This window comes from Schistocerca gregaria, chromosome 6, assembly GCF_023897955.1.
Source record: "Schistocerca gregaria isolate iqSchGreg1 chromosome 6, iqSchGreg1.2, whole genome shotgun sequence".
Lineage (NCBI taxonomy): Eukaryota > Metazoa > Arthropoda > Insecta > Orthoptera > Acrididae > Schistocerca > Schistocerca gregaria.
In genome coordinates, this window is record NC_064925.1 from 80,278,556 (window position 1) to 80,422,734 (window position 144,179).

The 144,179-nt window shown below is 41.1% G+C and overlaps 1 protein-coding gene across 1 annotated transcript; it reads right to left on the reverse strand.

The window, feature by feature from the left end:
- Positions 1-28,425: 28,425 nt before the first annotated feature.
- On the reverse strand, positions 28,426-92,127 carry LOC126278399 (uncharacterized). The gene is made up of 2 exons (XM_049978501.1): positions 91,891-92,127; positions 28,426-30,218 (listed from the first exon to the last, which is right to left on the reverse strand). The coding sequence occupies exon 2, from the start codon at positions 30,213-30,215 to the stop codon at positions 28,974-28,976; it is 1,242 nt and encodes a 413-aa protein (XP_049834458.1). The 5' UTR covers positions 30,216-30,218; positions 91,891-92,127; the 3' UTR covers positions 28,426-28,973.
- Between the last annotated feature and the right edge of the window lie 52,052 nt (positions 92,128-144,179).

The window sequence follows — 144,179 nt, forward strand, 5'->3', positions numbered from 1 at the left end:
CTTCACTAATCCGAGGATATTTCATGTTGGCAGCTGTTCTTGATTCGAGTTCCGGAATATTTACTTCGTGTTCTTTTGTGAAGGCATTCCGGAAGGCTGAGTTTAGGAACTTCTGCTTTGGCAGCATTGTCTTCGATAGTATCTCCATTGCTATCGCGCAGAGAAGGCATTGATTGTTTCTTGCCGCTAACAAATTCACATACGACCAGAATCTCTTTGGATTTTCTGCCAGGTTTCGAGACAAAGATTCGTTGTGGAAAGTGTTATAAGCATCTCCGCACTAAATTTCGAGTTTCTGTAAAAGATTTTGTGTCTGTTTAAATTTGGCATGTTTGTTTCGTTGTTTCTGCAACAGTGTTCTAACCCGTTTTGTGTACCAAGGAGGATCAGCTCCGTCGTTTGTCAATTTATTTGGCATAAATCTTTCAATTGATGCCGATACTATTTCTCTGAATTCAAGCCACATCTGGTCTACACTTATTAATTTGGAATGAGTGGAGGTGGTTCTCTCAGGAACAAGTCAAGTGAATTTTTATCTGCTTTTTTGAATAGATATTTCGTTTTTTTTTATTTTTTTTTTTTTTTTTTTTTGAGGGTTTGGGGATTACAGTCTTCAATCTCGCTACGACAAATCTGTGTACACTAATCGCTGAATCTGTTTTGATGAACTACCCAAGTTCAAGTCTCAACCGTGGCACAAATTGTAATGCATTTCTTCAGCGGCCAGCATTGTCTACGCTATTACTAAACTGTGTTTCACTTGCTCGACGTAGCGGTATCCTACTTCCCTCTGTGTCAATTAGCAAGGAGTTTTAAATTTGAAAATTTTACCAACGCTATGATGAGAAATGGACCACCTGGGGAGGTCTTTCTTACATCCAGTCCATATCTACCGAACATTGCAACTATTTGCAGCACAGCTAACAAGGTTGGGGTGTAGAATGAGTTGGACTGCTGTTTTAATGTTAAAATATCGAATTATGTGGCCATCGAGGACACTGCTTACTATGTGAATAAGTAAGTCCACATAGTATCGTCAGACATAGGTCCGATTCGTATGTGTGGTAAGTGTTGCAAGTTAGCTGTTGCTGTACCTCTGCGAAACGTGCATATGAATGATTTTTGTCTGGCGAGAGTTCAATTGGTGTTTATATTCAAAGGAAATTACCTGAATGCAGGGTATTAACGCATCTAACATGCTGGTGAAATTATTGAGACATTGGCTTTCTGTATGTGCGTAAACACCTCTGTTCGGGTGTAAGCGCAAATCTGCACACAGTGAAGAGGAGAAAGGTGGAGAGTAATGCTACGTCTTCCTCAGTATGTATATTCTATGGATATGCGTATTTTCTTGTAGCTCTACTCTTCAAAAGATTTTACGTTGCAAGCTCTAAATATTTTAACCGACCAGCGACATGAAACGAATGATATTATTTTTTTAACTCCAAACTTGCAACTTATCAGGCATGAGTTGTAGTGGATGTTTTTTTATTTGTACGTGTAAGAACTGAGATGTTATAAAGTACTCATTTCTTCCAGAGTGAGATTTTCACTTTGTAGCGGAGTGTGCGCAGATATGAAACTTTCTGCCAGATTAAAACTGTGTGCCGGACTGAGACTCGAACTCGGGACCTTGCCTGCGAAAGGCAAAGGTTCCGAGTTCAAGTCTCGGTCCGGCAGACGGTTTTAATCTGCCTTGAAGTTTCCTATCAGCGCACACTCTGCTGCAGACTGAAAATCTCATTCTGGAATATCCCCCAGGTTGAGGCTAAGCCATGTCTCCGCAAATTGATTGATGAGGACAACACAAACACCCAGTATACTCGAGACAGGTGAAAATCCCTGACCACGCCGGGAATCGAACACGGGACCCCGTGCTCGGGAACCGAGAACGCGACCGCGAGACCACGAGCTGCGGACTCTACGGAAAGAGCTAGACGGACAGTGAAACTACCTCTATGCGCTAAATGGTTGGATGTCCACGACTCTTCACAGAACTTGGGGTTCGGAGGCTTGTCTTCTCTCCAAAGTAGATAGATGGTTACCTGTGCCACCTCTACCGAAAGTGCTGGTGCACACACGAGTGTTTCGGAGCACATCGTTCATCGTACATTGCTGATCGCGGAGCTCTGCAGCACACCACCGATACGTGTTCACATGCTGACCCAGCGAATTTGTCGGTTACGATTGCAGTGGGCACGGGACCTTCGGGATCAACCGTCAAACAGTGGAAATGTTCGGCTCTTCGTGTCAGTCTCACTAGGTCGATGGTCGTGTCCACAAACGTCGTCATCGGCGGCTCGAAACGTGCGGTTTTCTACAGATGAAGGCTGGTGGGAGCAGTATTATGTTGGGGAGACATTTTCCTGCGCTTGCATGGGAACTGTAATAGTATCCAAAGACAGGCTCACAGCTGCGAATCACCTGCACCCATTTATGTTTGATGTCTTCCACGATGGCCATGTCACATTTCAGCAGCCGGCGGGGGTGGCCGAGCGGTTCTAGGTGCTACAGTCTGGAACCGCGCGACCGCTACGGTCGCAGGTTCGAATCCTGCCTCTGGCGTGGGTGTTTGTGATGTCCTTAGGTTAGTTAGGCTTAAGTAGTTCTAAGTTCTAGGGGACTGATGACTTCAGAAATTAAGTCCCATAGTGCTCAGAGCTATTTGAAATCACCTTTCAACAGTATAACTGTCCGTGTCAAGAAGTCAGAACCGTGCTACATTGGTTTGAGAAATATTATAGCGAACTCACGCTGATGTCTCTGCGATCAAATTCAATTGATGCAAATCCTATGGAACCCATCTTGGTTACTATCGGGCGCCATCGCCGAGTACGATTATCAGCCGTCCGTTATTTACGCGAATTACAAGACCTGTGCATAGACATCTAATGCCACATACCTCCACAAACCTACCAACAAACTATTTTCAGCAGGTGGTCATAATGCTATGGCTCATCAGTGTAGTCCGATAATATGTCTTATGTGCATAATATAATATGTATCCTGTAATGTGCATAATATAATGTCTTATATACACAGGGTGGTCCACTGATAGTGACCGGGCCAAATATCTCACGAAATAAGCGTCAAACGAAAAAACTACAAAGAACGAAACTCGTCTAGCTTGAAGGGGGAAACCAGATGGGGCTATGGTTCGCCCGCTAGATGGCGCTGCCATAGGTAAAACGGATATCAACTGCGCTTTTTAAAATGTAGGAACCCCCATTTTTGTTACATATTCGTGTAGTACGTAAAGAAATATGAATGTTTTAGTTGGACCACTTTTTTCGCTTTGTTATAGATGGCGCTGTAATACAAAGATATGACTCACAATTTTAGACGAACAGTTGATAACAGGTAGGTTTTTTTAATTAAAATATCTCGAGACACATCGAGAATTTTATAAGGGGGGCTTGAAGTAGTGGGGGATGGGGAGGGGAAAGAATACCTTGAATAAAGCGAGCCTATTGAAATGCATGTATAATGCAGTAGTTACACAGATATGCAGGAGTTCCACAGGGGAGACTAACGTGTAGAGCTGCTTCAAACTAGTCTTCGCACTGAAGACCACAACACCTTCCTTCCAGTTAGTGGTATCTTTTCCGACGGTATCAATGAATGGAATACGAGGCACAAATTACTGATACTTCCTACTGAATGAGATATTCGAGACGTGCCTGCCGCGAGACTCTTTGTTCCTAACGGCACCATGTTGCTGATTGCACTGTCAAGAGTTACAGATAAGGATAAATCCACGTAATTTGAGTTTTCTTTTTAGTGTAGACTATACAACAGCCAATAGTGAGATGATGGAGATGTTTGTTGTTGCTGTGGTCTTCAGTCCAGAGACTGGTTTGATGCAGCTCTCCATGCTACACTATCCTTCTTCATCTCCCACTACACAATACACCCTACATCGTTCTAAATCTGTTTAGTGTATTCATCTATTGGTCCCCCTCCACGCTGCCCTCCAATATTGAATTCTTGATCCCTTGATGCCTCAGAATAAGTCCTACCAAGCGATCCCTTCTCCTAGTCAAGTTGTGCCACAAATTTCTCTTCTCCCCAATTTTATTCAATACCTCCTCATTAGTTACGTGATGTACCCATCTAATATTCAGCATTCTACTGTAGCACCACATTTCGAAGGCTTCATTTCTCTTCTTGTCCAAACTATTTATCGTCCACGTTCCACGTCCATACACGGCTACACTCCATACAAATACTTTCAGAAACGACTTCCTGACTTTTAATTCTATACTCGATGTTAACAAATTTCTCTTCTTCAGAAACGCTTTCCTTCCCATTGCCATTCTCCGTTTTATATCCTCTCTACTTCGACCATCATCAGCTATTTTGCTCCCCAAATAGCAAAACTCATTTACTACTTTAAGCGTCTCATTTCCTAATATAATTCTCGCAGCATCACCCGATTTAATTCGACTACATTCCATTACCCTCGTTTTGCTTTTGGTGATATTCATCTTATATCCTCCTTTCAAGACACTGTCCATTCCGCTCAGCTGCTCTTCCAGGTCCTTTGCTGTCTCTGAAATAATTACAATGTCATCGGCGAACCTCAAAGTTTTTATTTCTTCTCCGTGGATTTTAATTACTACTCCGAATTTTTCTTTTGTTTCCTACACTGCTTGCTCAATATACAGATTGAATAACATCAGGGGTATACTACAACCCTGTCTCACTCCCTTCCGAACTAATGCTTCCCTTTCATGCCCCTCGACTCTTATAACTGCCATCTGGTTTCTGTACAAATTGTAAAAATTTCGCTCCCCGTATTTTACCCCTACCACCTTAAGAACTTGAAAGAGAGTATTCCAGTCAAAATTGTCAAAAGCTTTCTCTAAGTCTACAAATGCTAGAAACATAGGTTTGCCTTTCCTTAATCTATTTTCTATAAATAATTTGTAGGGTCAGTATTGCCTCACGTGGTTCAACATTTCTACAGAATCCAAACTGATCTTCCCCGAGATCGGCTTCTGCCAGTTTTTCCATTCGTCTGTAAAGAATTCGCGTTAGTATTTTGCAGCCGTCACTTATTAAACTGACAGTTCGGTAATTTTCACATCTGTCAACACCTGCTTGGAATTATTATATTATTCTTGAAGTCTGAGGGCATTTTGCATGTCTCGTACATCTTGCTCACTAGATCGTAGAGTTTTGTTAGGCCTGGCTCTCCCAAGGCTGTCAGTAGTTCTAATGCAATGTTATGTACCCCCTGGGCCTTGTTTCGACTTATGTCTTTCAATGCTCTGTCAAACTCTTCACGCACTATCATATCTCCTACTTCATCTTCTACATTTTTTCCATTTCCATAATACTGTCCGCAAGAACATCGCCCTTATATAGACCCTTTATATATTCCTTCCACCTTTCTGTTTTCCCTTCTTTTCTTAGAACTGGGTCTCCAGCTGAGCTCTTAATATTAATGCAAGGGGTTCTCTTTTCTCCAAAGGTCTCTTTAATTTTCCTATAGGCTGTATATATCATACCCCAAATGATATGCTCCTCTACATCCTTACATTTGTCCTTTAGCCACCCCTGCTTAGCCATTTTGCACTTCTTGTCGATCTTATTTTGAGACTTCTGTATTCCTTTTTGCCTGATTCATTTACTGCATTTTTTTTATTTTCTTCTTTCATCAATTAAATTCAGTATCTCATCTGTTACCCAATGATTTCTATTAGCCCTCGTCTTTTTACCTACTTTATCCTCTGCTGCATTCGCTATTTCATCTCTCAAAGCTACCCATTTTTCTTCTACTGTATTTCTTTTCCCCATTCTTTACAATCGTTCCCTAATGCTCTCCCTGAAACTCTCTACAACATCTGGCTCTTTTAGTTTATCCAGATCCCATCTCCTTAAATTCCCACCTTTTTGCAGTTTCTTCAGTTTTAATCTACAGTTCATTACAAAAGATTGTGGTCAGAGTCCACGTCTCCCACTGGATATGTCCTACAATTTTAAACCTCGTTCCTGAAGCTCTGTCTTACCATTATATAATGTATCCGAGGCTTTCCAGTATCTCCAGGCTTCTTCCATATATATAACCTTCTTTCATGATTCTTGAACCAAGTGTTAGCTATGATTAATCTGTGCAAAATTCTACCTGACGGCTTCCTCTTTCATTCCTTACTCCAATTCCATATTCCCCTACTACGTTTCCTTCTCTTCCTTTTCCTAATATCCAGTTCTAGTCACCCATGACTTTAATTTTCTTCTCCACTATCTGAATAATTTCTTTTATCTCATCATATATTTCATCCATCTCATCTTCATCTGCGGAGCTAGTTAGCATATAAACTTGTACTACTGTGGTGGGCGTGGGCTTCGCATCTATCTTGACCACAATAATGCGTTCACTATGCTGTTTCTAGTAGCTTACTCGCACTCCTATTTTTTATTCATTATTAAACCTACTCCTGCATTACCCCTATTTGATTTTGTATTTATAACCCTGTATTCACCTGACCAAAAGTCTTGTTCCTCCTGCCACCGAACTTCACTAATTCCCACTACATCTATCTTTAACCTATCCATTCCCTTTTTAAATTTTCTAACCTCCCTGTCCGATTAAGGGGTCTGACATTCCACGCTCCGATCCGTAGAACGCCAGTTTTCTTTCTCCTGATAGCGACGTCCTCTTGAGTAGTCCCCGCCCGGAGATCCGAATTGGGGACTATTTTACCTCCGGAATATTTTACCTAAGAGGACGCCATCATCATTTAACCATACAGTAAAGCTGCATGCCCTCAGGAAGATTACGGCTGTAGTTTCGCCTTCCTTTCAGCCGTTCGCAGTACCAGCACAGCAAGGCCATATTGGTAGGTGTTGTTAAGACACGTATATTTCTATTGTCTGTTGTCAAACCACAATTTATGAAAGATGTTTATATTTTATTAATAGGATTCAGTAGGAATAATTAATATTTGTCATGTTGGAAATAATTGTGGTAACAGGGAATTTCTGCACCAAAGTATTATTGACAAGAGAGACCGCAAATTGATATAATTTTAAAAAGGGCGGGAGAGACCACGTATGGATACATTTAAAAAAAGAGCGGGAAAGACCGCTCATTGATACATTCTGTAATGGTAGCAGGGACTGTCTGCATCAGAACGCAATGTTGGCAGGAGAGACCGCACATTAGCGTTCGTAGGAAGTCAGTAGTAAGCGAGAAGTGAAGCGAGTCAGTAGCAGGTCTGAAGCAAGAGGTTGAGAGGAGCGGTGTGCCTGCCAGCCACGAGCTATGATTTACAAGAGAATATAAACGGATGTACAGAGACATCAGCTAACTATTATCATAAGAAGAACTAATATTATTGAATTTTTTTATTTTTTTTTATTTTTTATTTTTTTTTGAGGAATTCAAGACTACTGAAGGTATGTTTGCGCAATGCTAGTTGTAAGATTATTATAAAAAGTATGTCCCATTTGAACGTTTGTAAAATCATTTCATTCAGAATATAATTAATTTTTGCTAGCAATAATGCATTACTGATTATAATTCATCCCAAAAAACAATCAACTTTAAACTATGCAAAATTTTATTGTTGTCAAGAAAAAGTTTAACTATGAATTACGTAACGTCTGCCAAATTAATTAAAGAATAACGTCATCTTTGCTGTTAAAGAATAACGTCAGCTTTGGTAATAAATACAGTCACTTATTATGACAGCCCACCAGCAGCTAATAGAGTATAGTAAAACAGAGTTAGTATATTCATGTCACAGTTCGGTGTAGCAGTCAGATGGCGATCCAGTAACAGTAAACAAGGTAAGGAACAGTTTTGGGTTACTGCAAAAAAAAAAATGGCTCTGAGCACTATGGGACTCAACTGCTGTGGTCATTAGTCCCCTAGAACTTAGAACTACTTAAACCTAACTAACCTAAGGACATCACACACATCCATGCCCGAGGCAGGATTCGAACCTGCGACCGTAGCAGTCGCACGGTTCCGGACTGCGCGCCTAGAACCGCGAGACCACCGCGACCGGCGGGTTACTGCAGGTAACGACTGAGGGCCACGACGACGACACATTCCATGTTTCGTTGAAATAATCAGAAAATCTCTTTTAATAAGCAGCAATTAAAATTGTATGCGAAGATGGAGAAAGATAATTAATTTCAAAGGTAAGATTTCATTTGTTATCACTAAGCAAAAGGTAGAAATCCTAAGGGAAAGTTTCATAGGTTATTGTAATAGGGAAGGTTGCGTAACAAAAGAGATATAGAGGAGACGGTTATTGCGTAACAAAAGAGAAATAGAGGAGACGGCGACATCCAATCAGTAAGACTCTTTAGTGAATCTACTATGAAAATCAATATACTGACTCTGACAATTGCATGAATAAGCTAGTGTTAAGTGGCGCAACGCTTATAGTAAACTGTACACCTATAATTGACAGCCCATCGTCAATTGTGTTTGCTCTATTGATTCTGTGTTGAAAAGTGTTTGTTCAGTGTTGTTCCGCTTTGAACAGCGATATACTTTGTTGCATGTGTTAATTATAGACAATGTCCTGCAGAATAATTACTCGTTCTCAAAGTGATATAAGTGTAGAAAGTACTGACGAGAAATTCTTTTCACGAATAGACAGAAATAATATGTGTGAAAACGCGACAGTGAAACGTTAGGTGAACAGACATTCGAGAGTAGTAATAATATGGAATCTTTTGACGAACAATCAACTTCACAAAAGGCCAACTGACACTGAGACATTAGTGCAAAATAATTTGTTTTTAAATACAACAGACGCTACACAGCCACAAATTACACGTAGCAGATATAATAATTTCAGTAACGAAACCACTATAATGCAGTCAGTGTGACTCCATTACGTGCCGAAACAGAATCAAACGGTACACAGCTACACAATCTGCGTAGCAGATACCACAGTTTTATCGACGCAAATTCCGAAACCACGGAAGAGGTGACACGATTACAATCATCTGAGGATGTTCAAATGAACACAGATGTACAACTTTTAGCAACGAATACAAATACACCCAGAAGTCAATCCGAAACGGATCCAATAATGGCATTTTTGCTACAAATGAGACAAGGCATGAATCTAAACTTTAACAGAAGGGGACAAGAATCAGCAGACCTAAAAAACGAAATCAAGGTAGAAATTCAAGCAGTCGCTGAAAAAATGTTCACAATCAAACCAAGAATTACACACCAAGATTCAAGAAATAACAGATAAACAAGAAGCATTCGCGGTTAGCATACGAGAAACAATGACAGAGAACTTTTCTAAACAAAACGCTCACATCGATGAACGTGTTAACAGTCACACAGAAAACTGTTTGATACGTCACCGTAAACGGGTGCGATCGCAGGATAAAGAACGAAAAGAATTATTACAAACAATTACTGAACAGCGACAGGACGACTAGGGATCAATTAACAGAAGTTCTGACACTAACTGACAAAATAGAACACATAGAAATCAATCAAGACTCAGAAAATTTGAAAGCTGATTTTAAGAAAGTAACCAAAAGTAATCGTAAATTACGAAACGAATTGACAGAAAAACGAATTGACAGAAAAGATCAATGAACTCAGTACAAGAATAGACAATGGCAGTAAATCAGATGACACAACACCAGTCTCAGTTCATCAGATTTCTAATAGTAAAGATACGCAAATTACAAATGTGCAACAAACAATCGCAGACCTAGAATCACGTAATAATTTTTTACATACGAAAATCAATTCTTTACAGCAAAGAATAGCTGACACACAAGAAACAACTGCCAACAATCAATTCCAACTGAACCCACACCATTACGACATGCCTCAGATGCACAATACATACAATGTCGGTAGACTTCAGAGAATAATAGATCTTAATCAGGCAGAAAGACACATAAATTCATATCCACAACATTACGAAAATAATTACACGCAAAGACATGACGGTTTCGACCACAAGCATTTCCTTTCAGTGAGAAAGTTTAAAACATTTAAAAACGACAGGACCCAAATACATTCACTGGACTGGACCCGACAATTCAATGCGGCACTCCCACCTTAATGACCAATTCAATATAAGCTAGAGTTTAGTATCAGTTTTCTTGAAGGGGAGCCAGAGAGAAGAATGCGACCAATTGCTAGACAATGTTTTTCAGTAGAAGCATTCCAGGAAGCACTTCTAGCAGCATATTGGTCAGATATCACACAGAGTAGCATTAAAGATCAGCTAATTAGTCTGCCAAATTTCGAGAATTATACTTTCCCAACATTCACACAATTTTTCGAGTATATGGTTAAACAAAACAAATATCTCGATGAGCCATACAGTCAGTCCGCATTAATACAACTGTGTATTTCAAAACTCCCCACAGTATTAAAAGTGTAATTATTAACAGGCCAGCAAAAGGACAGCGCGTACGCGTTTAGAGACATCCTACAATTGCTAGAGGTACACCAGGCAGATTATGCGTTTTTTAATAAGAACTTTTCACCACATGACGCAAACCAGACAAAAAAATGCTAATTTTGAGAAAACCCGATTTGGCGATAACAATCGTAATAAATGCTCCTGCAGCGAAAATGAAAAATTTTAATCGAGAATACACACAGGGATTTAATGAACAGCAGTATAACAACATGTACAGTCGTGCTCAAAAGTATCCGAACGACCAGAATTGCATTTCTCCTGATTCACATGCAACCCGTATAACGCAGTTGTCTAGCAGGTCCTCTAATCGATCCTTGGTGCAGTCGATTGACTATTGAAAATGGTTCCAACAAGTCACCACTATAAAACTCCGCTCTGTATCGCAATAACTCAAGATGTAAAGTAATACCGCGATACCAGAAATATCAGAGAACACCTTATCACAGATAAGACTGTCCTTAAGGCTTTGTAAGCTCACATTAATTGCAATAAATGACTTACCTGAAATGTTACCACTCTCATTATAACGTCAGATAGGTAACGCACGTAGTAAGTTCGTCGTATACATAATTTCCTATTTAAAGTAACATACCGTATTTGTTATTTAACAAAAAATGACATTAGAAATTTAAGTTATTCACTAGCAGCTAGTTGAGAATATGTATGAACTTCAAATTGCACGACGAACCGTCTCGTTCTGCTTATGGATTCAAACCCAGGTTATGCAGACTAAGCAGAGACTGCGTGACAGACGGAAACTAATAGTCATTCCTGATTTGCCATGCAGAGAGTGATATACCTCGATTTTAGACAGTATCAGTTAGCAAATATCAACTTTAAACTACATAATGTAAACATTTTTACGGACGCGAATTCCTACCCAGCATCTATTGTCCTTGTTAACGATTTACGAGAGATGTTAAATATTACTTCTTCACAAATAACTTACTTGAAAGGCCGTGAGGTAAAGGTTTCTGTTGGACAGGGATTCGAACCCAGAACCCAACCGAATTGTATCGAAACACAATCAACTGTGACACATTGGATTTTATCGGCAATAGCTAGATGTTTTAACTGAAATGACGAGACGAAACATTAATTTTTTCCTACTCAGGCCTCCAACTCGGCACCTATCGCTGTTGTATTCTAGACAAAACGAACGTTAAATATGGGTTTGGTACACCAGGAGCGACATGTGAGCATTTTTTAACTAGAAATAATATGACGAAGGGTTCAGTGCTGACTGGGAATCAAACGACACACATATCGTTGTTGACTACACACAAACAGACGTCAGCTACAGAATTTTTCTCCACCAGCAACTCGGAATAAGATCCATGAACTTACAGTGATCTCTCAAATAGTTCGGTGTCTCACTAGGAGTAAAAAACGTGGGATATCGTTAGTGTTGACAACTAATCAAAATCCATTAAAAATCAAAATTATTATCCACCAGCAGTTAGGTGTTCTCATGCTAGAGCTTGGTAATACATAACGAAAACATTAGTGCCGGGTCAGGATTCGAACCCATTCACGCGCAGTGTGTGGTGATCTTGAGGAATCTGTAGTTTTGAACAAACAATAATTAGTAGTCGAGCTGTATTGTTCCGAAGAGATCAAATTCCGCTTTAAGGGCGGTCTGACTTGCATTCCCAGTTCAGAAACAACTTTATCGACATACAGAAGCTCAAATAAAAGATGGAATAAGTGTCCTGTGACCCTACATAGCCCTTGTTTCGTCACTAGTAATGAATAACTAGTATACGAAAGGTTACTGGTGATAGTGTTCCCACATTTCGCCACCCCTGGCTTCATTGTGGTTCAACCTAACGTCTACTTGGTAGAGAAGGAATATCATGTTTAATGTGAATTTCAGACCACTATGCCATTATACCTTCTTCACATGACGTAGGCAGAAGAGAATAAAATCTGTCTCTCCCTATTAAAAATCATCGGCAGAATTTGGAATCGAACCCATACCATCATCATACGAACCAATCATCAATCCAATAGACCACCAAATCCTGTTCCCTAAAGCTCATTTTTCAATCATAACACCGTTGCGGCACATGCTATGAGAATTCTAACACACAGGCTCCTTGTAGATGTTTGCAGCATGTTCAGTACATTAATTTACTTGGTCATGAACTAGCTGCCTTGACTACCCAGTGCATACATTCGTCTGTGTTTTGTAATCACCGAAATAAACTCACATAACTGACACCTACACCGAACTGCCAGCGGTGTAGGATGCAGAAATTTAAATAGGAAGTGGTCCTTTCCATTGAGCTACTCTATTGTTTGTGCAGTGCAAAAGTAAAGCTGTAGCTGTCTGTCTCTCAGAAGTCTAGATCTGGCCATATACATTATCTCACAGCAGTGTGGAGTGCGGAAGTTCTGGAGGAACCGTTGTTGACTTCTGAAGCGGCTGTATCTAGATGACAGCTCGTACCATAACAATAAGCATCGTGCACTGTAGATAAGACGTTGCGACTCGTATTACATTTGCTGCTACATTTTTTTAAAAATGCAGTTGTGCTGCCTGCTGAAGTTATCAATTTAATGGAAGTTTGAACATAATTCCGTTCACTTCTCAACCCAGACTGTTATAGATAACATCAGAGAATTAGCATATATCGCTGATGATTAGTTTGTCTCTCATGTTTAATAATGTTGTAACAACACTAAAAGAAACCTTAGAGAAATTGGGCACTATATTATAAGAAATTAAATAAAACTACCTACGATAACCTTACAACAAAAGACTGTTTTAATAAAACTGAGTATATGTACACAATCGTGCCTCTATCGGCACGAATTAGTAACATACTACTCACTTAGATTTCGATTGGGTCTGTGTTTAATTGGTATGCTGTGTCATATTGAACAGGTATGCAAATGTGGTATTTCATAAACAAAGTTATGTTTTCCTAGAAACCCAAAAACTGCTTGTCAGCAGCGGAAAAAGGCGTTATATGTTGTCCAGCATTGCAAGTTCTTCACCACTGCACTATGAGATGAAAGTATTTTATTGCGATTTCCTTATCAATGTTTGATCTGACTGCGTGTAGCTCTTTCACAGAAGGGATAAAAAAAACGGTGCAGGCTCCGAGACTGGTACTGCGAACCATAACCGATGCTTTTTCACAGGTCAGCACATGACCACAGAGCTAGCGATGATGTATGTGTTACACCTTCCTCTTACGAGGTCAATAGTGCCTAGAACTCGAAAACCGCTATTTAAAGGACGAGATTAGTTTCGATTTCCATGTGTAACGAGTTTCCTGGGCTGAAAATCGTAACTTACAATCTGTTGTTACACCTCAAGCGATAATAACAGATTATTCAATGGAAATGACAGGAAAAATCAAGTGAACTTTGAGGCTTAATTCCATGTACACCAGGAAGTAACTCGTCGGTCGCAGAGTTGCCAAATATAGCTTGCCTTGTTGCCAAATCTCAGTTACAGTATCAGCAGGAAGAAGACGAACCGATGAGATCCTACAGTGGGCCGGGAAGTGACCATAGCTGGCATCTCAAAGACGCGGCTGCTACGGCCTGGAATACGTAACGCGTCTGATTCGCATTTCTGTAACTAGGTTTAGGGACTGGAGCATAATTACTAATAATACTCACAACTGACTGCAAATTAAGCATCATAAATCAGTAAATCTCATAGTTGTTTTTATATTTCTTTTGTAACTGTACTCAAAACTAAGAAACTTATTCATGTACGTTTTCGAGACTCGCCAATAGTAGAGCACACCAAACAAATAAAAATAAATAAAGAATGTGTGCGTGTGTGTGTGAGAGAGAAGAAATGACACATTCCACATCATTACTAGATTTCGTATTCATAATCTATGGAACAAGTAATAATCTAGTCTAATCATACCATATCATATTGCTGACTAGCTGTGAAGTGATGAATTACTGAAATTTTCGCCAATTTCAGTAACCAAATCTAAACTTGAAAATAAAAGACGACAGTTTTTGTAATAAACTGGGACTCCTATCATGACCCTTTCATCCCTGCTAACTAACCACGAAAGATGTCTGATATACCTCCATTCAGAAGCAACAAAGTGTGTATGCATTTAAAGATGAAGCGCATGATGTGAAGTTCTGTGACGGAGATATGAACTCAACACGTAATTGGATTGTTAACTAAGTAAAATCAGATGTTACATATCGGTTTTTCTTACCAGCTGCTAGGTGTTTGAATCTAAACTAAGGATACAAATTTTTGTGCCTAAGCGACAATCGAACCTCACTCCTATCGTACTTCTTTATTGTCCACGAACATAGATTAAGTATCAATTGCTTACTCACCAACAATAAGATGTGTGCGAGTTTGACCTTAAATTGTTGGCAACACATGAACAGACATTAAAAATGCAGGTAAATTTTCACTAGCAGGCCGCTATGCATGTGATAGGGCTTGAAATGAAATTATGAATATTTTTGTACTGGATCAGGAATGGGACCCACATATTAACATTTGGAGGAGACCTAGAGAAGATTGCAGTCTTGGGAAAAGGAACGAAATGATTGAACTATACTGTTCCGAGAGATTCAGATCCTCGATAGAGGAGATTCGAATTCGAATCACAGTCGAGCACCAAATTTTTCAAAGTCTCTGGTTCAATCAAGTACAAGTAAATAAGAGCCCTGTTCCTTTAAATGGCTATCGGTTCATCAGATAAAATAAAATTTTCTAAAGTAAGTAAGTTCACTGGCGACAGTATTTCTGTTTACCATGACCTTCGCCTATTTCATTTCCCAAAGTAAACCGGCTCTGTCCAGTTGGCAATGAAGAAACGTGACGTTAAATGCGGATTCTGGATTATAACATCTTTCTCTTGAGGTTACCAGAGGTAAAGTAAATCTGTTTGTGCCTCTTACAAGTAAATGCCTGAACCCACACATTGCACTTGTGATAGTTCGTTTCACCAGACTATTGTGGCCACATTTTGCAGCCCCAGGAGTGTGCTGTAATAGATGATGTGCTTAACTTACAAAATTAGTCACAGTGGAAAAATGTGAGTCTATTAAATGGTTAAGCAGGAGCAAGCTTCTGCCATGGAGACTGTGCTATTCTCATGTCAGCAAGATGTAAAAACTCTTCTAGGCATCATAGTCTCGATGTGAAGCCATTTTGAAATTTTCACTAATTCAGCAAATTTCCTAGTTCGAGAAATTCCACTGTGAAGTGTGAAGTTCCCTGAAAATTCGATTGTTAGTGTCGTTATTACTATCATTTTCTTCATATAGCTGCTGGAACACATGTGACTGAATATAATTTAAGGCCTTTTGGTCATTTGGAATTGTTGCCAAAGAACAGTTTCTTTCCCTGTCTACGGAATCCTTTTCATGTTAGTATCAAACATCATCCATTACTCGTAGACTACATTAAAACTAAAGTTATTGATGAAGACGTTGCTTTATAACAAAAACGCGCTGACTTTCTTCATTTAATTCGGCTTAGAAATGGCTGTCGAATACTGCAAAGCCAAAAGCCGTGGGATCTTACTGCCTTCCGATATACGTCGCTGTCAGGTCTTCCATATGATTTGGTCGACGTGACCTGTTTCAAGTTGTATATGACAGAAAATGTTTTAGAAAATAAATTGTTTTCTTTTGCAATAAACAGAAAGACTTGCATTCTAAGCTATCCAAGTTCAAAATTTTCGCAATATTAGTTCAAATTTAATATTCGCTTCTATAATGTAGGGAAGTATTTCATAGTTGCAAAACCCGCATCCGACTCATTGTCTTTTCACTTAGTCGCTGACCATAAATTCTAGCTCAGAGTGACACCAGTTTAAGTAACCTAATGTAGCGAAGACTGTTTTCCAGTGCTTTGCTCATCGGAAAATATGCAATTCACTCATTGGGCTCCATAAGTACGCTGTAACAGTTATATCTGTGTGTATGCAATGCGTACGGATTCTAGAATTTAGTGGTGCTCTCTCTTCCACTTCTGTATACAATATGCCTGACCTAAACGGGCCCTTTATCATTACAGGCCCTGGGCGGTGCAACATCATACTGACAACAGTAATGTGCTTGTACTGACAACCTCACTGTTCGTTTTACCTCATTTTGTAATCATTTACATGAAATAACATGACCTTCCAGTGGGAGACATTTCGTCCCCCTTTTCCTTCTGTGCAATTTGTTAGTAAGCTTTTTGCCTTCCAACCAGCGAAATGCGGCAGAGTACGGCCGGTAAACGATTCACAAACCACGATTTAGTGCCGTTAAGACGATTTCTTTAAACATTGTCGTAGCTGAAGGAATTTAGTTTCTTCTTAAATCGTCTTATGCAGCAGCGTTCACAGATATCTCAAATAGGAAAAGCTCTCTATCTAGGTACGAAGGTTGTAAAATAAACTTCTCACAGTTTATGTCAGCTTGATCTTTTCGTCTGATAGCACTGCATAAGTGTTTTGGCTAAGAGGTATCACAAGTAGTGTTTCTGTAGCTGTGGAAATCATTGGTTGAAAACGTGGGTACAGCACTGCTAAATATTCCAAATGATTATCAACCAATGAATACTTCGAACGCCATAGTTAAAATGTCTCTCATGAACTAATTTTGTTTTTAGTTCTTCTGGTTCTTAAGCATGCAATGTGTGTTGTAAATACAGTCTTAGAGAAAAAAGAAGTGAGTGCCGAGTCGGCAATATGCTCGATCTGGCAACATTGTAGACTGCTACACTTTCCGAAAGAACTCTTGACTGCAGTCTGAGCACATCACTCTTGTCTACGACCGTAATCTTCAGATGAAACGCGAGACTAGCTAAAACGACGTCTGGTAACCGAAAGCACACGTCGACAAAATTTTTATCGCCCCTTTCCTCTCGGTGCTGAAGCTATGAGTATAATTCAAACAACTACGGGAGTTACTGATTTATGATGCTTAATTTCCAGTCAGTTGTGAGTATTATTAGTAACTACACTCCAGTCCCTAAACCTAGTTATAGAAATGCGAATCAGACGCGTTACGTATTCCAGGCTGTAGCAGCCGCATCTTTGAGACGCCAGCTATGGTCACTTCCCGGCCCACTGTAGGATCACATGGGTTCGTCTTCTTCCTGCTGATACTGTAACTGAGATTTGGCAACAAGGCGAGCTATATTTGGCAACTCTGCGACCGACGAGTTTCTTCCTGGTGTACATGGAATTAAGCCTCAAAGTTCACTTGATTTTTCCTGTCATTTCCATTGAATAATCTGTTATTATCGCTTGAGGTGTAACAAAAGAATGTAAGTTACGATTTTCAGCCCAGGAAACTCGTTACACGTGAAAATCGCAACTAATCTCGTTCTTTAAATAGCGGTTTTCGAGTTCTAGGCACTATTGGCCTCGTAAGAGGAAGGTGTAACACATACATCTTTGCTAGCTCTGTGGTGATGTGCTGACCTGTGAAAAAGCATCGGTTATGGTTCGCCGTACCAGTCTCGGAGCCTGCAACGTTTTTTTATCCCTTCTGTGAAAGAGCTACAAGCAGTCAGATCAAACATCGATAAGGAAATCGCAATAAAATACTTTCAGATCATAGAGCAATGGTGAAAAACTTACAATGCTGGACAACAGGTAACGCCTATTTCCGCTGCTGACAAGCAGATTTTGGGTTTCTAGGAAAACATAACTTTGTTTATGAAATGCCACATTTGCATACATTTGCATACCTGTTGAGTATGATACAGTATTCCAATTAAACACAGACCCAATCGAAATCTAAGTGAGTAGTATGTTACTAATTCGTGCCGATAGAGGCACAATTCTGTACAGATACTCAGTTTTATTAAAACAGACATTCGCCGTAAGGTTATCGTAGGTAGTTTTATTTAATTTCTTATAATATAGTGCCCAATTTCTCTAAGGTTTCTTTTAGTGTTGTTATAACAATATTAAACATGAGAGACAAAATAATCATCAATGATTATGCTAATTCTCTGATGTTATCTATAACAGTCTGGGTTGAGAAGTGAACGGAATTATGTTCAAACTTCCATTAAATTGATAACTTCAGCAGGCAGCACAACTGCATTTAAAAAAAAAAAATGTAGCAGCGAATGTAATACGAGTCGCAACGTCTTATCTACAGTGCACGACGCTTATCGTTATGGTACGAGCTGTCATCTAGATACAGCTGCTCCAGAAGTCAACAACAGTTCTCCAGAACATCCGCATTCCACACTGCTGTGAGATAATGTATATGGCCAGATCTAGACTTCTGAGAGACAGACAGTTACAGCTTTATTTTTGCACTGCACGACGTTTTCAACAAACAATAAAGTAGCTCAAATGGAAAGGACCACTTCCTATTTAAATTTATGCATCCTACACTGTTGGCAGATCTGTGTAGGTGTCAGTTACGTGATTTTATTTCGGTGATTACAAAACACAGTCGAATGCATGCACTGGGAAGTCGAGGCAGCTAGTTCATGGCAATTCGGTCAACCAAGTAAATGAATGTACTGAAGATGCTGCAAACAACTGCCCGCATCTCGTGGTCGTGCGGTAGCGTTCTCGCTTCCCGCGCCCGGGTTCGATTCCCGGCGGGGTCAGGGATTTTCTCAGCCTCGTGATGGCTGGGTGTTGTGTGTTGTCCTTAGGTTAGTTAGGTTGAAGTAGTTCTAAGTTCTACGGGACTGATGACCATAGATGTTAAGTCCCATAGTGCTCAGAGCCATTTGAACCATTTTTTTTGCAAACAACTACAAGGGACCTGTGTGTTAGAATTCTCATCGAGTGTGCCGCAACGGTGTTGTGATTGAAAAATGAGCTGTAGAGAACAGGATTTGGTGGTCTATTTGTTTGATGATTGGTTCGTATGATGATGGTATGGGTTCGATTCCAACTCATGCCGATCTCTTCTGGCTACGCCAAGTGAAGAAGGCATAATGGCATAGTGGTCTGAAATTCACATTAAACATGATATTCTTTTCTACCAACTAGGCGTTAGCTTGAACCACAATAAAGCCAGGAGTGGCGAAATGTGGGAACACTATCACCAGTAACCTTTCGTATACTAGTAATTCCTTACTAGTGACAAAATAAAGGCTATGTAAGGTCACAGGACACTTACTCCATCTTTTATTTGAACTTCTGTATGTCGATAAAATTAGTTGTGAACTGGGAATGCAAGTAAGACCTCCCGTAATGCGGAATTCGACCTCTTCGTAACAATGCAGCCCGACTACTAATTGTTGTTTGTTCAAAACTCCAAACTCCACAACATCTCCACATATTGCGCGTGAATGGGTTCGAATATTGGCCCAGCACTAAAGTTGTCATTATGTATTATCAAGCTCTAGCATGAGAACGCCTGACTGCTGGTGGATAATAATTTTGACTTTTAATGAATTTTCATTCGTTGTCAACACTAACGATATCTCACGTTTTTGACTCCCAATGAGACACAGAACTATTTGAGAGATCACTGTAAGTTCAAGGATGTTATTCCGAGTTGCTGGTGGAGAAAAATTCTGTAGCTGACGTCTGTTTGTGTGTAGTCAACAACGATATGTGTGTGGTTCGATTCCCAGTCAGCACTGAACCCTTCTTGATATTATTTCTAGTTAAAAAATGCTCACATGTCACTGCTGGTGTAACAAATCCATATTTAACGTTCGTTTTGTCTTGAATACAACAGCGATAGGTGCCGAGTTGGAGTCCTGGGAAGGAAAAAATTAATGTTTGGTCTCGTCGTTTCAGTTAAAACATCTAGCTATTGCCGAGCAAAACCGATAAGTCACAGTTGATTGTGATTCGATAACAATCTGGTTTGGATCTGGGTTCGAATCCCTGTCCAACACAAACCTTTACCTCACGGCATTTCGAGTAAGTTACTTGTGTAGAAGCAATATGTAACATCTCTCGTAGTTCGTTAACAGGGACAATAGATGCTGGGTAGGAATTCGCGTCCGTTAAAAATGTTTACAATACGTAATTTAAAGTTGATATTTGCTAACTGATGCTTTCTAAAATCGAGGTATATCACTTTCTGCATGCCTCTTGAGGAATCACTGTTACATTCCTTGAAGCACAAAGTCTCTGCTTAGTCTGCATGACCTGGGTTTGAAGCCATATGCATAACGCGACGGTTCGTCGTGTCATTTGAAGTTCATACATATTCTCAACTAGCTGCTCGTGAATAACTTAAATTTTTAATGTCACTTTGTGTTAAATAACAAGTACGGTATGTTCCTTTGAAGAAGAAATCATGAGTACGACGAACTTACTACTTGTGTGATCCCGGGTTCGATTCCCGGCGGGGTCAATGATTTTCTCTGCCTCGTGATGACTGGGTGTTGTGTGATGTCCTTAGGTTAGTTATGTTTAAGTAGTTCTACGTTCTAGGGGACTGATGACCATAGATGTTAAGTCACATAGTGCTCAGAGCCATTTGAACCTTTTTTTTATCTTACTACGTGCATTACCTATCTGATGTAATAATGAGAGTGGTAACATTTCAGGTATGTCATCTACTGCAATAGATGTAAGCTTACAAACGTTAAGGACAGTCTTATCTGTGATAAGATGCTCCCTGATATTTCTAGTATCATGGAATTAGTTTACATCTTGAGTTATTGCGATACAGAGCAGTGTTTTCCAGTGGTGACGTGTTGAAACCATTTTCAATAGTCAAACGACTGTACCAAGGAGCGATTAGAGGACCTGCTAGACAGCTGCGTTATGTGGGTTACATGCGAATCAGGTCGTTCGGATACTTTTGAGCGTGACTGTACATTTCAATTCAAGACAGCAACAAAGCCATCCAAATAACTCGACACATATACGACAGGAAATGCCGAACTGGTCAAACTTTCACATGACTTATCGCCAAGAAAATGTGACGGGTGCAAGCAGTTACACGGTTCAGCCGTAAAATACCCAAAACGAACAAAAAGTAGTCTTCTCAGAGAAACACGCGTGCCTCGCCGTATAACCACAGTTATAACGACAGAAGGAGAGAAAACGAACACCAACCGCAAAGGACATTCTACAATGATAATTATCATTGAAATTCAAACAGTGCACAACAATCAAGTCATCGTATGAATGTATCAGACACAAGATTTCATCCACCACCTACCGCTAATAATCAAGACGGTAGAACAGTACAGCTCATAGAAAACACACAACATTCACCGACAGAAAATGAAATGTCAGAACATTTATGACTAGAGATAGCCTGTGATGAATCTCTGAATGACGACACTATGGATAAGGACAAAGAAAAGATAACGATAGAGAATGCCATTACATTCGACGACATACGAGACACATTGTTACACGAAAAACCAATCATGCAGAAAACTTTATGCCACCCAATAATCCAGATAAATTTAAAGTCTCAAAATATATTAGCAATAATTGATTCAGGCTCACCAATGTGCGTAATTAACGAAGACACATTTAACAGACGCAATAGACATAATAATTCCCCAGTATTCTCGGTAAACAAAACTAAAGTTAAGGGAGAATTTCCAGGAAAAAGCACTGAAGTCAAAAGACATACACAATTAACGTTTGTTTTTGCAGGGCAAACTTTCCACAGCAATTGTTGGATAGTTCCACATTTAACAACTGATATAATATTAGGAATGAATTTTCTCTTACAGTACGACGCAAAGATTGACTTGAAATCGTCATACCTACATTACAGAAGGAAGACAGTGATGTGGTAGTGAGATTTCAAAACACAGTATCATCAGAAGAACAAAACATGCACAGGATCGAGACTATTGCAGATTCTAAGCATAACGATTGTTATCTCACACTATACACAAATACACATAATAACGACATGGCAGAGGAACAGCAGTATAATGTATTAGAGACAATTACACGCAAGGTTGGAGACAGTATAGCAAAAGACGAGACAGAACGCACATAATTAGAAAAATATTCTTGTACAACATAAAAAAGTTTTTAACAATGTTCCAGGAACGATTACAGGATTTATGTACGAATTTCAGATGAGACCACACGAGACTTCCAAAGCAAAACACTATCCAATCCCGCATATACACACAGGAGCAGTTAAAAAAGAGTTAGGAGTAATGATTGATCAGGGTATAATTGAATTAGCAGCAAGCCAATATACAAATCCATTACACACCGTTGAAAAGAAGAATGGATCGCTCCGTTTGGTTTTAGATTCACGTCAGGTTAATAAAATAATCATTACAAAAACTAACTGACCACGGATGTTAGAAGAGTTACTGCAAAAGTTTCATGGCATCTATATATATATACCACCCTCGATCTCAAATCAGGATTTTGGCAAATCCAGTTAAATCCAAATTGCCGAAAGTACACAGCATTCATTTTCTTTGGTAAATGTTACCAATTTTATAAACTTGCGTTTGGACTAACGATTTCGTCTGCAGCCTTTATACGAGGCATGAATACAATTCTCTCAAAGGATCTTAAAAACAAAATTACAACATATGTAGATGACATTCTAATCGTAGCAGAAAACTGGGAATAGCACAACCACACTCTTCAACAGTTACTGAATACATTCGAGCAGAACGGTGTAACTATAAACCTCCGTAAATCTGAATTTGGAAAAGCGTCAATAAAATTTCTAGGTCATATCATTTCACGAACAGGTATTGCACCAGACCCGAGAGATTGCAAGCATTGAAAGACATCGACATGCCAACAAATAAGAATGAACTTCGGAACTTTTTAGTCCTTACTAATTATTTTAGAAAATTCATTCATTAAAAAGCATTAGACACACCCTTCCTATACCAGGTCACAAGTAAATCACAGTTTGGTCCTGGAATGAAGACACTGAAGCTAAATTCGAGAATTTGAAAGAAGCGTTACTAAGGGCATCTTTGTTATCACATCCTGACCCAACACAAAACTTTTCCATTGCAACAGATAGTTCAACTACAGCACTAGGAGTACATATTTCCCAGGAAGTAGAGGAGGAAGGTACGACAATCGTTAAACATATTGCGTTTGCAAGCAGGATACTTTCTCCAGCAGAGCGCAATTATTCTGTAAGAGAATTAGAGACGCTATACGTAGTATGGGCATTTAAGAGATTCCGTCATTATCCATATGGAAGACACACCACAGTAGGCTATATACTGATCACCAAGCAATCCACTTCTTATTATCAGCAAAACTTACGCATGATAGATTAATACGTTGGAAATTATATCTGCAAGAGTTCGACTTTGCTATTGAACACATTCCAGGCACGCAGAATATTGTTGCCATCCCACTATCGAGATCTATACACCAAAAACGACTAGAGAAAGAAAATACCTTCTGCCACAATAACCATAGTATTATGTAAATCTAACTAGCAGCTTTCGAAAACTTCATATCACCAGCATTACAGGACATAGAGAGAGAACAGCAGAATGATGAAACCGTAAAAGAGATTGTAACGCTTTGGCGAGACAAGAGCAACGCAAAAATCAGACATTATTATACTATACATCAAAATATTCTGTTTATTCGTTCATACCCAGACGGCAACAATTGGCTTTTATGCATTCCAGAAGGGATCAGAAGCAAGCTATTGCCATTACAAAACTAGGAAATGCTTTCTAATTCTTCGACAAAATTGTCACTTCAACAATAGGGAAAAACACATTCGCAAAGTTATAGCATCCTGCAAGATATGTCAGAAAGCTAAATCATCAACAGTATCACAAATTCCACCACTGTATCCCACGATACTGGTTAAGTTATGACACATGCCAGCAATAGATCTTTTCGGTCAAATCCCCAGAACAAGTAAAGGTAATAGTTATATTCTAGTAACTGTAGAACTGACATCCATATTTGTAACATTTTCTCCACTAAGGAAAGAATCAGCTATATCAGTATCAAGAGCATTTGTAAGAGATTTTCAATCAATAGTAGGACATGTACAGAAGGTTATTTCAGATAACGGACGGCAGTTTAGGTCAGACATATGGAAACAAATGTTAGAGAGTAATAATATAACACCAATATACATATCAAGATATCACAGTTCTTCTAACCCGTCAGAAAGAATAATGAAAGAGATCGGGAAGCTATGTAGAATTTATTGCCACAGAAAGCATGCAACATGGGACGAATACATTTCACATTTTCAGGAAGTAATAAATGCAATACCTAATGAGCCAACGATGCTCTCACCAACTGCAATACTGACGAATAAAGACCCACCGAATAAACTTACTGAAATGATTACTTTTCCAAAGAAGCGTAGACTTCGTCATTGTGAGATAATAGACATGGCACTAGCGAACATTAAACGAGCTGCAGATTGTCGGAAGAGACAGCAGAAGCAAGCAAGTAGATGACGCAAGTACGAGATTGGCGATAAGGTACTGGTCAGTACCCATTATCTGTCACATAAAGGGAAGAACCGATACAAAATATTTGAACTTCTATATGCAGGACCGTATAGAATTCGAAATATTCTGCACGCTAATGTAGTACACATAGAGGCACTCAGAACAAATAAATCGAGAGGAAACCATCATATGTCAAACATAAAGACTTTCTTCCAATAAAAAAACATTCTTACAGGGATACTAGGCGCTCAGTCCGGAACCGCGCGACTGCTACGGTCGCAGGTTCGAATCCTGCCTCAGGCATGGATGTGTGTGATGTCCTTAGGTTAGTTAGGTTAAAGTAATTCTAAGTTTTAGGGGACTGATGACCATAGATGTTAAGTCCCATAGTGCTCAGAGCCAGCCATCTTACAGGGATACAAATAGACAGAGTATAACAATGAGCTTTTTGACACCTTCCAGCAAGCCCCAACACAGTTAGCTACTAATGGGTTATTTACGTGCACAACAGGTCACCTTGACTCGATCGCAAATAAATACACTGAACATTAATAGCAGTCTTAGAAGCGTTCTCTCAGGACATTTATTTCACATTATGTGATGTAAGTGAAGCAATTAACAGGACTACTTTAAATGTAAATGTATAACACGTACAAATGATTTTCATACAGTAGTAGCAACTAGATGTATTCTTTAACCCGAGCATGCAACATTGTTGTCATAGTTCACCAAAATAAACGTAGTTTTAATTATAATATAAGTATTGAATATGGAGAAATGTGGATAAATGCTATACAGGTCATGCTGAGAGCTGACGCGATTTTCCAGATGCAGAGAGATGTTGAAGTCATGCGGTGCGCTGATGTTTATTAACAATGAATATTTTATTATAGGCTATACAGAGAGATGACACGAGGTACAAAGGAGAGAGGAGACTGAAGATGTTAGTATGTAAGGAATATAGTTCAGTAATGGTTTATTTTGATAACAGGTGACACAGCACATCGCAGTACTACAGATGGAGAAACCACATAAATTGCTTACTATATGTGCTTTGCTATTCGAAATTTTTTTTCTGCAGTGAACATGATATCTTTTACATCAGATACAAACATAGGAAAAACAGACCGCACCAAATGTCAGCATACCGACTCGCACTCTGCGTAAAATACAAATGTTTTCTCTTAAATAACAATGACGATGTGTGCTACACAACTCAAGCATAATATATAGTCGACTGACAATATGACTCGTAACTGACGACCACATTACCGAACATACTGAAGTCACAGAAAGTGACATAGTTTGTTAAAATGTACTTTCATATTTCAAAAACTGTGAATTCACAACCTGTGAAGTAATGTAACAGTGTCTTTATGTAATTATTTATATGTGCACCAGGTAATGATTTATTTAGAGTAAATGTATCTGATAAAGTCACAGAAAGTGACATAGTTTGTATAAAGGTACTTGTCTATTTTATTTAAAATGTTGGTGCCTAAATGTACTAGTAAATTTCACTTACTGAAATATTTGTTTATGTTATTGACTGTCACATAATGTCATACGTACTGTAGGCTGAATTCACTACAGATGGAAAATGTGTTTTTTATATAATTGTTTAAGACTAAACTTTTTCTACAGTCACACAAGGTAACATATTTTGTCCTTTCAAAGATAGAAAAAATAATTTTTATGATCATAGAGGAAAGAGATGATGTAGAATTTGGTAATAACGGTATTAACCATATCCGTGAACGTCTTGACAAAATGATCATACCCATACCTTAATTCCTGTGCATCCCCATGGTTACGGAGCACAAACAAAGTGAACCATGAACTACGTTACTTCAATCTACGATATTTTCTATGTGGTGTCGGCATACCAAGATGCACACCATCACTACTAATGGACAGTTGGAGTTGGATCTTGTACCTGATGTAGCTGCGACAACTCAGGCAATTCGACGGTTAACTTAGTGTTTGGTTACACTAAAACTATGGATCAAAGAGACGACGGAATCACATAGCGAAACCTGTTATAATGAAACATAAACTATGTTCTAATTTTTTGTCATCTATTACTATTAGAGATATAAATAACTTTTACTACCTGATGTACACTTCAAACTTACTGACTTATATTATTTGTATATTTTGATGTATATTCTATTTTCTTTGTTAGATTTAGGAAAATAAATTCTTATGGCGGTATATGTATATGCTTTGTTGAAAGAAATATTCTATCGTTAACTTACAGATTACTACACATATTTCTATAGTCAAATTTTCTCCTTATGCAAGTCCAAATGACTTAACGACGTAGGAAATTTTTAAGGAAACCCACTCTAGGGTTATGTAAGATGTATATTTCTATTGTCTATTGTCAAACCACAATATATGAAAGATGTTTATACTTTATTAATAGGATTAAGTAGGAACAATTAATATTTGTCATGTTGGAAATAATTGTGGTAGCAGGGAATGTCTGCACCAAAGTATTGTTGGCAAGAGAGACAGCACATTGTTATAATTTTAAAAATGGCGGGAGAGACCGCGTGTGGATACATTTTAAGAAAAGAGCGGGAAAGACCGCCCAATGTTACATTTTGTAATGGTAGCAGGGATTGTCTGCACCAGAAAGCATTGTAGGCAGGAGAGACCGCACTTCAGCGTTCGTAGGGAGTCAGTAGTAAGCGAGAAGTGAAACGAGTCGGCAGCAGGTCTGAAGCGAGAGTTTGAGAGGAGCGGTGTACCTGCCAGCCACCAGCTATGATTTACAAGAGATTGTAAACGGATTTACAGAAACATCAGCTAACTATTATCATAATGGGAACTAATATTATTGAATTATTTTTTTGAGAAACTCAAGACTACTGAAGGTATGTTTGCGCAATGCTAGTTGTAAAATTATTGTAAAAAGTAAGTCCTACTTAAACGTCTGTAAAATCATTTCATTCAGAATATAACTAATTTTTGCCAGCAGTATTTCATTACTGATTATAATCCACCCCAAAAACAATCAACGTAAAACATTGCAAAATTTTATTGTTGTCAAGAAAAAGTTTAACTATGAATTACGTAACGTCAGTCAAATTAATTAAAGAATAACATCAACTTTGCTATTAAAGAATAACGCCACCTTTGGTAATAAATACAGCCACTTATTATGACAGCCCACCAGGTATCTATGATACGAGTAACCAGCTTACACAGACATTTGCTTACCAATAGAGCGCATAGAATCTAAGTTGTACGTCAGTACGGAGATGTACATTCATCTTTTACTGCAAGACAGCTGGCAATTGTTACGTATTCTTATTACACTCCACTCGTGTATCTTGTTTTCTTACAAACTACGCGACGTGTCGCAGGTGCCATCGGCAGCATTCCGTTGCCATATTATTTAATTAGATAGTAAGTATGTTCTTAATTTTTTTTTAAATTGGATGAGTAGCTGGAAGGTCAAGTAGAGAACTGGCGAAATACAAGAACAAAGTTACAGAGCAGTCTTTTTTTTTTTAAAGAAGATGATTAATCAATTCTTTAACTGGTCACTCATGTTTTACTGGTTATTACACTAGCTTACAACTAAGAGGTTAAGGAGATAAGGTTTTTGATTTCGAGAAATATATGTGGTATAAGCATTTCAAATCTAAATTTATTGTGTCTGCACCAGACAGATTTATTTTTACGTTGATCGGTTACCGGCACATAAAACTCAGACAAAAACATGGATCCAGTCGTCGAACACAAGAAAGTACATACTTCCTCAACACTATCCACATCGAGTCTATCAAGTAAGCACACAAGTAGTCTTAAACAACTACACAGTGCATCCGAAATCGACAGGAGTTCAGAGTGTAAAAATCTGTCCCTCATGTCATGGCACCATTCTGACGCAAACAGTGAAACCCCTTCGTGGATTGGGGCCTGTCTACAGTCGTGACGTGACAGGTACGCAGGTAGTTTTCACTGTGCTGTCTGAAGCTGTTCAAGCTGTAACGCACTCATAGTACGCCTGAGGTGTAGTGTGCTACAATCAAGAACATTCAAGAGCGTCTTTCATATTAAGTTGGCTACCTTTCGTTTCTCCTCTTTCATAACGAAATGAGCGTAGCGGAGTCAGTGGACAAATTGGGAGAGCAAATCTAGATGGAGAAAATCGTCCATCCTGAGTGAGTTGCTTCTGACACGCAATAGGGCGACTACAGCAGGCATCTCTTTTCAAATTCTGGCAGCATTTGTTTTATAGCCTGCATGTACTGAGCGCTCGCGAAGGTGTTTCTGTTGGCAGCACTGTCACTTTCGTTCAGAGACGCTTCCACATCGAATCTAGTTTCCTCTTGAGTGCGCACGATTGGCAGCACTGCTATCGCCGAGTAAACGGCGTACAGTGCTTGCGCTTCGAAGTCTGCCAGTAGCTCCTCAAAGGATATCTGTTTGTCCGTACTGATACCAATATCGTTCATCACCTCGATTAAATGGCTGTGGTACTCCTTCAGAAGGTCTGTTAAATGATTGGCGTACACTTCTTCCGTAAGGCTTGTGTGAGTAAAATATTGCAAGTCAATCGAAGGTGAACCGTACGAGGACAACTGGAAATCGAGAAGGACCACGTCTTGGACGACTCCTGCAGCGTATTTGAACATGATGTTGTTGACCCACGTATCTGCGTGAGTTAGCACACGAAACTTTCCCTTCCGTTCCGTCAAGTCAGCTAGCCGTGGAAATATGCTTTCAGCGAGAGTTCGTATCCTCGGCGCATACTTTGAGTACGATCCGTCTAACGTGTCCAACTGATCCGCGAGTAACCTGCAACCCTGTTTCAAGAAGTTCTCCAGATGCTGCGCCGTAGATTTGTGCAACAACTTGAAGACCAGGTAGTTGTCCAGAGCCGATGGGTCCTGATCGAACAGCTTGACGGAGGCCGCGTGGAACTCTGCCAGTTTCCTGACCACGAGTTTGGAGTGCGCCAAATCGAGTCCGCTGCACCTCTTCGCCAGCGAGAACCCTCTGTCCTTCAAGTCCTCGAGAACCAGGTAGCTGACCGGCTGCTTCCCAGAGGCGAAACACTTGGCAGACAGCTGCGTGTATTTACCGGGTGCCGCCTTCTCCAGGATATGCGACATCGCGGGAATGGTCTCGCAGAACATGCGAGTCTCGTGCTCGAAGGCTTGTATCTCCTGCACCAACTTCCGCATCACCTCTCCCGCTGGGAGGCACTTGATGATCAGCGACCGGGAGCTGCCATGGGGACTGGCGTCGTGCTCCAACTCGACGGTCATGCGGTAGACGTCGCTGAGGTAGTTGTCGCCCGTAGCCACCGCCCTCTGCACAGCCACCGAGGCGACCTTCAAGTCTCTGGACGCGTCGCTCTCCTTGAGCGAGGTCTCCGCGAACTTCTTGTCCAGCCAGGCAGGCAGATCGGTGGTGTCTTCCGCGGTCATCACCTGCGTTGCAACAGAAATGAAAGGGACGGTCTAGTGACATTTGAGACGAATTATCTTGACTTGTAAATAAATGCTATTATTGTAGCTAATAAATTATGCAGAAACGTAATACGAGAGCACACTCATAACAGCGAGAATTCATATAAACTTTCGTCTTTTCTTAAATTTCGAGTCCCCACGAGCAGACAGGGTCACTGAGACTAAAGCCACTCTTCATATGGGACCGATTACCTTACTGTTTGGTCTCCCAAAAATGTTCAAAGGCCAAACACAAACACACCCATGCCCGAGGGAGGACTCGAACCTCCGCTGGGATCGGCCGCACAGGTTTGGTCCCCCTCCCCCCACCACAACCAGCCAAGCAACCACCCTTCATGCAAAATTTTTAAGATGTTTAATAACATTTTTAATGACTCAAAATAGATAAAAAAATTCTGTTTTTAAAACTATAAGATTTTAGTCAAGATACACCACTAAATTTCACATTGTGAGACCTTAACTTTTCCCGGCGAATTGAATGTTCAAATAACTTATGGGTTTGCTGCCCGGCAGCAGACCCGTAAGTTATTTGAAATTTCACATTGTCAGGCAGAACGTTGCGGTCTACGTGAAATATACTGACTGAGACTCTAAGACAAAAAATAATTAATGTAGAGTAGTGAAATTTGGGAGTGTCTCTGTATAGGTAACATATTTAAGTGATTAACACTGCAAGAGCAACCTGGAAGAGCAGCTGAGTGGAATGGACAGTGTCTTGAAAGGAGGATATAAGATGAACATCAACAAAAGCAAAACGAGGATAATGGAATGTAGTCGAATTAAATTGGGTGATGCTGCGAGAATTAGATTGGAAAATGAGACGCTTAAAGTAGTAAATGAGTTTTGCTATTTGGGGAGCAAAATAACTGATGATGGTCGAAATAGAGAGGATATAAAATGTAGACTGGTAAGGAAAGCGTTTCTGAAGAAGAAAAATTTGTTAACATCGGGTATAGATTTATATGTCATGAAGTCGCTTCTGAAAGTGTTTCTATGGAGTGTAGCCGTATATGGAAGTGGAACGTGGACGATAAAAAGTTTAGACAAGAAGAGAACAGAAGTTTTCGAGATGTGGGCTACAGAAGAATGCTGGAGATTAGATGGGCAGATCACATAACTAATGAGGAGGTACTGAATAGAATTGGAGAGAAGAGAAATTTGTGGCACAACTTGACTAGAAGAAGGGATCGGTTGGTAGCGCATATTCTGAGGCATCAAGGAATCACCAGTAGTATTGGAGGGCATCGTGGAGGGTAAAAATCGTAGAGGGAGACCAAGAGATGAGTACACTAAACAGATTCGGAAGAATGTAGGTTGAGTAGGTACTGGGAGATGAAGAAGCTTGCACTGGTTAGAGGAGCATGGAGAGCTGAATTAAACCAGTCTCTGGACTGAAGACCACAACAACAACAACAACACTGCAAGTTCACAGCATGAAATAAACCACTGAAAATTTGAATTAGTGATACATTAATAACCCGTGTAAGAGCCTTAATGTTGAACGGAAACATGCAGACGGTCATGCATTGTGTCGTACAGACGCTGGACGTCAGTTTTTGGACGGAGTTCCATGCCTGTTGCACTTCGTCTGCCAATACTGGGACTGTTGATGCTGATATGTGAATCACGCTGGTGGAGTTGTCGTCCGATTAAGCACTGTATGTGCTCGATTGGAGACAGATCTGATGTTCCAGCAGGCTACTGGAACATGTAGACACTATGTAGAGCATGTTGGGTTACAACAGCGGTATGTGGGCCAGCGTTATCCAGTTGAAAAACAATACCTGAAATTCTGTTCCTGAATGGCAGCACAGCAGGTCGAATCACCAAATGACGTACAAATGTGCAGTCAGGGTGTGTAGGATAATGACGAGAGTGTTCCTACTGGCATACGAAATCACAGTCCAAACCATAAATCGCGGTGTGGATCCAGTGTATGTAGCACAAAGACAAGTTGGCTGTAGTCCCTCATCTGACCTGTTTCTAACAAACACGGCCTTCACTGGCACCGAGGCAGAAGCAGCTTTTATCAGAGAAAACAACAGACGTCCGCCCTGCCCTCCAATGTGCTCTCGCTTAATACCACTGAAGTCGCAAATGGCAGTGGTTTGGGGTCACTGGAATGCACGGTGCAGAGCGTCTGGTTTGGAGCTGCCATTGAAGTAACTGATTTGTAACAAATAGTTTTTGATGTTGCACCGCGACAGTCAGACAATAATTTTAAATGAACTTATCGTCATTAAACTGTATTGTTAATTATGTAATTACGACCCAGGTTCCGGCCTATTATGCCGTTTTCAAGTGATTATGTTTATTTCATTAACATATATTGCAGGACATCAAACTCCAAACTGACCATAAATTGAGGAAAACATTGGCTCTCAACCAAATTCCAGATGTAAAATTAACATCTTTCAAAAAGATATCTAAATATGTTAATAACATAATCACCAAAATGGCATAAAAGCTGAAACCTGGGTCACAATTAAGGAAACAGCAATGCAGTCAAATGGCGGCGTGTTCATTTAAGCGCCAAACAAACTGGTATAGGCATGCATATTCAAATATCGACTTATGTAGTCGGTCGGGGTGGCCGAGCGTTTCTAGGCGCTTCAGTCTGGAACCGCGCGACCGCTACAGTCGCAGGTTAGAATCCTGCCTTGGGCATGGATGTGTGTGATGTCCTTAGGTTAGTTAGGTTTAAGTAGTTCTAAGTTCTAGGGGACTGATGATCTCAGATGTTAAGTCCCATAGTGGTCAGAGCCATTTGGACCATTTGAACCAGACATGTGCAAACAGGCAGAATATGTCGCTGCGGTCGGCAACGCCTACATAGTTGCTAGATTGGTTATTGCTGCTACAATGGCAGGTTATCCAGATTTAAGTGAGTTTGAACATGGGGTTATGGTCGCCGCATGAACGACGGGACATAGCATCTCCGAGGTAGGCATCAAGTGGGGATTTTCCTATACGACCACCTCAGGAGTGTACCGAGGATATCAGGAACCCGGTAAAACATCAAATCTCGGACATTTCTGAGGCCGAAAAAAGATTCTGCAAGAACGGGACCAACGACGACTGAAGAGAAACGTTTCACGTGACAGAAATGCAATCCTTTCGTACATTGCTGCATATTTAAACGCTGGGCGATGAACAAGCGTGAATGTGCAAGCCAGTCAAGGAAACATCATCCATATAGGCTTTCGGAGCCGAAGGCCCACTTGTATACCCTTGATGACTTCACGACACAAAGCTTTACTCCTTTCGTGGGCTCATCAACACAGACATTGGACTGTTGATGACTGGAAACTTGTTCCCTTGTCGGACCAGTCTCATTTAAAATTGAATTTAGCTGATGGATGTGTGGAGGTATGGATACAACTTCATGAATCCTTGGACTCTGCATGTCAGCAGGGGACTGTTCAAGCTGGTGAAAATTCTGTAATGGTGTGGGGTGTGTGCAGTGGGATTGATATGGGACCCCTAATACGTCTAGAAACGACTCTGACAGGTGTTACGCACGTAGGCATCCTGTCTGATCACCTGCATCCTTTCACGTCCATTGTGCATTTCGACGAACTTGGACAATTGAAGCAGGACAATGCGACATCCCATATGGCCTGAATAGCTACAGAGTTGCTCCAGGAACTTTATTCTCAGTTTAAACATTCCCGCTGGCCACAAAACTCCCCAATCAATAACATGTTTGAGCACGTCTGGAATGCCTTTCAGTGTGGTGTTCAGAAGAGATCTCCACCTCGTCGTACTCTTACGGGTTTATGTACAGCCCTGCAGGATTCACTGTGTCAATTCCCTCCAGCACTATGCCAGACGTTAGTCAAGTCCATGCCAGGTCTTGTTGTCGCACTTCTGCGACTCGCGGGCCCTTTTCGATATTAGGCAGGTGTACCAGTTTTTTTGGCTCTTCAGTGTAGAAGTACGGTTACCAACTTTCACTTATGTCGCACGACTGCTTCTTGGTGTTTTGATTTTTTTCTGTGAGTGTACATTCTTCTATTCACAATTATGTCCTAGAATGAATTTTGAGTCTGCAGAACAGAGTGCTTTTATTTGAATCTGCCTACTACACTGAAACTGTATACCAGACTGGCAGTCGAACGACGAACCTCTCTCTGCCTTCCTACTGACTGAGCCATTCAAGGGCGATTGACGACCCACGCAGATTTCGAGTCCCGGTCTGGCACACAGTTTTCATATGTTACAGTGTTTCAATCAGCGCCCCACTCCACTAGATAGTGAAACCTCGTGTTGCAAACAATCCCCTAATCTCTGGCTATATCCTTTCTTCCAATAGTGCTAGTCCCTCAAGGTATGCAGGAGACTTGTGTGGTGCTTTGAAGCTAGGAGGTGCGGCACTGCCTGAAGTAGGACTCTGAGGATAGCTCAGTCGGTAGCGCATTTGCCCACCCAAACGGAAAGCTCCCAGGTTCGAGTTTTTTGCCGGCACGCTTTTAATCTGCCAGGAAAAAGTAACAAATGTTTTGATGGCATATGGTTATTTGACAGTTAACCAGTGTAAGTAGGCTGTTTAGGTTTTTATGTTGGTAACGCCACGTAGCGCTGTATATGAAAATCACTGACTGCGCTGTGTGAAGTCTGTGGCTGGTTGGCATTGTTGGAATATTCGCTATTGTATTGTTGGGCAGCTGGATGTGAACAGCCGTTGCGCAGTTGGAGGTGAGCCGCCAGTAGTAGTAGATGTGGGGAGTGAGATGGCGGAGTTTTGAGATCGGATGATCTGGACGTGTGTCCATCAGAGAGAGTAAATTTGTAAGACTGGATGTCATGAACTGATATATATATATATTCTGACTTTTCAGCACTATTAAGGTAAATACATTGTTTGTTCTTTATCAAAATCTTTCATTTGCTAACTATGCCTATCAGTACTTAGTGCCGTCAGTAGTTAGAATCTTTTATTTAGCTGACAGTATTGGCGCTCGCTTTATTGCAGTAGTTCGATTAACGAAGATTTTTGTGAGGTAAGTGATTCATGAAAGGTATAGGTTATTGTTAGTCAGGGCCATTCTTTGGTAGGGATTATTGAAAGTCAGACTGTGTTGCGCTAAAAATATTGTGTTCCAGTTTAGTGATGATCAGATTAGGTAAAGAGAGAAATGTCTGAGTACATTCAGTTTTGCTCAGCTGTTTAAAAATCAAATAACGTAAGGTGTTTACCAGCACATAATTCATTAATTTTTCTAAGGGGACGTTTCACCAGTTTCGACTCTAATGAATCATCACCAAAAATAAAAATTCTGAAAAGATAAAAATTGCAAATTTTACTATTGAACATAATATTTTTGTGACTTCAGATTTAACATACACATCAAAAAAAGTTTTGCAACACCTCGGTTCCGAGAGTTCCAGAACCTGTACAGAAAATTGGAAGATATCAAACATAAACTTCATTTCCGCCTTTTAATTGCTCATGAAAACCATACATTGCATGTTGTATCATCATAGAGAGAGACCTTCAGAGGTGATGGTCCAGATTGCTGTAAATACCGGTACCTCTAATACCCAGTAGCACGTCCTCTTGCATTCATGCATGCCTGTATTCGTCATGGCATACTATCGACAAGTCCATCAAGACACTGTTGGTCCAGATTGTCCCATTCCTCTACTGCGATTCGGCGTAGATCCCTCAGCGTGGTTGGTGGGTCATGTCGTCCATAAACAGCCTTATCAATCTATCCCAAGCATGTTCGATAGGATTCATGTCTGGAGAACATGCTAGCCATTCTAGTCGAGGGATGTCGTTATCCTGAACGAAGTCATTCACAAGATGTGCACCGTGGGGGCGCAAATTGTCGTCCATGAAGACGAATGCCTCGCCAATATGCTGCCGATATGGTTGCACTATCGGTTGGAGGATGGCATTCACGTATCGTACAGCCGTTACGGCACCTTCCATGGCCACCAGCGGCGTAAGTCGGCCCCACGTAATGCCACCGCAAATCGGCAGGGATCCTCCACATTGCTGCACTCGCTGGACAGTGCGTCTAAGGCGTTTAGCCTGACCGTATTGCCTCCAAACATGTCTCCGACGATTGTTCGGTTGAACGCGTATGCGACACTCATCAATGAAGAGAACGTGATGCCAATCCTTAGTGGTCCATTAGGCATGTTGTTGGGCCCATCTGTATCGCTCTGCATGATGTTGTGGTTCCAAAGGTGGACCTCGCCATGGACGTCGGAAATTAAGATGACTATAATGCAGCCTACTGCATTTTCTGCCAGGTTTCGAGACAAAGTTTCGTTGTGGAAACTGTTATAAGCATCTCGCATTGAGGTCCGTGCTACATTTTGAGCTTTTTAAAAGCTATTCTCACCCGTTTTGTGTACCAAGGAGGATCAGCTCCATCGTTTGTTAATTTATTTGGTATAAATCTCTCAATTGCTGTCGATACTATTTCTTTGAATTGAAGCCACATCTGGTCTACACTCTTATTATTAATTTGCAAGGAGTGAAGATTGTCTCTCAGGAAGGCGACAGGTTAATTTTTATCTGCATTTTAGAATGGGTATATTTTTCGTATATTTTTGGAAGATTTGGGGGTTCCAATATTCAGTCTAGCTACGACAACCCTGTGTTCACTAATCCCTGTATCCGTTTTGATGCTCTTTATTAATTCAGAATTATTTGTTGCTAAGAAGTCAAGTGTGTTTTCACAACTGTTTACTTTTCACATGTGCTCATGAATTAAATGTTCAAAATAATTTTTAGAGAATGCGTTTAGCACAATTTCGGATGATATTTTATCCGAACCTCCCGAATTAAACATGTATTTTCGCCAACATATCGACGATAAATTAAGGTTACAACCAACTATAATCGTGTGAGTCGGGTATGTGTCTGAAATCAAACTCAAGTTTTCTTTGAAACTTTCAGCAACTGTATCATCTGAATTGGGAGGTCGGTAAAAGGATCCAATTATTATATTATTCCGGTTGTCAACAATGACCTCTGCCCATACTAACTCACTGGAAGAACTACTTTATTTTCGCGACAAGTTAAACTACTTCTAACAGCAACAAACACGCCACCGCCAACCGTGTTTAGCCTGTCCCTTCGGAACACAATTAGGTTATTCGCAAAAATTTCGGCTGAGCTTATATCCGGCTTTAGTGCCTATAACGATTTGATCATCAGTACTTTGTATTAGAGCTTGGAGCTCTGGTACTTTTCCAACACAGCTACGACAATTTACATCTGTTATACCGATGGTTCCTGTATCTATATTCTTCCTGTGTTCGGCCTGCATCCTTTGTGACTGAAACCTTCTTGTGTTTTCTGGAGACCCACTAACCTAAAAAACACCTAGTACACGCCACACAACACCTACTACCAGTGTAACCGCCTCCTGCGTGTAGTGGACACATGACCTATTCAGCGGAACCCGAAACCCAACCACCCTTTGGCGCAAGTCGAGGAATCTGCAGCCTACACGGTTGCAGTACCGTCTAATCCCCTGATTCAGACCCTCCACTCTGTTCTGTATCAGAGGTCCGCAGCCGGTCCTGTCGGCTATTCTGCAAATGGTCAGCTCTGCTTTCATCTTGCTAGCAAGACTGGCAGCCTTTACCACTTCTGATAGTCGCTCGAAACCAGAGAGAATCTCTTCTCATCCAAAGTGACACACATCATTGGTACCGACGTGAGCAACCACCTGTAGCTGGCTTCATCCTGTGCTCTTCATGGCATCCAGGAGGACCCATTCCACATCTGGAATGTCTCCTCCCGCTATGCACACGGAGTGCACATTGCTTTTCTTTCCCTTCTTGGCAGCCATGTCCCTAAGAGGCCCCATAACGCACCTAACGTTGGAACTCCCAACTATCACTAATACCACCCTCTGTGATTGTCCGGATCTTGCAGGCTGATAGGTTTTCTCTGAAATAGGACAGGCGGCAGCATCTGACTCAGCGACAGTGTCAGCCACAGACAGTGCCTGGAACCTGTTTGTCAGACAAACCGGGGAGGCTTTACGTGCGGCCGCCTGGGAAGTCTTTCGCCGCCTGCTTCGCCTCGGGGCGACCTCCCACTCGACTACAGGTGAAGGGTCAGCCTCAGTGCGAGCAGTAACTGGGCTGCCACCGGCGAGGACCGATCGGAGGACTCTGACGTGCTGGACGTCCGTTGGATCCCCACGACCGGCCCACAATAGTGGTGCCCATCCACTGCAGCCTCAAGCTGTGTAACTGAAGCCATCACAGCCTGAAGCTGAGAGCGAAGTGTCACCAACTCGGCTCGCATCCGCACACAACCACCGCAGTCCCTGTCCATAATTAATAATTCGCCACTGATTAGGAACTTGTAATATGTCATAAAATCGGTTTCCTTTCCGACGCAAACGAAAACGCGACAACTGTGGCTATCAGATATTAAATAAACACGCAGAAATTCAATAAACTAAACTATTTAAGCGCACAGATGATATTATAAAATTCGCTCCTGGCTAGGAACTCGTAAAAGTCAGGAAATTGGTTACTTCCCGGTCTCTGTCGGCTGCTGCTGCCTTACTTAAGTCAGTCCCAAGGTTTATATTGGATGGAAAGGAGTTCTGCATTCCATGTTCGTTTTATGTCAAGAGTCAATTCTAAACACTTTACTGTGTTTTTTGTAGATGGAGAGGCAGAAATTTGGACGATGGAATTGCCGAGAGGAGCGTACAGAGATGGTGGTTTCGACTGTCTGTGGAGTTACTTGAAACTTCCACATATTACATCACTCGTCCAGGACATTCATGTGGCTTTGAAGCGGGGCGTGAGACAGTTGGAGGATGGTGTGGTTACCTAGGTACGCGCTGTCACCATAATATTCCTAGGTACGCGCTGTCACCATAATATTATAGGAGATAAGCGGAAGGTTGGGAATTTGTGCAGCGTTAGTGTACAGTGTTCATCTACATTGAAGAGCTAAAGAAACTGGTACTGCCTAACACCGTGTAGGGTCCCTGGAGACATACAGAAGTGTCGCCGCACGACATGGCATGGACACGACTAATGTCTGGAGGGAACTGACACCGTGAATCTTGCAGTGAGGGAACTGACACCGTGAATCTTGCAGTGATGTCCATAAATCCGTAAGAGAACGAGGGGGGTTAAGATCTCTTCTAAACAGCACGTTGCTAGCCATCGCTGATATGCTCAATAATGTTCATGTCTGGGGAGGTTGGTGGGCAGCGGAAGTGTTTAAACGCGGAGGAGAGCTCCTGGAGCCACTCTGTAGCAATTCTGGACGTGTGGGATGTCGCATTGTTCTGCTGGAGTTGCCGAAATCCGTCGGAATTCACAATGGACATGCATGGTTGCAGGTGATCATACTGGATGCTTACGTACGTGTCACCTGTCAGCGTCGTATCTAGACGTATCAGGCGTCCCACATCCCTCCAACGGCACATGCCCCACAACATTTCAGAGCCTCCATCATGTTGAACAGTCCATGGAGGGTCCGTACACGTCCATCCACTCGATACAATTTGAAACGACACTCAACCGACCAGACAATCTGTTTCCAGTCATCAGCAGTCCATTGTCGGTGTTGACGGGCCCTGGCAAGGCATAAAGCTTTGTGTCGTGCAGTGATCAAGGGTACACTAGTGGACCTTGGGCTCCGAAAGCCCATATCGAAGATGTTTCGTGGAATGGTTAACACGCTGACACTTCTTGATGGCCCAGCATTGAAATCTGCAGCAATCTACGGAAGGGTTGCACTTCTGTCACGTCGAGCGATTCTCTTCAGTCATCGTTGGTCCCGTTCTTTTTCCGGCCGCAGCAATGTCGCAGATTTGACGTTTCATAGTATTCCTGATGTTCACGGTACACTCGTGAAATGGTCGTGCAGGAAAATCCCCACTTTATTGCTACCTTGGAGATGCTGGAAGCAGCAATAACCTTTATAACAGCTGCGTCAAACACTTGTCTTATAAAGGCTTTGCCGACCGCCGCGCCATATTCTCCCTGTTTACGTATCTCTGTATCTGAAAACGCATGCCTATGACAGTTTCTTTGGCGCTTCAGTGTACGTCTACATGGATACTATGCAAATCAAATTTAAGTGCCTGACAGAGGGTTCACTTAACCTTCTTTTTATTTACGTATCTTATGCTGTCCCCTGGATCTTGAGATGTGTGTCGTCATTTCATCAGATAATAACGTATGATTTGATCAGACAATTATTCTGTTCCCTAGATTCTGGTCCCCGGATCCTGAGATGTACATCTTCATTTTATCAGATAATTACGCTCCACACTGCGTCTGAACCTAGGACTGTGATCTCCTTCAACATGCTTTAGATGCAATTCATAATTTCATCAAATAATTACGCTTCAGATGTATGTACTACAGTTTTTAGGTTTGATCTGTCACTCAGTTGTGATTTTACCAACGATTACGCTTACGAGGGTATGTATTCACTGCTTTGCACATGTAATTTCACCCATATAGCACGTGTATGAGAAGCTTCTATCTCAAGTATTAAGAGTACGTATGACGTTATCAGACACTTACGCTACTCTTTAGACCTGAAACTTGGACACTAAGGTGTATGCAATATGCTTTAGACGTATCCCTCGCAATTACGTTACTGCATTAACCCTATAGTGAGGTGTAATTTAATGAGACAATTAGGATCAGTAATAAATTCGACACTAGGGACAGGCGTTTTCATTTTCTGGAGGAATTTGTTCCACATTAGTAGCGAACGTCCTCAGTGAAGAACCGGCTATAACTGTTTTTGGGGCCTCACCATGTTTCTTTTGATATTTTGCATTTGCTTGTCCTCTTTTCATAGTTTCTCATGATACCTGCACAACAAAAGAAAGATGAGAAATTGTAAAAACTTGCCTCATATACAGGTATTTTATATCAGGGTACAGACAATCAACAGACAAAATTGTAACAAGGTCCCTTCCTAATCTTTAATATTATAACAATTTACCCCTTTTTACAGCAGGATACGGTTCTGATGAATAATTACACATTGTTCCGCAAGCTGCACTTTCTTAACGGTATTTAAAGCCATGATGAACGCGGTATTATTTGACGATGGGAGTCATTCTACCGCATCAGTTTCATGATGCCTTCACTGCTCTTAGAAATATACACTCCTGGAAATGGAAAAAAGAACACATTGACACCGGTGTGTCAGACCCACCATACTTGCTCCGGACACTGCGAGACGGCTGTACAAGCAATGATCACACGCACGGCACAGCGGACACACCAGGAACCGCGGTGTTGGCCGTCGAATGGCGCTAGCTGCGCAGCATTTGTGCACCGCCGCCGTCAGTGTCAGCCAGTTTGCCGTAGCATACGGAGCTCCATCGCAGTCTGTAACACTGGTAGCATGCCGCGACAGCGTGGACGTGAACCGTATGTGCAGTTGACGGACTTTGAGCGAGGGCGTATAGTGGGCATGCGGGAGGCCGGGTGGACGTACCGCCGAATTGCTCAACACGTGGGGCGTGAGGTCTCCACAGTACATCGATGTTGTCGCCAGTGGTCGGCGGAAGGTGCACGTGCCCGTCGACCTGGGACCGGACCGCAGCGACGCACGGATGCACGCCAAGACCGTAGGATCCTACTCAGTGCCGTAGGGGACCGCACCGCCACTTCCCAGCAAATTAGGGACACTGTTGCTCCTGGGGTATCGGCGAGGACCATTCGCAACCGTCTCCATAAATCTGGGCTACGGTCCCGCATACCGTTAGGCCGTCTTCCGCTCACGCCCCAACATCGTGCAGCCCGCCTCCAGTGGTGTCGCTACAGGCGTGAATGGAGGGACGAATGGAGACGTGTCGTCTTCAGCGATGAGAGTCGCTTCTGCCTTGGTGCCAATGATGGTTGTATGCGTGTTTGGCGCCGTGCAGGTGAGCGCCACAATCAGAACTGCAAACGACCGAGGCACACAGGGCCAACACCCGGCATCATGGTGTGGGGAGCGATCTCCTACACTGGCTGTACACCTCTGGTGATCGTTGAGGGGACACTGAATAGTGCACGGTACATCCAAACCGTCATCGAACCCATCGTTCTACCATTCCTAGACCGGCAAGGGAACTTGCTGTTCCAACAGGACAATGCACGTCCGCATGTATCCCGTGCCACCCAACGTGCTCTAGAAGGTGTGAGTCAACTACCCTGGCCAGCAAGATCTCCGGATCTGTCCCCCATTGAGCATGTTTGGGACTGGATGAAGCGTCGTCTCACGCGGTCTGCACGTCCAGCACGAACGCTGGGCAACTGAGGCGCCAGGTGGAAATGGCTTGGCAAGCCGTTCCACAGGACTACATCCAGCATCTGTACGATCGTCTCCATGGGAGAATAGCAGCCTGCATTGCTGCGAAAGGTGGATATACACTGTACTAGTGCCGACATTGTGCATGCTCTGTTGCCTGTGTCTATGTGCCTGTGATTCTGTCAGTGTGATCATATGATGTATCTGACCCCAGGAATGTGTCAATAAAGTTTCCCCTTCCTGGGACAATGAATTCACGGTGTTCTTATTTCAATTTCCAGGAGTGTATGTAGCCATGAAGAAGCAAATATTGTTTTAAAACTGTAGCGCAGTTCAATCGCCAAGTGTTACAGAAAGATGTGCAGTGAGAATGTTTTCCTTAAACTGTTGTTATTTACCGCGTGATGAAGGGGTTTCATGATATATGGAAAACCTACTAACAAATAGGAACTCGGTCGTTGTTTACGACGTGTCCACGATGAACGTAATATTGTTTTAAGACTGTAGCACAGAACAATAGCTAAGTGTTAAAGAAAATGTGCAACGAGCTAGCTACCAGGTTGTTCAAACTTCCATGGTAAATGAAAAACTACTCACAAATGTGAAGTTAGGCTAAGATGTTCTAACTAGATGTTTACGAAGTGTCCTGAAACCCATCGATCGCGAAAGTGGGAATTTGGGGGGGCGTGTGAAACCGCTGCCGTCCTGTTGGCTGGATGTCCGACAATGATTTCAACTCACCCGCTGGTACAGATAACATTTGCAGATCCTTTGAAGGTGTTCTACTGTACACCATTACGTATAATTTGAACAATTATGAATCTAGTAAGTAACATATGTTAAAAATTTATTGTCAAACGTGACAGCACTTACACGCTGCGAATTTCAGCCATGTGAAAAATAATTTCTAAATATATTACAATTGTTTTGGGGCATTCATATGAGGCACCATAAATGGGCAGTACGTGCAGGACACTGGAACTGAACTGAAACTACATTTAAAGGAATACATCTAGCATATCACATGTCAAAAGACTTCGAAATAAATGGATGTGTAAAGCGTGTTTATGTTTCACTAGAAAACCTCGTACAAAATAATATAAACGTCTATTATGCTCAATGTCAAAGTGAAAGAAACATCCTCTCCGAATTTAATTCTGACTTAACGCAACCAGATGGAGTCTCCTTTTTCCTCTTTTCTTAATTTTTTTAACACCTCTATGTATTTTCTAAACCTTTGCTCCAGTGAAAGTATCAAATATTAACAGTGGGCGGAATCGGTGGTTTAACATCCAAAGAGTTTACCGACGTTGTATCTCTACCACTACCAGCTGAGATAAAACGTAACTCCGTGGTTATACGTGACCCGTGGAAAACCATCTCGGATGAGGAATTACTTTTGGTTTGACAGGCAAAACACTACGGATCCATTTTACATTTCACACGCACAATCAAAAATACCTAAACAGCTGATTTGTGATAGTATGATATTTCAAACAGGACTTCACAAATATGAAGCAGATTTGTGAAGATAACGTCACTACAGGTCGTTGAATGTTAATTCAGAACAAAAATGCGCAATGATTTTATTATTTGCAGCCAGTTGCTACTTAACACGTCCTGTAAGATTTCACCCTAATATGGAAACCCGCTCATGATGCGAAGTGAACCAAAACAAATGAAATACACCCATTAGGAAAGTGTAAGCTTAATATCGGTAAAGATTCACTCATGACGAAAGAGGAAACAGGAAACTTCTCGGAATTATTTTCCTGCTTTATATGCTTCTCGTTGGTTTTTTTGCAATAAAATAGTTACGCCTCGTTGTTTATGTTAAACCGTTAACATGAATAGATCTTCCAGCCAACCCTGTAAATGATAAATGCAGTCCCCAAATATTTTTATATAACTATGAACCAATTATGTTAGAAGTAACGTTGTTTCTGTTCTTGCGGGTAATGTAGTGATTATGGACGCACCGCAATGTATGATTTTCACAGTAGTGATTCGAGACGTCTCGTTATAAGTTTGTATTCCAAATTTAAAAGTTGGCCGGCCAGTGTGGCCGAGCGGTTCTTGGCGCTACAGTCTGGAACCGCGTGACCACTACGGTCGCAGGTTCAAATCCTGCCTCCGGCATGGATGTGTGTGATGTCATTAGGTTAGTTAGGTTTCATTAGTTCTAAGTTCTAAGGGACTGCTAACCTTCGAAGTTAAGTCCCATAGCGCTCAGAGCCATTTGAACCATATTTAAAAGTTGTTTTCCTGAGTCGATATTTACATTCTGAATGCATGTATACGTACTAGTTAGATCTTGCATTCTACCACACTGTGCTGTTTTTCCGCAACTCGCGCCTCTCAGTATATCAACACACAAACAGAGACAGTACAGCCGAACCGTTCGAACGTGTTAGGCCATGAGTAACAGACTCTGAATGTGAAAAACGTAAAAATGAAATTCATTTAACCCGTCATCAGTACACATTATTCTCTATTCTTTACCGGTTTCGATCACAGGGATCATCAACACACAATATCAAATTGGTATCTATGTGGATTTTCAAGTGTTTGTTTGCGATTCTTACGAAGGATAAAGATTTCGTAGGTGAGGGAATCCATGTTACTGAACTAAAGTGTTCCAGATTACACTGTAGTCTTTGCCTGTAGTGCAGCCAACACTCATCGAACAGAATGACTTACTGGATAAAGTTTGTTAGAAGAACTTGTAAAGGAACGCCGTCCTCTAGCATTACTATTCCTCAACAGAAGTAGTCGATCCCGGGACTAATTTTCGAATTTTGGATAGATCAGTATTATCTCAACTGATTATCTGTAAAACTTCATATAATTTGATACACAATATATTATATTTCAAGCTAAAAACTACGAAATTGAGTTACTTTATTTTCGTTGTCACAATCGATATGTACTAGCTCTGTATGTACAGTTAAAATTATTTTTTTAAAACATTTGAAATTACGAAATATTTGGCACACTTAAAATTTCTATTATTAATTACGCAATCTGGTTCTGTTTATTACGTTTATTTCCGGATTCATTTACAAATTAAAGGAAATTCATATTTCAGGAAAATTTGTAAATTCTCTAAAGTATTGTTATAAGCGCAGAGTGAAGAAGTAGCACTGGGCATGCCTCTGGTGTAATCGGATGTGTTTTTGTATTTTGGAAGAAACATGTATTTTCGGCTCTGTTAATGTAAAATTCAAAAGACAGTGTGATATAGTAAAATGTGAAGCAAATAAAGATAAAAAACAAATCTACACAGGCATTCATCATATATATTTACGTGAATTGGAATATGAGAACCTAAAATGTGAAAATTTCAGCTTCAAGAATCAGACCCCTACACATGAAGAACTGGAGCCAACTGCGAGAAAAGAAGATAATTAAAAGTTTATTGTAAATCTTACTACTCTCATATTTTTTTGAATAAACTTTACCATCGTCAGTGGTGGTGACAACAATAAAGGAGGGAGGCGTGGATTACAAACTGTCAATCAGTTATAACAAGGGGTTAATGTGAGTATATGGTTAACGCACTGAAAGAAAAAGTGTATTAGGTCATGTTGATTTTTTTTTATCGGGCTATCTGGCTAGTTGGACAAAACGATTAGTTTGACAGAAAGAAGTAATTAACAGAAGAGAAAAAATACCCTGATATGATGATAGTAAACTAAATAAAGATATCAAAACTAAGCTTCCAATGTGACTGAAAAGGAATTCCGTTTTCACTTACGACTGTGAGTAATGGACTTTGAATATGAAAGCCATAAAAGTTGTGAGCTGCTAGGTGATTAAAAGTGTAAACACTCAATACGGTGCAAATTTGTTGTTGGAATATGACAATTTTAAAGTGTTGCTCCCTCGTCACCTTATAACAATGATCGACGACGATGTGGAGTTTCATTATAGGAAGGTGTAGGTGAGCGAGAGCGACGTAGACAATCTGACCGACATTGGAATTTTCACGAAATGAAGTTTATTATAACTCTGTTGCATTTTTTTGAGTGAATATGTGCGTTTTAAAATATATGTATTCTAATTTCTCCCACATTCTTTTCCTACGTGTAATAACCGTATTGTACTCATAGAACGCACCTCCGTCCCCTGTGCCATTCTGTTACCGACTGAAGGAGAAACGTTAGAGGTATGCTGTCACCGATCACAGCTTTCTAAAGACTGCGGTGCAGGCCCTCAACGGTATTCCTGTTACCCCACTGGTGGCAAGCTTTCGTTGAATATCTTTTAAATAGAATTTTGGCAATGAAATGAGAAACTTATTTACGGCGAGAGCAGTGAAGCAACATGGAGCCGTCCAGCGAAGTGCAGCTATTCGGTACTACAATCAAAGTTTCTCCGAGACATTTAAGTCTCACGTTTATCTACGATAAAGCTCGAAGCTGAAGAAACGAATTAAAATTTGCAGTAGAGGCAAGACTTGATCCTTGGTCATCTTACTCATCCGGCAAAAATGCTGAATATTACGCTACTGCATCACTATGGACAACACTGCAGCACTAGTTACCTAAGTTAAGAGTCCCATTTCTTCAGCTTCCAACATTATCTACGCTGTTAATATGCTGTTTTTCACTTGTTCGATTTACCGCTATCCTACTATGCTCAGTGCCAGTTAGCAAGGAGTTTTAAATTTGAAAAGTTTACCAACGCTGTGGTGAGTACAAGACTGCCTCAGGAGGTCTTTCTTACATTCAGTCCATATCTACCGAACACTGCAAACATTTGCAGTACAAGTAACAATGTTGGGGCTTAGAATGTGTTGTTGCTCTTTTAATGTTTAAAAATCGAGTTATCTGCGCATCGAGGACGTTGCTTACTATGTGAATAAGAAAGTCCGCATAGTATAGTCAGATATAGGTCCGATTCGTATGTGTGGTAACTGTTACAATTGCTGAATCCGCTACGTGCACGCGAACGGTTTTTGTCTGGGGAGAGTTCAGTTGATGTACATATTCAAAGGAAGTTACGTGAATGTAGGGTGTTAACGCACCTATAATGTCGGTGAAATTATTGAAACATTGGTAATCTATGTAAGTAAACACCTATGTCGGTTGTAACCGCAGATCTGGAGAGAGTGAAGAGCAGGAAGAGAGAGAGTAATGCTATGTATTCCGCAGTACACGTATTCTACGTATTTGTGTATTTTCTTGTAACTATACTCGGCAAATGATTTTGTGTTGTAGGATCTAAATACACTCCTGGAAATTGAAATAAGAACACCGTGAATTCATTGTCCCAGGAAGGGGAAACTTTATTGACACATTCCTGGGGTCAGGTACATCACATGATCACACTGACAGAACCACAGGCACATAGACACAGGCAACAGAGCATGCACAATGTCGGCACTAGTGCAGTGTATATCCACCTTTCGCAGCAGTGCAAGCTGCTGTTCTCCCATGAAGACGATCGTAGAGATGCTGGATGTAGTCCTGTGGAACGGCTTGCCATGCCATTTCCACCTGGCGCCTCAGTTGGACCAGCGTTCGTGCTGGACGTGCAGACCGCGTGAGACGACGCTTCATCCAGTCCCAAACATGCTCAATGGGGGACAGATCCGGAGATCTCGCTGGCCAGGGTAGTTGACTCACACCTTCTAGAGCACGTTGGGTGGCACGGGATACATGCGGACGTGCATTGTCCTGTTGGAACAGCAAGTTCCCTTGCCGGTCTAGGAATGGTAGAACGATGGGTTCCTTGACGGTTTGGTTGTACCGTGCACTATTAAGTGTCCCCTCGACGATCACCAGAGGTGTACGGCCAGTGTAGGAGATCACTCCCCACACTATGATGCCGGGTGTTGGCCCTGTGTGCCTCGGTCGTATGCAGTCCTGATTGTGGCGCTCACCTTCACTGCGCCAAACACGCATACGACCATCATTGGCACCAAGGCAGAAGCGACTCTCATCGCTGAAGACGACACATCTCCATTCGTCCAACCATTCACGCCTGTCGCGACACCACTGGAGTCGGGCTGCACGACGTTGGGGCGTGAGCGGAAGACGGCCTAACGGTGTGCGGGACCGTAGCCCAGCTTCATGGAGACGGTTGCGAATGGTCCTCGCCGATACCCCAGGAGCAACAGTGTCCCTAATTTGCTGGGAAGTGGCGGTGCGGTCCCCTACGGCACTGCGTAGGATCCTACGGTCTTGGCGTGCATCCGTGCGTCGCTGCGGTCCGGTCCCAGGTCGACGGGCACGTGCACCTTCCGACGACCACTGGCGACAACATCGATGTACTGTGGAGTACTCACGACCCACGTGTTGAGCAATTCGGCGGTACTTCCACCCGGCCTCCCGCATGCCCACTATACGCCCTCGCTCAAAGTCCGTCAACTGCACATACGGTTCACGTCCACGCTGTCGCGGCATGCTACCAGTGTTAAAGACTGCGATGGAGCTCCGTATGCCACGGCAAACTGGCTGACACTGACGGCGGCGGTGCACAAATGCTGCGCAGCTAGCGCCATTCGACGGCCAACACCGCGGTTCCTGGTGTGTCCGCTGTGCCGTGCGTGTGATCATTGCTTGTACAGCCCTCTCGCAGTGTCCGGAGCAAGTATGGTGGGTCTGACACACCGGTGTCAACGTGTTCTTTTTTCCATTTCCATGAGTGTATATTAACGAACCAGCGATATGAAACGGATCATGTAATTTTTTAACTCCACATTTACAAATTATCTGGTATGAGCTGCAGTAGATTTTTTTTTATTTGTATGTACAAGAGGGGCAGCAGCCTTTTCAGTAGTTGCATGGGCCACAGTCTGGATGACTGACTGATCTGGCCTTGTAACAATAACCAAAACGGCCTTGCTGTGCTGGTACTGCGAACGGCTGAAAGCAAGGGGAAACTACGGCCGTAATTTTCCCGAGAACATGCAGCTTTACTGTATGATTAAATGATGATGGCGTCCTTTTGGGTAAAATATTCCGAAGGTAAAATAGTCCCCCATTCGGATCTCCGGGCGGGGAGTACTCAAGAGGATGTCGTTATCAGGAGAAAGAAAACTGGCGTTCTACGGATCGGAGCGTGGAATGTCAGATCCCTTAATCGGGCAGGTAGGTAGGAAAACTTAAAAAGGGACATGGATAGGTCAAAGATAGATATAGTGGGAATTAGTGAAGTTCGGTGGCAGGAGGAACAAGACTTTTGTTCCGGTGACTACAGGGTTATAAACACAAAATAAAATAGGGGTAATGCAGGAGTAGGATTAATAATGAAGAGGAAAATAGGAATGCGGGTAAGATACTACAAACAGCATAGTGAACGCATTATTGTGGCCAAGATAGATACGAAGCCTACACCTACTACAGTAGTACAAGTTTATATGCCAACTAGCTCAGCAGATGACGAAGAAATTGAAGAAATGTATGATGAAATAAAAGAAATTAATCAGATAGTGAAGGGAGAGGAAAATTTAATAGTCATGGGTGACTGGAATTCGAGTGTAGGAAAAGGGAGAGTAGGAAATGTAGTAGGTGAATATGGATTGGGGCTAAGAAATGAAAGAGGAAGCCGTCTGGTAGAATTTTGCACAAAGCAAAGGTTGTATACGTGGAAGAGCCCTGGAGATACTAAAAGGTATCAGATAGATTATATAATGGTAAGACAGAGATTTAGGAACCAGGTTTTAAATTGTAAGACATTTCCAGGGGCAGATGTGGACTCTGACCACAATCTATTGGTTATGACCTATAAATTAAAAGTGAAGAAACTGCAAAAAGGTGGAAATTTAAGGAGATGGGACCTGGATAAACTGAAAGAACCAGAGGTTGTATGGAGTTTCAGGAAGAGCATAAGGGAAAAATTGACAGGAATGGGGGAAAGAAATACAGCAGAAGAAGAATGGGTAGCTTTGAGGGATAAAGTAGTGAAGGCAGCAGAGGATCAAGTAGGTAAAAAGACGAGGGCTAGTAGAAATCCTTGAGTAACAGAAGAAATACTGAATTTAATTGATGAAAGGAGAAAATATAAAAATGCAGTAAATGAGCAGGCAAAAAGGAATACAAACGTCTCAAAAATGAGATCGACAGGAAGTGCAATATGGCTAATCAGGGATGGCTAGAGGACAAATGTAAGGATGTGGAGGCTTATCTCACTAGGGGTAACATAGATACTGCCTACAGGAAAATTAAAGAGACCTTTGGAGATAAGAGAACCACTTGTATGAACATCAAGAGCTCAGATGGAAACCCGGTTCTAAGCAAAGAAGGGAAAGCAGAAAGGTGGAAGGAGTATATAGAGGGTCTATACAAGGGCAATGTACTTGAGGACAATATTATGGAAATGGAAGAGGATGTAGATGAAGATGAAACGGGAGATACGATACTGCTTGAAGAATTTGACAGAGCACTGAAGACCTGAGTCGAAACAAGGCCCCCGGAGTAGACTACATTCCATTGGAACTATTGACGGCCTTGGGAGAGCCAGTCCTGACAAAACTCTACCATCTGGTGAGCAAGATGTATGAAACAGGCGAAATACCCTCAGACTTCAAGAAGAATATAATAATTCCAATCCCAAAGAAAGCAGGTGCTGACAGATGTGAAATTTACCGAACTATCAGTTTAATAAGCCATGGCTGCAAAATACTAACGCGAATTCTTTACAGACGAATGGAAAAACTAGTAGAAGCCGACCTCGGGGAAGATAAGTTTGGATTCCGTAGAATGCTGGAACACGTGAGGCAATACTGACCCTACGACTTATCTTAGAAAAAAGATTAAGGAAAGGCAAACCTACGTTTCTAGCATTTGTAGACTTAGAGAAAGCTTTTGACAATGTTGACTGGAATACCCTCTTTCAAATTCTAAAGGTGGCACGGGTAAAATACAGGGAGCGAAAGGCTATTTACAATTTGAACAGAAACCAGATGGCAGTTATAAGAGTCGAGGGACATGAAAGTGAAGCAGTGGTTGGGAAGGGAGTGAGACAGGGTTGCAGCCTCTCACCGATGTTATTCAATCTGTATATTGAGCAAGCAGTAAAGGAAACAAATGAAAAATTCGGAGTAGGTATTACAATCCATGGAGAAGAAATAAAAACATTGAGGTTCGCCGATGACATTGTGATTCTGTCAGAGACAGCAAAGGACTTGGAAGAGCAGTTGAATGGAATGAACAGTGTCTTCAAAGGAGGATATAAGATGAACATCAACAAAAGCAAAACGAGAATAATGGAATGTAGTCGAATTAAGTAGGGTGATGCTAAGGGAATTAGATTAGGAAATGAGACACTTAAAGTAGTAAAGGAGTTTTGGTATTTGGGGATCAAAATAGCTGATGATGGTCGAAGTAGAGAGGATATAAAATGTAGGCTGGCAATGGCAAAGAAAGCCTTTTTGAAGAAGAGAAATTTGTTAACATCGAGTATAGATTTAAGTGTCAGGAAGTCATTTCTGAAAGTATTTGTATGGATTATAGCCATGTATGGAAGTGAAACATGGACGATAAATTGTTTGGAGAATAGAGAATAGAAGCTTTCGAAATGTGGTGCTACAGAAGAATGCTGAAGATTAGATGGGTAGATCACGTAACTAATGATGAAGTATTGAATGGGATTGGGGAGAAGAGAAGTTTGTGGCACAACTTGACCAGAAGAAGGGATCGGTCGGTAGGACATGTTCTGAGGCATCAAGGGATCACCAATTTAGTATTGGAATGCAGCGTGGAGGGTAAAAATCGTAGCGGGAGACCAAGAGATGAATACACTAAGCAGATTCAGAAGGAAGTAAGTTGCAGTAGGTATTGGGAGATGAAGAAGCTTACACAAGATAGAGCAGCGTAGAGAGCTGCATCAAACCAGTCTCAAGACTGAAGACCACAACAACAACATGTACAAGCAGTCAGATGTTATAAAGTGCTCATTTCTTTTCCGTAGCGCGGCTCTGTGTATGTGTGTGCGTGTGTATGTGGGTGGGTGTAGAAACGTTTCTCTCACACGCACATGTTACGTTAGCGAACTCCCTCCAGCACCACTGAAGTTGGTTTCCGTCCTTCTATAATAACAAGGAACGCCTTGAGTGCGAGGTCGACAATTCAATATTTAGTAAGGCTCGTTTGAAAATGTTGTATAAACAATTATGAGATGAGAAAAATTAGCTGCTAATTGCTCACCATGTGGGTAAGGGCGACAGTAAATGAATGTCTGGGAAATGCAGAAATCAGACTGTGGGATGTATGTATTACATTTCACGCAATGGACAGCGTCGACATTCAATAAATTTTAGAAACAAATCATTAACTTCCACCATGAACACCGAACGAAAAACGGTGCGTCACAGTGATCACGAAGGTTCGCACCATCTAAATCGAAAGCGCATTTTTTAGGAGTTACAAACCGTGCAGGGCGTTCAGGTAGGTATCCACTCTCTTGAAGAATGCATTTGATTCGTATTGGGGTAACGGAGGTATGAGAACTGATGCAATCTGACGGCGTGCAACTGAATGCTAAACAGTCTGTTGTGGAGCTTATTGTGAAAGTAACTATACTTTAAGGCATAGCTGCAGATAAACTGATAAGCCGAAACATTATGACCACTTCCCACCGCAGCGTTGGATGCCACATGTTGACTTTGCTGGAACGTGACGCGGTAACAAAAGAACGTAAGCGGAGAAAATACGTACGGCAGATCACACTACCGAAGATATGGGCAGCAAATGGGGAATTCCAATGAAATAAGTGACTCTAACAAAGGGTAGATTGTTATTACGCAGAGCCTGTGAACGAGCACCTTGAAAACGGTGAAACTTTTCACATGTTCACGTGCTACTGTCGCGAGCGTCTACAGAAAGAGGTAGAGTGGCAGTAAAGCTTCCTCTAGGCGCTACATCGTTGGACGTCCACGACTCTTCACAGCACGTGGGGTTCGGAGGCGTCACTCGTCTGTAAAGTAGGACAGATTGTAAGTAGACTGTTTAGGTTTTCTTATTGGTAACGCCACATAGCGCTCTGTATGAAAAATCACTGGCTGTGCTGTGCGCAGTCTGTGGCTAGATTGCGTTGTTGTCTGCCATTGTAGTGTTGGGCAGATGGATGATAACAGCGCGTAGCGTTGCGCAGTTGGAGGTGAGCCGCCAGCAGTGGTGGATGTGGGGAGAGAGATGGCGGAGTTTTGAAATTTGTAAGACTGGATGTCATGAATTGCTATATACATTATCACTTTTGAACACTATTGTGGTAAATACATTGTTTGTTCTCTATCAAAATCTTTCATTTGCTAACTATGCCTATCAATAGTTAGTGCCTTCAGTAGTTGGAATCTTTTATTTAGCTGGCAGTAGTGGCGCTCCCTGTATTGCAGTAGTTCGAGTAACGAAGATTTTTGTGAGGTAAGTGATTTGTGAAACGTATAGGTTAATGTTAGTTAGGGCCATTCTTTTGTAGGGATTTTTGAAAAGTCAGATTGAGTTGCGCTAAAAATATTGTGGGTCAGTTTAAGCACAGTCATGTACAATTTTTTTAGGGGACGTTTCATATGTCGACCCTTAGCCGAGGATACCTCACTGGAATCTTCTGATTTTTTCTTGTAGTTTGTGCAATTAGTGCAGCCTTTGTTTATTGCTAGCGCGTAATCATAGAGAGAATTTCATTTGGAGTTGTAGTTTTTCATTGTTGTACAGTAAAACAGTTGTGGCATGCATGTAGATTTGCACCAAGTATTTCGCAGTTGCGCTTGCAATTCACTAGATATTATTTTCAGTGCTATGTTAATGTATTTTCTTAGTTTGATCGTCAAATTGTGCTTTTCTGTGTTATCGTGTGAAATATTGTGACAATAATGGAGTGTGAAAAACGTAACACTAGGCTCAAAAGTAAACTGAGAAATAATAGTGACGACGAGCGTAGCTTACCAGCACCACCGTGTAATGAATTAACAGACATTCAAAGCAGTAATTTGGTAACTGTGCATAGGGAAATGGAGCGGGCGTAAAATAATGGTGTAGACAGTGAAACAGGTAGTGAACAGGGAAGCATTATCGATCGATCGGTCGGCAAAAGCTCGCCTCAGGAATCCGAAATGACAGGACACAATCTTGCAAATACTGTACATTCAGGTTTTGCGTCCTCACCGTTTTCTCAAATAAGTCAAGACACATTTTCTGCTGGTCAAAATGTGAATGTTGCCGGTGAAAATGCACTGCCGAAAAGCATAGAGGAACAGATTCCAGACACTAATACATTGCAATTAATGCAACAAATAAAACAAAATCAGAGACAAACACAGCAACAGTTAGACACAATGGAACAAAATCTTCAAAAGTTAGACACAAAGGAACAAAATCAGAGACAAACACAGCAAAAGCTTCAAAAGTTAGACACAATGGAACAAAATCTTCAAAAGTTAGACACAATGGAACAAAATCTTCGGAAGTTGGACACCACACTTGAACAAACACGTGAAGATTTAACTACTGAGTTACATAATATTGAATCGAAATGTCAAAAAGTCTGTAATGACGTAAAAACACAAATTTGTGAGCATTTTCAACCTATTTTTTCGTGGCATGAAAATGCATTACAGAATCACGAAGCAGCCATAAAAGAACTGCAAACTATTGTTCATGAAAATCATGAGACCTTGCAAGCTAAAATTGACTCAGTTGCATCTACCGATTCGGTTACGCAACTTGTAAAAACTCATGAAAAGGACACAGTAGATACTCTGAAAGATGGTTCAGAAAGAAACATGGAGGAAATTAGTTCATTATCAGAGAAAGTAGTCAAACTTTCGGATCAGCTAAATAATGTATCTACGAAGGTAGATGATAATCTAATGACACAAAACCGGTAGTCTTTAATGACACAGAAGAGTATGAACAAAGGAGAAAATTCAAATAAAATCAAAATCAAATCGATAGTCAGTACAAAAGAGAAATCCGGGAAGTACAAGATCAGTTGGCACAAGTAATACAAGAATTACGTATTTCAGAGGACACTCGCGTTCCAGTACGGGAAGAGGGACATGGAAATACGGAACAGCCACAAAATAATAACACAGGGCACTTCGGAAATTATGAAAGAAATTGGCAAGGTACACCGAATTTTGAGATGGAACTGCCGAAACGACGTAACAATGACCGACATGCGACTCGTCGACATGATGATTTTGACTATAAGATGTTCATTACTACACGTAAATTCAAAACATTTAAGAATTCTGGCAACGACATTCATCCATAAGCGTGGCTTCATCAATTCTCTCATTGTTTTCCTCCCAGCTGGTCATTAGAACACAGATTAGAATTTATGTGTGACTACTTAGAGAATGAACCAGCTGTAAGAATGCGATCGGTCATTCACGATTGCCACAGTGAAGGAGAATTTTACCATGCCTTCCTCTCAGCATATTGGTCTCAAGTCACACAAGATCGAGTAAAACATGTCATCATAACGATGAAACATTTCGAACAATCTGAATTTTCCAGTCTTGTGAAATATTTTGAAGACATGTTGCACAAGAATCAGTACCTGTCAAACCCATACGGCCCCTCAGAACTCATCCGCATTTGCTTGATCAAATTAGAAATTGACACTGACAATCGCAGAACGCGAGAAGAGGAACACAACAATTACAGGTCACATCCTTCGCAATTCCGAGATGAAAGAAATAATAACTGGACACGACAAGGCTATTCTCACCACACAAATCGTGACCAAAACAGACACCACCCGTATGACAACCGTTGGCAGAGTAGTAATAATTATAGGGAAAGATCACCTCTCCTCGGTAATGACTATCACAGAGACAATCAGAGAAACAGACAATATGGGAACCAAAATAAATATTATCAGGGAATACAGAATAACTTTAGACGCAACGGTCCAGCGCGCAGTTACGATTCAAGGAGAAATTCTCCACCACGTGACCGACAAGGGAGAAGCTATGGAATCTACCGACATGACGACAGACGATATGATCGTAACGACAGACCTGATTGCATCAGAACTGGTGGGATTCAAACAGAGCAGGGCCCTCTCGACAAGGTGAATTTGTAGAAGTTAGGTCTCCAGATCCCAATAACGACGCGCGCCAACAAAGAGACAATAGGCAATGACTCATACCGCTGACAGCCACAAAACGTACGTATGAAACTGACGACGCAGCTGCCGTAACTATTAATTACGTAAAAATGGAAGACATTAGGGACATCTTAATCCAGGAACACGACGTAAAACGTAAGAACATTGCATATACTGTGATTCACATTACAGTAAATGCCTTAAAATTTACTGCAGTACTTGACTCTGGCAGTCCCATTTCAGTAATTAGTGAATTTCAGTAATTAGCAGATGCAACAAATCGAACGATTGCCCCCCACACTTCCGTTACGTAAGATTAAATTACAAGGTGATGTCATTGGAAAAAGTGTAGATGTACGCCAACAAACCAACTTAGAATTCTTTTGTCAAAGCCACAGCTTCTCTATGAACTTTCTTATTGTTCCTTTATTATCGACGGAAATTATACTGAGAGTAGACTTTTTGAATGAACACAAAGCAATTTTAACTTTCACGATGCTGAAATAAGTTTAGAGAATGAAGGTAAGTCAATAGCTTTGAAATTTGAAGATTGGCTCTCAAACCATGACGAGGAAATTAATCGGCTTTACCTTCTGTTAGACAACAGTTCGGAATTTTCTACGGAACTAGACACTAACAATCACTCTGCAAGTACTGACAGGGATGGTATCGACGGCATATTTGAAACTAATGAGTTAATTCAGAATAAAATTCAAACAATTGAGAATTGTAATGACACTGATTGGCAGGACCTTTTTGAGATTTTACAAGCACATTCCACAGTTTTTACTCACAATACAGGAACAATCAAGGGATTTCAATACCAGTTTCGTGTTCGTGAGCATACTAAATTTTGTGTTAGACCATACGTAATTCTGGCGCATTATAGGGACCGTGTTAGAACAGAAATACAATCTATGCTTAACGAGGGCATTATTGAGCCTGCAGTAAGCTCATACAACAATCCATTACATGTTGCTGAGAAGAAAAATGGATCGATCAGGCTTCTCTTAGACAAATCAATACTATCATCATTCCTGAAACAGACAGGCAGCAAACGATTGAAGAACTTCTTCAAAATTTTAATAGTGTAAAAGTGTTGTCTCCTATTGATCTCAGATGCAACTTTTATCAGATCGAACTTCATCCAGAATGTAGAAAATACACAGCTTTTCTTTGATTCGGCGTTTGTTATCAATTTCGGAAATTTCCTTTTGGTTTGAACATTTCTTCGGCAGCATTCATTCGCGGGCTAAATTCCATATTACCTGAGTTCTTAAAACGTCACATCACCTTATATGTGGACGATATTCTGATAGAATCCTCATGGGAACAACATAATCGCATCCTCTACAGCGTGATACGTATTTTTGCAGAATCTGGAATTACAGTTAACTTGGAAAAGTCTGAATACGGTAGGACAAAGGTGAAGTTTTTGGACATATTATTTCTTCCGAAGGCATTCTGCCGGATCCTGAAAAGTTAGAAGCAATCAAAGTCATTCCAGTTCCCTCCACAAAAAAACAAATCCGCAGTTTTCTAGGTCTCGTAAATTTTTAGCGTCGGTTTCTGAATATGCATATTCTAGTTACACCAAAACTTTGTTCTCTCACTGGAAAAAATACTGTTTGGAACTGGGACGAACAAGCACAGTTGGAATTCAATTCTTTGAAAGAAGCGTTACCTAACGCGCCAATACTAGCTCATCCAGATCTGTCACAAGATTTCTGCCTTACCACGGATTCTTCTAAAGTCGGCCTTGGTGCCTATTTATTTCAAGAAGCCACAGAAAATGACACTACTGTTCAGAAAACCATTGCTTTTGCTAGCCGAGTGCTAACAAAATCTGAAAAAAATTATTCCGTTACTGAATTAGAAGCTTTAGCTATCGTTTGGGCATTTAACAAATTCCGTTTCTTTCTTTCTGTTAAGCACGTAAAAGTATACAGTGACCATCGTGCATTACAATTTCTTATGTCTTCAAAATTAAATCATGACAGGTTAAAACGTTGGGCATTGTTTCTGCAAGAATTCCACTTCACAATAGTCTACATTCCCGGCAAGGAGAACATTGTTGCGGACGCACTGTCACGCGCACCGGCTGGGCTTGAGAAAAGTAACACAGAAGGCAACCTCGAGAAAAATTTCTGTATTCTTTACATTCAGAAAGCCGCCTTTGAAAACTTCATCACCACATCTTTAAAGAACATTGCTCATGAACAAGATAAAGATCCGATTTGGAAAGACATCAAAATCAAATGGCATGATAAGACACACACACACACACACACACACACACACACACACACAGATTCGGCATTATTATCTGGTTAGATACAACATACTGTTCAAACGCTGCACTGTTGATGACCAGCTATGGGTACATTGCATTCCTGACGATTTTGTTAATAAGCTCATTTGGTACATTCATTTCAGCTATGCACATTTTGGTCCACGAAAATGTTATCATATTCTTTGGACGACTTGTTATTTTAACAATATGGAAAAGAGAATTCGAAGAGTCTTGTCTATTTATAAACTTTGTCAAAAGGCGAAACCATCTACTATCTCACATCGTGCTCCGCTGTTTCCTATCATTCCTTCTAAATTAAAAGAATTTGCTGCTGTTGATCTCTTGGGACACCCTTGCCAGAACATCGAATGGATTTTCGTACGTTCTAGTCGCTGTTGAACTTACTTCAAAATTTGTTTCCTTCACTCCGTTACGTAAAGCCACTGGACGGTCAGTATCCAACGCCTTTGTTAAAAATTTCTTACGTGACGTTGGACACGTTAGTTAAGTCATTTCATATAACAGACCGCAATTCACATCTGGTGTTTGTTCACGCATGCTTCGTAACCATAAAATCAAATCTGTTTTTATTTCATTGTACTCACCACAATGTAATACGTCTGAACGGATTATGAAAGAAATCAATAAGCTTTGCAGACTTTATTGTCACAGAAAGCATCAGCATTGGGACAGATATTTACACTTATTTCAAAACATACTGAATGAAATGCCTCATGACTCCACTGCTTTACCACCTATTCTTGTACTGAAGAATGAAGAACCACCGAACAGAATCAGAGAGCTTGTACCTTTTCCGAATACACGTATACTTCGACACATAATTGATTTGGCTATTAAAAATATAAATTCTGCAGCAGACAAAAGGAGAAAACTACACGATAAAGCAAATGCAAAGATATTATATTTTGGTCATAAAGTTCTCATTAAAGCTCATTCGTTGTCACATAAGAAGAAACACTTGATTCACAAATTCTTTCTGATTTACAATGGACCTTACAGAATCCGACGTATACCACATGATAATTGCGTTGAAGTTGAAACTTTGCGTACTCGGAAGAGTAAAGGATTGCACCACATTTCACATGTAAAACCGTTTATTGAAAGATAATCTGCTTTTTAACTTTGTCTTTGTCATAAAATTTTTCACTTCACGCTACTAGAACAATTTGTCACACTGAGAAACTGTTAACATGTAACAATGTTTGGAAGTTAAATATCCAGTCAAGAGCCAAGAGAACCTTGACAGTATTTACGAGTGCATTTTTATAGTGAACAGACGACACAGTGTTGTATTTGTACATTCTTGCTTGTTAGTTGCACGGTTATGTAACGACTATCAGGCTTACATACTTAGGAGATATACTGGTACTGATAATGAGATTTTCATGCAACATTTTGGTTTACTTTAAGATCATTCTGGATTTAAAGTACTTTCTGTGAGATACCAGATGACACAGTGGTTAGTTTATGTGACAACTACACGATCTTATCACGACGCTACCACTGAGTGACAATTTACAATGTTGCTTTTGCGGTGTATCTGTTTTATATCTGCACAGTTTTTCTGAATTATTCTGGAAAGTAAAATATGTTTTAGTAGTAACTTTTGTGGTATAGCTACAATGAGACAGCCTTTTCCGTAGCACAACAATACGTTACAGCACAGTACTTTCTTCATCACGGCAATAAGTGTAATAACTAAGATATCTATACGCAAAGCATTTCACTTTTGTTTATCATGATTTAAGTACATTGACTTCTGCAGAACACATATTTGAGTGATTAATTTTGTACTTAAAACATTTATTTTTAAAGATTTTTGAATTGCAATGATACAAAGGTTTTCCCTGATACATTTCATTCCATTGCTGTAATCTGTAACACCTGAGGGTATAATTACATTAATCCTCAGGAGGGTGCACGCTTACTTTGTGTACCATATGTATGGCAAGCACAAGGAGCCCTAGCTAATATGGTATTTGTTTATACAACTTTACACATCGGTACCATATTTCTCTAACACATAAATTACACAGCTATCTATCATTTAACTGATAGACAAACACTTTTTTTTACTACGTCAGTGACAGATGTTTACGTAATTACACACTTATGAAATTGTATTTTTGTACGTACTTGTGAACTGTTCATATTTTAACCATTGTGATACTATGAGAGCTTTGAATGATGTATTTGGTATGGGATCATGATTTTTAAAGTACGTTCAAGGTAGATGACACTTTTGACATGAGCAGAGAATTTTTTTTAGGTTTTGAAATTATTTGAGGAAGCTACGACTATTTTGAGATTTGGCTGAGTTTTTATGATGTTACGATGATGATGTGTATTACGCTGTTGCGTTATGTTTATGATCAATAAGCTGATGCTATATGAGGAATTTGATTGTGCTACGTATTTATTATGATGAAATATTGAAGAAGTGTCTACGAATATGTATATGTGTAATAAAGCAAGGAATAATGAGTAGCGGTTAGGGACTCTGGTTTGTGAAAAAGGTTGTTGGAAACCAAGAATCGTACTTTAAGAGTTATGAAATGTATGTAAATGCGTGAATGTATTACAATGCTGACGGAACTTTTTTGGACACTGTTATATCAATAGCATTTCGTTTCTGCAGATTTGTAACGCAAATTCTTGACCTGTGAAATTTTTTATATGAGACTGCCACTGAAGCGGAGACTGGTGTCGTAAATACTTCGGTAAGAAAGTTAAGTGACCACCTGCAAGTAATGCGTCGTGGGCACCCAGCTGCGCGACAGCCACCTGGAAACAAGCCATTAGTGTGCGCCTTTCAGAGGCACAGGTGAAAAAAAAAGAGGCAATTATCCTCGCTATTGACATTCCTTTTTAGAAAGCATCGTAAATACGACACCCTCAAACTCAAAAACATGATTACACTGTAGAGTTCTTAATTTATGATATTTACTAAAATGAAGTGGTGAGAAACATTTCATGTCTATTGTCTTGCTAGATGGAAGATTGTTTACTGCGTTATGAAATGCCTCATGGCTAGCGAATGACGTTTCACGCCTTGATTTGCCTATTTTGTTTAATATCTAGTTTCTTGTTGCACCGCAGCATTGTTTAAATTAAAATATAATACATGTACTAATATAACTACTTTCTGTCTACAGACCCGGTAAAGAATAATTTTATGATGTACTTTCGTAAAAAAGGAGGAACACAAATAGACATTTCCCCTCACAGGAATTGTACAATTAATTTTTTTAACGACTTGGTAATTTTCTTGCAGAGTAAGTTTTAGTGATGCATCACTCTAGTGTTAAGATGTGATATAGGTATTAAACATGGCCATTTTTACTGTAATATTTTTTTCTGCTTGAGCTTTGTCATGTTTAGATATAAGTTATTGCATCTGCTGCTGCTGTTTGCCAGGCATAGTGTTACTGAATTTGACTTTGTAATTCTCTGTTAAGCTAGTTTTACTACTAATTTATTTTCTTGTTGCCGCACATTGGCTCATATTAGTTGTAATGTTGCATTGCTTGGTAATTTAGATTTACTGTAGCTTGCTTTGAAAATTTCCATTTTTTTCATTGCTGTTTGTATTAATTGTTTTGTGCTGTTGCATTGCCTTGTCTCTTAGTTTAGCATCTGAGCTCAGTAGATTTAAGTTAGCTTAAGAGGGGTAGACTATACAAGAGAATGAGTTGCGATGAATTGGGAGAAATGCATTGAGAAGTTTTATGAAAAAAGTGCAGAAAGCAGGTATAGATAGCACTTTTTGAAATAATGAAGAACGAAGGGAGACCTTCAAGAAGTAAAGAAAGTATTGTTTGCAAGATACTGCAGTAAAACAAACCCTGTCCTTTCCCATTCTGTTATACCACTATGTGTTTGTGTACTCTTGTATATTTGTATTCTTCCTGTCTTTATGCGTTTAGCTAATACGATTTATGTTGTAGAATTTTTCAAGTACTAAGGTACATTCACTATGATGAGGAATACTGTTATCCTCCAATATAATTTGCATTAATAATATGTTATTCACTTGGTAAAGATGTTTAGACATTATTAATTCTGTTCTGTTTCAATGCTCGTGTGTGAAATTAATGTTTCGAAAACTATTTGCATTATTTTATATATTTACTTATGTCATAATTCCTGTAACACTGATGTATATGTCTATTTCTGTTCTTTTGTAAAGCCTGTATTACTATAAATCTTATCTGTATTGTTATGTTCTTTAATGATGTATTTTGTACCTTTGTTATTGTATTCTTATGTTATAAAATTGTAATTGATACCAGTTCATCAAATTAAGTAATTAAGTTACATTTCAGTGCACACGTTTCTGTTGATCATAGTATATGGGCAATATGTGAGAAGTAGGGACTGCCAGTGTTTTTAAGTCCCATAGTGCTCAGAGCCATTTGAACCATTTGCTAGTGTTTGGACGTGTGTAGATAATTCAGCAAGGGACTGGATAACAGGATTGCTGGTTCTAAGGACATTTCAAAAAAAAATTGTGAGTGCACGAGTGGTAGTTTATGGACTTGCTATATTGTTCGCAAGACTCTTCAGTGATGATTGTGCATCTGCACAGTCGCAACAGATGGTTGCTGGCCATCTCTACAAGGACTACAGTGGGTGTGCATCTTTGATGACCCACCAATAGCATTATTTCTACAAGGACTGCAGTGGGTCTGCACCTATGGTGGCCCATCAGTACCGTAGTCTCTACCAGGACTACAGTGGGTCTGCTCTGTGATGACCTACCTACCAGTATTCTTCAAAACTTCGACTGACTCTGCTGTGGGTTTGCTCTGTTGTGGCCCATTACCTATCTGCATGTCAAGAGTCAGCACTGTCTTTCCGTTGGAAGGACAACACTACTTCTTCATGACTGCATGGAAATCCACTACTTCTGTGTGCATTCTCTTTTACTGCTCAGACTTTGAGAAAAACACTGCAATTTTACCGTGATGAATGATCAGAACTGTCTTTAAGGATTGTGAGAAAATTTTAGCTTTTGACCAACATTCTACACTCCTGGAAATGGAAAAAAGAACACATTGACACCGGTGTGTCAGACCCACCATACTTGCTCCGGACACTGCGAGAGGGCTGTACAAGCAATGATCAAACGCACGACACAGCGGACACACCAGGAACCGCGATGTTGGCCGTCGAATGGCGCTAGCTGTGCAGCATTTGTGCACCGCCGCCGTCAGTGTCAGCCAGTTTGCCGTGGCATACGGAGCTCCATCGCCGTCTTTAACACTGGTAGCATGCCTCGACAGCGTGGACGTGAACCATATGTGCAGTTGACGGACTTTGAGCGAGGGCGTATAGTGGTCATGCGGGAGGCCGGGTGGACGTACCGCCGAATTGCTCAACACGTGGGGCGTGAGGTCTCCACAGTAAAACGATGTTGTCGCCAGTGGTCGGCGGAAGGTGCACGTGCCCGTCGACCTGGGACCGGACCTCAGCAATGCACGGATGCACGCCAAGACCGTAGGATCCTACGCAGTGCCGTAGGGGACCGCACCGCCACTTCCCAGCAAATTAGGGACACTGTTGCTCCTGGGGTATCGGCGAGGACCATTCGCAACCGTCTCCATGAAGCTGGGCTACGGTCCCGCACACCGTTAGGCCGTCTTCCGCTCACGCCCTAACATCGTGCAGCCCGCCTCCAGTGGTGTCGCAACAGGCGTGAATGGAGGGACGAATGGAGATGTGTAGTCTTCAGCGATGAGAGTCGCTTCTGCCTTGGTGCCAATGATGGTCGTATGCGTGTTTGGCGCCGTGAAGGTGAGCGCCACAATCAGGACTGCATACGACCGAGGCACACAGGGCCTACACCCGGCATCATGGTGTGGGGAGCGATCTCCTACACTGGCCGTACACCTCTGGTGATCGTCGAGGGGACACTTAATAGTGCACGGTATATCCAAACCGTCATGGAACCCATCGTTCTACCATTCCTAGACCGGCAAGGGAACTTACTGTTCCAATAGGACAATGCACGTCCGCATGTATCCCGTGCCACCCAACGTGCTCTAGAAGGTGTAAGTCAACTACCCTGGCTAGCAAGATCTCCGGATCTGTCCCCCATTGAGCATGTTTGGGACTGGATGAAGCGTCGTCTCAGGCGGTCTGCACGTCCAGCACGAACGCTGGTCCAACTGAGGCGCCAAGTGGAAATGGCATGGCAAACCGTTCCACAAGACTACATCCAGCATCTCTACGATCGTCTCCATGGGAGAATATCAGCCTGCATTGCTGCAAAAGGTGGATATAGACTGTACTAGTGCCGACATTGTGCATGCTCTGTTAGCTGTGTCTATGTGCCTGTGGTTCTGTCGGTGTGATCATGTGATGTATCTGACCCCAGGAATGTGTCAATAAAGTTTCCTCTTCCTGGGACAATGAATTCACGGTGTTCTTATTTCAATTTACAGGAGTGTATTAATAAGTGTGTGCATTTGATATATTTCTTACTGTAATTATGAAAAAATTATTCACATCTGTATCGGCCACTGCCCAAATCAATTTGTAAAAAGTTTTGTGGGGAGCATGGGGGCTATGTAAGTAGGCTGTTTAGGTTTTCTTATTGGTAACGCCACATAGCACTCTGTATGAAAAATCACTGGCTGTGCTGTGCGCAGTCTGTGGCTAGTTTGCATTGTTGTCTGCCATTGTAGTGTTGGGCAGATGGATGTTAACAGTGCATAGCATTGCGCAGTTGGAGGTGAGCCTCCAGCAGTGGTGGATCTGGGGAGAGAGATGGCGGAGTTTTGAAATTTGTAAGACTGGATGTCATGAATTGCTATATACATCATCACTTTTGAACACTATTGAGGTAACTACATTGTTTGTTCTCTATCAAAATCTTTCATTTGCTAACTATGCCTATCAGTAGTTAGTGCCTTCAGTAGTTGGAATCTTTTATTTAGCTGCCAGTAGTGGTGCTCCCTGTATTGCAGTAGTTCGAGTAACGAAGATTTTTGTGAGGTAAGTGATTTGTGAAACGTATAGGTTAATGTTAGTCAGGGCCATTCTTTTGTAGGGATTTTTGAAAGTCAGATTGCGTTGCGCTAAAATTATTGTGTGTCAGTTTAAGCACAATCTTGTATAATTGTTCAAAATGCACGTTTCAAGATGCGGTCAGTGGCATCTCTGCCGAAAGAGCACAGTGCTGCTGCACGCACAAGTGTTTCGAAGCACAAAGTTCATCGTACATTGTTGAACATGGGGCTACGCAGCAGACATTGTCAGTTACGATCGCAGTGTGCACGGGACCTTCACGATTCGACCGTCAAGCGATGGAAACGTGTCGGCTGTTGGTGTGAATCACATTTTCTCCACACTGCGTCTATGGTCGTCTCCACAAACGCCGTCATCGTTGTTAACGGCGGCTCGAAACGTGCAGTGTACCTCTGATGTGGGCTGGTGGGAGCAGTATTATACTATGGGATACATTCTCCTGCGCTTGCGTGGGTCCTGTGGTAATAATCGAAGACACTCTGACAGCTGCGAACCACTTGCACCCCTTCGTGTTTGATCTCTTCCCAGACAGCGATGTCACATTTCAGCAGTATAACTGTCCGCGTCTCGGAGCCAGAACCGCTATCGGGCGCCATCACCACGTACGCAACTCAGCGGCCCGTTATTTTAAGCTAATTACAAGACCTGTCCGTAGACATCCAGTGGCACATACCTCCACAAACCTACCAACAAACTGTTGGAAGCAGGTAGTCATAATGTTCTGGCTCATCTTTGTAGTCCGACAATATGTTTTATAGACAGGGAAAAAAGAAACATCTGGAGGCTGAATTTGTCCAGTGGCTCCTGGTAGTATGAATTGCAGTCACACACTTTCCAGGAGGCAGATTTTGCTATAATGGACTGTGTTTTTGACACGCAGAGCAGGAACGAAACAAAAGCAGCTATTTTGAACAGATATTGGTCAAAAACAGTGCTGAAACCATAGTTATCGTTCTCTTACGTCCATTTCGCAATCTTGCTTGCTATGAAACAGACATTTCCTACCGCCCTTCTAAAATCAAGCACACGAGAAAGATTTGTAGGGGTTGAGCACCACCAACTTCCAACAACACAATAAATAACTTTCCAGCCTATTTGCCATCCAGATTAACAGTCAGCATAATTGTATACGAATGCGTTGAGGCTTAGATGTTAGTTGTTTTTGATACCCGTAATTTCCATGGTTTCTTTCATATGCATTTCCTCTTCAAATCCCGATTTATCAGAGTTTAAAAATATCCTTTTTGAACTATAGGAAAAGATGATTATCTCATCCACAAATTGTTGGGCCGATTACGCAGTTAGCTGTGCATCGTCAACTTGACGCTTTGTTTGAAATTTCGTTTTCTTATGTCTTCCAATTCTGTAGCTCTGTTTGAAAATATGCAACCACATGAAAAAAAAACTGTAATCTACGTCGTGCGCAATTCGATCCGAGCATCCTCGAAACACGCAAACACCAGTGTCTTGTAGCGAACGTGCCTTCTCCTTCCTTGAGTACCGGTAGTTTTTCTAAGGCACTACTCTGTCATATTCCTGCTGACCGAAATCTAGAATGAGATTTTCCCTCTGCAGCGGAGTGTGCGCTGATATGAAACTTCCTGGCACATTAAAACTGTGTCCTGGACCGAGATTCGAACTCGGGACCTTTGCTTTTCAGGGTCCAAGTGCACTACCGCTGAAGAGCTTCTGTGAAGTCTGGAAGGAAGGAGACGAGGTGCTGGCAGAATTCAAGCTGTGAGGGTGGGTTCTGAGTCGTACTTGGGTAGCTCAAAGGGTAGAACACTTACCCGCAAAAGGCAAAGGTCCTGAGTTCGAGTCTCGGTCCGGCAAATACTTTTAATCTACCATGAAGTTTCGTATTCGAAATCTGCTCGTATTTGCTTCTTATTATGCTGCGGTTGTTCTTCCATGCACGTAATTACGTTTAGTAACCGCTCCTTGGACAACGATTGTCTTTTACTACCTTTCACTAGAGATGGGGTATTTGGCTCGCTGTCCAACATGGTTCGACACCTGTTTTAATATCACTTTCACTTGCTAAGCACGTATCGTCATCTTTATCCTCCTGATGTACATTGTTCGCACAGTCGAGTGTAAACGACACCACACGTTCCTCTAACTCATCTTGCAGAAACGCTAATTTTTCATCTGCTACTTCTTTCTCACTGTGCGAAATACCTTGGGTGCCTTTGTGACGAAATTTCAACTTCATCATATGTTGTTATAGATGTAATGCAATGTCTGCTTTTTTTACCGTTCCCTTTGCTCTGCTTTGTGTCAACACCACTGACACTGTAACACTTACGTGAATTACTCGTCGTCTAAGTACTTCAGCTACGGTCCGTAGCTTCGCGCTGTGCCCACCGCTGGACAGCTCCAGCCCCGCCCCCTCTTTCGGTTTACCGGTAGTAGCTAATATTGTCGTAGCATGGTAGGCAATTTGAGGGGCGTCGAATGTCCTCAATATCATTGGCCTTTTCCGACCTCACACCCAAAGTGTTCCTAATGAGTATATATGAGGTCTATATACAGACAGTAAAGACGTATTTCTCATCATGAAACGACACAGTACCTACGGATCTCAGAGCAGTAGTGACTCTCGCCGCCCTTGTACTTGTAAGTCCAATTTTATTTATTGGCACTCACAGATGGTAATGACAAGTCCAAAATGGACTAGATATACGAGTATTCCGCTGTTGATGATGTGTTCGGAACGTATCCGCCACATTTTTTGTTCGCTTGTTAATTTTTATTGATGATTACATATTCATTTATTCGAATAAACTTTTTGGACGGTACAATAAATCAACTTTCGTTTTGTTTCTTTGTATTTAATTTCGTTGCTCCCAGACTTCCTACATCCTTTGAAATTGTCGTTCCTTTTCTTCTTGGGTCCACTTCCTTCCTTTTGCAGGCTGCTTTCTTTCCTGTAGTCCTGCCTATTGTGTTGCTTCTCTAAAAATTATTCCGTTCCCTGTTATGCCCAATCATAACTTTGACAATTTCAGTGGACCCTTTGGATTTGGATTTCTAGCTGTTTAGTAAATTGAAGATATGCTTGGTCAGTTTGTTAGTATCCATTCGGTATATGTGGTCACGAAACTGTAGTTTATTTTTCCTCATTACCTGAGTTAGTTTCTCCGCTTTTAAAAATAGCTCTCCGATCTCAATTTGTGTTCCACATTAGAATTAGTTCTAGAGTCCAGTATCTTCCTCAGAATTATTCTTTCAACTTTTTCTAGTTTTATAGCCCTCCAAATCTTGTTGGTTTATGTGTGCGTGGTGCATACAGTATTTCACGCCTTACCACTGTTTGATGGTGTCTTTAAGTTTTGTGTTCGAGCCAAAACTTTTTTGTTATATATATTTTTTATCGTTTGGAATGTCCTTTCAATTTTATGTTTTCTATTTCCTATGGCTATCTTTTCTTTTGTGTTGCTTTTTATCCATTCTGCTAGTTTTTAAAACACTTTGTTTTAGATATTGTGTTACGAATTTTAAGACCTGCAGGGGCATCGCTGATATTCGTCATCAAACGTATTTTTCAATTTATAATTTTAGCCCTATCTTTCTGCTTGTTTCTATATTCCTGTGATCCATTCTTTACCAATATCGAATGAGCCACTAATTAATGTCATATTTTTTGCAGAAGCTAGACAGTCTAGCTTCATTTTACTTTGGTTTCTTCTTTATTGAACACCGTTACTATTGATGGATTTTCTCGATGTCTCACTAAGTTCTCAATTGCACAGTTACAAAGTACAGGTGGCAAACCATCTTCCTGTCTTATTCCTGATTTTATTTCAAAAGATTTTGACAGTTACCCCATCAATTTTACTTTTGATGTTCTGTTTCTTAAAGTTTCTTAATTATTTCTGTTATTTTATTGTCGAGTCTGAATTCCTGCAACATATTGATCAGTGTATTTCTATCAACTGAGTCACATGCATTTATAAAATCTACAAAGTTATCACATATTTCAGGTTTCTTAATATGCTCTTTAGATTTAGTATTTGATTTTCACATGATTTTCCCATCCTCAATCCTGCTTGATGCTATACTTGTTGTGGGTCGAGTATTCCTTCAGCTCTCTTTAAAAGTGCCATGGAGAAAATGTAATATGTCATTGATATGAGCGAGATCCCTCTCTAACAGTTAGGATCAGTTTTCTTTCCTTTTTTATGTGGAGGATGTATTAATGCCAAGGTCCTTTCTGATGGTAAGCTATTTGTTGTCATAATTTCTGTTAGACATGGAATAATGTTGCCACTAGAGTGTTTCCATAATTCTGCAACTATTTTGTCTTCTATTGATGCTTTATTTTTAAGTTGTTTTATGATTTCTTTGATTTCGTCTGTTGTTGCTGGCTCTGTATTTGGTTGTATTTGGATTGCATTATCAAAACGAAATTCTCCTTTTGGTGGACTGCGGTTTTATAATTATTTGAAGTAGTCCAGAAGCATTCTGCAGTTCTCTATGTTATTATATTATCTTTCGTGTTTTTGGATCTATAAATTGCAACTCTGGTGGTGTATACTGCCTCAAACTATTTTTGAATATTTTATAAAATTTCCTGGTGTTATTCTGCTGAAAGTGGGACTCAATTGACGTTAGTTGATCTTTTATAGTCCACAGCTCGTGGTCGTGCGGTAGCGTTCTCACTTCCAATGCCCGGGTTCCCGGATTCGATTCCCGGCGGGGTCAGGGATTTTCTCTGCCTCGTTATGAGTGGGTGTTGTGTGATGTACTTACGTTAGTTAGGTTTAAGTAGTTCTAAGTTCTAGGGGACTGATGACCATAGATGTTGAGTCCCGTAGTGCCATTTGAACCTTTTTTTTGTTCTTTTATATTGAGTTTGTTTGCGAGGCCATCCTCCGCAGCAAGGACACACATATTTGTTTTGTAAAAAAAAAAGGGCCTTGTCTTGGTGCAATGTATCACTGTATTTTATTCTCCCAGACGCATTTCGCCTTTTTTCGCTTTAAGGCATCATCAGTGGGATCTATAATGATGCAGTTATGGTACACTTTTGTTTTGATGTGTATCATTCGTAGATTATAAAACAATTCACTTCTCGCTTTTTATGTGTGGTGACATCGTTTACGTGAACAAACCACAAACAATACACCAATTGAAGTACAAAATTAAAAGGGTTATTAACGGCCTCCAACTAGAAGTTTGTGAACGGGTGATCGAGAACTTCAATGAAATCATTGCTCATTGCCGCGCGGCCTTGGGTGGTCGTATGGAAGTTATAATTTTTCGTACATAAATCGGAGAAATTGCTTCATCTGTTTGGAAAGAGACATTACATTTTCATTAGATTTTGTATGTGCTATTGCACTTTAACATTCGTCCCGACTTCCCGGTCACCCTCTATATTGATTTTTGTGCAGGCGTTTCTGAGATGCGTGGTTGTATACTGGACGACTGTATGCATATTTTTTACAAAGTGAGTTTCTGATAACCGGTGAGAAACATAGTGGTGAATCATTTTGCTTTGTTTGTTACAAAACTTGTCCCTTCCCCTCTTCCTTCTCCTCTTCTTCTTCCTCCTCCAAAGTCGCAAAAACCAGCAACTGAACATGGGCTAATGCGGGCATTCCCTCAGAGTTAGTAGGAAGCACCTTGTAAAGCTAGCTACGAAATGACGCAGTATAGAACGTTCACAAGACGCTCTCACTGGTAAGTACAATTTTATTTATTTGCTCTCACAGGTGGTAATGACGCACCGAAACTTGTCTGGATACATTCCGCTGTAGACGGTGTATTCGGTATGTATCCGCCACAAATTTTTCGTACTCTTGTAATGTTTTTTTGCAAGTTCCTCATGTCTAGTGAATGTATTGTATCCTGGCGAGGGCACAAGGTTTTGGGTTCATGTCCAGAAGACAGCGTCTTATCTGATGAAATTATGACATACATTACAGGATTCAGGGGACGACAGCAGGATGATGACATAATTTGATAATTGAACGTGCAGCGAGCCGAACGAACACTTCTGGGGATCCAGAGATCTCAGGACTTAGCACAGTTGGATCATTGTGTGACGTCATGGTGGGGAGCGGGGGGGATGCAGCTGTCTTAGGGGTTGTTGCAACATGTGACATTGTTATTATGCGCATACTGGGTGTAGGGCAATTGGCATAATTAGAAAGCGATCAGGAACTGTTCGTAAGACAACAGTCACACGCTACTACCGGATTTATGGCAAAGAAATTTCATGCAACACTGATTGCCCTACTATGCTTTTCGGCCTAACCTCTTTTAAATACATAGTCAGCACCATGTTCTCGTTTGGTGCTGCATTGATGTCGCAGATAGTACCACGAAGGTATTTACGTAGGTGTCACTCAAATTACATTTCTGAGTACCTTAACTACAACACGCCGCCAGACTTTACATCTCGACATTTAGGATAGGGCTGTCTTTCGCCAGATAACTAAGTCCGCTCCTATTCGTGATCTACACTGTCCATAGTGCTTAGAAAAAGTGATAACTAAGCGTGAACTAACAGGTATTCTTGAATATTTCTCGTACACCAGAGATACTTCCTTAGTTAAAACTCAAAGTTATTATCTGCACCACGATAAAGAAATGTGAGTTTCCATTTTTAATTGTAATATATGTAATATTACAGTATCGAAAGTCTGCCGAAGACATTTACACTATCAACTATTGCTTCACATAGCAAACAGTAGTGTTAGCTGGTGAGATCAGATACAATACGAGCGGCTCTTACGAACGAGCACCGTTGGGTCGTTTGTGTGGAGAAGACAAGCAGAGATGACTAAAATTAGCGCATAAAAACAGGGTTTCCACACACTGTTCAAACAGCGCCCCCTAGTTTTAGCCCAAAAACGACAGTCACAGTTATCTGTGGCGTCAGTTCGTGAACTTCGAGGAGTCTGTTATTTAAGGGTGTCGAATATCTACATCCGCCATCCACGTAGCCTCCTGTATATAAGGCCTCTCATGAGACTTACATTTGGTAACGTATTCAGATATTTCTTTGTACATGTTCTCCCAGTTGTAGATTTTTCAAAATGACTTAACATACAAGTTACCTTTCTAAGATTTGGACGAACTGAACCAGTGCAAATGAGCTGCCCAGTTACGAAAAAAATATGATTTAAAATAAAGGCATTCACATATTTTGAAGATTTTGTCAAAAATGCAGACTATCTTCTGAATATAATACGTAGCATAACATGGACAAGATACTTTATGCACTGCAGTATTAACATATGTGTGTTTTTACATCAAGTGCTACTAATTTTCCAAATTCTTATTTTAAAACGAATTAGGGATTTTTTTCTACGATGTGAGCTTCATTGTGGCCTGCCACTGCTACAAACTGATTTGTTCATTCATTCATTCATCGTGCTTCCTAGTCCCCAACACTAGGAATTAACAAAAGAAACCTTTTAATAGTAAACTATCACTATACTGCTTGATGATATTCGTACTTATGCCAGCTAAATTTAAAACATAGGTTAGAAAGAAAGGTTCTAATTTGGAAAAAAAACTGTTGCTTCCTCAGGTTTGTTAAATACACTCCTGGAAATGGAAAAAAGAACACATTGACACCGGTGTGTCAGACCCACCATACTTGCTCCGGACACTACGAGAGGGCTGTACAAGCAATGGTCACACACACGGCACAGCGGACACACTAGGAACCGCGGTGTTGGCCGTCGAATGGCGCTAGCTGCGCAGCATTTGTGCACCGCAGCCGTCAGTCTCAGCCAGTTTGCCGTGGCATACGGAGCTCCATCGCAGTCTTTAACACTGGTAGCATGCCGCGACAGCGTGGACGTGAACCGTATGTGCAGTTGACGGACTTTGAGCGAGGGCGTATAGTGGGCATGCGGGAGGCCGGGTGGACGTACCGCCGAATTGCTCAACACGTGGGGCGTGAGGTCTCCACAGTACATCGATGTTGTCGCCAGTGGTCGGCGGAAGGTGCACGTGCCCGTCGACCTGGGACCAGACCGCAGCGACGCACGGATGCACGCCAAGACCGTAGGATCCTACGCAGTGCCGTAGGAGACCGCACCGCCACTTCCCAGCAAATTAGGGACACTGTTGCTCCTGGGGTATCGGCGAGGACCATTCGCAACCGTCTCCATGAAGCTGGGCTACGGTCCCGCACACCGTTAGGCCGTCTTCCGCTCACGCCCCAACATCGTGCAGCCCGCCTCCAGTGGTGTCGCGACAGGCATGAATGGAGGGACGAATGGAGACGTGTCGTCTTCAGCGCGAGAGTCGCTTCTGCCTTGGTGCCAATGATGGTCGTATGCGTGTTTGGCGCCGTGCAGGTGAGCGCCACAATTAGGATTGCATACGACCGAGGCACACAGGGCGAACACCAGGCATCCTGGTGTCGGGAGCGATCTCCTACACTGGCTGTACACCTCTGGTGATCGTCGAGGGGACACTGAATAGTGCTCGGTACATCCAAACCGTCATCGAACCCATCGTTCTACCATTCCTAGACCGGCAAGGGAACTTGCTGTTCGAACAGGACAATGCATGTCCGCATGTATCCCGTGCCACCCAACGTGCTCTAGAAGGTGAAAGTCAACTATCCTGGCCAGCAAGATCTCCGGATCTGTCCCCCATTGAGCATGTTTGGGACTGGATGAAGCGTCGTCTCACGTGGTCTGCACGTCCAGCACGAACGCTGGTCAAACGGAGGCGCCAGGTGGAAATGGCATGGCAAGCCGTTCCACAGGACTACATCCAGCATCTCTACGATCGTCTCCATGGGAGAATAGCAGCCTGCATTGCTGCGAAAGGTGGATATACACTGTACTAGTGCCGACATTGTGTATGCTCTGTTGCCTGTGTCTATGTGCCTGTGCTTCTGTCAGTGTGATCATGTGATGTATCTGACCCCAGGAATGTGTAAATAAAGTTTCCCCTTCCTGGGACAATGAATTCACGGTGTTCTTATTTCAATTTCCAGGAGTGTATCTGCTGTTTATTTCCAAACCTAACATTTACTTCATGTCATTGATCTTTTTCAAAGAAAATTGTTACCTATATATCTGTAACCACAGTTAACAATACTCTGCTACCTGTCACGCATCATTGCAGTGAACAGTTCAGCTTTCAATGAAGCTAACAGAACTTTTCCATCCTTGAGTCCTCACAGTCGCATACACTATGTGATCAAAAGTATCCGGACACCCGCAAAAACATACGTTTTTAATATTAGGTGCTTATGGTGCCACCTACTGCCAGGTACTCCATATCAGCGACCTCGGTAGTCATTAGACATCGTGAGAGAGCAGAATGGAGCGCTCCCCGGTATTCACGGACTTCGAACGTGGTCAGGTGATGGGGTGTCACTTGTGTCATACGTCTGTATGCAAGATTTCCACACTCCTTAACATCCCTAGGTCCTCTGTTTCCGATGTGATAGTGAAGTGGAAACTTGAATGGGACACGTACAGCACAAAACCAAACAGGTCAACCTCGTCTGTTGACTGACAGAGACCGGCGACAGTTGAAGAGAGTCATAATGTGTAATAGGCAGACATCTATCCAGACTATCACATAGGAATTCCAAACTGCACCAAGATCCACTGTAAGTACTATGATAGTTAGGCGGGAGGTGAGAAAAACTTGGATTTCATGGTCGAGCGGCTGCTCATAAGCAACACATAATGCCGGTAAATGCCAAACGACGCTTCGCTTGGTGTAAGGAGCGTAAACATTGGACGACAGAACAGTGGAAAAACGTTGTGTGGAGTGACGGATCACGGTACAGAATGTGGTGATGCGATGGCAGGATGTGGATACGGCGAATGCTCTGTGAACGTCATCTGCCAGCGTGTGTAGTGCCAGCAGTAAAATTCGGAGGCAGTGGTGTTATGGTGTGGTCGTGATTTTCATGGAGGGGGCTTGGACCCCTTGTTGTTTTGCGTGGCACTATCACAGCATAGGCCTACACGATGCATTCCACTGTTGAAGAGAATTCGGGGATGGTGATTGCATCCTTCAACGCGATCGAGCACCTGTTCATAATGCACGGCCTGTGGCGGAATCGACAATAACATCCCTGTAATGGACTGGCCTGCACAGAGTCCTGAACTGAATCCTATAGAACACCTTTGGGATGTTTTGGAGCCGGCCGCTTTGGACGAGCGGTTGTAGGTGCTTCAGTCCGGAACCGTGCTGCTGCTACGGTCACAGGTTCGAATCCTGCCGCGGGCATGGATGTGTGTGATGTTCACAAATGGTTCAAATGGCTCTGAGCACTATGGGACTTAAAATCTGAGGTCATCAGTCCCCTAGAACTCCACGCTGAAGCCTAGCCATGCAGGCAAAGTATAAATGAAAATCATTCTACTGTCTTGTAGGAAAGAGGTTAGTGTGGCCTCCGAACGGAAATTATACCATTGTTTCTCATACATGTCCCTACTTATACAGGGTGTTACAAAAAGGTACGGCCAAACTTTCAGGAAACATTCCTCACACACAAAGAAAGAAAATAAGTTATGTGGACATGTGTCCGGAAACGCTTACTTTCCATGTTAGAGCTCATTTTATTACTTCTCTTCAAGCCACATTAATCATGGAATGGAAACACACAGCAACAGAACGTACCAGCGCGACTTCACTTTGTTACAGGAAATGTTCAAAATGTCCTCCGTTAGCGAGGATACACGCATCCACCGTCCGTCGCATGGAATCAAAAAGCGCTGATGCAGCCCTGGAGAATGGCGTATTGTATCACAGCCGTCCACAATACGAGCACGAAGAGTCTCTACATTTGGTACCGGGGTTGCGTAGACAAGAGCTTTCAAATGCCCCCATGAATGAAAGTCAAGAGGGTTGAGGTCAGGAGAGCGTGGTGGCCATGGAACTGGTCAGCCTCTACCAATACATCGGTCACCGAATCTGTTGTTGAGAAGCGTACGAACACTTCGACTGAAATGTGCAGGAGCTCCATCGTGCATGAACCACATGTTGTGTCGTACTTGTAAAGGCACATGTTCTAGCAGCACAGGTAGAGTATCCCGTATGAAATCATGATAACGTGCTTCATTGAGCGTAGGTGGAAGAACATACTGACGAAACTAAAAAAGAGCTCTAACATGGAAATTAAGCGTTTCCGGACACATGTCCACATAACATCTTTTCTTTATTTGTGTGTGAGGAGATTTTCCTGAAAGTTTGGCGGTACCTTTTTGTAACATCCTGTATACACCAGCATCCCACTGGGTTGCATTTACGCTACAGCACCTCTCTCAAACGGAAACTTTTTGATCGCCCCTTTTATTTTGAATGTGAAAATTGCAGTCCAGCTGATTAAATGGTCGTGGTACTTTTCAAAAGCTATCTGACGTGTTTGACGTACACTTGTTCCATACGCTTGTCTGTGTGACAATGAAATACTGTTAGTAACATTAAGCATTATCGTATGTGAGTACATAAATTTCTAGATCTTTAAAAAAATCTCTGCGGTTATGTATTTTACACAATATTCTTAATGCTAACTGGGCTGAATAAATGCTTCATTTGCTTTGAATGCACTGTCCCCAGAAGATAAATTTGTAATTCAACAAAGAATGATAGTATGCAAACTAAGCCAACACTCTTTGTTACCATGACAGATATTCCTAAGGGGATATATTGTGTACTGACCTCCTTGATTAGTTTACCTTTATGTTGATACCTGAATACTTTATCAACACTTCATCTTACATCCTGCTTTCAAGGCACTGACCATTCCGTTCAACTGATCTTCCAAGTCGTTTGCTGTCAAAGTTTTAATTTCTTCTCCCTGAACTTTAATTCCTACTCCAATTTTTTCTTTTGTGTCCTTTAATGTTTGCTGAATATACGAATTGAATAAGGTCGAGGGACAGGCTATAGACCTCCCTCATTTACTTCTCAATCACTGCTTCCTTTTCATGTCCCTCGACTCTTATAACTGCTGTCTGGTTTCTGTGCAAGTTGTATATAGCCTTTCGCTCCCTGAATTTCACCCCTGGTACCTACGGAATTTCAAAGAGTAACCTGGTCAACATCATGAAAATCATTCTCTAAGTCCTCCAGTAACACTGCCACGTTCAGATTCCGACCCTGTGAAGATATGGGATTTTTTTTTTTTTTTTTTTTAATTTTGGTCGTATGTCTAGGGGCCCCCGTCGGTCAGGACATTCGCTGGGCGCCGGTCTTTCAATTTGACGCCACTTCGGCGACCTGTAGTCGATGAGGATGATGATGTGGACAGCACAACACCCAGTCCCTGGGCGGAGAAAATTAACCGACCCAGCCGAGAATCGAACTCGTGCCCAGAGGATTGAAAATTCGTCACGCTGACCATTCAGTCACCAGGGACGGACAAGATATGGAATGAAAGCTAGGAAAAAGAAGAAGTCAGTAGAATCTTTTTGAAAGGTTTAGGCTGGAGCGTAGCCTTGTCCGGAAATCAAAAGTAGGCGATGAACGGTACTCACGAGGAAAAAATAGAAATTTTTAAGGTATCGTGCTATGGAACGGTGAAAGCTACGTTGATAGACAGAGGTACTATATCGAATCTCAGTACACTTTCTTTGGCGTCAAAGGGTAGTCAATTGGTAATGGTCCGAAGTGTAGTGGATAAAATTGTAGAGAAAGGCCAACGTTTGACTACATTAAGCAGGTTGAAGAGAATATAGGTTACAGCGGCAAAGATGCCTACACTGCGTAGACTAATGCAGATAGGTGGGCCATATCAGTCTGTGGACTGAAGACTACAACAACGACAACAACAACATTCAGAAATTAGTTTCTTTATTGATTTAAACCACGATTGCACTAAGTGTGGGAAAAATTGCTTCAATGGTTTGTAAATATTACTTATTGTAGCTGTACAACTGGACCGTTTTGTTAGTGGGTGGAGCGATCCATTGAACTTGGAGATCCACCTGTAACAAAGCCTTTATTACAATAATTCCCAGATGTAACATTGATATAAATCTCAGTATCACATTCAGTATGATGGACTCAGTCTCGGTAAGGAAAAACGTGACTTCCAAGTTAAAAGAAATTTTTACATGATTGAGAAGACATATTAAGAAAATCATTAGTACGCAAGAGCGTCCGGCTAAACTATAAACAAAAAAATGTGCTTATATACAATATCCCACGCAGATATGTTAACCAGGGATACTTCAGTGAGACAGTTAGTTTTACAGATTATGTCTGAGTACAGTGACCAGTGACCCATTTCTCTACGATTCCGTACGTAATAGAGCAGAAAAGGTTAGGAAACAGACAATGTTATGTAAGGCTCTTAGCTGAAGATAACAGTTACTGGTCACAATGGCATCAGTCTGGAATTATTATCTTCGCTCTAAGATGGCTTCCCCAAAATGTTCTTTCAATTACATCAACGAACGTGTTACTAACAGAGAACGTAATTACCCTTGTATTCCAAGCAGATAACTGTCCAGTAGTCTTTCATGACAGCTTACCAAGGAAACTAATTGCTTATAATTATACATCATTGCAACCGTAACCTAAAACACGAAATCAATAACCAGAAAGACAAAATTTAAAACTGCTTCCGATCAATAGATGAAATTTCAACTTCGGAAAATATTATGATCATATGAGCCGTTAGATATATAGTGCTTTTGTAATCAGAGGTCTATACCAAACTTTCAAATAGTGAGGATATGCCAGATGTAGCTTCCTTGTTGCTACACTGCTTCCCACATGGGGTAGGTCTTAGGTACATGGCAATTTCAACTCGAATGCGTAATCTGGAACAGACTGTTATTAATACGCAGAAATGACAAATGTTATAAAAGCGGTTCAGTTCTTCATCTAGTTGCGATAGTAACAAACATCGTACAGCTTCAGACCTATTACAGAACAGTCGGATAACAAGAGTTGACTTCCAAAACTAGTCAGCAAATAATGTCTCTTGCAAGCAACGCTGACAAAACTTCAACCCTGGCACACTACATACTGGTTGTTAGGGATACAAGTGCAGACATTTCTGTGAATGACTGAGGGCAGTGTACTGAACAACGTTAGACCAACATTTTTTTCATATGCAGACTAATAATTACAGCTATTACAAGTGATATATTTTTAGGTTGGCTAGTGCCTCCAAGTACACGAGGCAGAAGCAAGTTCTTAAAGTTTATTTCACACTAGGCAGCAGATAAGTTACTGAAGTGTGGACGAGTGGACGCAAAATGGGTAGTCTATACTGGCAGGCGTAGCCCATAAAGAGCAGTAGTAAATTACGTGATATTTTTGCCGCAAACTGTTAGACCTAGAGAAAAAAACAATAAACGCATTTAAATGGGTACATATTAAGGTACCAATTCTTATAATACCTGTACGTATAGCCGTGACGTTCGGTGTGTCCAGAACACATACTAAAGCAATGAAAGGATGGAGGGAAGAGGAAAGCAACAAGCATAGGAATTGTAGAATTCAGCGTAAGAATAGAAGGTTCCACAACGTAGGGAGGAAGCTATGTCGGATCACAGTACCAAGGAAGGCCAACAGAGCAGACAGGCAACTGCGAAGAAAGATTTCCTCACCAAAGAACTCTGCTGACGAACAGCAATCGAATAGAACTGAGGAAGATACAGTACTTCTGAAATTGTATATCTGAAGTACAACATTGTGCGAAAGTTACTTTGGCCCAAGAGTAAATACAGGGCAAACATCAGTATCAACTCCACGGAAGAGATTCTCCTAACAGTATGGCTTCGTGTCAAGAAAAGACATCTATCCATGTTCAACGCAAAAAATCCATCAATTGATTATGGCTTTCTCTTTTATGCAACTAATACTCTCTACGGAACATTTTATTTCTAACCAATGTTGGAAGCTTTAGGTTTGATTTCGTAACGAAACTGTACACCACTGCAGCCCTCCATGTTAGAGAGTCAGCTTTTGAACAACTCTGTATGAGTTTGGGTGATAGGGACCTAATTTGACACTTCCACTCTTTCCACTTCATAAAAGGTTCTGTGTATGTTTCTCCAATAATGAACATTTTTGATAACTTGAAGACACAAGTTATAATAGCGACTACGTAGCCGTTTTGAAAAGAGTAGCTGTCGGCTTAATGTGTGTGCTGAGGAACTGGAAGAGGCTTAAATGTTTGCGAAACTACTATTTAATAACTTTTTATTTATTGCGAATACTAAACGGTTGTGAAAACACACTTGACCCCTTAGCAACAAATAATCGTGAGTTAATAACCAGCATCAAAACCGATATATGGATTAGTAAACACAGGGTTGTCGCAGCGAGACTGAATATTGTAATCCCCAAATCCACGAAAAATAAGCTAAAAATATATCTATTCAAAAAAGCAGATAAAAATTCACTTGACGCCTTCCTGAGAGACGATCTCCACTCATTCCAAATTAATATTACTAGTATAGACCAGATGTGGCATAAATTCAAAGAAATAGTATCGGCAGCAATTGAGAGGTTTATTCCAAATAAACTAACAAACGGCGGAGCTGATCCTCCTTGGTACACAAAACGGGTTAGAACACTGTTGCAGAAACAACGGAATAAACATGCCAAATTTAAACAGATGCAAAATCTCCAAGATTGCCAATCCTTTACAGAAGCTCGAAACTTAGCGCGGAGTTCAATGCGAGACGCCTATAACAGTTTCCACAACGAAACTTTGTCTCGTAACCTGGCAGAAAATCCAAAGATATTCTGGTCGTATGTGAAGTATGTTAGCGGCAAGAAACAGTCAATGCCTTCCCTGCGCGATAGCATTGGAGCTACTATCGAAGACAATGCTGCGAAAGCTGGGTTACTAAACACAGCCTTCTGAAATGCCTTCACAAAAGAAGACGAAGCAAATATTCCAGAATTCGAATCGAGAACAGCTGCCAACATGAGTAACGTAGAAGTAAATATCCTCGGAGTAGTGAAGCAACTGAAATCTCTTAATAAAAGAAAGTCTTCTGATCCAGGTTGTATACGAATTAGGTTCCTTTGGGAGTATCCTGATGCATTAGCTCCATACTTAACAATCATCTACAACCGTTCGCTCGAAGAAAGATCCGTACGCAAAGACTGGAAAGTTGCACAGGTCACACCAATATTCAAGAAAGGTAGTACGAGTAAACCACTAAATTACAGCCCCATATCGTTAACGTCGATATGCAGCAGGAGTTTAGAACATATATTGTGTTCGAACATTATGAATTACCTCGAAGGAAACGGTCTATTGACACACAGTCAACAGGGGTTTAGAAAACATCGTTCCTGTGAAACACAACTAGCTCTTTATTCACATGATGTACTGAGTGCCAAGGGATTTCACTATACCACACAAGCGGGTCGTAGTAAAATTGCGTGCTTACGGAGTATCGTCTCAGTTACGTGTCTGGATTTGTTATATCCTGTCAAAGAGGTCACGGTTCGTAGTAATTGATGGAAAGTCATCGAGTAAAACAGAAGTTATTCCACAAGGTAGTGTCATAGGCCCTTTGCTGTTCCCTATCTATATAAACAATTTGGCAGACAATCTGAACAGCCGTCTTTGGTTGTTTGCAGATAACGCAGTCGTTTATCAACTAATAAAGTCATCAGAAGATCAAAACAAACTGCAAAACGATTTAGAAAAAAGTATCTGAATGGTGCGAAAAGTGGCGGTTGACCCTAAATAACGAAAAGTGTGAGGCCATCCACATGAGTGCTAAAAGAAACTCGTTAAACTTCGGTTACACGATAAATCAGTCTAACCTAAAAGCCGTAAATTCAACTAAATACCTAGGCATTACAATTACGAACAACTTAAATTGGAAATAACGCATTGAAAATGTTGTGGGGAAGCCTAACCAAAGGCTTCGTTTTATTGGCAGGACACTTAGAAAATGTAACAGACCTACTAAGGAGACTGCCTACACTACGCTTGTCCGTCATCTTTTAGAATACTGCAGCGCGGTGTGGGATCCTTACCAGATAGGACTGACGGAGTACATCGGAAAACTTCAAAGAAAGGGAGCACGTTTTGTATTATATGGGAGAGAGTGTCACAGAAATGATACGGGATTTGGGCTAGAAATCATTAAAAGAAAGGCGTGTTTAATTGCGACGGAATCTCCTTACGACCGAGCGAGGTGGCGCAGTGGTTAGACGCTGATCTCGCATTCGGGAGGACGACGGTTCAATCCCGCGTCCGGCCATCCTGATTTAGGTTTTCCGTGATTTCCCTAAATCGCTCCAGGCAAATGGCGGGATGGTACCTTTGAAAGGGCACGGCCGACTTCCTTCCCCATCCTTCCCTAATCCGATGAGACCGATGACCTCACTGTCTGGTCTCCTTCCCCAAACAACGCAAACTTCTCACGAAATTCCAATCACCAACTTTCTCCTACGAATGAGAAAATATTTTTTTGACACCTACGTACATAGAGCTGAACGATCACCACGATAAAATAAGGGAAATCAGAGCTCGTACGGAAAAATATAGGTGTTCATTATTTCCGCGCGCTATACGAGATTGGAATAATAGAGAATTGTGAAGGTGGTTCGATGGAACCTCTGCCAGGGACTTAAATGTGATTTGCAGAGTATCGTTGTTGATGTAGATGTAGATGTAGATTTATTTTTATTTTTAATCCTATTAATTGTTTCCTCGGATTCGATGTGACCAACTGACTTGCACTTTGAGACAAATAAGTCACAGAAGTCTCCAGAAAATGTTGAGACAAGAAGAAACATAGAAACAAGAGACATTGGACAGTGCATAACATAAATATTTATTCAAACAACAAAAAGTATAGGAAATATTGTATGAAGAGAACAAAAGAAGAGAAAACCTCCAGAGGGACGAGGTGTCTATTAAAGAGTAAACGAATGTTTCAAGTAAACAGTTATTGGAATTAGAATACGCTTCATTAAACAAAATTATTAAGATATGTCATCGAGAAAGTGTGAGAAAATGCAATGAGAATATAATGTGAGGAACAACTGCAGTTCGTAAGAGTATGGAGAAGACAAAAGAGAAACTTGTGCTAAATAAACACAACATGTCATCAGTTAAGATGGCAGGTAGGGTATGGAAAAAACCCCAACAGCAAGAAATAATTAATATAGAGTAATGAAATAACAGGAATACTTTTGTCTACGTGATATATTTAAGTGGTTAATGTTCAGGATCGCAGGTTAATGTAAGCGCGAGAAAACACATTGTAAATGTCAAATGATGGTCGATTAATAATCGATGTAACCGCAAAAATATTGAATGCCAGAATGCAAACGTACACGCACTGTGCTATAGAATTGCCGGATGTCAGTTTTTAGCATTGAGTTCTATGGTCAATACATGGACAGTTAAATACTGGTTGTGGATAACGCTGGAGTTATCGACCGATGATATGATATATATGCTCGACTGCAGACATATCTGGTGATAGACCAGGTCGAGACAGCGTTTCAACGCTCTGTAGACCACGTTGGGTTACAACAGCAGTATGTGGGTGAGCGTTATCCTGTAGGAAAGCACTTCATGGAATTCTGCTCATGAATGGCAGCACAACTGGTCGAATCACCGAACTGACGTACAGACTTGGCAGTCAGGCTGAGTAGGAAAACGAAGAGAGTGCTCCTTCTGTCATACGAAATCACACTCCAGACCACAAACCTGGTTGTAGATCCAGTATGTCTAGCAGATAGACAGGTTGTTTGCAGTCCCTCAACTGCCCTCCTTCTAACCGACACTGGCACCGAGGTACAACCAGCTGTCATCAGGAAACACAACAGATCGCCCCTTGCCCTCCAATGAGGTCTCGCTTGACACCACGTAAGTCGCAAATGGCGTTGGTTTGGGGTCGGTGCAATGTACGCTACAGGGCTGTCGGCTCGGAGCTGTCCTTGAAGAAACCGATTTTTAACTGTTCGTTGTGTCGCTGTGGTGCCAACCGCTCCTAGAATTGCTGTTGCAGACGCAATACATACGGCGGTCTTCCCTCTCGATAGTGCCAAGTGGCCAGTCGGAGCCAAAGCCTTCTAGATACAAGGCCTGCGCACAGCGGCCATATTGGTACGTGACGTCACAAACTTTTGGCCGTCTTACCTTCAGTCGGCAGTCCTGTTGGCGTGTATGTTGTGTTGAAAGTGTGTGACAGGTGAAAGTGATATATATTTCATACAGCATTCGCCTACAGTTCTTCGAAGTATGGGATACAAGTGCTGTGTTTCCATTTGCCAGGAAAACTATAAATCTCAAAAAGGCATTAAAGTGCACATGTTTCGATTTCCCAAATATGTGAAGTTGTGAAATCGCTGGATTGCACCTATTTCCAGACAGGAATTTGTGTCTACGCATGACTCAAGCGTAAGTAAATGACAAAAAATTCGCAGCGTGTTATTTGTTTCCGTTGCACCACATTTGCCAATTGTTTTTAAAAGCAGTTATGTATCATGTACCAGTATCATTTGTTTCTTAATTCTGGACCATTGATGCGAGGTTAATACGAAGCTGGCTGCAACTATTGTCACACAGAATAGTTATATTAATTAGTGTGACTCGAAAATGTTTAGTATTTGTTGTCATTCCTGCCAGATTATTGAGTTTCCAGCACTTTTATTTGGTAGAGCTACAGAATGATTTTGTTCAGTTTTACCCATACAGTTATTCGTAAATAATTTCAATTTGAGTAAGCTACCTTAGAAAATTGCTTTAATGAATCCTGTGTTCAACAGATTACCATAAGCAGTATAGAAAGCAGGATTTCGAGGTAAGTGCATTATGATTAAATTAATAGCGCTCTGAGACACAAATTTCAATCAAGGATATAGGAGAAAAAATCGTTTCATGTTTAAGGTTCTAAAGTTCTGGAGAAACAGGGAAATAAATTTTTTTCGGCTTTTTTGATTTATTAAACATTACGCCAGGTGGTGCTCCATTTCGTCGAATGATTTGAGTTTCGTGTGAGGTCAGCAAATTTTGAAGTGGAGAGGAAAATTAACCAGGGAAACAAATTCTTAAATTCTGTAGGAGCTCCAGCTGCTTTACTTAAAACCGGAAACGTCTGATTGTTGTTGCATATTGCCGATTTTTTACTGCAAGAAAGCGTAGCTCCTGAGGTAGAAGAATTTAAAAATACAATTTGCATTTAAGACTAGAAACGCGTATTTAAGGTAAATCGTCAAAATAATTTTGCATCTTGAAATAACATAGGGCAGTTTTGTTTAGTTACTTTACGCAATGATATAAATTTCCATACTTCCATTACAAGGAAAAAAAATGGCTCTGAGCACTATGGGATTTAACAGCTGTGGTCATCAGTCTCCTAGAACTTAGAACTACTTAAACCTAAGTAACCTAAGGACATCACACACATCAATGCCCGAGGCAGGATTCGAACCTGCGACCGTAGCAGTCGCGCGGTTCCAGACTGAGCGCCTAGAACCGCGAGACCACCGCGGTCGGCATTACAAGGACACGTAGAAGAGGAAAGCACGAGAATCCCTATGCGATCTCAGCTTTAAAATGCGTGAAGTCCGTATAGCTGCAGAGTGCTTAACAGGAGCGTTCTGATACAGACCCGGCCATAAGTATGTGACGTCACAAGTGTGCGCGCAGGCCAGTAGTCTAGTTGGTGTTGCGAGAGCCCGCCAAGTCCTTCTACAATAATGCCCTAGGAACATCCTCGTAGCCCTATTACACGAATTCGCTCAAACTCAGAGAGCCGTTGATAATGACTTCTTCGTCATCTTCAAAGAATTCGAAACCGACATCAACTCACTACGTCCAATCTCCAAGGTAAATAGCGCTAATGATCGTTACAGCGCGTATTTAAAGCTAACCTGGCGACACTAGCGCCACTCTTAGTTTGAATAGATATCGGTAAGACGTAGAAAAGCGCCTACCAACTTTCGTTTATCTCGCACAACTCCTTCTTGGTGCAGGGATTTCTTTTCCTTCAGTGTATATTGCTGTGTCGCCAGAACAAGACACAGCCAGGGTAAAAGCACCACAGGCGCAAAGATGCGAGCTGGTACCTGTGCTATAGAGACTCGCCACTTGCGCGAGATCCACCAGCGCCATGGGCGGCTCTGAGGATGAAGATATCGACTTCGCCTAGACTAATTGAGACTAATTGCCGGCCATGTACAATCAACACCGACTCAAAGGAAGGCCTCGGCGCTTGTTGGTGGCGTCACGTCAGCTAGGCACGGCGAACGCCAGGTCTGTTGCAGGCAGAAACGCCTGGGCGTGTTTATCACTATAAATCTCTTATTTTTGGACAAAATGTTTGGTACTGTTTTGGATTCTGCAGTTTTATTTCGATGAAAGATTTTCTTGCTATCGTAAAGCTACAAATGAAGATCATAGTTCTGTATTACTGAATCCCGTCGAAACAAACGTAGATCAATATGAGAAGATCCTTTGCCCCATTGCAAGCTTAAGAAATTTTACATTCAAGTAATTATATTTACTTGATCCATTTTGCTATCGAAACTTATCCCAACCCCCTTACAATTAACTCGTTTCTTTTATTTATTTAGTTATTTTCCTTTGACCTCATCACTGGAAATGTGAAGTAATTGACACGTGTAAATGTCCAACTGTTGCCAGTCATTAGATTACAGTTGTTTTCAACGAAAGGGATTCTAAACAGGAAACAAAATAGCTTCATACATTGAAAATACTGCTGAACTTAAATTTTTTTAAACATGCACATTAGAAAAGATGAATATTCCCATCTTGAAACTGAAAGGAGAAACTTTATAAGATAAAAAAATTTGATTTGATAAAACAAGTATCTCTCTTTTGCCTCTTCTTCTGCCCCCACTCCCTCCCCCAACGTGTACAATCGCAAGATATTTCATTAACATTCAGTGCTCCTCACCCCATAATCAACCAAGATACCTAAAGAAGTTTCTTGTAAAAGCAACCCAGTACAAACGTAACTTCCTCAGATTTACAAATAAGGTTAACGAAGCACGAATTCTGTTGCTGCTGGACCACAAAGTTGTTTTTGTATGTCAATCCTTAAAACAGGCGAAAATTTAAGTTAACGAGTACACTACTTGTTAAGAATTGTAATGAATTGCACAATTAATTGATTGCAGAAATATCTCAGAACAATTGTGTGTTGGTCAACTACCGCAATAGTTTCACATTTTACCTGTGTCAGAGAGGGAGACACCACCATTATGAGTATGCCTGCAACAGACCGGGCGTTCGCCGTGCCTAGCTGACGTGACGTCACGAACAAGCCCCGGGACCTTCCTTTGAGTCCGTGTTGGTACAATCCGCCGATGACCGGACGACAACGGATAGAAGCCTACTCGGAAGATAGAAGATCAGCTCTCGCCCACTTGGTTACAGATCATCGTCCGGGGCTCACTTAGACAGGGAAAGTCGCTTAGTGAACTCTTTGAAGTGGACAGACAGTTGTAAAATGCATTTGCCATGTACTGTGAAGTTTACCTACGATTATTTGTACTTAGCCATTGAGGGCCTTTTTTGTGTTATATTACAAGCAGTGTTGCAGACTTCAATATCCAACGAGTCACAAAGATAAGTAAACGTTTTAACTCATTTGCGCGAATTTGTTACTAATTTGTTATCCTTTCCTGTTACCTGACCCTGGGGCATAGCAGTGTAATAGTGGTAGGGAGAAATTGTCTTAGCGGTGTACTGCACCAGAAGCCGTTTCACAAACTCACAAGCTCGGCCTACCGTAACAACAGCGGCAAGTCGGCCTCAACAGCAGTAGGAGGCCTTTACAAAACTGGCGACGACGGTTTACAAAATATGTACTTCTCCTCGGACCTGTTTCCATCGGAGAGCAGACAGTCAAATTGCCTCTTTATTTGTTGATACCAGAGTTTTTAGTTACTAGATACGAAGATACATATAGAACAAAAAATGGTTCAAATGGCTCTAAGCACTATGGGACTTAACATCTGAGATCATCAGTCCCCTAGAACTTAGAACTACTTAAACCTAACTAACCTAAGGACATCACACACATCCATGCCCGAGGCAGGATTCGAATCTGCGACCGTAGCAGTAGCGCGGTTCCAGACTGTGGCGCCTAGAACCGCTCAGCCACCCTGGCCGGCTCAAATAGAACCATTTTTTAGATTTGCCGCTGATTCCGTATTGCTCCAAATTCTGTAAAGGTATAGCTTAGTCCAGAAAGTCAAGTTTATTGCTTATCGCACTGTATTGGAGGCAAAACGCAAATCCGTCTGTAATTCTATGTACTGAGATGTTACTTTTCTTTCACATACCACGTAAAACAACTTTTTTTTTCCTTTTTCCTGTTTGATAAAGTGCTTTTCATCTACGTCGAAAATTAATACACTCGAAAGACGCATTCCGAAGAGGACAGAATAGTGTGATAATATGTCCTGCAACGATCTTTATTAACCAGACCGGCATTTTGTTACACGCACGTCATTCTTTACTCTTGTGTGTCATAATAATTGCTCCAATTTCCTACTAGCCTGTTTCCTTTGGATTATCGAATTGCTAAACTTCTGTATACTTGCCGGTACCGCTATAATCTTTATTTACGTTGCTAACTACGAGTATTAACAGGAAGTGATTATTAAATTTTTTGTACAGTATTATGCTCTCACAAAATATATGTAACGTATCGAGCATCCGTCTGCAGCACTGATAATAGTTTCACAATTGACCACGTAGTTTTATATTTATTCTTAGAGCTCCAAATTTTCTTCTTGTAATGGACTATTTGAAATATTAAATTTACAACATTTTTAACACAAAACTGTTGTTGATGAAAACTCGGAATAAGGCTTAAGGGATATCCTGCGTATTTTAAAAATAAGAGACTGTTGTTCCATTACTTCTCAGCAGAAACAATTCGTCCCCTTCATAAAAAAGTATACTTTTTTTTAGGTACAGGCGATTGAATGTTTCATAGAGTCTTAAAAGTCAACTACACTAATTTAAGAAATCGATTTGTGTCTGATTTACTGTTACCATATTTAAAAATTTTGAATTTGAGTTTCACAACCATACATCCCTCTACTTGTAGAGGGTGAAGGTAACTGTACATTCTTTGTTCTGGAATTATAAATACATACTGAGTTTCACCTACGTACTAGAAATAAATCAGAGAGATTAGACACCAATTATAATTTTATTGCTTAAAATAGATAAGACAAATTACAAAACAAAGATTGAATCAGCAACAGACGTAGTAAGTAAACAATCTAATCCATAGAAACATTTTATCTGCGTCGGATTCCTCCTCAGTATCTGTTTCAGACAGTGCGGCAGTTTGATCGTTCAACGAACTGCTGTAATAATAATGATATTCCCGCCTAAACATCTGTTGCTCAAACATTATGGGAAGATCTTGCAATTACAGAACGTTTTTTTCGTGTACACCTTGGGACGAGACGTATTTGCCGGCACTTTCAGGTTTACTTCCCTAAAGGCCAGTTTCAAATTCTCGCTTATAAAAAACTGAAACAGGTTTGTTTCTTTGATAACAGGGAAGGCAGACGTTGTGTTCTGAAAATTTCAGGATGTCTTTCTGGTCATTTTTAGAGTTCAAAAATCGTCGCTTAACATAGTACGGACGACGAAAGAGCAAGGATTGTTCTTGAAGCTTGGAAAACTTATGCCCATCCTCCAAGGTTCTACATCTACATACTTTTTTATCTCTTGTGATTGAATGAAGTCACTTTAAATTTCCATTTGACATGTTTCAAAAACTGCATGACAATTTGACTGTCAGCTTGGATGGTTCTTGAACAGATCAGTACACATAGATACGAGCCAGAGTTGTTCTGCTGGTCCAACATCCATCCTTCTTCACATCTGTAATATCTGGTATGGCCATAACGTAATCATAAACACATGTGGGAATTTCGAAAAATGGTTCAAAAGGGCTCTGTGTACTATGGGACTTAACATCTGAGGTCATCAGTCCCATAGAACTTAGAATTACTTAACCCTAACTAACCTAAGGACAGTACACGCATCGACGCCCGAGGCAAGATTCGAATCTACGACCGTAAGAGTCGCACGGTTCCGGACTGAAGCGCCTAGAACCGCTCGGCCACCGCGGCCGGCGTGGGAATTTCAATCGATCCTCTTTTACCGGCTGTCTCATTCCACAAGTACCATGTGACTTCTTGATTTCCCAGATTGTGTATGGTCAAATTATACTCTGTCAGGTAGAATATTTGAGCACAAGGTGAATTTGGATTGTTTAATGTGCGTTGTAGATCAAAATTTACTGCCACAGAACATGCATCACTTTATATTAGCATTGTGTTCTTACTGTGTTTCTTTTGACACAGATCTCTTCTCTTCAAACGATTGTTGTTATCACCTCACTACAACATCATTTCGTTCTCGGTTTATTTGTATATTGTTACGAGCAAAAGGCGAAAATAATGATATGCGCGATTCTATTCGCACGTAAGAAAATTTGTAGATGTTGCACATTCATGGCCAGAATGGGATTTTCACTCTACAGTGGAGTGTACGCTGATATGAAACTTCCTGGCGGATGAAAATTGTGTGCCGGAACGAGACTCGAACTCGGGACCTTTGACTTTCGCGGGCAAGTGCTCTACCATCTGTGCTACCCAAGCACAACTTACGCCCGGTCCTCACAGTTTTGCCTCGTCCCCTACCTTCCAAACTTTACAGAAGCTCTCCTGCGAACATTGTACATTCATGTTTGCACAACTCACTGGAAGCGCCTAACGTGGTACCGATATCACGAATGCCGCACATTCGCCATTGTGATGTTGCAAAATACGCAAATCTTACATTTTCGTGATAATGTACCTTGCATTTTTCCTGCACTACCAAGGCAATTTACTCATGGTTTTTCCACAACAAACAACACGAAAAATGACATTCGGCGATGCAAAATCATAGTTTTGGCGTAAGAGATACGATATTATACGCCAATCAACAGTTAAACGTAAATTAAATCTCCACTTACGATTACTAACTGTAGGCGTTTGGTTCCAAAGTCCCCTTCCTCTGTGACCAGAGGGTGCAACTAATGGCAATGTTCGTCTTTCCCTAGTTGCAGCGGAAGGAGCCGCTAACAAAGATGGACACAATAGAAGCGGTTGCTATCCAGGGATTTCCTTATATAAGGAAACTTTGCTACTGCTACCATCGTGGCGTTGGGGAATTACATCACTCCTGGCCTCATTTCAAGGTTCCTTTACTTCTAGTCACCGTGCGTGTGTACATGTGCTAATTATATGCTTCTCTACTGTCAGATAAGACACACGCAACACCACATGATCGTTCTCCGACACATCACATGGTCTGGGATAAACATTCTGCTTTTTAGTTGCTCCTAATCTTGAACACAAGATTATGCAACTGTAAACAGTCACATGGGATCTGACGTTGCTTGCCACTGTCAAGTATCATTGACCTGCTGGTATTTTGACTGTCTAAGTTGCATGTCGAGCTAACTCGTTGTACCACCTGCGTTTTCCGACTCGCTTCTTGCAGCCGGTTTGGTGTTTTGGTTTCTGTTTCCAAAATGCATACGTTTGTACTGTTTCGAACACACAACTAAGTGACAGTCCACACACCGATATGTGCGCCACTTATTACCGGAACGAGAAAAAGCAGCTGAATTGAAGGGCCACATAAAACGTGTGTGTGCTAGATTGTACATAAATATCGTTAAGACTCTTAATACTCGTATAAAACTGTATTCCAGTCCAAAAATTAGTTGTAAGGCTAGTATGACATTTTGTAGCAAGGATTGTATGCAACAGGATGTCGTTGTTGTTTTGGCCTTCAGTCCGAAGACAGGTTGGACGCAGCTCTGCACACCAGTCCATTTCATCTCTGAGTAAACCACTGCAAAGTACATTCATTTCAATCTGCTCACTGCTTTCATGCCTAAGATTACGTCTACAGTTTTTAAGCCTCTGTGATTATCTGCATTACCAAATTGACGATTCTTTGATACGTCAAGATGTGTACTATCGAATGGTCCCTTCATTTAATCAAGTTCCGCCAAATATTCACTTAAATGAAATGTATTCGCAGTTGCAAATTCGCACAACCACGACCATAAGCTGTATAAGGGAATGACGACAGTGAATATTTGTACAGGAGTCGAAACCGGCTTTTTCGCATTTCCTGAGTGGTTGTCTTAACGGCTTTGGGTATCCGTGCACGGTTCACGGCCCATTCCAAATTTCCACATGCCGTCGTTCCTGCGTCACAACCTGTCCTCTCGCACACGTGTTATGTAATTCTCTTGCAGGGAAAGACATTTTAATTGAAAGTCGCTGCCTGGTATTCTCGGATAAATACACTCCTGGAAATGGAAAAAAGAACACATTGACACCGGTGTGTCAGACCCACCATACTTGCTCCGGACACTGCGAGAGGGCTGTACAAGCAATGATCACACGCACGGCACAGCGGACACACCAGGAACCGCGGTGTTGGCCGTCGAATGGCGCTAGCTGCGCAGCATTTGTGCACCGCCGCCGTCAGTGTCAGCCAGTTTGCCGTGGCATACGGAGCTCCATCGCAGTCTTTAACACTGGTAGCATGCCGCGACAGCGTGGACGTGAACCGTATGTGCAGTTGACGGACTTTGAGCGAGGGCGTATAGTGGGCATGCGGGAGGCCGGGTGGACGTACCGCCGAATTGCTCAACACGTGGGGCGTGAGGTCTCCACAGTACATCGATGTTGTCGCCAGTGGTCGGCGGAAGGTGCACGTGCCCGTCGGCCTGCGACCGGACCGCAGCGATGCACGGATGCACGCCAAGACCGTAGGATCCTACGCAGTGCCGTAGGGGACCGCACCGCCACTTCCCAGCAAATTAGGGACACTGTTGCTCCTGGTGTATCGGCGAGGATCATTCGCAACCGTCTCCATGAAGCTGGCCTACGGTCCCGCACACCGTTAGGCCGTCTTCCGCTCACGCCCCAACATCGTGCAGCCCGCCTCCAGTGGTGTCGCGACAGGCGTGAATGGAGGGACGAATGGAGACGTGTCGTTTTCAGCGATGCGAGTCGCTTCTGCCTTGGTGCCAATGATGGTCGTATGCGTATTTGGCGCCGTGCAGGTGAGCGCCACAATCAGGACTGCATACGACAGAGGCACACAGGGCCAACACCCGGGATCATGGTGTGGGGAGCGATCTCCTACACTGGCCGTACACCTCTGGTGATCGTCGAGGGGACACTGAATAGTGCACGGTACATCCAAACCGTCATCGAACCCATCGTTCTACCATTCCTAGACCGGCAAGGGAACTTGCTGTTCCAACAGGACAATGCACGTCCGCATGTATCCCGTGCCACCCAACGTGCTCTAGAAGGTGTAAGTCAACTACCCTGGCCAGCTAGATCTCCGGATCTGTCCTCCACTGAGCATGTTTGGGACTGGATGAAGCGTCGTCTCACGCGGTCTGCACGTCCAGCACGAACGCTGGTCCAACTGAGGCGCCAGGTGGAAATGGCATGGCAAGCCGTTCCACAGGACTACATCCAGCATCTCTACGATCGTCTCCATGGGAGAATAGCAGCCTGCATTGCTGCGAAAGGTGGATATACAATGTACTAGTGCCGACATTGTGCATGCTCTGTTGCCTGTGTCTATGTGCCTGTGGTTCTGTCAGTGTGATCATGTGATGTATCTGACCCCAGGAATGTGTCCATAAAGTTTCCCCTTCCTGGGACAATGAATTCACGGTGTTCTTATTTCAATTTCCAGGAGTGTATGATGTATTGTGTATGTGACTGTATTGTTAAAAGTACAATGTAATGTTCCAGGTTGTAACGCAAGAATGACGATATGTGGGGAAATTCGGGTCTGGCAGTGAGTCGTGCACGGATAGCCGAAGCACTCGGCACGGTAAAAGAGAGAGAGAGAGAGAGAGAGAGAGAGAGAGAGAATTAATCGATCATCAACGAACTTAAACGGATGTCTTACGACGTCCGCCCCGAGCAGATGCAACGAACAAAAGCGAACAAAATGAGATTAAAAAAAAAAAGAAAAAGAAAAGCACTTAAGACGACCGCTCGCGTAAAGCGGGGCATTCAGGTTCGAGGCTCGGTCCGACACAAATTCTCATTTTCGTCGTTCCCTTTTTCAGCTGATGGTTTTTCATGTTCGCAACTGCGGATAAATTTAATTTATTTCATAACGGCTGTTGTCACAGCAGTCCCCGTCCGAAGGCACAATACAAGCTACGCAATGCCGTATATAATTACTTCCCATTGTGATTTAATACCTTCTAGTTGATCTGTCTGTAAGGCAATAGATAAATGAAAGAGAGACATGTGGAAAAACGAAGTATACGACCACATATTTAAAACGTTTTAATACTGTTCAATACACTTATCCCAATGCGAGACAAGATGGCCAGTGCCATCATGGCAAAATGTTTTCAGTTCCCTACGGAACCCAGATAGTATCCAGGAGTGCAACTCTTAGTCCCAAGCGGATCTAAGACCACGAAGGTCTTTTCTCAGGGCCGCAAAAATATATAAGTCTCACTGGGAGAGGTCGGAGCTGTGCTCTCGATGTGCAAAGGCATCCCAGCGACACATCCCCAACGTAGTCAAAACAACATTGGCAAAACGTGGATAGGCATTATACTACTACAGAATGGTGCTGTTTTCACTATTCCACACAGTCCCTATCTCTCGGAATGCATTTTCCATGTTTTTGGGGTGCATCCCCTTAAAAAGACATTCGTGGCCCTAGATTTGCTTCGGACTTGTTTCGTAGATAACGTTAAACATTTTTCCGTGAAGGCATGGACGGCCTTGTCTCACAGTAGGATAAATGTGTTAAAACTGTATTAAAGTGTTCGAAATAATATGCAGCTTGCTTAGTTTTTTCCATTTGTCTCATTGTCATGTGATTGCCGTTACGGGCAGAATAACTAGGGTGTGTTAAAACAAATTTGGAGGCAAATACATATGGAAGAACGTGCCTAAATGACGAGATCAGTTGATTGGACACACCCTGAGGCATGAAGGATTCGTCAGTTTGGTAACGCAGGGAACCACGGACGGCAGAAACAGTTGGGGGATTAATAGGCACGAACAAAGAGAGCGGGTTCAAATGATTATAGGTCGCAATAATTATTCAGAGATGAATAAGCTTGTCTCACAGATTGATTGAAGTATTAACACTTACGGCGATTACTTTTGAAATAATAAACAGTTTGCTTACTTTTTCCCATCTGTCTCGTTTTCATTTGTGTGCCCGTTACACCTATATAAACTTTAGCTTTCTTTTTTAGTACCACATATCAACAACTCTTCTTGTCTGAATTATTTATCGTCCACGTTTCACTTCCGTAGGCTACAATCCAAACAAATACCTTCCTGTTAAGGAATTCGTCTTTTACAGGAGTATTTTCCGTCTAATGCTAGTCTACATTTCATATCCTCTCTACTTCAGCCATCATCAGTTATTTTGCTGTCCCAACAGCAAAGCTCATCCAGGTCTTTCCATCTCATTTCCTGATCTAATTCTCTCATCATCGCCTGAGTCAATTACTTGTTTTTTCTTTAGGTGATGTTTACCTTATATCCTCTTTCAAGGTCCTATCCATTCTGCTCGATTGCTCTTCCAAATCCTATGTCGTGTCTGACACAATTACAGTCTCGTCACCAAACTACAAAATTTTTATTTCTTGTCTCTTTGTCTCTGAACTTTAATTTCCATTCCAAATGTCCCCTGCGTCATCCTCTGGGTCACTTCTCAGCTTGTTCAGTGTACAGAATCAAGAACGTTGGGGTAGACTACAATCCTGTCTCGCTTCTGAATCACTGCTTCCCTTTCCTTCCTTCACTCTTACGAGTTATAAATAACTTGTTGCTCCCTGCATTTCTCCCTCCTGTCTTCAGAATTCCAAAGAATGTATTCCAGTCAATATTGTCAAAACCTCTGGCTAAATCTGCGAATGATATAAAAGTGGATTTTCCTTTCTTAAAAAATAGTATAGTTGCATGATTAGGACTAACAAAATAACGCGTACATTATGGTTAACATCAATAATGTATACGTATTCTGTAAACTGACTCGTCCCACATCATTTTAGTAAAAGAACCGTTGAAATGATTTATGGGAGACGTAAGTAACTAACATATCTTCTAGGATTAGTCATAGTTCAGTATAGACTCCCGTGTTCGTACATTTCTCCACAATCCAATGTGATCTTCCGTGTGATCGGCTTCTACCAGTTCTTCCATTTTTCTGTAAATAGTTCGTGTCAATGTTTTGCAACCGTGACTTGTCACACTGGTGGTTTGGTAGTTTTCATACTTGATCAGCACCTGGGTTCTTTGGAATTGGAAGTGTTACATTCTTCTTAAGCCTGAGTATATTTCGCCTGTCTCGTATGCGTTGCACTACAGGTGAAATACGTGGACGGAAAAAAAGTCGCAACACCAAAAAATAATTAATATACAGTAGAAAAATTTCGGGAATACATTTGTCTAAGTAACATATTTAAGTAATCAACATTGCAAGATCACAGATTAACGAAGGCGCGAGATAAGACATTGCAAATGTCAAATGCTGTTACATTACCGGTTAGGTGTAACTGCCAGAATGTTGAATGCAAGCATGCGAACGTGCATGCATTATCTTGTACAGGGGCCGGATGTCAGTTTGTGGGACGGAGTTCCAAGGCTATTCCACTTGATCGGTCCAAACAGGGACGGTTAACACTGTTTGTGAATTACGCTGGGGTTGACGTCCGATGATATCTCATATGCGCTCCGTTGGAGACAGTTTTGGTGATCGGACAAGGAAAGGCAACATGTCTATACTCTGTAGAGCGTGTTGGGTTACAAAAGCAGTGTGTAGGTGCGCGTTATCCTGTTGGAAAACACCCCCTGCAATGTTGTTCACGAATGGGAGCGCAACAGATCGAATCACCAGAGTGACCTACAAATTTGCAATGAGGATGCGTAGGATAACCACGAGAGTGATCCTGTTGTTATACGAAATCATATCCTAGACCATACTCCGGGTTTAGATTCAGGGTGTCTAGCACACCGACAGGTTGACTGCAGGTCCTCAGCTAGCCTCCTCCTAACCAACACACAGCCATCACTGGCACCACGGCATAGCCAGCTGTCATCAGAAAATACAACAGATCTCCCTCCACATTGCCCTCTAACGAGCCCTCATTTGAGACCACTGAACTCGCAAAAGGCGGTCGTTTTGGGTCACTCGAATGTACACTACAGGGTACCTGGCTCGGAGCTGTCGTATAAGTAACCGACTTGTAACAATTCGTTGTGTCACCGTGGTGCCAAATGCAGTTCAAATTACTGCTGTAGATGGCGGGACCATAAGCTGAATTCGACGGTCTTCCCTCTCGGCAGGGCCATCCAGAGCCCGCTCTTCTTGCAACCGTGCATTCTCGTGAACACTGCTGTCATCAGTAAAGTGCACCGGCAACATTCCTGCCAAGTCTATCTGCAATATCGCAGAAGAAAAAAGCAGCTTCTCGTAGGCCTACCACACTTCCTCTTTCAAACTCAGCGAGGTGCTGATAATGGCTTCTTCGGCACCTTGAAGGCATTCTTGACTAACATCAACTCACCACGTTCTGCCTCAAGGGTAACTAATACTCGGAATCGTTACAGCATTTATTTAAAGCCAACCTGATTTGCATCTTCATAGTGGCGTTACTACCACCACTCTTACGCGACTGACGCGGGATTTGAACAGACATCGACTTTAAGATGTATTTATATCCTGCCAAATTTTGTTTGTTCCACAACTCCTTCTTGGTGATGCGATGTCTCTACCCTACGTGTAATTTTGTCTTGGCTGACTCTCTCAATGATCTCAACAATTCTGTGAGAATGTCGTTGGTCCAGGAGTCCTCCAGTGGTCATGACAATAAACTATACAGATTGAAAAGTATTTAAACCGACAAACTCTGGGAGGTTGTAGGGGACATCAAAACAAATATTTTTCCCTAATGTCATTTTTTCGTATGAGGATTATTTAAACCGTGGGAGGCCTTTTACGATCTTCAATTGTTAGAGGTCATTTTACCATCTTCAGTTGTTATAGGGCGTGTTATGATCTTCAGTTGTAGTTAACTGCTGTCCACCAGTGTAGTATACATTGTTGCAATGTCTCTGTTTACTAATGGAGCGATACACCTGGAGTGAGTACACTGATATGGTTGATGCGTACTACGTAGCACACCACAACGGACGAGCTGCACAGCGGGTTTATCAGCAACAATATCCTAATCGCCGTACCCCGCATCATACGACCTTTGCTGCTGTGTACCAACGTCTGCGTGACACCGGGTCATTTTGCAGAGTGCCTGAACAGGGACGCCGTCGCACGGCAAGAACGCTGCAGATTTGAGGAAGCTGTCTTGCAGCATGTGGAGCGGGATCCTTCAATCAGCACTCGTGCAGGATAACTCACATCCCACAGTTACTAGCGCTCAGGAAGTGCGGTTCTTCGTTAATGTGTGGGTCGGTGTTGTTGGGTGCTGTGTAACTGGACCGTATCTGCTACCTAGGCCATTAAATGGCAGGCACTATTACAGTTTTCTCGCCAGAGCATTGCCATAATTGCTGGAAGGCGTCATGCTCCCTACAAGACAACGCATGTGGTTCCAACATGACTGGCACATTTCAGTCGTCGTGTGCGTCGATTCCTGGACCAACGGTTCCCAGAAATGTGGATTGGCAGAGGTGGTCCTGTACCATGGCCTGCTCGATCCCCTGATATGTGCCCTCTGGACTTTTTTGTATGGGGAGAGATGCGCGACCTTGTTTACGCAACTCTCGTTGCATCAGAAGAGGATCTGGTTGCCCGGATAGTAGCAGCATTAGGAACAATTCAGGATACTCCTGGGCTTTTTGCCGGTTTCAGACAGAACATGATCCGACAGTGTAACCTTTGTTTACGTGTCAATGGAGTCATTTTTGAAAATCTACTGTAATTGAAATTGGGTTGTGTTAATGTATTGTCTCTTGGTCATAAAAAATTTGAAGTGTTTGTTGGTTTAATTAATTTGCCGCCAGAGAAATCTTCCTCTATCGGCTTAAATACTGTTCATTGGAAAAGATGGCATTAGGGAAAAATATTTGCTTTGAAGTCCCCTACAACCTTCCAGAGTTTGTCGGTTTAAATACTTTTCACCCTGTATACTGAATTTGTGGTCAGCGGTGGCATGGAAGAAGCAACCGCAAAATCCTGGTGTCATATCGTAGTAACGGAATTTGTGTGGATGTCTGTTTAACTCAGTAAAGGAGACTCTGACAAGTGAGAACTATCTGGTAATCATAAGACATCGATGAGAAAGCAGTCTGTTCTTCAATGTGCTGTGTTGCACAGCTCTGGCTGAAAAATTTCGAGCAGGCATTTATGCCTAGCTGTTTAGGTGCAGTAGCAAAACTGCCGCATAAATTTCAAAACTAACTGCCGATTCTCCATAAACTCCCTTAGCTATATCGATATTGAGCAATTGAGAATAAATCGTACAGAAATTGTATCAAGGCTGTTGCTGCAGTTCATGTGTTCCTCAAAAATCGGTGCTTCGGCTACTGTTCGCGTTTCCTATCTATCTGCATTCATATCAGTTGAAGTCCTCTGTCTGTATGGCTGGGCTAATCTCGGGAATTACTGTAGGGCTTTGGATACGGTTTTTATTAATAGATAGACTACGAGGAAATTTTGTTTATATAGTTAACAAATGCACTCATGTTCAGAAATAACAGAACATCTTAAATGAATAGAGATAGGACGTGTACATTAGAATGTTATGCAGAAATGATTAGCATTTCAGTCACCTCGGTTCAGCATGTGTCGTCTTGCCTAGTAGGCGCAGGGTCCATCATCGGTCCTGATAACTTGTTCCGTGCGTGATGGCATCGGCACATATAAAGTGCGCATGGCATCCTGTGGTATAGCCATCCATGCTGCACTCACGTGGTTCCAAAGTTCATGTGTGATGCCTCAGCATGTGTCGTCTTGCCTAGTAGGCGCAGGGTCCATCATCGGTCCTGATAACTTGTTCCGTGCGTGATGGCATCGGCACATATAAAGTGCGCATGGCATCCTGTGGTATAGCCATCCATGCTGCACTCACGTGGTTCCAAAGTTCATGTGTGATGCCTCAGCATGTGTCGTCTTGCCTAGTAGGCGCAGGGTCCATCATCGGTCCTGATAACTTGTTCCGTGCGTGATGGCATCGGCACATATAAAGCGCGCATGGCATCCTGTGGTATAGCCATCCATGCTGCACTCACGTGGTTCTGAAGTTCATGTGTGATGCCTCAGCATGTGTCGTCTTGCCTAGTAGGCGCAGGGTCCATCATCGGTCCTGATAACTTGTTCCGTGCGTGATGGCATCGGCACATATAAAGCGCGCATGGCATCCTGTGGTATAGCCATCCATGCTGCACTCACGTGGTTCCAAAGTTCATGTGTGATGCCTGGCATTGGGTCACAGTGCTGCACCTGTCGTGTCACCATACTCCACGCATGTTCGATTGGCGACAAGTCTGGTGATCTGCCGGGCCAGGGGAAAAGACTGACATTTTGGGACACCAAGAGGGCACATGTTCTTGCAGCAGCATGTAATTGTGCATTGTCTTGCTGAAAAATGGTGTCTGGGGTGTTGTGCAGAAAGGGTATGGCTGTGGGTCGCAGGATGTCATTCACGTAGGTCACGGTGGTCACCATCTGTGATTTTTGGTTGTACCCCATATCACCACAGACCATAATATCTTGAACTGGTGCTGTGTGTCTTGTGCGGATGCAGTCGTTGCGATACCGCTACCCCTGTCTGCGGCGAACTAAAATGCGGCCATCATTTTCAAGCAAACAGAACCTGTTTTCGTCCGAAAACACTATTTGATGCCGTTCCCGTCCCCACTGACGTCATTCCGCGCACCATTGCCGTCCAGCATGTTTCTGCACATTCGTCAAAGATAGGCGGAGAAGTGGACGACGCGCACGTAACCCATGCTCCTTTTTAAAATTTTCTTACCTACCTGCCCGATTAAGGGATCTGACATTCCACGCTCCAATCCGTAGAACGCCAGTTTTCTTTCTCCTGTAATGACGTCCTCCTGAGTAGTCCCCGCCCGGAGATCTTAATGGGGGACTATTTTACCTCCGGAATATTTTACCCAAGAGGACGCCATCATCATATAACCACACAGTAAACCTGCATGCCCTCGGGAAAAATTACGGCTCTAGTTTCCCCTTGCTTTCAGTCATTCGCAGTACCAGCACAGCAAGGCCGTTTTGGTTAGTGTTACAAGGCCAGATCAGTGAATCATCCAGACTGTTGCCCCTGCGACTACTGAAAAGGCTGCTGCACCTCTTCAGGAACCTCACGTTTGTCTGGCCTCTCAACAGATACCCCTCCGTTGTGGTTGCACCTAAGGTGTATTTGTATTGCTGAGGCACGCAAACCTCCCCACCAATGGCAAGGTCCGTGGTTCATGGTGGGGAAAGGTTATTATGTGTCTCCTATACCAGCTATACAAGTAGCCTTCCTAAAATATTGCCAGCTATGCGAGGGACAATATGAATGATACATCGGTAAGCCAAGGATAAAAAACACAATATATAGAGTAATTCGACAAATGTTTGTCCCATACCACACACTACTGTGTACTTCATTGAGCCAGGGTACCGCCTGAATCAAGATACACTTGATGCACCGGACATTGATACGTGGGTTCCCCTAAGTCTTTTGATCAGCTTAGTTTGTTGGATGAAGATCTGTCGAATAATTCGTGTTTCACTGACTGTATGGGCTGTAGCGACACCACCGTTTAGGATAGGGAAAGTTAGTTTTGGGCGATATTCAGAGCATGAGCTACAGCCACGTGTGGGCCGGATTTGCAGTAAATTATGCATACCAGCAGTAGCAAATGCAAATAGAGGCCACAGGGGCGTAGAACTGCCAGAGAGAGTGCACACGGCAGTTTCCATGGCACAAGTCACAGGCAGAAGAGGGCCATTGGCCAACCTAAGTGTTACGCGTACATGACGCGAATTGGTGCACTTGGCAAAACAGAGGTGAACAGCTTAGTAAAAATAGGTGCCGTTTTCTAACGAGATTGATTCAAGTGTGGCAGCTCTCCTGGACGGCGGGGTGTGTCACACCGCCAGACTACAGTGCAGCAACTGATGGGGCGTCAGTATCCCAGTTCCCGGCGGGTCATTGGTTCGACCCCTGAGGCCGACTTGGGGGTCTGCAGCCAGCCAGCAGCAGGCCACTCTTCGGCTTGATACCGCGGGCAGTCGCCTCACGCCCCGACATGCGCCGGAGACTTCCGAGGCAAGGACCGCACACCAGATCGTGAGCGGGCGATGCCACTGCGTTCTCAGCTAAGACAGCGAGGAAGAAACGGCAGCGGGGCTGGCCTACAGCTCCCGGCGAAGCAGTGCAGCTCACACTGAGCAGCGCTGAGGCATATTATTTTGTTGTCAGAGTAAATGTTAGTGTATTTGGGGCAATAAGACGTTGTTTTTCGTGGCATTTAATTACTTTTGTGTTAATTTGAGTTTGATGTTGCTGAGTATGATGGTACTAAGGTGTAAGGAATCAGATTATTGTTGTTCTTAAATAATTTGTTTGGGACTAACTGGGAACGAAAGCGATGTCAAGAAAGAAAGGTGTGTTGGAACCATAAGCGGTGCAGATTTTGGTGGAAAAGGTAGCACAGTTGATAGCGGAGGATATGCAGTTGAGAAATGAATTAACATTTAGAAGTGAGCTGGAAACCGCATCTGATCAGTCGTTGTCGCCTAGGGTGCAGGAGATTAATCCAGCCACCGCAAGTTTGATTGTGGTAAGGCATCTTAGGATGTGCGTTCGTTTGTGGAGGACTTGGAGACTTCAGCGGTGATGAATGGTTGGTCTGATGGGCAGTTGTTACACATAGCCAAGATTAGATTAACGGGTGAAGCGAAAACATATGTATGGTGTTCTGAGGCCTTAAGGAAGGCGGGACAGTTTAAGCAGTTAAAGGAAGGGCTTTCACAAAGATACAAGAAACAGAATAGCGATCGGTACTTTAGAGAGAGGTTAAGTACATTGACAAAGAGACAGGGGGAGACGATAGAGAAATTTGCGGACAGGATAAGAAAAATTAACGAGTACACTTACGTGTTGGGTCAGAGCGATGAAGCGAATAGTGTTCTGTTGCAGGAGGCTGAGAAAATGGCACTTGATGTATTTTTGAGAGGGTTACCGGCGCATATGTTATGGAAAGTGCGTGAAGGGAATCCGAAAGATTTGTATGCGGTAATTCAGCTGGCAGTTCAATGTGAGGAGATAGACGTAGCAATAGGGGTACACGAGAGGCAAATAGTATTTGCAGCGGCTATAAAATGTTATAAGTGTGGTCGTACGGGACATGTGCAGAGGCAATGAAGCCAGTGACTGAGGAACAGAGGAAGGGGTGGAAATCAACAGCATGGAGGTTCGAGAAGTGGAATTAGTAGAGGTGGACAATGGATAAATGACAGAACGGGCCCAAGACCCATCTAAGGGAGCTCCCATTTAATTTCAATGCTACGAATACGTATGCAGAGGTGAAATGTTCAGTGGTTGGATCCATAGGAACTAAGAAGTTTACGATTTTGTTGGACACAGGGGCGCAAGTGTCAGTGGCTACTAAGAATATAATGGGACGAAGGAAGTTAGGCCCACCACGTTATAGGTTGCGTGAGGTGGGGATAAGGAGGTCACGGCTTTGGGGTCGGTGACAATTGACTTTCGCATAGGGAAAGTCCGATTTAATGCGGCATGGAGGCATGGAGGTAGTACCATGGGTGAGCGAGGGCTACGACATGATCCAAAGAGTGGATTTCTTGCATCAACATCATGCCAAAATTGAGCTTCGACAACGAACTGTGGAATCTGGTGGAATGTTATTTCAGCTAGGGGAAACTGTTGTCAATGCAGAGCTGTCGCGAGGGGCATTCAACGTAATGAACAAATCAATTGAACCGCGTACATTACCATTCAGGCTTAATTCGCATGAGTGTGTGTCTAGTGGAACCGGGAAGTAACTTTGGGTGAGTATAGAGTCAAATATACCTGTGGGTACAGTATGTGTTATTGAACCATTGGAGGATAATGAAGTTTCCGATCTATTAGGTTGTTTTGTGAAACGTAATGTTGTACGCGTACAGGAGGGGAACGACGGTCGAGTAGTTCTCGTGAACGTGGATAATTTTAGCGCTGTAGACACGAATTTTAGGAAAGGAGTTTTAGTAGCAAATTTGGATGTGCTAGATGACGAAGACTTGTGTTCGAGAGGTAGGCGAAGCGGGCAACCACTAACTACCGATAAAATTGCATTGCGTGTCAAAATTAAGCATTTGAAAGGAGGAGAAAGAGAGCATATGGAGGAATTACTGTGGGAATTTAAGGATTTGTTTTTTCCACAAGGGTCGCTACCAGCAACTCCATTAGTTCAACATAGGATACCAACAGGAAATGAAGCACCTATTTACCGTAAACCATACAGAATACCAAGGTATTTGCAGCGGATTGTGGAGGATTTCATTGATCAGCAGCTTGCGGACGGTATTATAGAGCATAGTAATAGTTGCTGGTGAGTGGGCATTGTCATTGTGCCTAAAAAAACCTGTGGATGGAGCTAAGAAATATAGGTTTTGTTGTGAGTACCGATACCTCAATGATAAGACAGTAACGGACGTATAACCCATTCTAAAAATATCGGAGACTTGGGGATCACTTAGGACCAGCGCCAGTACTTTTCTACGATGGATTTGACAAGTGGTTATCATCAGTTAGATGTGGCTCCAGAGGATCGTTCAAAAACTGCTTTCTCTACATCTGGAGGCCATTACCAATACACTAGAATGCCATTCGGTTTGAAAAACGCTCCGGCAACGTTTCAGAGATTGTTAGACAGCGTCTTGAGGGGTTTGAAACCACGGCAGTGTCTTGTCTATTTGGATGACATTATAGTGTTTTTAAGTAGTATGGAGCAACATAGACAGCGGTTAAGGGAAGTCTTTATGATGTTAAGAGCAGCCAGTTTGGCGTTGAGCCTGGAGAAGTGTCGTTTTGCATTAGAAGAAGTAAAATATTTGTGTAATATTATCAGTAAGGGCGGAGTGCGAACAGATCCAAGGTTGGTACAGGCTGTAAGGGATTTTCGGGAACCGAAAACAGTTAAGGAAGTGCAGTCATTCATCGGAATTTGCAATTTCTATCGAAAGTTCGTGAAGGGTTTCGCAGATTTAGCACAGCCATTGACGCGATTGTTACGGAAGTGTGTGAAACTTTAGTGGACTGAAGAATGTCAGAAAGGGTTTGATAAACTGAAAGAAGTGTTAACATCAAGTCCAGTTCTTGTGTTTCCAGATTTTGAAAAGGAGTTTATACTAGCATGCGATGCATCGAATCAAGCAGAAGTGTGTGTTGTTAGTCAGGAAATTGATAGGAAAGAACATCCCGTAGCCTATGCGTCTAGGCAGTTGAGTGCAGCAGGGAAGAATTACTTGACAACAGAGAGGCAGATGCTTAGCGTAATCTATGGAATCACATATTTTAAATGTTATTTATATGGGAGAAGATTTCGGGTAGTGACGGATCATGCTGCGTTGAACTGGTTGTTGGGGTTGAAGAATCCGTCCACTAGACTCGCTAGATGGGCTGTGAGGCTTAGTGAATTCGACTACGAGGTGTTGCACAACTCTGGGAAGAAGCACGGTAATGCGGATGCACTGAGTAGAAAGGTGGCGAAAGTGGAAGTCATAGGTTATGACCTAGCAGTATGGCAAGAATTACAGGACGCTGATAATGATTGTGAACTGTATCGGACACAGCCACAATGTAATATGTACGATGGTCTTCTGTGCAGGTAAACGAAGTTAGAGCCAAGAGAAGTAGTGCCAGCGAAGCTGAGAGATGGGGTTTTAAAGGAAGCACATGATCACGTGTTATCCGGTCATGGAGGGTGTAGAGCGACGAATAGGAGAGTGGTGGAGATGTATTGGTGGAGAGGTAGGAAAGGAGATGTGGATCAGTATGTCAAGAATTGTATACCATGTGCGCAGAGAGCAGATTTGAGTCAGAAACAGATACAGGTACAACGCTTACCGAAAGCGACATGTCCATTTTCTTTTCTGGGGATTGATGTCTTAGGACCTTTTAGGCGTACACCATCGGGGAATAGATTCATTCTGACAATAATAGACCATTTTTCAAGATAGGTGGAGATGGTGGGTATGCCAAATCAACAGGCAGCAATGGTCGCGCAAGCGTTAGTAAACAACTGGAGTTTGAAGTTTGGTATGCCAGAGACAATAATTACTGACCAAGGGACCAACTTCATGTCGGATTTAATGAAGGAACTGTGTAAATTGTTGAACATAAAGAAGTTGAGGACGAGCGCGTTGCATCCACAGGCCAACGGAAGGACAGAACAGGTACACAGAGCAATCGGGAAGGTGCTGAGTTTTTATGTGGATTCTCATAACCGTCAGTGGGACGAGTATTTGAAGCATATTGTATGCGCATACAATGCAAAAGTCCATACCAATACCGCTTTGTCTTCTTATGAGGCAGTGTATGGGCGAAACATGCCGTCACCGTTTGATTTAGTGAAGCTACAGAAAAGAAGGCCCGCTGAATCTGTATGTCGATTCGCAAGGACAGTTCTTGATGTTTGGAAACGCGTACAAAAGGTGAATACAAAGGCTTTGGAAAGTAAGGAAGACGCAGTAAAGCGGAAAGGAAGTTTATCGCAGTATAAAGTGGGGCAATGGTTAATGCTGTCCAGCCCCTATACGCAACAAGGGAAAACAAAGAAGTTCCTCAATAGATATCAAGGGCCATACCAAGTTGTTGAAACCACATCTCCCGTTAATGTTAAGCTCCAGCTGCCAACTAGAACGACGGTAGCACGCATTGGGTGGTTACGGCCATTTAAGGATTGTCCGGATGTGATTCCAGGCGTGTCACAGGAAGGAAAGAGGAAGAAAGAGAAAGTGAAGAGAGGTGCTAAGCGTAGAGAAAACCAGGAAGATAGAGTACAGCATGAAGTACCGTATGCTTTGCGATCTAGAAAGTAGTAGAGTATTTGTAGTTTGTTTTTCTTCTTATGTATCAATGGGTTTGCGTAGATTAATTAGGCATTGTATTTTATATGTGTTTTCAAGTATTGTGCGCCTTCTAGGGACAGCAGTCCTTTTGAAGAGGGAGGAAGGGTGATTCCTGTCCTCAGGTTAGTGGAAAGGGAAGTGTAGCGTCTGACTTATGTGGAGTGTTGTTGGAGCAGAAATCAAACGCGGTTCGGAAGAAATAAATGCGTCGGAGTAAATTTTGCGGCAAAACTGTTATAAATATGTGCTGAACGATGTCAGAGTCGTACGATTTCCTGTTTAAATTTTTAGTTATCGGCAGTTCTGGGTCAGAAAAGTCGTGTTTATTGCACAAATTTATATAACGTAAATTTAAGGACGGAAGTACACACACAATCGGGGTTGAGTTCGGATCGAAAATAGTGAATGTTGAAGGAAACTCTCTGAAGCTACAAATATGGGACACGAGCACGGTGCAGCTATTTTTAGCCAGGGGGAAAGGAATAGACTAACAAAGGGACATCGTGGAGCAAAAAATGAACTTGCAACGGGTCGGGATGCATTGGATCTTCTCCACCTACGATAATTTGGTAGTATTAGCAAGTTGTTTTGAGCGGGGAGTATTTGCAGAAGCGAAACGTATAGAGCTCGAGGGGAGCGGAATTTTAATCGGTGGAACTAAGTGTAACATAATAGGACCAACCTTCCATCTGTCAGCGTCAATTTCAGGAGTCACGCAATTGAATGTTACGCATCCACAGCTGTACTGGCCAGAAACCACTTTAGAGTTTTTGCCAAGGCAGAATCTGACCTTGTAAAATCAAACTCTGGATCCAGGTCTGTCGAGAGCCGGAAACCAGTTCATTTTAGAGCAAGAGGGGCACATATCAGTCGAACAGCTTGTTCAACATTTCGCTCAGTATAGGGAAAGGCAACGGCAAACAACGATCATTTTGAGCACCTCTGTGCAAAGTGTCATCGCAGCCTTAACTTCGTTATATGTTATTTTCTTCCTGATCAGGCGGAGAGCAAATTCCAAAAGGGAACCAAGGGTAGTCCAAGTCCCAGTGGATTGGATACCGAGGGCGTAGACGAGTAGGTAAGGGGTGATCGAGCAGTGGTCGTCTATTAAGGATTTTTTACATTTTCCATGTCATGGTATTAAGAGGGCACTAGACCACATTTTAGTTTTCTAGTAGTAAGGAAATATCCCATAGGTACCGACTCAAACAAGTTAAGAGATAGTTAGGGGTCGATCCAGGGACCGGGTATTTCCAAAGAGGGGAATAATGTAGTGGCACCACCTTTTAGGATAGGGAAAGTTAGTTTTGTACGATATTCAGAGCAGGAGTTACAGCTAGATGTGGGCCAGATTTCTGTAAGTTATGCATATCAGCAGATGCAAAGGCCAATAGAGGCCACAGGGGCGTAGAACTGCTGGAGAGGGCGCACACAGCAGTTTTCGTGGCATAAGTCACAGGCAGAAGAGGGCCATTGGCCAACCTAAGTGTTACGCCTACATGACGCGAACTGGTGCACTTGGCAAAACAGAGATGAACAGCCTAGTATAAATAGGTGGCGTTTTCTAACGAGATTGATTCAAGTGTGGCAGCTCTCCTGGACTGCAGGGTGTGTCACACCACCAGGCTACACGCGGCAACTGATGGGGCGACAGTGTCCCAGTCGACGGCGGGTCGTTGGTTCGACCCTCTGAGGCCGACTTGGGGGTCTGCAGCCAGCCAGCAGTGGGCCACTCTTCGACTTGCAACTGTGGGCAGTCATTTCAGCTCCTGACCTTTGCTGGAGACTTCCGAGGTGGGGGCTGCCGACTCAGACACCAGATCGCAGGAGGACGTTGCCACCGCATTCTCAACTATGCCAGCAAGGAAGAAGCACGAGTGGGGCCGGCCTACGGCTCCCAGTGGAGCAGCACAGCTCACACCGAGCAGCACTGAGACAGCTGCTGGCGCAGCCATCCTGACCTAATCCGAACTCTGCTGCTGGCGTACAAAGCTGGCACGACAGAGCATTGCATTATACAGGCTGCTGGGGTGCTTCCTCAGCATTGCGGGGCCCAGTAACTCAGACCAAGGTGAACAAAGCACTGTAGTCGAAGCAAATAAATCATTTGGAAAGTTCTCGCTGAGTTTTAATATGGCACCTCCTTGCACCCTCCCATTGCATTTGGTGTCAATACGCCACATTTGGCATCTGATACCGCAACAAGGCTCTTGATGCAACTGATGATTTTTTTTCATAACACCAATACTGATGGTTCTATGAGTTCAGACAACCTGATAAGTGCAGCTATTTTTGTCTGACAAAAGGGCATTTCGGTATATAGCAGCCACTCTCGCAGAGACCACAGAAGCCTCTCGGAATACTGACCTTGAACAACAGTACCTCAACTGCTCAGTGGATGCTCTGCCCTTACTCCATGCGGAAGTCTCTGTTGGTGCACAGTGTGTGTGCATATGAGGCTGATGCCTCACTGAGAAGTATTAAATGAGGCAACTGACACCCCACTTCACAGAGTCTAATGTATGGGTCATGGTGCTTGCAGTGAGTGGAGCCTGTATCGCCAGTATTGGTTGCAGTGCATTGTCTGATAAAGCGCCTGCCTTGTGCTTGAAGCACACCATACTTGCCAGGCAGAATGTACCACCTGACTTTGATGTAGATCATGTTACAAGTTTGCAAGAGATTCAGTAATTCATTCTTTTCTTTGGTGTCCTTTGCAAAGTTAATATTAAAATCACCACATAGAATAACTCTTTTGTTTCTTTGTGTTAGTCTGTTAAGTGAATATTCCAAACTTTTTAAGAGAGTATTTATGTCACCAGGTGGAGCTGCGTATAAACAAATAACAGCTACTTTAATGTCTACTATCTCAACTCCTGATAGTTCTACATCTTTTTCTTCACTATTTCAATAAGAAATTGTATATTTACAATTTTTATATTATTCCTTATGAATATACAACTGCCACCATGTGTAAGAATTTTTCTACAGCAATAACCTCCTCGCACAAAGTTAGGTAGGGACACAATATGTAACTTATCCTCATCAAGACAATGCTCTGTGAGAGACAATACTGAGGTACTTTTTAATTTGTTTTCTAATAGGATTTGGATTTCACTTATTTTTCTAGTTAGTGATTGCACATTTTGGTGAAAAAGAACCAAGTTCAAATTTTTGTGTTTTACCGGTGAGTTTTTACTTCGTGTCGGCACAGAAAATCCTGGCTGTGAGGCGGAGGTCTGGATTTCATCTGATACATCATTTCTGGGATTTTTTGAATTTTCTTTCCAGGGGGTTGTTTTACAATGGGAATTTAACATTTCTCTGGAATATATTTGCATGCATATATTTTCACTCCTATTACTGCTTGTAAGTTTCCCTTGTTCATTATAATCTGACAAACATCTATGAACATCTTATTAAATATTCTAGAGCCTAGTCTGTTAAGATGCAATCCATCTTTACCAAGACACTTGTCATTAAGAAATTTGTTTGGATCAATGATTATTACACCCAGTTACCAACTTTCTGTACACAATGCCACTGATTATAATTCTCGAGGTATTGTAGATGTTTCTGGCAGTTCTTATTAGGTTTCTTGTATTGTTAATGATTTCTTCTTCCCACAACTATAGAAATTGTGTGGTTTCAAGGCAAAGATCTCATCAAGCCAAATTCAGAGTGCATTTTAATCCAGAATGGAAGTTCCTCGAAGCTTGTTCGATAGAGAATGGAAAAGGTGAAAATCTGAAGGAGGAAGATCAGGTGAATATGGTGGGTATGGAATGACTTTGCTGTCATCCCATTATCAATCTGAGTCAGAACGTCAGGAATGTTCAGATTTTTCCACTTGCCATTCCATATCCTAACATCTACAGCTCCACTCAGTATCTCCAAATGACAGTATGTGAACTCAAATAGGAACTGTGAACTACAAATAAAAAATGGCCGTTGATGAATAAACTCATAGCAGCCACTGTACCAATATGTGGATCAAAAATGCTATGAACTTATGCACCAAGCTAATACTACAGCAAAGTACATTGGTGAAGTCTAGAGGCATATCTAGAATGGTTTGTCTGTTATTTCTGAATTTATGAAGGAAAAACAAAAGCAGGAAGCATACTCACAACACCCGAAATGGACTGCATATGTCGCGTTTTTAACAGATTTTACTACACACATGAACACCCTCCGTAAGGCACTGGAGGATATGAAGTAACTTATTTCTGATTTGATGGAGACACAGAAGCTTGTGGAAGAGATAGCTTCTGACAATGAATAACACCCATTCCCATAACATCTCTGGTGTTAGAGAAAATGTGAATTTTGAACAATTCATTGGAGATTGAAAGAAACACATGAGAAGTTTTCCAAACATTTTTGGGACACTAAAAATCCCACAACTGTTTCTTAGGTGTTTCCAGAGTAATTTGTCATTTCATTTGAAAGAAGCACCTGTGCATTTGTTGAAGGAACTGATTAGTTTTGCAATATAATTTTTGTTAAAAGACAAATTGTTCCATGTATACTCTGTCAATGAATTAGAAAGCTTTTCTTTGGAATTCTTTTTTGTGTTTCCATAATGTAGCTACAAAAGTGCTGTCAATGTTTCAATAAATATATTGTGTGTCAAAGACACTGCCCTTTTCTTTTTTTCTCTTTCTGTACATAATTTTAGTGGTTGTAAGAATTTTACAGGCAACGAAGTATCATGCATAATATTGCTACTATAATGCAGTTGCAAATATGCTTATTTTTTATTTCTGTTGGTGTATTCATACCAACAGTCGGCAACAATACAGTATTTCTGTTCATGATGGGTTGTACACAGGTTCAGATTTCCTAATTTCTTAAATATGAAACCAAGTTGCCGGCAAACAGTCCAGGGTTCCTTCTGTGAGTGGTCTGCCATCCAATGCAGCATGTACTCAGTTTCCCCATTTTTCTGCTCAGGCAGATTGGCATGGTAGTGGCAGATGTGTGCAATCAAATGAGAGTTCTTGGCCATCCCTGGTATATATGAAAATTATGTTTGTGGATTTTATTGTGGCTGTGTATATCACAGTTCAGTAAAAATTAATTTTATTATCAGCAACAAAAATCATTAAGGAGTAGACACATTGCAAAATAAGTGTAAGAATTCCAGATTTTTAAGTTACAGACAGGCACAGCTAAAAAAACATGAACATAAGATTTTGCCCAGAGCCTCCATCAGAAAAAGAAAGAGAAACATGCAATCACACTTCACACAAACATGACCACCACTTTGGCATCTTGGACCAGAATTCCAGTCCTAGCTGCTGTACTTTGCAGTCATGTTTGTGTGAGGGGTACTTGCTTGTGTGAATAAATGGTGTGTATTTCTCTTTCTTTTTCTGATGAATGCTCTGGCTGTAAGCTTACATGTAAGTATCTTAATTGTGCCTGTATGCAATTTAACATGTCATCTTTATGGTAAGTAAAACGCCATCTTTCCCTACATTGTTGATATTCCAAACTGGATGACAATGATATTTGTTTTGTGGGTTATTCAACTGCATGGTTGTCAGTGCCTGTACAAATTCCCAATCTTTACATAGTCCAATCTCACCACTTTCACAAATGGTTATGAAACAATGAGGGCAGCACAAACACCCAGTCCCTGGGTGGAGAAAATTCCTAACCTGGCTGGTAACTGAACCTGGGACCCCATGATCTTGGGGCAACGACGCTAGCCACTAGATCACAAGCTGAAGACATCCAAACTGCAGTTTCCATTGTTTGATTTCAGATTTTTGCAAGATGTATAGTTATCATCTTCACAGAATATTCTTACTGTTGCACTTATGATTGAACCCCTAATTTACTTCTGGTGCACTACTACAGAAGATATGTTCATAAAACAACAACAGTGGAAATATGGGCTTCAGTACCTACACAGTGCCTATGTTTCTCGCCCTGGATGGTTGATGTTGGCAGTTTCTTTATGTTGGTCACGGCCAATAACTTGGTAGTATACAGTCAATCAGGTAACATTTTACCTGTTAAGGTATCTTTGTACCACTTACCAGTTTTGTTCCAGAGGGCTGCTGTTCCGCATGCTTGCACTATTTTGTACTAAAGGTGACCGTTTTATTACCTCTGTGACTTCAATTTTGTATTTCAGTAGTCTTTCTAGCTTCCTACAAGTTCTTAAAGCTTGTAATAAGCCCCCTTCACACAACTACCAAAGCCAGTATCCCAATATTCAGTTGACATACACTCAACTCTAGAGTAAAAGTGAACTCACGGTGTCGGCAGCTTTCCTGTTTCAAGTTGCATTTGGTAACTATATGCACTGTGAATTATGGGAAGTGAACATAACAAATAACAAGCTGGATAGGACAAGACAGTGAAGCCCATGAAAAAAATAGTCATAATTGGATCAATGTTTTACTGAAATCATGGGAGAAGGTAGGTGGATCAATGTTTTCAATTAAATCATGGGGGAAGGTATTATGTGGACAGTATGTCATGGTAGGCAGCCACGATCATAAACAAACGAAACGTTAAAATGCCCCAAAGGGAGAAGAGCAGCATGGGAAAATAAGCCCCACCTCCCTCTCAAAGGCCTGCCATTGTATGCCCACATTCTGCGCTTCCACACCAGCAGAACTGACATAACAGTCATATGGATTGCCAGTTCCTTTCATTGTGGTGAGAGTCTCACTTTAATCCCTTTAAGGACAAGGGCAGTCTTTCGTCACTCAGTTTGAAGTAAGAAAAAAAATCTGCAACATAAGGCAAAATAGGGTAACAAAGCATTTGGTAGTGGTTACAGAACAGTTGTTTGCTGTAGTTGGCAGTTGTAGTTCAGACCTGACCTCTACTAGTAGTTCAAAATACTTTCTGCCTAAAAATGTCATAATCTAGTGTCTGTATAATAGTTGGATTAATGTTTATTTACAACAGAGTCATATGTTTGATAGCTGGCCGGTGTGGCCAAGCAGCTCCTGGCACTTCAGTCTGGAACCGCGTGACCGCTATGGTCACAGGTTCGAGTCCTGCCTTGGGAATGGATGTCTGTGATGTCCTTAGGTTAGTTAGGTTTAAGTAGTTCTAAGTTCTAGGGGACTGATGACCTTAGATGTTAAGTCCCATAGGGCTCAGAGCCATTTGAACCATTTCATATGTTTGATATATTAATGAACACTGATCCACCTATCTTCTCCCTTGATTTAGTTAAAACCACTGATCCACATACTCAATGGTTACATGAAGTAGAATTTAAATTTTATGACATATACTGATTTATGTGACAACATTCTTCACAATAAATTCCAGTGTGCCACCACATAATTTTGTACACTCCATATCATGACAAGTGTAGCACACTAAATGACACAATAACATACCTCAGCCATGCAGGATTAGCTGAGCGATCTAAGGCACTGCAGTCATGGACTGTGCAGCTGATCCCAGCGGAGGTTCGAGTCCTCCCTCGGGCATGGGTGTGTGTGTGTTTGTCCTTAGCATAATTTAGGTTAAGTATTGTGTAAGCTTAGGGACTGATGACATTAGCAGTTAAGTCCTGTAAGATTTCACACACAACATACCTCACCATAATTAAACCACTTGAGCTTGCTCCGTATGTATACACCATACCCTCTACAACAACATCCCATTTCCACTCCAAAACAAGCACTCCATGGCTCGGTGACATCACACAAAATATTGCAGCACAGCACAACTACGTCATGGATCAAAGCAAATGGGCATTATTCTAAACTTAGTACACCCAAGAAATTTTACATAGAATGTTTCGTGTAGTGAATGAGCATTAATGTCCACTTTTGGAGTCACAGGTCATTACTGCTTGTCTGAAACTGCATAACATGAGTCTCTGTGAGATTAAGGGGCGTGTGGGAATAGCACCACTGGGGGAACAGAGTAATTAGAGGGCCATGACAGTCCATACCACAAGTGTTATAAGTAAGTGGAACAAGATTTGCTGAAATTTCTCAATGTCTAATGTGTAATCTCTGCTTTGCTACATCTGTGCTGCCAACATAGAAATTTGTTCTTGGCATCTTGCTGATGGCATGCATAAGTACTGTGAACTATTTATTGACACCAGCTAATGACCTTTAGCTGGAATCAAAATGTGCTGCTGTTGGCTCTACTGAGGCCTTGTTTACATATTCAAAAGTAACAGCTGATGTAATGATTATTATAAAACATATTCTACAGACCAGTGTTCACAATACATCTGATTCAAGAAAGAAATGCCATTCCTTTTCCATACTATGCATATAATGTAATAAACCACTAATTGTATCCCTTTTCCTTCTGTCTTTAAATATACTGATGATTATTTGCTTTCCAGGGATTTATAACCACACTGATAGACAGCAAACAAACTCTTTGAGTTAAAAAAGAGGGAACAAATGAGGTACTTAGTGTGCATACTCAATGGTAAGTTTTGTCATTGTGTTTCTTATCATTATTTCTTTTATGGAAAAATATCATCTAGTAGTGCCTTAATATTTCTCTAAAATTTAATGTTGATAAACTTAATCTCAGCTGTAAAAATGCACTTAGAGTGTTCTTGGCTTTTCTGTTGCATGCTGCAATTGGCAATGGTTCCTGTGATGGTGATGGGAAGAAAACGTGACAAATCATTTGTCTGAAGTGGGTAGCCAATCACATTGCTTTTTAGAAAATTCCCCTACACACAAAAAGAACAAAATAATGGTAATATACACAAAGACAAAACTTACCATCGAGTCTACACACTAAGTACCTCATTCATTTCCTCTTTTTTAACCCAAGGAGTTTGTTTGCTGTCTATCAATGCAGTTATAAACCCACAGAGATCAAAGACTCAGATAAAGACAGTCATACTGAATTTCCAATGTCACTGGGGAATACAACTTGACAGTGGTATTTTCAGTTTACCACTGGCCTAAACAGATGAGCCCTTGCACATAAAGTGCATTTAACACTGGCTGAAAAATACTAAGAACCCAATGACAAGAACTTATTTACAACTCTCTAGGCATGAAGAGAGTGAACAAACAATCTCAAAATGGCCAAAAATGAAAATCATTGAATACAGTGAGTCTCAATTTTACATCTGAAGGAAAATAGGTTGATGGAGTCTGTAGTCTTCCACAAGCACATTGCCTGGAGTTTTATTTTCGAAATACCTAACAGGAAAGGTTATTCATCCTGTTCCTAGTTATGTAGAGCAAAACGAAAATAATCATGCATGCAGCATTTGAAATAATAAACTCCACATCTACATGTCATTCTATACTTTATTTATACTTTGTTCATGGCAATAATTAATTTCACTCTGACAAGATCCAAATTAAAGCACGAAAATGTATACAAATACAAACACTTAAGAAGACTGTAAATCACAAGATCTAAGTAAACAATGTAATAAGAATTTTTAGCAAAAAGCTCTTTCTTTGGGACCTTCCTCATACTCATCAACTGCTCAATGGGCTAAACCTCGCAATACTGGATTTTGGCTTTAACTGATGATGTAATATTGCTGTGTGTAACATCAAACATTTACACAAGTTATAAGAGAGCACCAATAATACTTATTTTGCATTTTAGTCCTTTTTTTAAATTTGCTTGTGATGACATACTGATCAAAAGCATAACCCAAGTTCCATGCTATGGTGAGAAGGGACAACTGTGGTATAAGCTGGTGCACTCAACACATGTTATGCCAACACACAAGTGATGCGTATTTTATATCTGCGGGCATTGGATTTCAATGAGTGGATTGTGTCTGCCATTTTGATGACAGGTAGTACTGGCAGATTTAATACTATGTATTTTGAGTCCATCCAAACAGTCTAATGTTGGTCATCTTGAACTCTATAGGTAGTTTGTCTGCTTGCACTCAGGAATTGCTGTGCTTCTGCTTAGACACTTGACACAGTGACACAGTGTTTCTATGAGCCTCATGTTCCACAATCTGTCTTTACTGTTACATACAGTAACCATATAATATAGACTACTTAAGTCATGATATTAGCACTATTCTTATGGAGATTCCTTACAAAGAATGTTGAAAATATATTATGCTCTTTTTAACCCTCGAGTGGGCACGCCTTTGTATAAAATGCGTCAACCACAAATAACATTCTCGTGTACCATTCCATTACTATTTTACAATAGCAAGCCCCTAGTAATTCCTGCATTATTGTCTCAGTGAGAAGTTGTGTTGTCATATGTTCGCGAGAGCTACAGTAATTTAAAATAAACTGCAAGTGTGTCACCTTAGTGTACAGAAGTAGGCCATGTGCCCAGTCATGTAAATAATTTTTCCTTTTCTTTTATTTCGTCCCTTTTTCATGGACTCAAAACATAATGCATAACAAGCAGATATATGACTGTGCAGGGCAAGATCAAAGCTCACAGACAACAAGCTTGATTGATTACTCAATGAAGATCTAGAGTTCAACTCTATACCAGACAACGAAAATGATGATGACTCTGAAGAAGAGGACTTTATCACACAAAATGACAACAATTCAGATTCTGATCAAGTCCATGATTCAGATGATGACTGCGAAGAGCCATTCTCCACTGGTGGTAAATTTAATTAAGAGGGACAAAATGTGGAAGTGGAATAAAATATGTCCTAATATAAAGAAAATAAAGAAAGAATATTGTGAAAATATTCCATGGGCCTAGATATGTTTCCAGTGTCACAAGTGAAACAGAGGCTTTATGGACAATACTTAGCCTGGAAATACTGATGAAATTGTAAAATACAGGAACATCTACATTCAATATAAGACAGCATGTGTACAATATTCCAGAGAAAGGGACACTAAGGAAACTACAAGGGGTGAAATGATTGCATTGTTGGGATTGCTGTATCTCATCGGGACTAAGAAAGCAAACCACACAAATGTCATTGATGATACTGGTGTAGAGATTACCAGAGCTGTGATAAGCTACATAAGATTTCTGTTCCTTTTATGATGTACGCATTTTGACGACAAGAGTACGAGGCAAGAGAGAGGAGCAACTGGTAAACTTGCTGAAATAAGGCAAATTTTGGATGCCTTGTGGTGAACTGCAAGAACACTTATAGTGTAGGACAATTTGTGACAGTAGACGAAAAGTTGCAAGCTTTCCGGGGTTGCTGTTCTTTTGTTCAGTATATCCTTAACAAACCAGCAAACTATTGGATAAAGATTTTCATTTTATTAGATACTAAAACATTCTTCATTAGTAATATCAAAGTATATTGTGGAAAAAAACCTAAAGGACCATACGATCTCCTAACTCTCCCTGTGATATTGTAGGAAGGCTAGTCACTCACAATGAAGGCTCAGGAGAAAACATTACAATGAATAATTGGTACACTAGCTATTCCTTAGACAACACCCTTTTGAAAAAGTGACTAACATGCATCAGCACCTTGAGAAAAAATAAACACGAGATCTCACAAGAATTTTTACTTAGAAAATGTAGGGCTGTCCACTCCTCTATATTTGGTTTTCAGAATATGATGCTATGTGCCGAAACAAAACAAGGCAGTTATATTACTATCAACTATACACAATTTTGGAACCATTGATGAAGTTACAGGTAAATGAGAGATGGTTTTGGATTACAGTATAACAAAGGGAGGAGTTGACACAGTCGATCAATTGGGAGGTGAGTGACAATAAGATGGCCATTGGTTGTCTTCTATGCTCTAATGGATATAGCAGGAATCAATGCTCAAATAATTTTTCATGCAAATGAGGCAAATCCAAAATAGAAGAGAAGAATTTTCTTGAAAGATTTAGCACTGTCTCTTATGAAGTCTCAACTAGTGGAAAGGTCTGATATTCCTTTACTTCCTGTCCACATTGCCACTTTCCTTGTGAAATATAAAAGATCAACGTGCTCAAAAACTGAGTAGCCTATCACCAAGAAAAGAGGTCAGTGTGTGACATGTGGATGAGCAAGAAACACATCTACTACCATGAGGTGTAACTCATGCCATAGCTTTGTTTGCAAAGGACCTGTAAAAACAGTGTATATATGTGATAAGTGTACTGCATTTCCCAAAAATGTGCAAGAAAATTAACTGCGTAGATGGAGGAAACTTTGATATAACTGATACTTCTTCAATATATAATGCCTTTGTCCTTTTATATTGCAGTGAAAGAGTGTTTATGTTCAGTATGTGCTTAAAAAAGTGCTGGAGTAGATTGACATGTCAACTCTGGCAGCAGAATAATATGAAAGTTTCTTATTTGTTTAGTCAAATCGTAAATTAGTGATGTAATATACTTTTCTTGTATTCTTGGTTAAACAAACTAAAATTAAACTGTGATTCAGCTCCTACATGTTTTCCTTGGTAGAATAATGACAGCTTTTGACTATATGTCTACAAAGTGTGCCATGTGCCTGCTCTTGTTACAAAAATTGGTGCGCTTGCTTGAGGGTTAATGAAACCAGTTGTGACACAATATTATGCTAGCAATACAGCTATGATGTTTTCTTATTAATATTAATCTGATCAGTTTGTTACAAACTTAATGATATTGTAGTTCAAAGACAAAATGCAGTATGGGTATCTTCACTACACACCAAGTAGTCTACATTACAAAAGTGGACTCTACACATGACATGATGTGCCTCGCAGGCCCCGAGGAATCATGATGTCATATCTCACACCAGTCTAAATTGCTGCTAGTTTTTGAACCATGGCTATTCTTTGAACCAAGCCATTCTTCGCTGATACCTTGTGCATTGTCGGTGGATGTATAATGACGATTTTGTGTTTTGTGCATGTACAGAGCCAAATACGGAAGGTACAGTGAAGTGCCTGCAGGACAGCTACAGTTTTTTGGTCAATGTCTTGTCTAATTTGAGAATACATGTGCAGCAAATGCACATGTTTGCAACAGAGAACTAAAGGTTTATAATCCAGACAACAGACAGTAAGTAAGTTTGTATAATAATTTTATGACGTACAAGAAAAGAAAAGTGTCTGATAAATTTATAGAATTTAGTTCTTTGTGCCTACAGTTTTCTGATACACTGCAAATTTCCTTTCAGTGCATCTATGTGAATTATTTGTGGGACATGACATATTCCCATAAGAGCTGCCCTTGGTGTTTAAGTTGCAATTATCATAACTTTTTGTTGATCAAAAATTGTATGATAACTGTATTCTAAATTTAGTACCACTAAAGTATTTGCTTTCTGTAACATGTACCTCCACACATGAAAACTTTTGAATGTTCAGAATTACATCAGTGACCACTGTCAGTATTTTCACAGCAAAATAGCTATGAATTGCAGTGACAGGAACCAGATTTGTGTGAGTAGTATAATCTGTTTTTGTAATGGATAAATCAGAGATTCTGAAGTGGAAGTTCACACATCAAGGTTGGTTCTTCTATGGCAATGAGGAAATCTGAGAATGTTAATAAACTGATTCAGTGTTTATGTTTCTTTCTATTGCTTTATGCTGTTACCTATAGTTGACAAAATTTAATTGAAATGCCCAGTTGATAATTTCAACATAAATCGGGCTCTGTGCATAGCTGTCTCTAATGACTTTGCTGCTTTTCACAGGTAAAGTATGAAAGTATGCTTGTTTATGAGTCAGTTGTGGCAAAATAAATCACTGACTCAAAGCATAATTTGCTTGATAGACATTATTGGAAATTGCCTTTCAGTTGTAATTTTTTGCTTTTACATTATAATGTTCCATGACAGTTTATATTGCTGGCTGTCTTCGCCTTACTTTTCTGTATTTAACAAGTTTACTGACAAGGTTAGTGATGGATGTTTCACCGGAAGGTCAGGCACACAGTATTAAACATGCTGCACTTCTGTGGCTGCCAGTGACCACATCAAGTCAGGCATGTGTTTCTACTATCACCGATGGCAGCAGTACAGCAGTCAGTGTGTTATGCTAGCTCTTAGGAACATTGAGAATGAAGTATATGCATCATTAATAGTCTTGGCTAAAATAATACAGCTAGAATGCTATTAACTCTACAGAGGGTAATCCCTCCAACAGTACAGTATATTATGTTAAATATGTATCTAAAACTGAATTCATTAACAACTTTCTAGTCATTTAATTATTTCGTTTTGCAAGACACTGAAATAAAAATACTGCAGATCCAAAAATCTTATAGAAATGTTAAGGATTATCTGATATAAGCAAATGTTTATGTTCAGTAAGATTAAATTGTAAAAATGCTGACATCTGGTTTTTACTATGATGACTACCATGAAACTACTGCCAGCCTCAGTAGAGCTACCAGATGTGGCCACCACCACTTTCATGCCAGCCAGTGGGTTAATACACAAGAGGGCAGTGCAAGACTTGGTTCCTGGTCCTCTTTGGTTGAAGTGATTAAAATCATATTTCTGAGGTAAGCTGGAACCACGTTATGGGTATGTTCCCCAGCATAATTTAAAATGTTTACTTTGAAATGGCACTGACAGTGAATAATATATTTTGTAACAGAGAACAGATTATTAGAAACTGATGGGGGGATGTATTTCATGAAAACCTATTGAATCAAACCTGACCATTGTATTGACACACAAATAAATTCATCAAAATGGATGGACATTAGATTATACAAGCATTAGCTGTCAGTATAGAAAAGATAATCTACTCAGAAAACTTTTCATGCAGATTTTATTGTAAAGCATACTACAGTTAAGGGAAATATGCAGTGCATCAATGAGATAAACTTGGGCAAGCAAGAACTGGTTTTGCTCAGATAAATGGAAAATGAACTGTAGTATTATATTGACCTGTTTGGTGCAGTTTCCTGTGATCCCAACATGTCTGAGGTGCAAATTTCTGGGAGAGGAGAGATTACATTGAATCTGTTATGTCTATGGTGCACTTTTTGTTGCACTGCTGGGATGGTGAGGTCATCTGGATTTCAATATTAGTGACCTAGAAATGAAACTCTTACCAATTTTAACATTCCAAAATGAATACACCTGAAAAAGGAAGCTGGATCAGCACTTTCAAATAAATTGCAAAAATTTTCTTGCTTCACACATTCACTGTGGCTTACACTTAAAAGCACTAGGTTAGTGTCTTGTGTTGACACTTATAAGTGTCAGCTGCAGCTAACATGTTGTAGATTTTAAAGTAACAAAGTAGTTGTTTACATTCTGAAATTAATGGGTAACAGTAGGAACAATAGCAATGAAATAATGTAAATTACTTAAACCAGGAATTAAACAAATCTACATAGCTTTGAAAATATTCATTATACACACTTCTTAATCACTGCATACTTGTGTGCTATAACTAATATAGCAGGCTTTTGTTTTCCCATCTTTGATCTGGGACACATGTTTCCTCTTATTTGTTTTGTTAGATCAGCTCTATGTTTACAGGGTCCACCTTTTAGAATTGTTATAATTGGAAGTCCTACTTCCTGTGGAAAGTGTGTGTTGATAGTTGTCTCTTCAGATATGGTCTGATCAACTGCCATTTTAGAGACTTGAAACAAAAATGTGATTCTTCAATTTTCTGTCAGTGATGACTATATAACTAATGTATTTACCACAGAAATATTCATGATGGTGTAGAACAGTGTGAGGCCATCATCTGGAACACCTGCTTGCACAGTAAATTGTACACTTCACATCCAGTGCATCAGTTTCTTCTTAGGTAGTATCACATTAGTCTATTATCTCAGGCTTGTTTCCTGCCATGCTCAATGAAGCAGTATTATGCCCTGAAGACACTAAATAAACAGCCTTCTTAATTTTTTGGATGAAAGATATAGGTAAGTAATTACGAAAACAAGTAAGTTTTATATTTAGCTGTCAGGAACTCCTTTTGAATTTCTCTTTTTATAATTATTTTTTACATTTGTGGCTTTTTTGTGGCCTCTTACCAGTTTAACAAGTACATCTGCTTTGCTTAATCAGGATATTTATAGCTTCAAATAAAAAGAAGAAAAAAATGTAGTGACAATGCAGCCTGCAAACTTAGTTAATACACAGGGTGGAGTTAAATCTGGAGATATGATCCACCAGTTCAAATACAGTTTCAAGATTATCCACTAAAACTTTACAAGCCTAGGAAATATACGCAGTGATTTGGACATCATAGCACATGTTTATAAACCAGATGTTTCAGTTATTACTGAGCACTGGTACACTAAAAAATCATATTATTATGCATTAACAAAGAATATCTGCTCATCTTCCAGTAGGGAGACCAAGCCTTATGGTGATGTTTCAATGTTTGCAAAAAGTAGTAATAACTAGTGCCCCATAGATGTAAGTTCCTTAAGTGTTCAAGGTGTCACTGCACTCTCTGCTATAAACTATAGGGGTGAAAGGAAACATAATTTTGGATATAAACTGAAATGTCTATTTACAAGTATGGCAGATCAACATATCAGTCTATCTGGGTAATAATGCCGATAATTGTTCATGGTCTAATGTAATCTTATCTAACAGAAATCAATTTTTACTTTTAAGAACGGTAAGTGGCACACACACACAGATATAACATAACTAATATGTAATACAGGTTACCCAGGGCTCTGTACTGCAATTCTTTTGTTGATTTCTGTAAATGATATAAAACACTGCTCCCCTAATTCAAAGATAGTTCTGTATGCTGATGATACATCTATTGCGTGTAAGCATATAGATCATGAGCAACTACAAATACTGTGAAACTGTATAACAAATGAAATAATTCAGTATTACAATCAAAGTCATCTCATTGCCAGCACTAAGGTAACAGCAGTAATGAATTTTAACCCTACAAGATAGATTTTGAAGTTCATTTGTGTGCTGGAACTGATATTGCCATCAAAGAAAACTATATAAAAATCCAGGGAATACGAAAACTGGAAAACACATCTTCATTCTCTGGGAAGCAAACTATCTTAAAATATATTTACAAAAACATGCAGAGCAAATACTGAAACAATACCTATGTATTGCAGTCTGCTTATCATACATCAATGTATTCTAGTATAAATTATGAAACAATAGTATGGAAAAAATCGAACAATTGAAAATCTGTAATGGAATGTAACAATATTGTCAAAAGGAAAGCTGCTACTCACCATATAGCGGAGATGCTGAGTCGCAGATGTTGTGCCTATTTGTGATTCAGCATCTCCGCTATATGGTGAACAGAAGTATGGGATGCACAACACAAGCAAATCTTCATAAGCTTTTAAAGCTACAGAAGAAGTCTGTAAGAATAATTTGTGTGTCAAAACCAAGAGGCTTGTGCAGTGTTCTGTTTCTTATAGTTGGGATATTCACTGTTATAAATATGCACACTGATCAGTCAGAACATTATGATCAAGTACTTAATACATGATATGTTCACCTTTGGCATGGATAATAGTGGTGATGCATCATGACATGGAAGAAATGAGGCATTGGTAGGTCACTAGAGGAAGTTGGCATCACATATGCACACACAAGTCAACTAATTCCCATAAATTCTGGGGAGAGGGGCAATGACGTCTGTCACCTCTTTCAATTTTATCCCAGATGTGTTCCATCTAGTTCAGATTCGGCTAGTTAGGGGACCAGCACATCAATGGAACTCATCACTGAGTTCCTCAAACCACTCCATCAAACTACTGGTTCTGTGATATGGTACATTATGTCCTTATAAATTCCTCTGCCATTGGGAAACATGATTATCATAAAGGGGTGTACATGTGCAACCAGTGTACAATACTCCTTGCCCATCATAGTGCCTTATATGAGCTCCACTTGACCCATGGATGCCCATGTGAACGTTTCCCAGAACCAATGGTCACATGCCCATTTCAGTCACAGTTACCAATATCATGATGTCAACTTTGCCATTTGTATGGGTCGTCAGCTGTGGAGGCTCATCATTAGAAGTGTTTGGTGGACTGTGTGTTAAGACACACTTGCACTCTGTCCAGCATTGAAGTCTGATGTTTGTTCCACCACAATTTGCCACCTGTTCTGTTTTACCAGTGTGCCCAACCTATGACGTCTGACTTCTGTACAGATGGGTGGCCATGCAACCCCTTGATGTCTGGACTTAGTTTCCCGACATGTTGAAGACACTCACCACAGTACTCCAAAAAGACGTTTGCAAAATGCTCGTGTCAAGCCTCCAGGCCATCACAATCTCCCCTTGGTCAGACTCAGACAGAGCATCACCTTACCCATTCTGCACACGGACAGCACACTCACTGACACTACAACACACTGTGTGTGTGTCTGACTAGCAGTCATTCCTCACCAGGTGACACTGCTATTGCCTGGATGGGTTTATATAGAGTGTAGGTTGGTGACCATTATGTTGTGGCTGATTAGTGCATATTTTTAAACTGATTATGTTTCCCCAAGTATTTAATCTAAATGTAAACTCTGACCTAAAGAAACACAACATCGGAAACATAGATCAGCTTCATCTCATAAGCCACTGAATAGTACCTTTTTTTATCAAGGAAATCTAGTATATCCAGGACAGAGAATTGTCAATTCATTACAGAGTTCAGTCACATCACTCCCAACCACAAAAATTAAAGGCGAACTAAAATGAATATTGATGACCAACCCATATTAACCACTATTTGAATATCTCTGTTTTGCACAGAATAAAGGCAATTTTGTATAGGCATCATTATGTATGTTTAGCACAATTTAAGATAAAACTTTATCATCCAGTTTTAATTTTAAGTTATTCCTTAAATAACTAATCTAAAATAGATCTTAGTTGAAATGAAACAATGGAAATTGCAGCTTGGAATATCAACAATATAATGAAAAGATAGATTGTTGCTCACCATAAACTGGAGTTGGAGACAGGCACAACGAAAAGACACTAACCATTAACTTAGTTCCAAACCCTTTGTGTGTGTGTGTGTGTGTGTGTGTGTGGTCGTTTTTAAATGAAAGCTTTGGTTTAAAGTGTCTTTTTATTATGCCTGGCCTGTCTGAAGCTCAATGAATGATATTTACAGTGACTAGTAATCTATCTTTTCTTTAACTTGTTGATAAGATCTTAGCTGCTAAGGTGACACTCTCTCTTCAAATCAAGCCTCACATATAAGTAAATTACTTGTAGGCCTGTGCCTTATAATATCACAGTTTGTTGTAAAATATGTACAGATGTGTAACCATTTGTTATGAACTGATGAATTCAGTAAAATGATCATTGTATCGTATGCCACTGAATAACGTTCTTGCCATAATAATAATGATTGTTATTACTATTATTGTTGTTATTGTTATTTCTTTTCTTTCTCAGATGGTATGTCTGGTTAAAAATGGAAAGTGACGTGGACCTTGATCAAGCATGACTTCCGTTTAACTATACGTTATATGTTACATTGCATTTAGGAACTTACGGGTAATTGAACACATTTCAATAATTGCAGATTTCTGTAGTTGTATATATAAGTTTGGATGTAGCTGTATTGCATTGATGTACTGGTGGATATTGTGTGGTATGACTCCTGTAGTTGATAGTATAATCAGTATAATGTCAACTTTATCCTGATGCCACATGTCCTTGACTTCATCAGCCAGTTGGATGAATTTTTCAATTTCTTCTCCTGTTTTCTTCTGTATATTTGTATGGATATGGATATTTCGATTAGTTGTGTTAATTTCTTCTTTTTATTGGTGAGTATGATGTCAGGCTTGTAATGTGGTGTTGTTTTATCTGTTATAATGCTTCTGTTCCAGTATAATTTGTGTTCATCATTTTCCAGTACATTTTGTGGTGCATACTTGTATGTGGGAATGTGTTGTTTTATTAGTTTATGTTGTATGGCAGGTTGTTGCTGTAGTATTTTTGCTACATTGTCATGTCTTCTGCAGTATTCTGTATTTGCTAGTATTGTACATCTGCTTGTGATGTGATCTACTGTTTCTATTTGTTGTTTGCAAAGTCTGCATTTATATGTTGTGGTATTGGAATCTTTAATAATATGCTTGCTGTAATATCTGGTGTTTATTGTTTGATCCTGTATTGCAATCATGAATCCTTTCGTCTCACTGTATATATTGTCTTTTCTTAGCCATGTGTTGGATGCGTCTTGATTGATGTATGGCTGTGTTAGATTATATGGGTGCTTGCCATGCAGTGTTTTCTTTTCCCAATTTACTTTCTTCGTATCTGTTGATGTTATGTGATCTGAAGGGTTGTAGAGGTGATTATGAAATTGTAGTGGTGTAGCCGATGTATTTATATGAGTGATTGCTTTGTGTATTTTGCTAGTTTCTGCTTGTTGTATAAAGAATTTTCTTAAATTGTCTACCTGTCCATAATGTAGGTTTTTTTGTGTCGATAAATCCCCTTCCTCCTTCCTTTCTGCTTAATGTGAATCTTTCTGTTGCTGAATGTATGTGATGTATTCTATATTTGTGGCATTGTGATTGTGTAAGTGTATTGAGTGCTTCTAGGTCTGTGTTACTCCATTTCACTACTCCAAATTAGTAGGTCAATATTGGTATAGCATAGATATTTATAGCTTTTGTCTTGTTTCTTGCTGTTAATTCTGTTTTCAGTGTTTTTATTAGTCTTTGTCTATATTTTTCTTTTAGTTCTTCTTTAATATTTGTATTATCTATTCCTATTTTTGTCTGTATCCTAGATATTTATAGGCATCTGTTTTTTCCATCACTTCTATGCAGTCGCTGTGGTTATCCAATATGTAATCTTCTTGTTTAGTGTGTTTTCCCTTGACTATGCTATTTTCCTGTTCCAAAAGCCATATTTATATCATTGCTAAATACTTCTGTTATCTTTAGTAATTGGTTGAGTTGTTGATTTGTTGCTGCCAGTAGTTTATAGATCATCCATGTATAGCAAATGTGTGATTTTTATATTATTATTATTATTAGTAACATTTTGTTCAGAAGCCTTAGTTCCACAGAAATATCAGTCCTTCCCAAAAGCCTCACCTTTTGCCCACTCTAAAATTCAGCTGTGCAAGACTTGTTAAAGACATCTCCTTCTTCTGGTCCCTACAGTGGAAACACTTTCTCACCAGCAACCCTACCAATCAGACTCAACCAAAGACCAATGTTCAATCCTGCTTGACTCTGTTCACTCCTCCATCCAACTGTGATCCACCCCCACTGCCCCCAAATCACCCCCTGTTAACTTTCCAGAATTCTTAACCTTGAACCTTGCCTTGCCATCATTCCCCAAATACCTCAAGATGCAAACTAACCATATATCCACTGAAAGAACTGCAGTCCACTATCTAAAAACTAATTCTGATCTTATAATTCTACCTGCAGAAAAAGGCTCTAACACTTTTGTTTTGAATTGCAAGGACTAATTGGCAGAAGGACTCTGCCACCTGTCAGATATACACACCTACAAAACCTTGCCACAATGACCCCATTCCAGAAATCCAGCAGGATCTCCAGTTACTCGTCAAATCCTTAGGGCCATCCCAGAACCTCTCCCAAGAGTCCATCTCTGTGCTCACTCCTACAACCCCTGCACTCCTACCTTCTAAATGCTTCCTGAAGTCCATAAACCCAACCACCCAGGACACCCCATTGTGTTTGGTTACTGTGCACTCACTGAGAGAATGTCTGCTCTTGTAGACCAACACACCTATTATCTGGAACTTACCCTCCTATATAAAAGATACCAACCATTTCCTCTACTGATTCCCCACAATTCCTGTCCCTTTATCACATGGTGCCCTGCTCATCACTACCGATACCGCCTTCCTTTACACTAACATCCCTAACCCCAATGGCCTTACCGCTGTTGATCACTAGCTTTCCCAATATCCAAAGAATTCCAAACTAACAACCTCCTCCCTAATCACCATGACCAACTATATCCTACCCACAATTACTTCTCCTTTGAAGACAATATCTACAAACAAATCTGGGGTACAGCTGTGGGCACCCAAATGGTACCATCCTATGCCAACCTATTCATTGGCCACCTAGAGGAATCCTTCCTAAAATCCCAGAATCCTAAACCCCTCACCTGGTTCAGATTTATTGATGACATCTTTGCAATCTGGATCAAGGGTGAGGACACTCTGTCCTCATTCCTTCAGAACCTCAGGAACCTCTCCCCCATTTGTTTTACCTGGTCCTACTCAGCCCAACAAGCCACTTTCCTAGATGTGAATTTCCTCCTCAGAGATGACTACATCAGTACTTTTGTCCATATCAACCTTACTAACCACTGGCAATACCTCCACATCAACAAGTACCACCTGTTCCATACCAAGAATTATGTTGCCATACAGCCTAGCCACCTGTGGTCATTGCTTCTGCAGAGACATGCAGTACCTCTCTAAATGTACCTTCACGGACATTAATTACCCTCCCAACCTTGTACAAAAACAAATCTCCCATGCCTTATCTTTCCAGTCTACCATCACCTCCCAGTCTCACTATCCAGACACAGAGGAGCATTCCCCTCATAACTCACTACCATCCAGGACTGGAGCAACTGAAATACATTGTCCACCAGGTTTTGAACTACCTTTTGTGTTGCCCTGAAATGAGAAATGTCCTGCCCACTATCTTTCCCACCCCTCCCACAGTGGTATTTTGCTGTCCACCAAACCTACCCAATATACTCATCCATCCCTACACAACAGCTGCTCCCAAACCCTTACCTCATGTCTCATATCCCTGCAATAGACCTAGATGCAAGACCTGTCCCATACATCCTCCCACCACCACCACTGATTTCAGTCCAGTAACAAACATCACCTATCCCTCAAAAGGCAGTGTTACCTGTGAAACCAGTCATTTGATTTACAGCCTAAGCTGTAACCAGTGTGCTGCATTATATGTGGGCATGACAACCAACAAGCTGTCTGTTTGCATGAATGGTCACCGATGAACTGTGGATGAGAAACAAGTCAATCTTCCTGTTACTCAACATGCTGCCCAATACGACATCCTTCCTTTCAATGACTGCTTCACAGCGTATGCTTCATGGATCCTGCCCACCAACACCTGCTTTTCTGAACTGTGCAGGTGGGAACTTTCCCTGCAATATGTCCTATGTTCCTGTAACCCTCCTGGCATCAGCCTTTGTTAGTGATTGTCCTCAACCATCCACTCTGTTCCCTATTTCCATTCCAGTGCTACAGAGCCTTCTTTCCACCATCACACTCAGTCTTCTTACTTCTCTCCTCTTCATTAACCCCCACCTCCACTTGCTCACCATCTAACCTCCCAAATGCACATAGCTGCCCTACCCTCTCTCCACCTTGTTCCTGCATGCTCCACAGGAGAAAGTCACAGTTCTCTACACCTACCCTAGTATCCCTCCCTCTCCCTGGACCAGCCTCCTCCTTACCCCCACCCACTCACCACTTCCATTATACACTGCTGCTGCTGCTTGCAGTGTGGCTTCACTTACCAGATAGTACAGTCACCTGTGTGTGAGTTGCATTTGCATGAGTGTGTATGTGTATCTATCATCTGTTTTTGATAAAGGCCTTGCTGGTCAGAAGCTTATTCATGACAGTCTTTTTGTTATGCCTATTATGATGTTTCCATACTTTAAACTATGTACGATGAGAATTTAACATTATTTTCATTGTGTGGGTAAGAACATTATAAGATGAATACTTTGTAGGAGGCCAAACAAATGGTTGATTGTATTTTATATGAGCCCCAGGCTACCTACAATTTTACAATTTCATGAAATAAAGTCCATGTCAGAATTCACGTATCTGCCCCAAATGGTAGCGCTGAAGATATCTGACCTCTAGAAAATTTGAATTACTAAAATACTGAAACTCAAATTAAATAAGGATTTTAAATGATTTTGTAGCCTCTGCTATGAATGAAAATTGCAAAATAACATAATATTTAAATCTGCTGCTTAATGGCGGCCAATTCTTGGCAGTCAGCAATAACAGCTTTTGGGCATCATAGCAGCTGAAAAATACTAATTACTCCCTCTCTTCAAGTGAAATATTAAGAAGAGGTGCTTGCATTATCTTGAAATAATAGCATGAGTGATTTTTATATATGTATTTTAAGCAATAATTTACATACACACTTTAACATCGTCTAGAAGAGAAAACAATAACAACATCTGCAAGTGTTAAGTGCTACACACAATCTCCATATAACAAAGAAAGCATAAGAACAATTTGTTTTGTCCATCTTATATATAGTTAAACAAAGATATAAATATTTTATTTCAATATATTTTTTACTGCGATATTATTTATCAGTGATAAGGTCTTTTTCTCATCAGATAATTTATGTTACAGTTTTTTGTAAATATTAATTGTACAGTTCTTCACAAATTCCTTTCAAGTATTGTTTTCTTCACGTTTTTTTTATATGCGTTGCACATGCACTGTCCATAAAAATCGCCTAAGTGACACTACAGTATCTGTGACTCAGCATCTCCACTGTCTGGTGAGTAGCAGCTTTTGTTTTCATAATATTGTTATACCCATCCTGGATTTTCCATTGTTTAATAAAGATTATTATTATTATTGAAGAGAACCAATTATCCACTGACCCATTTCTAAATGATGAAACCATTTTTAAAAACCACTATAAGTTGTCTGTTTTATTTTGCAAGATACTTTTATTGCATTACTGGCCAGTTTTGGGCTTTTGTCTGTTTCACAGTCTGTAACCAGTTTCATGCTATGTGGATGTACACATACAGCAGCTCATGTATGTAAAAACATCACTAACAGCTAGCTTTGTGTCCTTATAAATTCATGTAACAGTTCACTGTTTACTTTTTTATCCTCATACCTTAACATATCTGTTCACTTACTTTCATTTCTTTATGAGAATGTGACACCACTTCAGTCTAGATGAGAAATCTCTTGGGTAGTAGTATTGTGTCAGTCTCATCCTAACTAAAAATTGGTGTACTCAAAAACGTCCCTGCTGTAAACATCACCAATCTGTTCTACAATTCAGAGCAGATGGGCTGACAGGTACTGAGGTGGCAGGGCCACAGTGGTACAAACATTTAAACTAACCAGAAAACAAAATTCCCTGTAGTTCACACGACCCCACTGTACTAGTTACAGGTTAAATAAGTTAGGCATGATGACTTGGAAGACATCTGTCAAAACAATACAACACAAGGAAGTTAATTGGGGCAGTGAAATAAAAGTACCAAATGAAATAAAAGTGTATGTATAACTGAAGTAAAGATGCACTTGAAAACCACATACAGCAAATAACTTGGGTCTAATAATTGAAATATATTTTCAAATCTCATGTATTCTAAAAACCACTGAACTTCCAGGTTAAGTCAATAATATATTTGCCTAACTAAACACAGCATATCTTTTGAGATGCAAGATATTTAATTATACTGGTAAGTTATTGCTGTTTCTAGGTCCTGAATGATTAAATTTTCAAATTGAAATCACGCAAGAGGTCTGCAACAATCATATGAGTAACTGATTCCTATCATCATTTTAAGTCGCTAATAACAAGAGTCCAATTGTTATTGAAACTTTCTTATTAATGCACTTTAGGCAATGCCCATCCTCAGAATATCTGTCAGAAAACATCACAGCTGCCATACAAGCCAAAATTATATATATGACACATTAAAAGCAAATATATAGGTTCATCATCAAACAAGTTTACATACCACAGAAAAACTTTACTTCAGAATGTCATGTCAAATATTATCTATTGCCACACTGGTACTCAATTTAAAGTGCTATACCATTACAAAATTAGCTGTCCTAATGTTCCACTAGGTAGCACGATTGCATGGGTGCTGGGATTTTGTGTCAAATTCTGATGGACAGTTGTTAATAAAATCAACTATGAAACTATGAAAACCAGTAAACTATTGTAAAGAGTTTTTACCCTTATGAAAACTAAGAATCATAAAAGTGCAAGGGATCTCATTCAAACAGAAGTTCATCATTAACACATATGATATGAGCAAGGGATAACGGGATGTGAAGGGAAGGAAAGGTGGGCAAGAGGGACACCCTTATGTTCTGTTGGAGTACATGACTTCTCTAACAAATTATTAAAACAATGTGGAGCAATTACAGGTGATGTTTTCAGTCACATGTGCAATGCATCACTGACTCAGGGTATTTTTCCAGGCAGGTTAAAATATGCCATTGTCAGGCCTTCCTACAAAAAGGGGGAAACCACAGATGTCAATAATTACTGGCCAGTATCCTTGCTTACAGTGTTTTCAAAAATATTTGAGACAGTAATGTACTCAAGAGTGGTTAGCCAACTCAACAGTAATGGGATACTTAGTAAATCACAGTTTGGACTTAAGAAATGTTGTTCCACTGAGACAGCAATGTACAATTTCACTGTCCACATAATACTGTCTTTAAATAGTAAACTGTCACCAGTAGGAATATTCTGTGACTTATCCAAAGCATCTGATTGTGTGAACCATGACATTATATTAGAGAAATTACAATTCTGTGGTATAAATGGAACAGAATATGAGTGGTTTAAGTCATATCTACAGAACAGGAAGCAAAAAGTCTCTTTATATGCTTTAAGTGGTTCAAAGGAGTTTGCCATTTCATCTAACTGGGGTGAAACTACATTAGGTGTTCCACAAGGTTTGATCATTGGTCCACTCCTGTTCTGATATATGTGAATGACCTCCCTACTGTCCACCCCTGGTAGCTGAGTGGTCAGCGTGACAGACTGTCAATCCAAGGGGCCCGGGTTCGATTCCCGGCTGGATCGGAGATTTTCTCCGCTCAGGGAAAGGGTGTTGTGTTGTCCTAATCATCATCATTTCATCCCCATTGACGCTGAAGTGGCGTCAAATCGAAAGACTTGCACCAGGCAAACAGTCTACACGACGGGAGGCCCTCGTCACACAACATTTCATTTCACCTCCCTACTTATGTGAAACAAGATGCTGAACTGACACTGCTGATAATACAAGCATAATTGTTAATCCAGTCCAATAGAAAGTGATACAAATAAAAACTATATGCATATTACATATATACACAGTTAACCATGTAGCCATATATACACATATTCTGCAAGCCACCACATGGTTTGTGGCAGTGGGTATCTTCTACTACTACTTTGGAAAAGTCAGTAATTAGTTTTTTGCGAATGGGCTTGCTCTGAACTTTGAAAAAACACAGTACATCCAATTTTCTGCTGCAAAAAGTATATTTTGTTCAATAAACATAACACATCAAAAGAAGTCAGTAACCGGGGTAGAGAATACTAAGTTTTTGGGTGTACATATAGATGAGAATTTTAATTGGAAAAGTCATATTTTGGATCTCCTAAAGGAGCTAGGTTCAGCAACTTTTGCAATCAGAATAATTGCCAATTTTGAGGATGTAGAAATTAGTAAGCTAGCATACTTTGCATACTTCCACTCTCTGATGTCATATGGAATAATATTCTGGGCCAACTCAACACTTAGGCAAAAGGTATTCATTGCTCAAAAGAAAATATTTAGAATAATGTGTGGCATTCATAGTCGCACATCTCGCAGCCCACACACCCACCTGTTGCTGCTGGATCTGCAACCACCTGGTGGAAACTGCATTTCTCAAAACTCCAAATCAGACGGCTGCATGAGACACGTCCGCGAAAGTGATTCTCAGACGGCGTGGCTGACGAAACAGCCAACACTTTGCCATATCAGAAACGTTTCCCTGTGGTCCCGCTTCACACGTTAGTGACTAAAAATGCATCCACAAAGAGTATGCAAAGCACACAGAGTAATGCAAACACTTCACAACAAAAAAGGTTAGGAATTATTACAACTACTTCACAGTAAATTTACTCAGTAATGAAATTTTTTCTCAACAACATGGACCAGTTTAAATTCAACAGTGACATTCATGATTACAACACCAGAAAAAGAAAGACCTACATTATCCATTACTTAACCTATCTTTGGCACAGAAAGTGGTAAAATATGCTGCTATAAAACTTTTTGATAAATTACCAGATGAAATAAAATGTCTGACAGACAGCAGTAATAGTTTCAAAAACAAATTGAAATAATACCCCCTTGATAACTCCTTCTATACCATAGATAAATTCTTGAATATGAATAAATAAATCTGGAAATATAATATATGCATTTTGTGCCATTTAAAGGAATGGGATAAATAATAGAAAAATTAAAAAAAAAAAGAACCTTGTTTCCTGTGTGAATTTCTTGTGCATTTGATACGTTCCACATCATAACGGTTTTTCTGTGCTATTGATCAATGGAAGATGTAACTAACGAACTAATCTGGGAAGAGTACAAAATAATCTCAGCTTATATAAATGACAGCCAGCAATCTCTAGCACTGGCAAACTTAAAACATGGAAGAGAGATCTACTTAAATGTATTAGGTGTTGCAAAAACACATAATAAGGTGAAAGTGAAATTTCTTCAAAGTACATAAACAAGTTATTAAATTATTGCAGCTGCGTGTACATGAGCATGTAATGTAGTCCATATTTTGTTATTTACAGTTAGTGAGCAAGTCTAGATAGGAAGAAGCTTGGGTGAATATGCACTGGAATGTGTAGGAGGATTGTAGTGGAGCCTAGGGCACTCAGAAAAATTTATCTTTATCGACTTGTAATGCCACTGCACTAACAAAGTCTCAGTACAATAAAATATCTTAAAATTTACAAACATCAAAAAAGCAAATGAAGAGCAGCAATAGTGTTCACCAGGTCTTAGAAGAGAGCTTGTACACCTACATTAAACATATGAAAATGATATGCATTTGAATACACCATGAAAAGCATGAAAATTATACTACTGTCTTTCAGATATAATAAAAAATCATCTATTCTATCAGTTAAACACAAATTACTCACCCTGTTTTAAAGAAACACATCAGTTTATTTTTGCAGTTACTAAGGGAGGGGAGCAAGAAAAAAAAGTTGGAGTTGATTATGCATGATTAAATGGAAAGTGACCATGCACAGTCAAAAGAAGACATAAACAGAAAATAGACTAAAGCTGTGGGAGGAGGAGGAGGAGGAGGAGGGGGGGGGAGGGGTTGCAGCAGGGAGGCATATGAAACAAGGGCAGAAGGGAATAGTTCCATTGTTTGATTGTGGAACAACAGGCCAGGCAGACACCATTTTACTGTTTCTGGTACTAGTGACTGCAAGCGCCAACACTAACAGGTATGTGTAGATTTCATCCTATAATGAGTGGTATTGGCAGTCATTAAATGCTGGATGAAGTCATATGGTCTTTGCAAATTGGGTGGCCTTCTGTTTTGCATTCAGGTGAAGGCTTTCTTTCTTCTCCTCCCCGTGTCTGAATATTGTTCATTGTTTTGTGTAATTAATAACTTGTTTTTCATCTTCATTCTAAAATGTTTTATGTGTTTGCATATTCATTCAAGCATAAGATTGTTTATAATGTTTGCATTCTTTGTAGTATTATGTAATACATATATTGGCTATCTATAGAAATTACCAGATGAAAGTGGAGTTGCTATTAATTCATATAGTACAATGCTATAAAAATTGCAGTTATGTATTAGGACTTGTGGTCCACAGTCTTATCTTAATGTTGTGACATAATCTCCTATGGTTTTTAACACCTCATCACCCCAAGCCCTCACCCTCACCCCATTATTTCCTATTTATCTTAGTTCTTCCCTTGGCCATGCCTGGTCACCTTTCCATTACTCATGCAAAATTTAACCCACCTCCTCCCCCAACCCCAAAGCATAGCCTGCCTGCGTAATTAGGTTAAATCTGTCAAAGTCACCAAGACATGATACCTTTCAACCTAGCCACATAGTCCAACGTGTAGAATGACTTTAAGACTCGCTGCCAATGCGCTCTCAGCTGCCAGTATTTAGGATCACTGCTGCAGACCAGAGGGCCGATTTAGCCAGTTAGTTTGAGCTTGTTACACCAGTCAGTTTGAGTCTGTATGCCATGGAGCTCCAGCTTGTCACCGAGACGGAGCCACATACTTAGCCTCTAGCACAGAGACAGGCAGCACATAGGAACCTTATAGTGAACATAGCGGACTTCTGCTTCAACAGCATTGAGACTACGTGGGCTATACAGAAGAGAGTGTGTACCGCAGTACATGGAAACTTAAAGTTATGTAGCTCTTTCTTCATGAATAAAGAACCCAGTTATTAATTGCGCAGTTTGTGTTTTACAATGAGGATAGTGGTCACTAACCAATGTTCTCTCCTTGCTTCCCGTGGTACAGCTGTACAGAGGCAACAAGGTGACATGAGAGAGTATGACATGAGGAATCAGACAGGCCTTATGGCCACCCAGGAAAATTAAAGAAACATGATCTGTCAAAGATACCCCAGCCTCAGAGTGTCAGGATTTATACATTCCTTCCAAGTCTGGCATCAGTTAGTCTACACAGACTGTTGCTAATTGCTATGTTAAACATTACCACCTCAGGTACAGAAACATTAAAAACAGTAGTTTCTGAGAGCATTCAAATGAATAAACACAAGATTGTTTATGCAGATGAGGATTCAGGTCCATGATTCCAACTGCTCTGTGTCTGTGATCAGGGAAGCAGTAGAAATTAGACTGTATGGTCACAGCTTCAAGAGACTCTGGGGCACTTAGCAATTTATTTATTTATTTGCTATTGTTTTTAATGGTAGCTAGATACAAGGACAGATAAAATCTGACACATAAGTTAGTACATGCGAATCTAAAACATAATATTTGAGCACAATTTAAAATGGGGTAGTATAACCAAACATGCACTTGAGAAAGAAAAATTGCAGAGGAAAACTATATGCATATTACATATATACACATTTAACCATGTAGCCATATATACACATATTCTGCAAGCCACCACATGGTTTGTGGCAGTGGGTATCTTCTACTACTACTAGTCATTTTCTTTCCTCAGAGTTTTCAAATTGACGTGGCTTGAAAACTTAGAAGATGTACCTGTACCACTAACAAATAGAGTGAAGGGAAAATAACTGTCTACATGCCACCATATGAGCCCTAATTTCTCTAATTGTATCTTTGTTGTCCTTACATGAAATGGACATTGGTGTCAGTAAAATCATTCTGCAGTCAGCTTCAAATGTTAGTTTCCTAAATTTTCTCAAAACTATTCCCTGATAAGAACATTGCTTCCCTCCAGGGATTCCCATTTGAGTCCCCAAAGCATCTCCATCATACTTGCATGCTATTTGAACTGCAGAAATGTTGGAACACGTGAGGCGATACTGACCCTACGACTTATCTTAGAAAATAGATTAAGGAAAGGCAAACCTACATTTCTAGCATTTGTAGACATAGAGAAAGCTTTTGACAATGTTGACTGGAATACTCTCTTTCAAATTCTAAAGGTGGCAGGGGTAAAATACAGGGAGCGAAAGGCTATTTACAATGATGTAGGTTGCAGTAAGTACTGGGAGATTAAGAAGCTTGCACATGTTAGAGTAGCATGGAGAGCTGCATCAAACCAGTCTCAGGACTGAAGACAACAACAATAACAACAACATTTGAACCTACCAGCAACAAATCTAGCATTCCATCTCTGAACTGTTCCAACTTTTTCCCTTAATCAAACCTGGTTGGGATCACAAACACTCTACCAGTACTCAAGTATGTCGTTTACAGATGAACCACACTTTTCTAAAATTCCTCAAATAAACAAAGATCAACCATTAATGCCTTATGTACTACAACCCTAACATGCCTGTTCCATTGCACATCGCTTTGCTGCATTACACCTGTCTATTTAAACAATGTAACTGTAATGCTGTATTTCAAACATAACACAACTGTTTTTCCTACATTACATACATTAGAGCTAGCTGCCATTCATTACACCAACTAGAAACTTTATCTAAGTCATCTCATATCCTCCTGAGGTCAGTCAATAAAGACACCTCCCCATACATCATAGCACTGTCAGCAAACAGATGCAGATTCCTGATCACCCTGTCTGCCAGACCATTGATGTATACAGAGAACAAGAGCAGTCCTACCACATTTCCCTGTGTCACTCCTGATGATACCCCTGTCTCTGATGAATACTCAATATTGTGAACAATGTACTGTGTTCTGTCACTTAAGAAGTCTTCAAACCACTCACATATCTGGGTACTTATTCTGTATGATATTCACCATTTAATATGAGTGATGGTGTTGCAAGCTATGCTGGACACTAACACAGATGTATCCTATGGATTGATAAAATGTCACCTTGGCATACACCATCTTTATACTGTCATCATCATGTAATTTAGCCAATCAGGTGCCATCCACAGAGCATAAATGTGTCAGCCTCACAAGTTTTATGACAGTCAGACTTGATTTAGTCCCTGCTGCTGATGATGGAGACTTTTATGAAAAGCTTGGGGTTTAACAGAAATTTTATGTGGTAAGTTAACAGAAATTTTTATCCATGTCAGTAAAATTATTGTATAAAACAGATAGCTGTTCATCTCACAGAAATCTCTTCCGGATCCTTGGGAGTCTTACACTTACATACCAATATATTTACTGCCTAATAGTACTTACTGTGAATAATAGGTGTAATTTTACTATGCTCAGTTTTTGTTTTGTTTTAGGGCATAAAAAACAACTATGGTAATTTGCATCCATGTCAAAACTGTGAAACACAAAGACAAACAGAGGAACTAAAAATGACTATATGTCAATCCCAATCAACAGAAGATATGACAGCTAACCAGAGGTCTATAAAATTTGCTATAGAGAAACAGAGGTCCAGAACTAAAGATTAAATGGCCTTTGTCATATTGCTATGACGAATAAAAAGTAAAGTGTAGTTGGCAACCCATGCACCATTCACTAAAATGGCTGATAACTCAGATGAAAAACCCAAACGGGAATGTAAACAATTAAATAAAGGACATTCCATCAGGAAATGGTGGACAGTTAAAAGTTGGGCGCAATGTACACAAAGTGGTGTGGAAGTGCAACTTAACAAATGGCGATGTATGGCGATGGCTAAAAAGGCAGTGCCCAGTACGCAACATAGTTAAAAAGACCTCACAGCAGGAGGTCTGAGAGAAGGTTGTTCAAGCCACTGGGAGAGGCTTGTGAACCCAGAGCTTATTCCCATGAAGGGAGGACCAGTGGTGATGCCAAAGTGACACCACTTCCTGACAGACGGCAACACAGAGATTATCAGAGGGAGTATAAAACTGGTGGGCTAGGGTACGAGGGCTGCAGCCTTGGCAGCTGTGTCAGCAGCCTCATTTCCTGTCAGAACAATGACCAGGAATCCACATAAACATTATAGTAACTCCATCAAGAGTGAGCAAGTGACAGTTTCCCTGGACCCTTTGCATTAAGGAATGGATGGTGTATAGCGCCAGAGGTTTTGAAGAGTGCTGAGAGAATCTGAGTGGATGATACAATTGAAAAACCTCTGTTTCTGGATGTACTCCATGGGCCGATATAGGGCAAAGAGCTCTGCTGTAAATACTGAGCAGTATGCTGGAAGCTGTTACTGAAAAATGTTGGCAGCAGTGATGAAGGCACACCTGACACCATGGTCAGTCAGAGAGCCATCATTGTACACAAAGCTACTATCACAAAATTCCATGTGTGGGTCATAAGACTGAAGGCAGTAGAGCAAGCCTGGAGTAGTGTCCTTAGCAAGTGAATGAAGGCCAAGTTGAACACAGGCAGCCATACTAAGCCCACCGGACAAATTGCAGGGAGTGTGAAGTTAACCTGCCACAGCAAGAGCTGAAAGTGAACTACAGAAGGTAACAAATAAGAGTGATTTGTCCCATTTTGGTGATCAAAGGAGTCCTCGAAGAAGGAGGCATAGGATGGCTGGTCATGCAGACAAAGTGCATGCATGTTTGTGGAGGAGAAAGTCACGGCAGTAGGACAGAGGTAGTTCGGCAGCTTCTGCATACAGACACTCAACTGGGCTAGTGTACAAGGTGCCAGTGGCCAAATGGATGCTATGATGCTGGGTGGTATTGAGATGGCATAAGAGGGACGGATGTGTCAATGTACAAACAAAGCACCCATACTCTAGTTTCGAACAGACAAGGGTCTGGTGCAAAAGAGACAGGGGGGGGGGGGGGGGTTGATCTGCACCCCAGGAAGTACCATTGAGGACGTTTAAGATGCTGAAGGACCACATACAGTGGGCTGGCAGGTAAGACACGTGCGAATACCAAGAGAGTTTCCTATCATTGCAGGAATTTCTTAGTTTCAACAAGCGGATGAGCAACGGATCCAAGATGTAAAGATGATGGGATGAACAAATTGCACCACCAAAAATTCATACAAACTGTTTTGTCTGTGGAAAAACGTAAGCCACTGTCAATACTCCATGAATAAAGATGATCAAGACATCGCAAAGATGCCACTCAATGAGACAGGTCTGTGGAGAATTGCAACAGATGGCAAAATTGTCAACAAAAAAGTATTCGGATATGCCGGATGGGAGACAGGCCATTATAGGGTTAATGGCAATAGCAAAGAGGCTGATGCTCAGGACAGAACCCTGAGGCACACTGTTTTCCTGGATTAAGGTGTCCGACAGGGCAGAACCCACATGTATTTCGAAAACTAGGTCTTTTAAAAATTCCTCAAGAAAACCGGGCAGGTGGCCACAGAAGCCCCATGTGTAGAGAGTACAAAGGATACCAGTCCTCCATCAGGTTTTCACCAAATCGAAAAACATGGCCACAGCCTGTGATTTCTGAAGTAAACCATTTATGATGTGGGTGGACAATGTTATGAGATGGTCAGCTGCATAACAGCACATTCGAAATCCACACTGTGCAGTGGTTCTAGTCTTGCAAGACTTGAGCCACCATATGAGCTGGGCATGAATCCAATGTTCCATTATCTTGCAAACACAGCTGGTGAGAGAGATAGGGTGGTAGCTAGAAGGGCTTACAGTAGGTATGGGTATGACAGTGGCTTCATGCCAACATCTGCGAAATGTGCCATCTGCCCTGATGCTGTGGTATGTATTAAGCAGAAAGTGGTTGCCCGCAAGTGAAAGGTGCTGCCACATATGAATGTGAACAGCATCTTCCCCTGGGTTGGAGGATTAGGATGAAGTGGGAGCACGATCTAGCTGCCTCATACTAAAGGCAGCATTGTAACACTCATGATTATGAGAAGAGAAAGGTATCGCCTGAGCCACCTCCACTCATTTCCGATGGAGGAAGGCAGGGTTGTAGTGGGAGGAGCTCGAAATGTCCGTAAAATGGCGGCCCAAGGTGTTGGAGATAACAATAGTGTTCACGTTGACGTCATTTGCTACTGTCAGGCTGGAAACTGGATAATGGATCTTGGTTCCAGAGAGCCATTGGAGGTTGGCCCACATGATGGAAGAGCTAGTGGAACTGTTAAAAGAACTAGTGAGTGAAATGCAGCTAGCTTTTTTGCTATCCCGAAGAATGCAACAACATTGTGCACACATCTGTTTATAATGAATGCAGTTTGCCATCGTGGAATGATGGTCTCTGTGTACAAATTGCATCACACCCTGCCTCAGTACACCAAAGGACCAGGGCATGGTGTGGCAGAGAGGAAATGTGAGGAATGGAACGTTCTGCAGTGATAAGGATCATGTTGGTGAGATATTCTACCTGGTCATTTCAACTGGGAATATCTTGTTTGTTGAAGGTCACCAGGGAAGAATAAAGTCTCCAGTCAGCCTCAGTAAGCTGCCATTTGGGTGTCCATGCAGGTGGGGTAGGTGTCAGCTAACAGATAGCACACAGAAAATTGTCGCTCGAGCAGGTGTCTGAAAGATAGGACCTCTCGAGACGATGAGCAAGCTGGGCAGTGCAGAAGGATAGCTCCAAGTGGGAATTGGTGTGTGAGGAGTCTGTAAGGAATGTGGGTGCTCCTGTGTTAAGGCAGAACAAGTTAAGTTGATTAAGAAGGTCAGCCAAGAGGGTACCTCTTGGACAGGTTCTTGGAGAACCCCAAAGTGGATGGCGCACATTAAAGTCACCGAGCAGCAGAAATGGGTGGAGTAGCTGCCCAGTAAGCTGGAGGAAGTCTGTCCTTGTGACAATGAATGACAGAGGGATGTATACAGTGAAAAGAGAAAAGGTCAAGTGAGGAAGGCAAAGGCGAACTGCAACATCTTGGCGATGAGTCAGGTAGATGGATTGATTATGAACATCATCCTGTATGAGCAGCATGACTCCCCCATGTGATAGAATGCCAACC

Bases quoted from the DNA above. Each gene is read 5' to 3' on its own strand.
- LOC126278399 (XM_049978501.1), bottom strand. From the start codon at position 30,215: ATGACCGCGGAAGACACCACCGATCTGCCTGCCTGGCTGGACAAGAAG.